This window comes from Juglans microcarpa x Juglans regia, chromosome 6S, assembly GCF_004785595.1.
Source record: "Juglans microcarpa x Juglans regia isolate MS1-56 chromosome 6S, Jm3101_v1.0, whole genome shotgun sequence".
Lineage (NCBI taxonomy): Eukaryota > Viridiplantae > Streptophyta > Magnoliopsida > Fagales > Juglandaceae > Juglans > Juglans microcarpa x Juglans regia.
In genome coordinates, this window is record NC_054605.1 from 14,584,814 (window position 1) to 14,695,999 (window position 111,186).

The 111,186-nt window shown below is 36.5% G+C and overlaps 10 protein-coding genes across 12 annotated transcripts; 5 read left to right on the forward strand and 5 right to left on the reverse strand.

Annotated features, from left to right (window-relative positions):
* Nucleotides 1-3,194: 3,194 nt before the first annotated feature.
* Nucleotides 3,195-16,273, reverse strand: LOC121237012 (AP-4 complex subunit epsilon). The gene is made up of 11 exons (XM_041133564.1): nt 15,374-16,273; nt 14,442-14,627; nt 13,482-13,697; nt 13,257-13,367; nt 12,739-12,936; nt 12,529-12,660; nt 11,727-11,783; nt 11,504-11,620; nt 10,836-10,913; nt 9,853-9,996; nt 3,195-4,813 (listed from the first exon to the last, which is right to left on the reverse strand). Exons 1-11 carry the CDS (start codon nt 15,974-15,976, stop codon nt 3,710-3,712), a joined length of 2,946 nt encoding a protein of 981 aa, XP_040989498.1. The 5' UTR covers nt 15,977-16,273; the 3' UTR covers nt 3,195-3,709.
* Nucleotides 16,274-18,143: 1,870 nt separating this feature from the next.
* On the forward strand, nt 18,144-23,120 carry LOC121237015 (decapping 5-like protein). Its single transcript, XM_041133566.1, has 8 exons — nt 18,144-18,411; nt 19,653-19,753; nt 20,320-20,391; nt 20,486-21,379; nt 21,997-22,182; nt 22,332-22,442; nt 22,564-22,736; nt 22,818-23,120. The coding sequence occupies exons 1-7, from the start codon at nt 18,240-18,242 to the stop codon at nt 22,705-22,707; spliced, it is 1,680 nt and encodes a 559-aa protein (XP_040989500.1). The 5' UTR covers nt 18,144-18,239; the 3' UTR covers nt 22,708-22,736; nt 22,818-23,120.
* A 29-nt stretch (nt 23,121-23,149) lies between these two features.
* LOC121237014 (long-chain-alcohol oxidase FAO4A-like) lies at nt 23,150-27,901 on the reverse strand. Its single transcript, XM_041133565.1, is given in 4 exon segments — nt 23,150-24,232; nt 24,235-25,120; nt 26,825-27,094; nt 27,464-27,901. Coding segments are annotated over 4 exon segments (2,421 nt in total). The 5' UTR covers nt 27,797-27,901; the 3' UTR covers nt 23,150-23,300.
* A 17,714-nt stretch (nt 27,902-45,615) lies between these two features.
* Nucleotides 45,616-48,663, forward strand: LOC121237017 (light-harvesting complex-like protein 3 isotype 1, chloroplastic). Its single transcript, XM_041133568.1, has 3 exons — nt 45,616-46,187; nt 48,023-48,160; nt 48,265-48,663. The coding sequence occupies exons 1-3, from the start codon at nt 45,767-45,769 to the stop codon at nt 48,510-48,512; spliced, it is 807 nt and encodes a 268-aa protein (XP_040989502.1). The 5' UTR covers nt 45,616-45,766; the 3' UTR covers nt 48,513-48,663.
* Nucleotides 48,664-49,036: 373 nt separating this feature from the next.
* LOC121237016 (phospho-2-dehydro-3-deoxyheptonate aldolase 2, chloroplastic-like) lies at nt 49,037-53,880 on the reverse strand. The gene is made up of 5 exons (XM_041133567.1): nt 53,270-53,880; nt 50,936-51,213; nt 50,320-50,596; nt 49,536-49,781; nt 49,037-49,435 (listed from the first exon to the last, which is right to left on the reverse strand). The coding sequence occupies exons 1-5, from the start codon at nt 53,753-53,755 to the stop codon at nt 49,169-49,171; spliced, it is 1,554 nt and encodes a 517-aa protein (XP_040989501.1). The 5' UTR covers nt 53,756-53,880; the 3' UTR covers nt 49,037-49,168.
* An 848-nt stretch (nt 53,881-54,728) lies between these two features.
* On the reverse strand, nt 54,729-59,906 carry LOC121237018. The gene is made up of 5 exons (XM_041133569.1): nt 59,174-59,906; nt 58,309-58,407; nt 57,826-57,870; nt 56,112-56,249; nt 54,729-55,320 (listed from the first exon to the last, which is right to left on the reverse strand). The coding sequence occupies exons 1-5, from the start codon at nt 59,555-59,557 to the stop codon at nt 54,970-54,972; spliced, it is 1,017 nt and encodes a 338-aa protein (XP_040989503.1). The 5' UTR covers nt 59,558-59,906; the 3' UTR covers nt 54,729-54,969.
* An 11,925-nt stretch (nt 59,907-71,831) lies between these two features.
* On the forward strand, nt 71,832-75,278 carry LOC121237019 (pentatricopeptide repeat-containing protein At4g17616). Its single transcript, XM_041133570.1, has 2 exons — nt 71,832-71,870; nt 72,228-75,278. The coding sequence occupies exon 2, from the start codon at nt 72,470-72,472 to the stop codon at nt 74,582-74,584; it is 2,115 nt and encodes a 704-aa protein (XP_040989504.1). The 5' UTR covers nt 71,832-71,870; nt 72,228-72,469; the 3' UTR covers nt 74,585-75,278.
* Nucleotides 75,279-76,990: 1,712 nt separating this feature from the next.
* Nucleotides 76,991-83,267, forward strand: LOC121237020 (NAD-capped RNA hydrolase DXO1). Of its 2 annotated transcripts, XM_041133572.1 has the most exons (14): nt 76,991-77,467; nt 78,611-78,849; nt 79,479-79,544; nt 79,654-79,732; nt 79,878-79,957; nt 80,065-80,088; nt 80,258-80,382; nt 80,663-80,879; nt 80,999-81,052; nt 81,609-81,655; nt 81,973-82,057; nt 82,330-82,393; nt 82,710-82,851; nt 83,019-83,267. In XM_041133572.1, the coding sequence occupies exons 1-13, from the start codon at nt 77,095-77,097 to the stop codon at nt 82,811-82,813; spliced, it is 1,557 nt and encodes a 518-aa protein (XP_040989506.1). In that variant the 5' UTR covers nt 76,991-77,094; the 3' UTR covers nt 82,814-82,851; nt 83,019-83,267. The 2 variants fall into 2 exon arrangements, with proteins under 2 accessions (XP_040989506.1, XP_040989505.1); XM_041133571.1 differs by having other exon boundaries at nt 76,992-77,467; nt 82,710-83,267.
* A 3,138-nt stretch (nt 83,268-86,405) lies between these two features.
* LOC121237021 (casein kinase II subunit beta-2) lies at nt 86,406-91,119 on the forward strand. Of its 2 annotated transcripts, none has more exons than XM_041133573.1 (5): nt 86,406-86,932; nt 89,313-89,531; nt 89,920-90,029; nt 90,128-90,293; nt 90,610-91,119. In XM_041133573.1, exons 1-5 carry the CDS (start codon nt 86,725-86,727, stop codon nt 90,738-90,740), a joined length of 834 nt encoding a protein of 277 aa, XP_040989507.1. In that variant the 5' UTR covers nt 86,406-86,724; the 3' UTR covers nt 90,741-91,119. The 2 variants fall into 2 exon arrangements, with proteins under 2 accessions (XP_040989507.1, XP_040989508.1); XM_041133574.1 differs by having other exon boundaries at nt 86,426-86,932; nt 90,128-90,290.
* Nucleotides 91,120-96,858: 5,739 nt separating this feature from the next.
* LOC121237022 lies at nt 96,859-97,520 on the reverse strand. The gene has a single exon (XM_041133575.1). The coding sequence runs from the start codon at nt 97,371-97,373 to the stop codon at nt 96,870-96,872; it is 504 nt and encodes a 167-aa protein (XP_040989509.1). The 5' UTR covers nt 97,374-97,520; the 3' UTR covers nt 96,859-96,869.
* Nucleotides 97,521-111,186: the final 13,666 nt, after the last annotated feature.

Here is a 111,186-nt window from a genome sequence, read left to right on the forward strand (position 1 = left end):
TTGATGGGGTGGACAAGACTGATGCCACTCTGCCGCAGCTCGCTCATGGGGATTTGTACAGGGCAGAACGAGAAAGACGAAGAACCTTTGATCTTCCGATAAGAGAACATCAACAGACAGCCAACAGGGTCTGCAGAATAAAGCAATCAGAAAGTCATGCCGCATTAATGACAACACTAACCGAACAACACCCCACATTAATGACGTTATCGCAGAAACACGCCGCATTAAAAAACATTGACAAAAAAAAAAATCATAGTGAGGATGTAGGTCCCATGGGGGGAGGCACAATCTGCTCCCAGACTCTCGGTATAAATAACAACTTCTAGGTACGAAAAAGCTCTCTCGACTAATCTTCTTCTTGCTTCTCTAATATCCAAACTCTCATTATTTACAAACTTCTAAAATATTTTACTGACTTGGACATCAGAGACTCTTCGGCTCCAAGATTGTCATTTTCCAACTGCTTTCTACTTCATTTTCGCATGCCCAATTTTAAAGATATTAGTTATTGAAATCTAACTCAAAAACGTATGAAACACGACGTTAACACATATAGCTATATATATATATATATATTGTCCAATTATTTGTCTTATTTGTATTCATGCCACAAAATTAGTGGCTCAAAATTGGTAAACAGCTTGATTTGTACGTCTGATAGGTACAAGTCCTGCTCATGCTATTTAATATATTAAGAAATTGCTGAAATTAATTAATCTCGGGAACTTAATGTGATCACACATAAAAGGATTAATTTTTTACTTGGGAAAAACGCTAAAATTAATTATTGATTTTCCCCATGAAAAAAGAAATGGATGTTATGGCCTAAGATCATATATTACCAAAGCAATATTGTGGCTTACGTACTTGCTTGCGTATTGCATATTTAGAATATTATTTGTCATTAATTTGCAACATACAATAATATGGGACTTAATTTTATAAGGTTGTATTGATTGAAATAAAATGATTTTTTTTCCTTACAAATTTGCCAAATGGCACTTGCACAAATGATTTTAGCTGGCAATATCATGTCACATGTATTACTTGGATTAGGAATCTAAAGGTTTTCTAAGATAATTTCATGATGGAGTTTTATATGCATGATCTTACTCTTATAATTTAAACATATCCTATTTTTAAAGTACTCGTTGTATTAAGTTGTATACTGATGTGACAAACTTTTGCATAATTTTCTAAGAGCTGGTTTGGTTTACACAAAATTAAGCCATCTCATCTCATATAATCATTAAAAAAATTTTAAATTTCTACACAAAATATAATAAACAATTCAACTTTTTTAAATTTTAAAATAAAAATTATATTAAAAAATTATATTATAATAATATTTTATTCAACTTTTAACAAAATATTTTATTTTATCTTATTTAAACTACATAATCAAACGATGCCAATTGTCATAATAAAGTATTCCTAATTTGATTTAAATGTATAAATATATTTATACTTAATTTGCAGTTAGTAGATTAGACACTCAATGAAAGAAGCACAATGTGAGCATACATACACAAAGGCAGATATTAATATTGCTTGAATTGGTGACTTTCAAAAAACAGAAACTCTTCCAACAACTCCTCCATCATTATCATCATCATTTTTCAAAAACAGGGAAGACATGGTTTCAGCTTCCCCTAGGACTTGCTGACTTTTGGTCTCATTTCTTAATAACTCTTGGACAGGTGTCTCCCATTATGTACTTGTGATGTTATAGTTGACAGAGTTTTCCAAAGCAACCATTCAAAGGCATGGAAAGTGAAAGGAAAACTAAAAGGAAAAAAATAAAAGAAAAAGAAGTGCTATTCAGATGTATTTTCAAATTAATGCATTCATCATGCATGCATGTATTTCCTTATAAATACATGACAAAGTGGGAGAACAGATTTGTCTAATTTTGTGGATACTGCGGATCTTCATATATATATATATATATATATATATATATATATATAGCATGTCGATGGTAGTCCATCTCCATTAATTAGTCTTAATAGCTAAACCATGTCCACTTTGTACACTGCTCTGTACTGGATCCCCTGAAAATGACCTCATTAATGGATTGTTTCTGCTATTTATTAATTAAATGAGTTCGAATTTGTTGCTTTCACTTACCAACTATTAACTTTTTTTTTTTTCATTCTTTAAAAATTTTGAACTTTTTTTCCTAATTTTTTTTTTGTTGGTTTCTATGTCTTAGACTAGTGGTTAATCTCTTTTGGGATGATGGAATCAGTCAATATAATAGGGCTTGCCCTCCTTTTTTCCTATTAAGCCCTCTTGATCCAACCGGATACTCATAGTTTAGGAGCTTTATCAATTAAGTTTAAGGGTTAGTTTGGATACAAAGGTATTTTCGGATATTTTCATATATCTCCTTCTTAAATATCATTCAAATACAAAATATTTTTTAATTTTAAATCTTTTAATTTTTTCATCTATCCAAACACAAAACTAAATATAATTTTCCCAAACTTCTAAATAAAAAACAAAAAAATAATACAACATTTTTAAATTTCAAAATAAAAATAATATGAAAAAAATGTTTATAATATTTTTATTTAGTTTTTTTTCTCATTTTTCAAAATACAATAAAATATCTTAACTCAAATCATTTCATTATAATTCACAAACCATCTCACTACTATTCACGTTTATTCTAAAATATTCTAAGTGTTCAAATGAACCCTAAGCCTATGTCTTTCAATTTGGCTGGTTTGGTTACACAAAACCAAACCATTTCATTTCATCTCATATAATTATTATAATTTTTTTAAATTTTTACACAAAATATAATAAACAATTCAATTTTTCTAAATCTCAAAATCAAAATAATATTATAATAATATTTTATTGAACTTTCAACAAAACATATCATCTCATCTCCTGCTCGACCAAGTTTTCCAACTATTTGAATTAAAAATCAAACGAAAAGGGCAGAAACATTTGATTTGGTTTCATTGCATTGGACATCATCATTTGCAAGAACAGTTGAACTTAAAAAGTTCTAGGGCTCTGTGTCAAATACCCTCATTTGCAATAACAGTTGCAATCAGTTAACTGGTGTGTTCAAACAATATAGAAAAACAAATCTTACAAGGCAAAAGGCAAAATCCAATGAAGCTTTTAATTACGATACAAAAACAAAAAATAAAAAAATAAAGGGCAAGTGGCTGTTGCAGAGCTCAACCCACACGAATTATTATATGTCGACCATTGTACGATTCAAACGAGGCTTCTCATTGTTGGAGATCCAAATGGACACCAAGGAAAAATGTTACAAATGAAGGGTAAAAAATTAAAAAAGACAAATCGCTTATACATGTGTTTATTATTACAAGGTAACTCAAATGCCATGCGGAGCAAAGGAAATACAAATTTGCACAGGAGAATTGTTTTGCCACGGGATTGCTCCATAACCAGCATGCCTAACACAAGCATTCAGGAAAAAGCACCAAATTTGATATATGCTGCTCATAGGGTTAAAACCCGGTCCCAGCTAAGGTCCTGTTCTTATCAAAAGGTACCTGAACTTGCTGATTCTGGAGGTTAAATTACTCCATTCTCATTCTCTAGCCACTCGGCTAGTTTCGCTAATTGCATCATTGAAATATCACCAATCAAACAGAAAGCTGCTCTGGAAATATATCCATATCATAAACCTGATTTAGAAGCTGCAGTCTGAACAATTTTAACTTAGCAAATCTCTGAACAAGTTAGGATTTTGACTTGATGGAGTCACACCCATCTGCCTCACGAGTGCATCCTTTTCCAAGGAATCTTTAGCATTCAGTCCCTTTATAGATTGTGTTGGAAGTGTGGTGCCTGCATGAGTGGTGCTGAGAGTTGCATCTAATAACCCAGCTGTGAAATTGACACCGTCCCCATTGGTTGGCAAAGAAATTGCAACACTGCTGCTATGCCCACTAGCAGGTGTCTTTCCATATAGTGCAATAATATCAGGTGATTCAGTAGCACCAACTGCACCATGATTTTCTGTCGAACTAACTTGAGTTGGGTCAAGAAGCCCTTCTAACTGCTTGAATGGATCCACAGATGGAGTAGTACTTGGAACAGCTGGTTCACCCAAGTCAAGCAAGTCCGGAGGAGGTCGATGAATTGTCTTCTCCACTGTCACTTGATTGGATACAACTGCTGACTTTGGTGCCTGAGACTTCCCTGCAGCATGGCTACCTGCCTTAGTGACCTTATGGCTAGCCGAAGTAGGCCTCTTCTCAGTTTGAGATGATCCCCCAAACAATGAAGCTGCAAGCTTCTGCTTTTCTGGAGAAATCTCAACTCGTGGTTTCCTCGAATCATTAGTTTTGTGTGCTTTTGAAATTACACTGCCTTCAGCATCTACTTGAGTGACCCCATTCACTGTATTCTGGGAAGTAGAACTTGAGGTAGATGGCGCAGAAGAGGAGTATGCTGGTCTACCCCACTTTTTCTGAACACCATCAAGTCTTAGCTTCAATTCTGATGACCCTGCATCTGATACAGATGGCACAGTAGCAACCTGGTGGGTGTCCCTAGAATAAGCTGGCTCAGATACTGGAACAAGTTCAGTTGAGGGCTCAAGTGAAGCAGTATGTATTCTTGATGGCACTGGGGGCTTTGGAAGCTCATATGCCTCAAACCTAAGACCATGCATCGAAGCTTCAGGCTGGTCTTGGCTTCTGAAGTTGATGGTATCCGACATGCCAGAGCGCTCAGTCTCAGGAATGTAGGGCTGAGCACCATTTTCCAGTGACTGTTGGACATAACTGTTTAGGAACGAGAGGTTTTTATCTATCTGCAAGGAGAATTCAGAGACATTAGGAGTGAGCATTGAATAATGTCTATAACATTAAAACGGATTGATCAAGCGGCAAATATCACAAGTCTGCCAAAACCAGCCAAGATGCTACATAAAGATGCTTGGATGCACCGCCATATGCAGGAACACGAGTTTCAGCCTACCATTCAACTACCATTTAATCGCTCAGATATTTGTAGAGTCATTTCCACCAAGAAAATTGCCACTTCAGTACCCTCCACCTTAAGAAAACTAGTTCATCTGACTACCGAGAACTCAGAGCGTATCTCTCAAAAGTTTTTTTATTCAAATCTAATAGTATGAACATACTTGAACCACAGTTTAATCTTAAACGTGCCATACCAGAAATGAGAAACAGACCATAGCACTAGCAAACCCTGAAGTCTTTTATCTTATGGTAAGGGGGTAAGTTGGACAAAGTATATACACTTCCATCTAGCCAACCATTGCTTTTGTTTTTATTTTTTTATAAGTAATCAAGAAGTTTTATTCATAATAATAGGCAAAGCCCAAGTACGCAGGGAGTATACATGAGAAATACCTAGCTATAATTTATAACTGAAAGAAGAAAGTCATGGACATTAAGTCCAATAGCCTCCACCCAAGAAAACAATGTTTTAAAGAAAAAAACTTTCGGCTCCTCCATTGTTCTCTCTTGGTTTTCGAAGCTTCTATCACTTCGCTCCCGCCAAATACACCAACACATACATATGGGGACCATTTTCCATATTGTTGCAACTTGTGAATTTCCTCGAAGGCCTCTCCAGCATGCTAGAAAGTCCACCAATCTGCCGGGCATGACCCATGATAAAACCAAGTCCTGTAAAAAATTCAGCCCGCATGGTCCTAGCCACCTCGCAATGTAAAAACAGATGATCAACTGATTTACCATCTTTCTTACACATGTAACACCAATCCAATACCATTAATCGACATCTCCTTAGGTTATCTGTGGTGAGAATTTTGTCCAAAGCTGCTGTACAAACAAAAAAAGCTGCTTTTAAAGGAGCTTTGGTCTGCCAGATGCTCTTCCATGGGAATGTGAGCCTGCCTGGGTTCAATAAAACTTTGTGAAATGATCTGATCGTGAATTTACCTTTCTTGGAAGGGCTCTAAAACATCCTATACATATTGCCCTCGGTCATACGTACGGAATATAGAGACGCATAGAAGTCTGAAATAACCTCCAACTCCCAATCTTGGGCTGCCCTAGTGAAGTCCACATTCCATTGAGTCCCCCACTAGAAAAAGCCAAAATGTCCGCTATCGCTGCATCCTTTACTCATGCTAACTCAAATATGGCAGGGAAGGTGTCTTTGAGACTACGTTCACCACACATTTATCATGCCAAAATCTGACGCGAGAGCCATCGCCCACAACAATATGTGTATGTCTCCTGAAAGTCTCCCAACCCTTCCTAATGTTTTTCCACAAACCTATCCCATGTGAGCCGCATACCTCATTCGAGCACCAACCATCCCATGCTTCCCCAACCTGTGCATCAATGGCAGACTTCCACAAGGCCCCCCTTTCTTGTTGGTACCGCCATAACCATTTACCCAATAAGGCTTGGTTGAACTTTGTCAATTTAGGAATATCCAATTCACCCCCAGAAAATGGAATGCACACCATGGTCCAATTGACCAGATGGAACTTGACTCGTCCCCCAAACCACTCCACAAGAAATCGCGTCGTAGCTTCTCAATATGGTTGGCAATCTTTGCTGGGAAAGGGAACAGAGACAAAAAATAGGTGGGGAGGTTAGAGAGAGTACTTTTAGTCAATGTGAGCCTACCACCTTTCGATAAATACAACATCTTCCAAGATGCCAACCTACACTCCACCTTCTCAATCATAGGATTCCAAATCTGTTTTGATTTGAAGGAAGCACCCAATGGTAATCCAAGATACTAAAGAGGTAAAAAAGATACCTTACATTCCAAGAGAGAGGCTAGAGCCGCTGCTTCGGGAACATTCCCCACCGGCACCATTTCAGACTTTGAAAGATTAACTTTCAAACCCGAAACGGCTTCAAAACAAAGAAGTAGGGCCCTCGAAGATTGGATATGCCCGAGATTTGCTCCACAAAATATGAGTGTCATCAGCAAACAGCAAATGAGAAATATTAAGAGAATCAAAGTTACCATTCCCCATCGATAAACCATATAGAAAATCACCTTTCACAAGACCTACAATCATCTTACTTAGGGCTACCATGACGAATAGGAAAAGTAGGGGAGAGAGCGGATCTCTCTGTCTCAATCCACGAGAGTCAAAAAAGCCCGTTGGTGAGCCATTCACCAAGATAGAGAAGAGGACTGTTAAGATACAAAACTCTATCTATTTCATTCATCTATCTCCAAAACCGCATCTTGCAAGTAAATAAAGCAGAAATTTCCAATTAACATGATCATAGGCTTTTTCCATGTCTAGTTTGCAAATTAACCCAAGTTCCTGAGATTTGAGACGTCCATCCAACACTTCATTTGCAATTAGAACCGAGTCTAGGATTTGCCTACCTTTGACAAATGCGTTTTGTGGCTTCGAGATTAACATCTCCATCACCGTACTCAGTCGGTTTGCTAGCACTTTGGAAAGAATCTTATAGACCCCAGTCACAAGGCTAATAGGACGATAGTCACTAACATCCACTGACCCCACCTTTTTTGGTATGAGTGCTAAGAAGGTAGCATTGAGACTTTTTTCAAAGTTAGCATAATAATGGAACTCTTGAAATACCTGTATAAGGTCACCCTTGATCACTTCCCAACAAGTTTGAAAGAAACCCATGGTAAAACCATCAGGGCCTAAGGCCTTATCACTAGCCATGCCACGAATGACTTTGCATACGTCTTCTTCTTCAAAGGGCCTCTCCAACCACCCGGCACACTATTGATCTAAAGTTGAGAAAGTCAACCCATCTGCTAATGGTCTCCATGGTTGTTGTTCAGATAGGAGATGTTCGTAGTACTATACCATGTGATCCTTAATACTTGGTTGATCCAAAAAAACTACTCCATCAACCATTAATATATCTATAGCGTTGTTCCTCTTACACGAATTAGCCACCCTGTGAAAGAACTTTGTGCATCTATCTCCCTCCTTAAGCCATAAAGCCCTAGATTTCTGTCTCCAAGAGATCTCTTCCATCAATAATGTTCATTCGAGATCTGTAACTACCTGACTCTTGCGAGCTTTTTCAGCTTTAGTGAGAATTCTTGCCTCCTCCACACCCTCCAAACCCTATAACTCCTCCATAAGGGAACGTCGCTATAATAGTATATTGCCAAACACTTGTTCATCCCATAACTACAAGTCGTGTTTCAATGCTTTTAGGTCTCGTTTGTTTTCGCAAATGAGATAAGATGAGATGAGTTGAGATAAAAGTTGAAAGTTACATAAGATATTGTTAAAATATATATTTTGATATTATTTTTGTTTTGAGATTTGAAAAAGTTGAATTGTTTATTTTATTTTGTGTAGAAATTTAGGAAAATTGTAATGATTAGATTAGATGAGATGAGATGAGATGAGATGAAAAGTTTTGTGAAAGTGAACGAGACCTTAGTTTTCTTGCCAGAATGAAGCTTGGAGATCCTTGGAACTCATACAAGGACCACCATTGCCCAACCCTGTCTACAAAACCGTCAGATTTAAGCCACATATTTTCGAATTTAAAATACATCCTGCCTCCTTGGATGCCTCCACAGTCCAAAAGGATAGGGAAATGGTCAGAACACACTCTAGGTAGTCGTCTTTGAGTTACATCAGGAAAATGTAACTCCCATTCTGGAAGTAACAAAAATTTATCAATTCTTGACCAAGATGGGAGTTCTTGAGTGTTGGACCAAGTATACGAGCCTCCCGTTAGTGGGATATCCATAAGCGCCTATTTTGAAATGACGTCAGAGAATTCCCTCATAGCGGGAGTGATGTGGGGTGTACCTGACTATTCACTCGGGAAACGAGGTACATTGAAGTCTCACCCTATACAACTTGGTAGCTCCCACCAACTAAGGAGTCCCGCCAATTCTTCCCACATTAATCTTCTTTCCAAGTCAATATTAGGGCCGTAGACTCCTGTAAATGCCCATCGGAACCCATCTTCTATATTTACAAAGGAGAACGCGACAGTGAATTCACCCACACATCCCTCTACTCTTTCCACCACCCTTTTATCGAACATGATAAGAACACCACCCGATGCACCTTTAGAAGGTAGATATGACCACCCAACATGATGCCCTCTCCACAAACTATGAATTATTTGCCTTGTAGTTAGTTCTAGCTTGTTCTCTTGCAAACAAATGATATCACCCTGCCATTATCGGAGTAAGTTTCTGACTTGGAGCCGAACAGTTCTTGTGAACTTTGGCCTGAGATCACCCTGCCATCTAGCCAACCATTGTACCATCTTCATGATGATACTATCCCAAATAAATTTGGCCTTGATGGGATCTTACATATAGTGTACATTCTTAATGGTTCCATGCCAGTAGCTTACAGCATTATATCATAAGATCACAACATCTGAAACATGGCTTGAATGCTCAGTCACAAGGATATTAAACAATAAGAACTCAAAATAATAACATACTCTATGTATAATTCTACTTTGTTAAAATTCTTGTGTACTTTGTTAAAATTTTCTTATAAAAAAAAAAGAAATTCTTGTGTACTTGGCTTCGCCTATTTACTTGATTTAATAAAATCTTATTTTACCTAAAAACATAAAGAAATCAAAAAATAGAAACAAGAGGAACCTAAAATAGAAAATGCATTATGAGAAAAAACACTTAAAGATCAATAGATAAATAATTTTTTAAGACTATCAAAGAAGAAGCAATTAAAAGGCTAGACCCCTGCATAAGATTTGAAATTAATACAGTTCTGCAATTACCTCTACATCTTCAGACTCTTCACATATGCTCCGTGTACTTGACTATTGACTATTTTCTATCATCAATAAAATTATTATTTACAGATAAAAAAAAAAAAAAAAAAAAAAAGTTTACCTCTACATCTTCACAACTTGCATCTGATGGTATAATATTCTCGACAGCATGAGCATCTAAGCAAATAACTGCTTGTAATTCATACGCACGTTGCTGCAAATCTGTTGAGTGGGAAGCTGATAATTCTTCAACCAAGGATTGACACTATGTCAAGATGAAAGAGTTATTAGTCCAGAAAGTCCTCCAAAAAGCATAAGAACACAATAAACAGACTGAGATTCTAGTAACGTTTGTGAATATAATGAAAAGGTATGACAAAAATCCCAAATTCTCTAACCCTAAAGACAGGTGCAAGGATGCTCAAGCATATGGTGCAAGTCAGTAGGAAGAACTAAGATTCATAATGTACAACTAACAACAATCTTATACAGAAGCACACAATTATAGAAGTTAGATAAATATGAGAAAGACAGAGAGAGAGGCATTTTGGGACATTTCACCAGATGTTCCAGGAATCTCTACCAAGATTTTTAGTTCGACCCTGAAAACACCTCAGACCCAGCACATATAGCAGAGGAGCACCCTCTCTCTCTCTCTCACTCTCACTCTCTCAGTCATTACTTTTATGTCCTGACCATTGATTTTAGCGAATGCCTTAAATGTATTCTTGCCGAGGAGGTTCAAGATACTTATTATAGTCCTTAGGACAAATCTTGAGAATGTAATTGATGCAATCAATATTGTCACAAATCAAATTATAAATTGGAAGACTATTTTCAAGTACAAAATGCTTCTCTTGATTGAGGTTCTCCTTATATCAGCTTCTTTAGCCTTTGATTACTGTTTGCATCAATCCCTCCATCATAGGAGGAACAAGATCAACAAAAAATATTAAAAGATCATCTATAAATAGTCCAAACATAAACTTCAAGCCAGGAGCTAGATTCAGATGTTAGCAGACGTACAGAACCGCTAAAAGCATAGATTTCAGTTAAGATGGAAGAAAGACTTTGATTTTAAGCTTAACTGTTTGAAAAACATACCTCATGTAACATATCCAATTTTCTTCCCGCTGCTATTTCAAATGCATATATTTTCATGATTGCTGTAACTGCATATGCCTTCAAAGGAAGCAAAAAATCATGGCCCAGTTCAAGGGAAAAAAAAAAAACATAAAATGTTGAAGGTGACAGTTATTGTATAAAAGAATAAAATAAAGGCATACTTGGAGATGGATCAATCACTTTCCTTCTCAAATTGCTTCATAAAACTTATACCCATCATTTTTTTATGCTTAAAATTTATATGCAGCATTGAACAACTCAAAACACAATATGATTCTTGTTCTTCAAAAAATACACTTTCTAAAGAATGAAGATTTCTCGCTTCCATTTCTCAAAAGAAAAAAAGATTCTACTCTGTTGTCGAATATGCGTGTTCCTCCTATATGCACCCTATGTACCTGGGTAGCAACCCTTTTGCGCTTTTAATGAAATTGACTCATCAAAAAAACAAATATAACCTTAATTAACAAAACAAATCTTCATAAAGTCAAAACATGCCAGCCAATGGTAACTTAAGTTTCCCTATACAGAATTTTTCGTTTTATATGGGGCAAATTTTATTCAAAGCACAAAGTGGGGCACAACCCTAGTAACCAGAAGTAGACAATAGGGAACAATTTCCCTATACAGAATAAGCTGAGGAATACCTTAACAGTTTCATCATTTGAACATGCCTCTGCCACATCACATAATTTCCCAGTAATATAAGAAGCAGAATACTTCCCATCAGCTGTTCCATACTCCCCCAAAACCCAACAAATGACCTATAATCAGAACTACAGATTAGGATAATAAACAAAGGCATTCTTCAGCAACATTTGTATGGAGGTGAACAAATTAAAAATGAAACCTAAGTAAGACAGTGTGTACTTGAAGAAATACAGACGGAAGCTTTGGCTCCCCGATAATGTGCAAATATGACTCCACCTGCATTTCCATCGATAAGAAGAAATGATGAAAAACAAGAAATAGTGTGCACTACATTCTTAATTTATCTATCAAAAAAATGGTGTGCACTACATAGCTGAACCAACTTACATATACATATTTGAGCTCCAATCTGCATTCAATAAGCTTCTAATAGTTTATTGATGCACACACGAAAAAAATGGGAAGGTGAATTCTTGCATTAAATCCTGTCTATTAAATTTATTTGTGGACTGTAAATTTAATAGATAAAGAGAGAGAATAAATAAGAATTTAATACACCTAAAACTTCTGTAACTGCAATCTACTTACCAAAAAAATTTCTCTTAACTGCAATCTACTGTAAAGTAATGGATAATACACGATACCCAACAAAGCTTATTTTTAAGGAATAATCGAGTGAATTATATACAAGGAGAAAAAAGAATTATATGTCATAACTGCTTTCTTTGATAACACAAGTTCGGATTTCCAAGGTTAGTTATATCTCTCTACACCACTTTAGGTTACATTAGTTGGGTATTAGATGATGGATGGAAAAAAATGATCAAGGATTATATTTTTGAATCTTATGTGACCAGAAATTCTTGTGTAATCAGAAATTCACGTGATTGAATGACATGAAGATTTAGTGCGCATGTCTACGTATGCGTGGATATACATATATACACACATACACAAAATATTTACACACAGGTGTTATATATGGATCTAATATAAATATACTGTAGATTAAATAACATACAGCAGACGATCTCAGCTGACTATCAGCAGCATCATCATCCTCGCCAAATCCCTCTGCAATTAACCGCATCAAGTTGTGTGCCACTTTTACATTCACCAGATCTCCGGCATGCTCGAATACTTTATTCATGGTCTGTGGAGAATACATCAAATATAAAGACACACACACATACATAGACAGTCTAAAAAGCTAAGGCATCATCACAATTACCAGGATAAACCAATGGTTACTGGGTGCAAATTGCTCTGCAAGCTCCACACATCGAGATGCTATATAGGTTTTGTAATGATTATCATTAATGCTTATCATGTAATCAATCATTCGGTCCACAATCACTTCAACATTGGAGGACTTGGTCATTTTATACAATAGTTCAAAGGTTTTTCTCTTCAGAGTATCGTCTGGGTCCTGCATAAAGCCATTCCAACATCTATTAATATAAAAGATACACAGTTTGCAAAGAGAATACAGGCAAATTACTAACAAAGGCATAAATGGACAGGAAGCAATACAGACATGCCTCCTCATATCCTAGATTTATCCATTCATTCAGCTAAAATATATCTCCAAGAAGAAAATTAAATGATTTAAAAATTATAAAAAAACCACGAAAGAAACTTTGCCCCTTAGCTAACATAACAGAAGCTGCTACTCCAACTTCATTAAGAACGAAATGCAAAGGCAGAAAAAGAATCTGTTTCAGTATTTAATAGCACAATATCTCTCACCTCTAAGCAGTCAATCACAGCGAGTTGGTGTTGTTCAGCTATCTCAGGACTCATCTTTATCAATCGACCAAGGGAATCAATACCCATATATTTCAAATTGTGACTGTCACTCTGGCCACAAGATCACATTATAATTACTTGAGTGATTCCAGGTGGAAGCTAGAGCGATAACAGTGAGAATAATCTGCTAACTTAAAGGTGCAAAACACAATGCACAAGGCATACCTTCAAAAATCTGGAAATAACATCAGCGGCAGCTTCTAATAATTTAGGATTGGGATATATAGAAGACACACAGCATACGCACTCATAGAGGACAGCATTTCCTATGTTACTTGATGAATCACACTTCCTGAGTATGTCGCCAACAACAGTATACATATTTTCACTTGCTTGCTTGTCACCACTTCCCAGCAATGCCAGAATTTTCAGCAACCTGATCTGCGTGAGTAAGTTATGATGGCTGAATTAACCAGATGTGAACTTTAAGAATAAAATAAAAACTTAAGGAAATGTTATATCATTTTGAAAAATTGGTTCTGCATGTGTAAAGGGAGTATAGAATCTATAGGCCACATTTTACTAAATTGTGAGATTGCCTATACATTGTAGAATGACGTTTTGTAATGACTCAAGTAAAACATTAGTCATTCATGCATGTAGCCAAAAAGTACAATTGAGGTCATAATTGGAGCTCCTTGGAATCATTACAAAAGCCAATAACTTCTCCCCCAGGCAATGTGCAATCTCATTTACCACCCTCACATAAATGTACTGTGTTACAATCACTTCCACTCAAATTCCATACAAGCTCTTCAAGCCATTCTATTGTAGCATGTTAGGATAACCTCTTATACCATTTGTAGCAAACCAAAAAAAGTGCAAGCCACATCTAAGGTTGTACTCCAAAAAGACTACTCAAAGCTACAATTGGAACACCTTAAAATTATAATTCAACATGGATCTAAATCACAGCCTCCCACAAATGAAGTTTATAACAAGAAGACCCAAGCATCTCTAAACTAACTTAGGAAGTAAAGTAGTGGACGGATTTGGGTGTTCAAACATCTCTAAACTAACTTTGGAAGTAAAGTAGTGGATGGATTTGGGTGTCTTATGCTTATATCTTATAAAATAGCCAATAGCATGCAACATACAAACAAAGAAAGGGCGAGGAGGAGATACCTGAATAAATGGAGCTGGCATCTGATGATAATCATAATTCTTTGGTAATCTGCGTTCTGCTACTTGTTTAAGAATGCTTACAAAGCTTACAACTAAATCCTTATAAGAATGAACTTCTATGGTTATAAGATCAAAAAGAGGGCAAAGAGTTGCACCCATGACCCCAGGATCATTATCACAGAGCCTCTGGAACAGAAGACAAGAAAATTACCATAAAAAATAAGAAAACATTCCGATACTAAGGCAGAGCATAAGGAGAAAAAGACAAGTATAATATTGCTTAAATGCAATTTGTATAAAACTAAATTAATAACCCTATCAAGGCAGACCTGCTGAAACCAAAACCGAAAAGCCTCATAGAAACTTTACGGAAATTCTCGTCTACTACTAAACACAGATTGCAATACTTGCCGATTTATTATTTCCTTTTTCTTACATATTTTTACATGAAGTGAGAAAATAAAAAGCTCGTTGTTTTAGTTCCCTATTCTTTTTTGTGGAGTACATGGGAGCTCTTATTGCTCTTTCTTACAGTTAAACTGTGACGAGAAAAATCAGTGCATGCACCTCAGTTTAAGGAATTTCAATATTAATTATGATCCCTGTTTAACTTGTCCCGAACGTTATCTCACAATGCCTGCTTTATGAGTCCTATACTCGCCTCTGATCCTTGAAGCGTGTTGTTTTTTGACATGTACTTGAGTTCTCATATTCAGAAACTGCTACTTCTATTTATTTAAGCTTGTGGGTATTAGTCTGAATCATTACTCATTTTTACAACTTTAGTTAATCGGTCAAGGACGAAGATAGATTGTGTAATCAACCGAATAGTCGGAGTAGATCCAGTGATATCACTATCCCTAGAACCCAGGATCACGATTAGCGTTCACCATTGCCTGAATCAAATTTACGATTTCGTTACAAGTACCCACCTTGCGGAAATTAGAGACGAGGTGGGAGACGGAAGAGGGGGACTTTTGGTAGAATCGGTGAAGCGCCATGATGGCTTTCTTCCTGACGGCCTCCTTGGAGTGGGAGAGCAGGTCGACCACCTGCGGAAGCACGGCCGGAATGGTCTCCTCGTTGATCAGCCGGCAGACCGCATTGAGCGCCGCGCAGACCACGAGGTAGTTGTCAGACCTTAGGTCCTTCTGAATAGTGTTTACGATAAGGATGATAAGGTCGTGGTCGTCGTTGAGGAAGAGAGTGACGGCGAGGTAACCGGTTCGCTTGAGGAGGAGGGTGTCGTCGTGGGTCATTTTGACAGCGTGGATGTAGCCGAAGGAGGCATCGTGGCCGAGCATCTCGAAGTAGACGAGGCGGATGATGTACTCCTTCATCTTGCGCTTGGGAATGTCGGGTTCGGAGATGCGACGCTTGAGGGTTTCGATCTCGTGGAGTACGATGCGGTCCTCCTCGGCCTTGGATCGGGCCTCGCCGATGGACTTCACCAGGTCCAGGAACTCCTTAGACTGACCAAACCCCCCTTGAGAACCCATGGCCAGCTCCCTACCGATCGTCTTCAGCTGCTCCATATTGCAATTCAAATCCCAATTTTGCAATCAAAGCCTCTCCGTTAGGGTTTGTCTGGGATCGGAATCGGAAGCATTCAAGAAAGAGCTTCTTGTTTTAGATCTGGAAAAGTGTAAAGAGATCTCACAGAGACGGATACAGAACAGTTTTTGTGTTGGAGACTTGGAGTGAAACTGAGAAAACGTGGCGAAAGAATAGTTTCAGGAATGAAACTGGTGGCGGTGACAGAGTTTGTTTGTTTGCAGCACGAAACATGAACGTATACGGGGTTGTCGGGTTCGACGTTCGGATTGGTGGAGGAGCCAATGCCTCCTCAATTCATCATATGGGATGTTTCTTTTTCTTTTTTTTTTTTTTTCCTTTTTCCTTTTTTTTTTTTTATAGAAAATTACGCTTGGTTGGTTGGTGTCTTCAAATCATCTCTCCTTACCTTTAAAATTTTAAATATATATTTGCAATATTAAAGTCTATAAATACGGCCTAATTTTAAAAAAATAAATAAATAACTACGAGATTCACATAAAAAATAATTAATTTTTTAATAATAAATCTTATTTTTTTTCAAAATGATTGTGCGGCGCTTACACACTCCACAAATGTATCTGGCATTACTCTTAAAATTTATCAAAATTAATACAAAAAAATTTTAAATTATAAAAAAATAGAGTAAAGCTATATATAGTTTAAGTACCGCGTACTTATTTTGAAAATAAGTGAGACCTATTATTAAAAAATAATTTTTTCACGTGAGTCCCGAATTTACCTACTTATTTTAAATGAGAACGCAAAACTTACACATTTTAAAACTATAAATATCATTCATATAAAAAGTAATATTTTGCACTTTCATTTTATTCTAATAGTAAGATAGACCAAATATATATATATATATATATATATATATATTGTCTTTTAAGGGACTTACAATATTATACGTCTTAAATTTATATGTAACATTACTATAAAGTAATATATTTATTATACTAGCTGATTAGTTTTTTTAATTCAGAATATAAATGCATTATTTACTGTGATATCCATTAAAATGTCAAAAAATTTAAAATCTTATTAGTTGACGGGTAGGCCTTCACATCTTCTATATCATGTACCTTGGTGTGTCAAGAAGTGATTTGCAAATAGATTTTTCATTGACTCGCGACTTTTTTTTATAGGTAAAAACACTTAGAATAATTAAGTATATTTTTCAAAAATGTTTTCTTCTTGTTTGTTTTTTAAATCAAAGTTCACCTCACTTGTGAAATAAGAGTGCAATTCAATGATATCTTTACTTAGGTCTAGTTTAGTTTTACAAACTTTTCAAATCATCTTATCTCATTTTATTTTATTTTATCTCATCATAATATTCAAAAACCATTCAACTATAAAAAATTTTCAATTGCAGATTTTCAAATTTTTCATCTAATTATTACTACTTTCTCAATCTTCTATACAAAACATTAAAAAGCAATTAACTTTTTCAAATTTTAAAACAAAAATTATATTATAACCATTTTTTAATTTTATAGTTTTTGTTCAACTTTTCTCTCTTATTTTCTAAAATAAAAATTTTAATTCTACCTCATTTGTTTTCGCAAATTAGTTGAGATAAAAGTTGAAAGTTAAATAAAATATTATTAGAATATATTTTTTTAATATTTTTTATTAGATTTGAAAATATTAAATTGTTTATTTTATTTTGTATGAGAATTTAGAAAATTTATAATAATTAAATAAAGTGAGATGAGTTGTGAAAAGTTATGAAAATAAATGAGAGTTCAAATCATTTTATTACTTTATATAAATTATATTATTATTATTTAAAAATTTATCATCTAATTTTATTTCATTTAATTTTATTTTATCTGTATAATTAAATGATACTTTAATGATCTTTGCCTTCTGGGAGAAGAAAAGGAGAAAAACAAAAGCCAAAATACAGCCGGTGGCGGTGGGCCTTTTAAGAATATGGTTCTATTTTTTAATTTTCAATCTTATATAATTAATTTTTGTCCATAAATAATATTAAATATTAAGTAAGGAATTAAATTTCACTCAAAATATGAATAAATTTATTTTTATTTATTTTATGTAATTAAAAGGTAATATTAAAAAAAAATCTAAAGGTACGAGATTCTCTGATACGTAATAAAACAACACTTCAGAGTTAAGAATAGAAACTTTAGAAAGTTATAGAAACGACACGAACCGAAGGAAAGATTTTGTTCCGAGAGAGAGAGAGAGACAGAGAACCCTGATCGCGTGTTTATGGCGACTGAGTCTGTGGGGGCAAAAGGTCCCTCTTCTTCTTCTTCTTCTTCCAATGGCGGGGCATCATACATAGGGAGCTTCATAAGCCTGATCTCCAAGTCCGAGATTCGCTACGAGGGCGTCCTCTACCACCTCAATGTCCACGATTCCACCATTGGCCTCAACAACGGTGCGCCACCTAATCCTCTACTCCATTTTCGGAGGTCGCATATTATATGTATTGATTTTTGGTAGTATATTTCGCGAGACTTTGATATATATATATATATATATATATACTTTTTATATTAATTCGTTACATCTGTTTTAAATTTGTTATGTCGCGTTTGTATATATTATTTCTCAATCTTCATCGGTCATTCATTTGTTTCTGTAGCGTCTTTGTCTCAAATGCATGATAAGCTTTCTAGTTTTTGTGATGCACAGGCCTATAAATATGTGTTCATGCGTGCTTCATGCATATGCACACATGCATAAATGTATATACATATATCTGTGCATGCGTTCTGTATTTACTTATAGATGAGATTTTCTAGAGGCGAATATGGAGAAATCTTGACCAAAAGCATGGTAAATGTGGCAAAACAATTATTTAATGTGCAGATGAGAATGTATGATCGAAGCCGTTTGTGAGAAATGATACCTAGTTTTGGCGTGTTATGATGCAGATACCCTATGTTTTTGGTCATTTTTGCTTGATAGAGTTCTGGTGATTTAAAAGTATTGCTACAATAATTCCGGTTTATTGGTTTGCTTAATTAAATTTTAATTTAATAAAGATAATAGAAATCTTAGGTTTATTTTCTTGTGGTTTCTGGAATTGCTTCAGATGATAAGGTGCAATGCTGAGGCCTTTATTCTCATTATTATTATGTAACTGGATGGCTATAAATAGTCATTTAATATACTCGGGATTTTCTTGATTTATTGAAGTTCAGGTTGTGATTTTTTGTGTAATCTCTTGTGTACTGCCTGCATACTTGAGGTTATCCTCTCATTCTTGGTAGTTTTTTCATACTCAAGAAATAAAAAATATAATATGGGTAGGAGAAAAGTTCTGACTTCTTTCCTTTGATAAGTAAGATAGGTGAAAAGTGACTTAAAAAATACTAAACAGTAAGACACCGATTGTGGGAGTTCTCTTAAGTGAAGTCTGCCATTTTACACTACTGGAAAAGGAACATAAAAAAATGTTAGTATACATATTGATGCAGCAGTGTTTTAATCTGATATGCACAAATTTGCTTGCATTCCTTAGTCTATAGTTTATAGCACGGCATAAAATCTGTTGTTCCATTTACTTATCAAAAAAAAAAAATCCGTTGTTCCATTTAGATAAACTTTCTCCTACTATGTTGCACTTTCTTGAAATCTTTCCACTTTAACGTCCTGCCTTCTGTGATTTTTCAGTTAGGTCTTACGGAACGGAGGGGCGGAAGAAAGATGGCGCACAAATTCCACCAAGTGATAAGGTGTTTGAGTACATTCTTTTCCGAGGAAGTGACATTAAAGTAAGTGAGAGTAACTTATTTTCCTTTCTCAGCATGCCTCCTTATTTTTTATTCTGGAAACATATTTATTTGTTGCTTCTTTTGAAAAATCTTGTGAAACAGAGAACCATTCTGTAAACATATCCTTTTTTGTCACTTATAAAAAAAAAAAAGGAAAAACGTATCCTTTTTTCTGGAGCATCATAGGAAAAAGGCGTTAGATGCAGACTAGAATACCTCACCAGGGAAGAAAACGTTTTGGGCCTGAGCTGAAAAAGTTATCACCGTACTTTTTCAAGATGTGAGAGTACTTATAACCTCAAAAAACAACACTGACTTACTTTGGGTGCATTTGCATCAACTTTGAATTCTCTCTCTCCCACTCTATATATGTGTGTATGTATGTATATCCCCTACAAAACACATGTTATTTTTGTATTATTGTTGAGGACATTTGATAATAAGTTGATGATGCTTTCTGATTCTCACCAAATGCTTGTTTTGATAAGTCCCAAAATTGTGAGAATGTTACATTTTCTGCTTGGCACTTTACATGTATAAATTTATATTGAACATATACTCTTCAGGACTTGCAAGTCCAGTCCTCCCCACCCGCCCAAACAGAAGAGCAGATTCACGGTGATCCTGCTATCATACAGGTACTACTTTCAGGAGATTAAGCAATTCAAGTTTTGAAGTGTCATCCAGAAAAACAAAATCCACCCATATATTTGATTTTCTTTATGTTTGCAGTCACGCTATTCTGGGATTGATTCAAGTTCTTCATCAATCTCTTCAACTGGGGTTAAAACTTCAACAGAGTCAACTCAATGGAAAGATACCCCTGCTTTGACGAGTAGAGTCTGTCCTGGTGCACCTTCTTCATATCAATCTGTAACCCAGGTGGGCCCATTGGATCATTTACCTACTTCAGACATTGCTGGTTCCCCATCTTCTTCAATGCAGATGTATTGGCAAGGCCACAGTGGAACACCAGTCAGTATTTCCAATGCTCCCCATCAACCTATATCTTTTCAGCCACCATCTACTGGATCATTTCCATCGACAATGCAGAGTTTATTGCAGGCTCCTCAAATTCAGGCATCTACAAACCTGAGCCTGCTGAATACATCAGAATTTGGTGGCCCTGTATCTTCATCTATTTCTTCTGCTTCTGTACATCCACACTTGTCACCCCCTCTTTGTCCAATACAATGTTCTGCTTCTCTTGATATCCCATCCTCTTTTTTCATAAAATCATCTTTACCACATTCTGCATCCATGACTGCTCATAGATCAACTCCATCTTCTTTTGCTTCATCTTGCATAGATATAAACACCAGTAAAGCTCAAATTGGTGGTAAAGCTATTTCTGACCCAAGATCAGTTCTTCCTATCTCATCTATGCCTTGTCCTCCATCTTCATTGGTGGATTCTTCAGGGCCCTTGCTAACACCACGTCCATCATTGTTAATTTCGGATCAGTTAACAGAGTCTAGACCATATGCGCTTTCTTCCATGCAGAAACTGTACCCTGATAAGAGTGGTTTCAGTGCTCAAACACTGACACCATCTAATTCCCTGCCATTAATTTCTACTTCAGTATCTCAAGCACCTCTTTTGCCATTGCCGACATCTGCACAACAGGTAGGTTCTCCTGTTTTTTTTGGCTGGCGACTTAAAATTTTTATTCTATTTTTGAAAAAATTGTTTTGACTTTAGCATTGCATGCTGTTTCGACTATTCATTATACTTGTATTTAATTTCTTGGGTGCCTTTACAAGTTGATGAAACAGAACAAAGAAACTGGAAATGAAGGCATCATTCATTATAAATATCAAACCAAAAAATTAATGCCATCTGGGAAAATGAACCTAATCTGTCAATTGTAGATCTATCAACTTTTTCTTGTATCTATTTCTAGCTGCTAACTTGTAAGTAGGTATTCTTTTTGAATATTTCCTAGTACTTGGGCTTCGCCTATTTACTTGATTTAATAAATTCTATTTTACCTATAAAAAAATTATAGATCTATCAACTTGGTTGGGGTGTGATCCATGTCTCTATGGGGCCTTTGTATTTCCATTGTTTTATACAATTCCCGCTCATTTCAGATCATTCTTTCGACATTTTTATACTAAATGTGAATGATTGATATTTGAAATAGAAAACACCTTTGGTTCCCACGTGTGGACCATTTTTGCATAGATAAATTCTTATAAATTCTCAAAATCTGAGTATTTTTTTATTGATATCTTCTGCAGTCTAAGCACTCAGCTGCACAATTCACTGAAGAGTTTGATTTTATTGCCATGAACGAGAAGTTTAACAAGGATGAAGTATGGGGTTATCTTGGAAAGGCAAATGATAAAACAGTGGTAGTACAAGGTTATGCGGCCGATCAAAGCTTGGCGCACAGAGAGAGTCTTGGCCTGGTGCCTAATCTTAAGGTAGGACTTGCAATGTTGCTAAATACAAGCCGGATCTTCATATTCTTTATATGTACTTGAGACAAACAAGACAAATTACGTTGTGTGGTTATCATAATCTACTATCTCGTGCTACTTAAATGAAAACATTTTATTTCTTCTCCATGCAGCCTGCGTATAATAAGGACGAGTTCTTTGACTCAATTTCATGTAATTCACTCAACCGGGGAGCTAGGAATGCACATAACAGGTTCTCTGAACGAACCAAGCTGAATACTGAGGTTTGTTAACTTTTGTGTTTTTTTAAATATTTCATGAAGTGAAACCATGAGAAATGAGAAATCAACTATAAAAATAAAAGTTGATGGATGCCACCATATTTTCTCTCTTTTACTTTTGCAGACATTTGGCAATTTCCAGCAGAGGCCTAATGTTGGTTATGGTGGCTTTGCTGCCGGACGTGGCGAGAATTATCACGCATCATATAATTGGGGAAGGGGATATGGCTATGGTGGAAGGGGTGGTGGGTGGAACATGCCCTCCTAATTCTATCTGAAGCTCAATATTATTCACAGGTCCATTGTTTCTTTAGTTCATCACATATCTACTACTTTTTTTACCTTGTTTTCAAACTCACCTCCTTTTTTTACCTTCAGCTTTATGATAATGGAGCCTAGGATAAATGACGGGAACGTTGTTGGGGTTTCATCTTGTAACGGTTTGTCAGGATTACTCTTTACGGCGGTTCATGTTTTTTCTGCCCATGAGCCAGCCTTTTTCAGCTTTATCTTTCTAGGCAATGTGATCAAAAAACAAATTCGTGGCATGCTGCCATATGGATAGACTGATGAAATCTCTTTTGCTCTGTTATTCTCTGTTGTTTCCTCCATTAATGTAACACATATTTTAGTGGTTTTTGCATTCATGAATAGAAAGGAAAATCATCATAGTATTGCTCACGATTCTAAAAATTATAAATTTAGCCATCGAAAAGAAAAGATATCTTCATCTTATGTATGATGTACCCACCCGAGTTTATCACACTCAACAAAGGATGCTCATGCACTCAAGGGAGCCACTGTTTATTGGAGAAACAGGTAAGGTACAATTAGATAAAGTTTTGAATTATTAGTCGATTGTTATCTGCACTTCTTCCTCCTGAGAACTTCAAGAGCAGACTGTGCCGTGCAATAAGCAATAGCCTGAACGGTGACCATAGGGTTCACACCTAAAGCTGTTGGAAAGACACTTGTGTCCGCCACGAAAAGCCCCTCTACCTCCCATGTCTCCCCCATCTGGTTCACCGCTGACTTCTTTGGGTCAACCCCCATCCTGCAGCTCCCCATTTGATGTGCCGAACATAGCGGGGTCGAAAGCCCTTTCAACCGCCTTGAACTTTCCTCTTTCACGAACTTCTCAAAATCATGTGAACTAGCTTTTTTCACATTTAAGGTCTTTCCTTTGCAGTTATGGGTTCCTATTTCTTCAGCTCCGGCAGCTGCCAATATCCTCAGTACCTTCTCTAGCCCTTTCTTTAGGTTCTCTTCATCGCTTTCTTCCATTTGGTAACTGATTGAATTTGGTGAAAGCACTGTTCCTGAACCTTTATCCCTTGCTAATGCGAATATATGGGCAGTTCTCGAAAACTTGCACATTCGACGTCTCATATCTGTTGAAGAAACCCATGGCATTAGCATGGAGAAAGTACCGGGGTGCAATGAAGGAGTCTGTATCATTGCACCATAACCAGACCCATCAAAATTCGCAGCAACGGTGGACATTGCTGTCATTATCCCCCCTTCATAGCTCTTCTTCTCTGCCTTTGGCCAAACGTTGGGCAAAGGTGTATCTGGAAAATAGCCCCACGCCATTGCCACTGGATGAAGGTGCAAGTTCTTTCCAATGTTTTCATTCTTCAAGCCACTTTTTCTCAGCAATTCTGGTGTACTGAGTGCACCACATGCAACGATAGTCACCTTAGACTCCACTACACAAATTTCTTTTGCTCCTTTATGTTTAAACTCGAAAGCAACTCCAGTTGCTGTCTTCCTCTTCCTTTTTTCCTCCTGTTCAATACTTTGATGGCCTCACAACCGGGAAGAATTGCACCATTGCCTGAACTTACCAAGTCTACAAGCCATGTCTCTGAGGTACCTTTCTTTTTTCCATCCTTGCAGCCAAGACAGCACCAACCACAGTAATGATCCGCCGGTGAATTTCGAGGTATGGTGTTAACAGGATAACCCAATTCTTGACACCCTCGTCTCAAGATCGTGTTGTGGAATCCTTCGTCTTGGAATTCAGATTGAACTCCCATTTTTTCACAGACAACATCCATGGCTTCTTTATATAGTTCGCTGTCAAATAATTCTAGCTCATGGGAGTCACACCAGTCGTTAATCACATGCTGAGGGGTCCGAATTGAAGCTGACCAGTTAATCGCAGAGCCCCCGCCGACGGTCGAACCTGCAAGTATTAGCATGCCCATATCAATGGTTGCCACCAAACCACCAGATAGGTACATCTCATCCATAGTTGGACCTTCAAGAAGTGAGAGATTTTTCCTAGCACAATAACTTCCTTTCTCCAAAACAAGCACTTTGTATCCTGCCTTTGCCAGAACACCAGCAATAACACCACCACCTGAGCCAGAACCAATCACAACTGCATCACATTTGATGACCAAAGAAGGACAAGACAAGCTGGAAGGATCTGTTTTCCCACAAACAACTGAGGTGGGAAATCCAAATCGTCGTAGAGTATCTACATTCATGTCCCGAGGGTTTTTTAGATTAATGATGCCTCTGTAAAGGGGTCCATAAAAGTCCTCTACACCACCATCTTGATCTTCTTTTTCATGTTCTCCATAGCCAGTTTGTTTCGATGTCTTGGACAGCTGTGGGTCTGGTCCAGCATACCGGATTGCTTTCCATGAAATGTTATCATTCTTCTCATCCACCTGAAAAATTATAACTTTTCCCATCAGATCAAAAGATTCTCTGTTTGGATTTAGAGATAATTTCATCTCATTTCATTATTACGATTTTTTTAAATTCTTATACAGTAAAAAATTTAATTTTTTCAAATCTAAAAATAATAATAATATTAAAAATAATATTTTAACAATATTTTATTCAACTTATATAAAATTATTTCATCTCATCTCATGTCACTATCCAAACCAGCTCTAAGGATAAGGTGGGTCAAAGATGTAATATTCATTATCCCTATACACAGTATATTTTTTTTTTTCTTACCAAATATGTGGTGTATGAGTAAAAGAATTCTTTTAATTTAGCAGGAATAAAACAAAAATAAAATTAAAAATCAAATATAGTTTGTAGCGTAGAGATAATGAATAGAATGGCTTCAAAGATATTCTTAAGTTCATGTACGTTTGTCGGGAGATCTATCTCACCCAGCAACGAAGAATAATTAAAAAATAATAAAATTTAAGATAAAACAGACAGTATTCATCTTAGTAGGTCAACATAACGAACTTTGAATTAATTTATTTCAATATTCCTACCGACTCTACACAGCTTTAGGGTGGTGTATTAAATCAAATTCTCAAGTGCGAGGCATGCATGCATGAACAAGGTCTGGTAATTAAAGCACGGAATTAAGGTATTATATGCAAACAACCCAAACTTGTTGTCTGTATTTACGTGCAATATTTTTATAAAAAAAATGCTACAAACACAAATGGATTATATAAAAATAAATTTATAAACTGACAGTGCTTTCATGTGATCAATTAAATCTACTTTATAATAAAAATGACTTTTACTTTTATATATATAATCTATTTTCGACAAAAAGTATTTCTTTTTCTATAATTATTCAGAGACTAATTGCCTGTCAAAAGAAAAAGGGTTGAAAAACAAAAGAAAACGACTCTAAATGTTTAAACAGCTAAATTTTGAACAATCCTGATCAGTGGTCACCAATTTTTTTTTAGGATTGCTACATCTATAGAAAAATTATATAAAAATAATTTATAGAAATAATTCTATAAATTGACGTGAATTTATTTGATCCATTAGATTTATTTTACAATATAAATAACTTTAAAATTTGACAAATCACATCAAGTCTGATCAATTTGTAGAATTATTTTTGTGTAATTACTTTGTGATCAGAGTATTTTTTTTTTTTTTTATTATTTAAATATTGCCATGCGGTGGCCGCTAACATATTTTTATACGGTGACGCAATTGTTTGAATTTTACGAGTGGTGGTGGGAAAATGAAGGGTCGAAAGTAGGTTAATTATTTTAATCTTAAATATTTAAATATTCTTGCTTACTTGAGACAAATAAAAAACGTAAAAAATATTTGTATTACGTATATATATATATATATATATATATATAATTAAATTGCTGGGTGACATGATCATGAAGAGATCGCTATTTTTATTATATATTGATAATCTTATCGTAATTGACTATAAAATTGATTAAAAATTAAAAAAAATAAAACAAAGAAAATAAACAACTAGAAACGTCATGCGCGCAATTAATTAATATACATATATAGATTAGGAAACATTAAATATATATACACGCATGCATACATACATATATATATATTTATTTATGTTATGTGGCAATTAATAAAAGGAAATAAATATTAAATTAATTAATTAATTATCTAATTACCTGAGTGAAGAAAACATATAAAATGAGAAGCTTCATGGTCCTGAAGAGCATTCTCAGAGTATAGAAATAACTGAGAGACCATGAGAGCACTATTTCTTCCCGTTTCTGCCTGGATACCTGAGAAAATCTTTGAAAATATGGATACTTGCTTGAAAGGCTTCCTCTTCCGCATAGTATCAAGGTCCCAATCCATGTCGATAGCAGGAATAACGATAATCGGATCAACCACTTTCTCGGGTGTTCCAGTCTCTCGCTTATCAATCCCCCTAGCTGCATGCATCCGATCATCGATCATCATCATCAACCAAATTGCAGATCAAAACAAAATAACAGATCGATATATAGAACAGTAGTTCGTAATTTTTATCTTTTTCCTAAAAACTCCGCAGATTCTCTGTTGATCGAAAGAAATTAAGGAGAAAAACATGATGTGATGCATATTTTGAAAATAAGACAAGATCATAATTTCTGGTGGCATCAGTAGTACTAGTACTTAACACGATAAGATTTTCAGCGCGAGTGGCATGCATGCACGAAGCAGCTTGAAAGTTGGAACAAATATATATGTGGAGGATAAATTCATCAGGAAAATCATGAACATGAACAAGAAATTAGATTTCAAGGAGTACCGATCCCTACACATTCTGGAGTGCCTGCCATGGAAGCACAGGTGGCGTAGAACTTGACGACGGAATCATCGGTAATGTCGTCGGAGACATCAATGGAGGGCAACAAGGTGTCGCAGAGAGCAGTGAGGGAGTCCATCTCCCAAGAGGAGAGATAGTTAACGTAGGGCAGACTATAATAATCTCGATCATGATGATGATCTCCTGATCCTCCAACAAGATCATTAATCACTTGTGTCTCATTAACGTTACCTACCTCTATGACCGTCATGTGTTTATCTTGCTTTCCATTAGCCTTTGATGCAGGCAGCCTAACATCTCTTGCACCATTAATGTTTGGCTCCATGCTTGGCTTCAGATCAAGCTTGATTTTCAGAATGAATGAAAGAGGAAGCTAGTTTATATACATAATACATATATCATGTGTGTGTACATGTACATGATAATTAATAATTAATACTAAAAATTATGAGCTGCTAGCCATATATTTCCAAAAAATGAATAATATAGAAACAAATATATATTTAGGGATAGATCTAGAGAGAGAGAAAGAGAGAACACGTAGTGGTGATGACCAACCAAATTGTAGATCATCAACACCCACAAATCTTGTGGACGATCCGTCTCTACTAGGTCTAGGATCCAAATCATAATTAGAGAAGCTGAAAAAATAAATTAAAAGCAAAAACTTAGTTTAAAAAATAACTAGACTATATTAAAAATTTAAAAGGCATCAACTCAGATATAAAAACAAAAGCTTAGAAATGATAAATATATGTGTCTAGATTAAAAAATTATAATACACCATATGACTGTGTTCATGTATCTACATTTCGAAAGTATCACAAGTACAAGTCAAAACCCCAAATTCTAAACAATACAAGCGCAAGTCTGCAAATCTTTTCTTTTTCTTTTTCACTAGACAATTTTTAGCTTCACAAAAGTTTAAAACTCAAAACATTTGTATTAGCATGCAAACCGGGGCTAAGACCAAGTATAACTGTACTATAAGTGATTCAAGTATTAGAAGCAACTAATACTATTAAAACTTTTCCAACTTTCAATACAAAATAAAATAAACAATTCAACTTTTTCAAATTTTAAAACAAAAATAATATTAAAAAATATATTTTAACAATACTTTATTCAACTTTTTAACTTTAATTTCAACTCATCTCATCTCATCTACAAAAACAAACGAGCCCTAAGTTAAATGCTTGATGGATTGTTTTTCCAGAAGATCAAGAATACTTCCGAAAAAATGGCACCAATACTTGGGGACTTCTTCATAAGTCGGTATTAAAATTTTGTGTATGGCATTTTACATGCATGGGGAAGCAGTCAGAGATACATGACAACATTACATTCTGATTCAAAGAAGAAATGTTCCCAGCGTCGATACCATGAAAAATCTACTAGAAAACCCATCTAAGGGATCAAGCCTCAATCTATAATGTCTCAAGTGAATTGCATAGTATTTATTCTTGACAAAACTATAAATAACGATATGATGTATTAGATAATAAAACCGTGCAAGAAATGGAAACAAATTCTAAAACAACAAAAAGGGGGGGCCAATTCCAAAAAAATACAAATACAAACGCAATTCATCTCAAGGGAGAACTATAAACACCTCTTTATGGAAGATCATATGATTTGAGAGGGGGGTAAGAGATATAGCAGCAACATAACAAATGCTTGCTACCTGGACTTTCTAAAATACTCTTCTTCCTCTTTTGCTGTCTGTTTTTTTACTGAATATGAGCATCTAGATTTTACAAAAACAAAAAACCTCAAAGATATGCGATTTCAAGTTATTAATTGAAGAACAAAAAGGAAACAATTGCCATTGGGAGAATTTTACAAATACAGCATACCTAATTCAATTCACATAGTAGAACCAACCAAACAATAACATCCAGGTAAGAGAGAGAGAGAGAGAGAGAGAGAGAGGCACTTCATAGACTAGCCAACTGAGGAACTGAAATGAAAAGACCTAGAGGAGGGAAACAGAGAAATATTATCATATATTCTCCTTTTTGTTTTAATTTTTTCCAATTTAAAACCCAGGATCATTCAAACTAAAGTTTGGTAAAACTCAAAATTGGTAGCTGGACAAGGACAGAATACTCCTATATGGTATATACATATGACGATCAAATCCAAGCCATTGACAGCAAAAACAAAGCAATAAAACACAAATCATTCATAAAATCTCATACACATTTTATCAAACAAATTGCATGCATACTGGTTTGCACAGTCTGTTGCCATCAACAATATTCACTTTTTGCTACATTTCCTTACAACAACACAACTTCACAAGAATCACAACAATTAATCCCAAAACAACTAATTCTAGGCAACCCAACAACATGGAAAAAAAAAACATAAAATTAAATCAATTTTAGGGCTCGGAATCGGAAACTTACCAGAGGCTACAGAGGCTGGCATGAGAAGTGAAGGGGAATTGAGTGTTGTGCATTACGGAGGCGCAAAGAGGAACGACAGCAACAGAGAGGGAACGAGGCGGCGAGGTTCATTGGTTCAGAGTCTGAGAAAAGAAAGAAAAGAAGGAATAAGGGAAGAAGGAAGAAGGGAAGGGGGTCCGACGTTTTGGACCCTCCTGTGTGATGAAACGACGTTGTTCCACATTAAGTGGAGCGACGTTGTTTAATATTTTTTTTAAAAATCTAGATGTAAAACGACGTCATTTTGCATCTGAATTTTAAAAAAAAAAAAAAATCCGAACTTCGACAGCTTACTCGGAGCTACTCCAAACTCCGACTTCGATTTTAGACCACTTCGACTCCTTCGGAGTTGGAATCGAAGCGGAAGTCGGGCGGAGTCAGAATTTTTGGAAGTTTGTCCAGCCCTACCCACAACTGATTGAGCAGCTTAAACACAAGAGGCAGATACATAACATTAAACCTCAAACAGAGGGATAAAAAAAGCATTCATTGAGAGTCGTGTGAAGATAATGGAATTGGACAAGGATTCTTCCATACATTTCGTTATAAAATCAGAGTCTATATATAGACTTTACAAAAGAATCGAAAAGAATATTGTTGGATACAGGGCACAGTAGAGAATAACAAACACTATGTTCTTTGCAGTGCTTATTCTAGAGTCTGTGATTGTTGTTTTGAGCGTGTGTTGTTGGTCTGCTGTGTGACAGACTTGATATTAGGAGCACATATTCTAATAATTCTCATGATGCAAACGATCCATGCCAAGTAATAGAAAGCTTTCATGCATGATTGTATACATTCAACCTGGGCCAAGCAGAACTAAGAATATCCCAAACAAATCACATGAGGGTACCTAGAAATCTAATACCCACATCAACACGTCCACAAAATGCACGTATACAAAAAAATCTCATGCCAAAAAATTCATGATTTCAAACTCAAATGCCTAGAACTATGTTCTACAAAAAAAAAAATGGCAATTTTTTATACTGCAACAAGCACGGATGAAGGGGGAGAAATATACAAATTCGTTGCAGCCATACCTGTGGTGACGAAAGGTAGCCAAGAGTCTCGGTCGACAAATATGCACTTCCAATTTGCTCAAAATCATTGAAAAACCCAAATGCTTCAAATCCACAATTGGAGGGCACCCAGTTGGATGGGGAGGAGAAGACGATCGTGGGTTTCACTGGGAAGGCTAACGAAGTGGAGGCAACAAAGCTTGGGAGTGATTGAAAATGCTGGTCAAGACGTGCGGGGGTGGGTATCACAACGATGGTACTTACTCGGGGATGGAGAAGAACATAAGAGTTCGTTGAGAGTGAAAGTACCGGGAATGGCTAAACAGGTTCCCAGGGGGACAGGGGATAGAACAATCCGTGCATTTTGAATCCCCAAAGATCAATTGCGACGATTGTTAGCCCGTCATAAGATGTTTTTCCTTTTTGTAGCAAAAAAGATAATCACAAGATTCTTAAAAATCGCTGCAAATGAGTCACGTAAGGAACTACTCTATCTAAATCAAAATTCGGGGTTTATACTTTATAGGATGTAATGAAAATAAAATCGACGCTAAAAGTTACCTATTGCAGCGATATTATTTACAACAAAGGAAAAATCGCCACAATTGGTCCTTTTTCTTGTTTTGTGTGTGTGTAACTTGCAACTTGTTTAGATACGCGCACAATATTTAATTAATTCAACCTCTTATAAATAGATCATGGATAAATATTGTGTTAATGTCCTATTTCACACACCTTGAGACCAAATTCCGACAACTCAGGTTTTCTAGAATGAGCCTGTAAAAGATGAAGAATGAAACATCTAGGAGTGGACGGCCTTGGGGTCGGGGAGCCTTTGATGCCAAAGTTAGTAAATATTTTTAGAAGTTTGCAAGTAAGTAAAGGAGATTAAGAATTAGAGAGAGGTTTTTTATACATGAAGTTAGCTACTTATACCGTGGCATGGGGAGGGGGTGCAAATTGTCTCTGTCTCCACAAAGTCTGTGTCTTCCTTATTGTTTCTATTGTCAGGCCTCCTTTAATGCGGCGTGACTCTGTGTCAGCTCCATAAATGTGGCTTGGTTCCCTAACCACGTGTCAGGTCTATACGAGCCATAGATGATCTGATGCCGATGGATCGAGGGTCTTCCGTATTTTTCGTTGCGCTCTGTGCATGTCTTTTACATTCTAACATATCACATCAAGTCACGTTAGTTTCTAGATTTACTTTTATGTAATTTATTTGTAACTAATGTATTTTTCTATATATATAAAGAAAAATGCTATTTTGCCCACTCAATTTGCCCCTTCATTTTGACACCTCATATATTTTAATTTTTTTACTTAATAGTTAAGGAAGTGACTATTAGTATATTGATTTTTTTTATATTTTTTTAAAATATTTTAAAACAATAAAAAAGTATGAAAAAAAAAATTGAAAAAAAAAATGACATTGCTGTCACTTGGAGCAGCTACTCTAGTAGCACCGCTCATATACAAAAGTGGATATTTGTACAACCAAAGTTGAGTTTCCAAATCGGTTTGTGGCTCTTATTTATTATTATTGTTATTATTATTTTAAATTTTGAAAAATTAGATTATTTATTATATTTTGTTTAAATATTTAAAAAAATTATAATAATTTGATAAGATAAGTTTATATTATATCCAAATCGACCTTAATTTTCAACATAGCCAGACCACAGACACGCGATCAACCTAGCTCCTCGTGATTTGGTCCCAAAAAAAAAATTGCAAAATAATCCTGGACCTAAACCTAGTCAGCCCAAAAGCTAACCGAAACTTACTAGCATTTATGGTTTTTTTTTTTTTAAGCAAGTTAATTTCATTAAACAGGAAAGGTGTACATGAGGAGGGGGTGGGGTTCCCCAACAATCGTCCCAAAGCAATAGAAAACAATGCAAAATAGTGATACATGATGAGGGCGTGAGGTTTATTTGGGACAAATATCTTGGTCCCCTATCCTACAATAGGATGTCGTCTTAAATAAAGACGGAAAAATGTTTGCAAAAAAGCGAACAAGAACTACCGCTTGTGATAGTAGTTCCTCTGCTGTAAGCGGTAAAGGTGGCGGGTGCATTGTCACAATTTTTCTGGAATGGATTTTTGGAGAGATTCACTATCTCTCTTACAAGAGCACTGGTTAGGGAAATCAGTAACATAGAGCAGCCGAAATCCAAGTCGAGTCGGTGGCAGCAGACCAACACAGGTGGTGGCGACGCGTGTAGGACATGCGCCACCTGAGGAGATGAACGAACGAGCATATTTGAAGGACCTAAGGCCTCTGAAACCGGTGGGGCCACGCGTGGTCGCCAAAGTCCCTCTAGTACGCAGTTGCGACTGAAAAACCTGCACGGTTGTGGCCGCACGTGCATCGAACTCGCTGAGCAGAAGTGCATTCTTCTTCTGCAAGCATGAAGATCGACGACCAAAGAGGCTGAACCGGTGTCGCGTGTTGATCGGAGGTTGTCGGAAGGCAATAGATTGGGGAGGATAGGTGCTAAGGAGAGAAAACTAGAGGAAAAGTTAGGGAAAAAATACAGACAACAAACTAAATACATTGAAAAGCCTCTGGGGTCGAAGCCTAAGCTTCGAACCCCCTCCACCCAGTGAAACCAAAGGGTCGGTAAACTTCAGAGAGAAAGAGAACTAGGAGAGAGAAAGAGAACTTCTGCAGAGCAACCTTTTTTTAGCATTTATGGTTTAGGTGTAGGTAATATATGTAAAGTTATATATATTTTATTTTTAAGAAAATATTTTAGCTTCAACATGAATATATAAAAATAAACGAACAAACTAATGTAATTTGATATAGTACGTTAGATTGTAACATTATTTTTTATAAAGTAGATCTAACAGATTCTAAGAAGTCACATCAATTTATAAGTTTATATTGTGTAATCTCTTTATATCTGTAGATTTTTTTTTTTTTTAATGTTATATTCCTTCAATTCGATCGGTTTCAAGATGGTTTATCTCTGATATTAGTTCCACTATAAAAATAAAATAAAATGTGACTTGTTTTGGGGACAAAAAGCTCATGATATTCCTTTTGAATGAGTTGCCTACAAGAACAAATTAAAACATCTGTTGGGTCACGATTTGTTCGTGCATGCCACCCTATACTTTCGTTGAATTATCCATTTAACTGGATTCCAGAAGGTTTTCACTTTGCAATCGTGTGGATGGAGCACAAAATTAATTAAGAAAATTCAAAATTTAAAATAATAATAATAATAATACTAAATATAGTTTTAGGATATATAAATCTTGTGCACTCCCTTTAAAATAAAAATGAGCTACACTATTAAAAATAATAATTCTTTCATATCAGTACTAGATTTATCAATTTTTTAAAAAAAGAGTACATGATCAGACATACATATCTTAAAACTATAAATATCATTTCTCTAAAAAAAAGAATAAAATATCACTTCTCTTTAAAAGAAAAAAAAAACAATATGTATCTCTTTCCCATTGAAAGCCCTTAAGTTATTTTCCTAATATATTTATTACTTAATTTGCTTAATGTTACTAGACTCATTAATTTATGTATCTATATTTCTTTTATTTTGTGAATTTTTTTTTTTTTGTGATTAAATATTTTTCTATTTGAAGTTATTAAATTCTTTCCGAACGTAAGAATTTATTATTTCAATTATTATAGTCAACTTCTAAACTTAGTTTAAGAAACAAATTAATTAATTACATGCACCAATATTTAATATTTAATCATGATTATAATGAGGACGTCGGTCTTAATTAATCACAGGGCCACATGCTATATACGTAAGTAAATTAACAAAATTCTCCACTCTTGACTAGTTTTTTAATTAATTTAGGCCTTAGAGTTAGGGTGCTTATGTGTATCGATCAACTCGCCTACTCTTCTGTCAAATAATCCCTCAAGTCTTCCAAATCTAAAAATCACTAGGAAATATCGACCGCTTCGTAAAGAAACCCTGCATGCATGCATCCTTTGAATGATGATTAATTAATTGGAATATTATACATCAGTTACTCTTTATTTTCGTATTTTATATTTATAACTTTTTTTATAAGATATTAGGTATTTTCATAAAGTGTAAAAAATTTTTTATAAAATACGAAGTATAAAGTAATAAATAGTAAATAATGAGAAAATTTTTTTATTAATTAATCATGTCAGCAAAAATAGTTATCTCTACACACGATTACCATCATGAAAGCAGAACTAAATTATGTTATAAGATTGTGATTGACCAGGAAAGTATATACATATATATATAGAGAATAAAGCAAATATAGATAATGAATGCAAATATAAATGTTAATAAAGTAAATATTATCAAAGTAAATAATTTAAAATAACTTACAACTTAATTACAAAATAGACACTGAAACCAAATGGGATTAAGGAACAAGTGCTATCCAGAGAGATAATATTACACTCCGTTTATTTTTTCTGACGTAAGTAAATTTAACTGTAAGTCTCGTTATGTTTGCCGAATCTTAATGGTGTGTTTCTAATGATATTTTGTGACTTGTAAAGTATGCATAGTATTTTAAATGTCCTGGAAACATTTATATGGGGTATTTCTAGTATTATTGAACCAAGCCTAATTTTAAATAAGACAATTATAATATTTTTGAAGAGTTCCTAAAATATTATAATTGTAGGAAATCATTTTAATATCATTTTATTAAAATAATTTCAGTTATTTAAAATGTTATGTGATTTAAATTATGTTGAAAACTATAATGAATTAAATGATTTTATTCTCTTAAAGATATTAAATAAGATTTCATCATTTTATTAATGATGAAGGAATATTATTTTATAAACTAAAGTTTAGTTTAAATAATATTATATCTTAATTCCTCTCAGTACTTTTAGTTAAGTTAATGTTTACACATTTTAAATCAGTGTTTTAATTTCTACCGTTAGATCGTTTTGAAATTCCTAAGGTGAAAGGCCTGGATTAAATACCCAAGCCCTCTCTCTTTCTCCCTCACTTTTCCCCTATCTCTCTCTCTTCCCTCTCCCTCACGTGTACGCCCCCTCTCCCTAACCGATTCTCTGATCCTCCAGCCTGGCGCCGCTGTGCACCGCCCAGCCTTACCGCCACCGCTGGTGTCTCCCCCTCATGCCGGCGAGTACCTTCCTACCACCGATGAACCATACGGTAGCCTCCTTCTCCCTCTTCGTCGCACACACGTACATTACCCATAAATAGGTCTCACACGGGTTTACCACCACCAATAGCCCTAACACCGCTGTCGTTAACCATTGCCACCACTGAGCACCACTATGAGCTCCCCTTGGCCTCTCCCTTCTTCCTCTTCTTGACCCGAAGCCAGTAGCCTCTCCTTAGACCTCACGCATGTAGTTCCTCCACACACAGGTTCTCTATACCCACGGCTGAGCTCCGCCTCCCACGGCCACCGCACCACCACCAAATGCTTCTCCTCCCACCGGCACTCCCCTAGCCATCCCCATGTCCAGCCGAGCCACCTAGCTCCGCCACTCTCTCACGGACTCTCCCTCGTGCACGACCTAGATACGCCGTCGTAGGCCACCATGCCGTCTCCACCTCGCCACCACAGCTCCACCATCAATCCCCTAACTCCTCCATGGCCAGCTCACGACTAGCCAAGCCCTCCCTCTGATTTCCCCTATTTGAGACCCACGACCTAAACTCTTCCACGAGCCGCCGTGTCTCCAACATGTGCCACCTCGAACTCCACCACAAGACTGTCACCCGAGGACCATGACCCAACCCTCTTACGCATACATCCACACCCGTAGCCATCTTAAAGGATCCAAACAGCCACTGTACGTGGATTAGCCACCACGTACGACCCTTCCGACGTCATCAACCGTGATGGTCAGCGAACAACGCACGGGTCAACCCAACGTTGGTATAACCCTTATATCCCTCGTTATTTATGTTAGTTGATCGGTTAGGTTGTGGACTGTGCTATTAGTAATTGTAGAGTTCGTTGTGTAGTGAAGTGTTGGACATATTTGTGTAGTGTGTTGTGAAGTGTGGGTGTGAAGTGTATGTTGTAGTAGTGATGTGGCGTAACGTGTATGAAGGGAGTACACGTGGAGTGTACTCCATGAGGTGAAGCGATACACCGTGTAGCGTGTTGCTAAGACAATGATGGTTGCATAGTTGATGAGCGTATAGCGTGATGAGTAATGTCGGAAACTGTGAAACAGTATCCCAAAGTAGTTGCAATGTGATCTGTAGTCTGATATGACATGTGTCACCGTGTAGTTGACTTATAGCTGAGAGTATGTGTGAAGTGACAAAATAAGTGTAAGAGTGCCCATCGAAAGCATGACGGGGGAATGTCATGGAGTGAGATGGTTAAGCAAGAAGTCGTGCTTGTGATGGGTGAGGAGTTAGCGTAAAAGTGATATAGCGGGATGTCAGGTGACGTGACAAGGTCACGGTATAGCTTGGGAGTAGTCTCGAGCTATTCGACATGACGTAAGGTGTAGTTTTGAATGGAGTCTTGTGGTGTTAAGTGTTGGGATGAACTATCAAGAGGGACGAGTAGCATGAAGAGTCATGCTAGCTAGGTTAAGAGAATGTTGGTATCGGAGTATGGCGCTTGTTTATATGAGCATATGATCAACGGGTTATATGTTGGTCTTAGGTGATAAAAGGGTAAGGTACGTGTGTAATCTGGTTAGACACATGTGCCGGATGGATTCTTCATATGTAATGAATAATATGTCCTAAGCATTGTTGCATGGTGCTTAAGCCTCAGAGCTGGCTTAAAGCAGTGTGGTGTGTATAGATGGGCATGAGAATTTACAGTGAGCTAAGATACATGAAGGTAGTGACGAATGTATTGTCTAGGATTGGGATGCGTAACTTAGTCGGTTTGAGTCATGCATCGGGATGAGGTCAATAAGAAGAGTAAGACGAATGTCTTAGTGTCTTAATCCTATGGTGAATCATGGGTTTACTTTAGTAGATGAGCACTCGAGATAAGAGCTTAAGTTTCGAAGAGATAGTGACCGTAAATAAATCCCGAAAGTTTTAGCATAGTAAATGACACGTAAGAGCACAGAATAGAATGAGAGTGTTTCAAGTGAAGTGTAGTTCTATTCTAAGTTAGTTGCTTATACATCAAATAAAGAATGACGCTAAGGTTACGTGTATGCATGTAGGTTGTCATCTGACACGCACATGAATGGACAACATGATATGAAAGCAGTATAGAGTTTAGGTAAGTATTATATTCATACTCTTCTAGAGTTTTCTAAACGATATGAAATGAAAATGAAATTTTTTTCTTTTACGATGATTTACGAAATGAAATAAAAGGACGTTTTACGAAAGCATGCTAAGTGTTCAAAGGTATACGTATGTATGACCCCTTCTTGACAACCTTTTTTTACGTAGCCAAAGTTTTACTTGTATGCATGTGAATGGATGACTATATGTAATATCTATTATATGTATTTTCTACGAGAAGAAATGTTTAGGCTTATACCTCGTGCTTTAAGCGATGCTTTGAACGACGCGAAAAAAGTATTTTAAACGTCCCTATTAACTGATGTTTTAAGGATGCCATGAACTGATATTTTATGGATGCCATGAAAGATGATGTTTAAGCTCTTGCTTTTAAATGATGTTTTTCCATGAATGAACTGCTAAATGAAAAGGACTAAAAAGGAAATGACTGAGAGGACTGAACTGAAAGAAATGACTGAATGTTTAATATATGAAAATACGTAATGGCCATATGAATGAATGGAAAGGTACCAAAGGATTGGGCAGATTGCAATACTAGGTAAGTAGTACTGGTAATGCACCCCAGTGCTGCCCCCTGGCTGAAAAGGGATTCTCAACCCATGGCCACGGGCAGAGTCCAGGTCCAAAAGACCACTAACCCCAACACATGGGGTGTAACAGTGTGTACCGGCCAAAGAAAGTGATAAGAAAGAATGTATAAATGCATCATATTCTTTAAGAAATGAAAGCACTGACGGGAAAAATATTTTACGAAAAGAAAGTCTATTTTTAAGGAAAAATCCGGCCTAGTGATGTTTTCAAATGAATGCATGTACGTATAGTATGTATGGAATGATGAATGCATGAATGAAAACCTATGTTAATATATTTTAATTGTATGAAGTAATGCTTACAAGTCATCGACTCATTTTAGTTTTTATGTATGCCCCTCTCCCACAAGAATTGAATGATCAGTACACGTCAGGACGGACACGGTCCATGGGGAAGAGCACGAAAGTCTAAGCATGAGAGTTTAATTGTATGAGAGGCCCTTATTGTAATATTAATGTTTTCTATTGTAAACCTCTTTTATTCCTAAAGTATATTTTATTTTATAACGTAGAGTCTTGCACCCTGGGTATGGAAGTAAAAAGTTTTAAAACAAACGGTAATTCCAGTCGCCTTTTCTAAAATCATTTTAGAAAAAATCTCACCTCAAAGACGAGCATTACAAATGAGAGGAAGAGATGTAATTTGATGAAGTAAGTGATGAAAATAAGTGATGCTCCACTCCAAAGTTAGGGTTCTCTTTTATAGATGAAGGGGCACTTTTACAATTATTTAAACAGTAGATAATAGTACAATGAACATTATGTGAATAGTAAAATTGACTTTTTTACTATTTATTCGCCCACTGGAAACAAACTTCTTTTGCTGCAGATGACTATCTTAGTCGAAATCACGGGAGGGTCATTTGTCTTATTGTGTCGAAAGCAAAGAAATGGAAATCTTTTAGCAGAAAGTAAGAGACCAATCGGTCTTTTGAGGACAGTAGCCTTCCATTGCTTCTTGTCGGTTGGGAGGCCAATCAATCTTTTAAGGACCGTAGCCTTCTATTACTTGTTGTCAATTTGTGCCAAAGGATCAATCATCAGATAGTCTTGGGGTGCCTTCTGAATCATATCCAAATATATTATTGTATGGATCAAAGACTGAAGCTTCAGATGATGTCTCAGACTCATTATCAGATTTATCAGAATTATCATTGTCTTCTTGAAGGGACTTCTTTAACAAATAAATCAAATCTTTTTTTTTTTGGGCCCTCAAAGAACATACTTCTTTTTGGATTTGGAAGATTTGTTTGATTTATCAATTGTAGAAGAGGAATCAACTTTTATCAATTTAGTAGTAGTGGCTTGGACAAGTGGATATCTAGGCAATGTTGATTGTTGATTAACAATAGGAAATTCCTCAATACTTTTAAAATCTAGAGAAGTATGGGAAAAGTCTCTAGAAACATTGTCAATAACATATTGTATGTGTGGATATCTATCCCACCACTTGAAAAATCAATAAAGGACCAATATATCACCATTCCGATCATAATTCCATTTCAAAATCCAATGAATCTTGTATCTTTTGCAAAAATGGAGGAAGTATGAGAATTTTAAACTGTGACGATCCAGTTTGGAGGTAATGGCATTAGTGAAACATTTAATAGCTTCTTGAAATTTTTCTTGAAAAACTTCAGGAATAGGCCCAAACTAATTCCACCATCTTAGAAACCAAAGGGGGAAATTAGTCTTGAATTTTTTTTTTATCAAAATTCAAAAACCAAGAATGTGTCATTTCTATGGTTTGGAACAATACGAATTTAAAACAGGCATCAGTATAATCAAAGTAACAATAGACAACATCTAAATGGGGAAGCTTCTTCGAAGTATAGGGTTGAGTTCACCAATCTTCTTCAGTAATAATATTTAGATGTAAGTACTATGATAGATCAATTTGGTTTTATCGGTCTTATCATAGATAGGTTTAATAATGAGGGATTCTGTTTGGAGCAGAATACTGGAGTAATACTGAAGGTTTCTTGCAGGATTTTCAGGGATCCAATGAAAACTAAGGGAAAAATATCCAGAAGCAATTTTGAAGGAATCTTTATACATGAACCTATTTGGTTCTATGTAGAACATATTTTGAGAATTTTTTTTTTAAATATAATTAGATTTGAAAGCAAGGTAATATTGGGTAGGCTTAACAGAAGTAATGGGTTTAGTATAAGGATCATAAGGAGTATTAAGGGCTGATGAAAATGAAACAGGTTTAACAGGTGTGGTAAACATGTTAGCTATGTCCAAATGAGTAGTAGGTTCATGTTTAACAAGTCTGGTGCCAAAAGTTGGGGGGAAGGAGTTGGCAATCTTCTTCCCCTTATCTTTTTTGCTTATGTTTTCTGTAGGAATTCACGAATAAGAAAATCAGGAATAGAATTATCAGTTCCTTCAATATACTCAATATCAAAATCAAATACACTTAAAATAACTTGTCATTTAGCAAAAATATGTTTAGATGTTTTCAACATCTTTTTCTAAAACGTATTTAGCACTTTTACAATCAATACGTAATAAAAAAAATTTATTTAGTAAGTCACTTTGAAATTTAGAAATACATAATAATATGGATAGTATTTCCCTTTTAATAGTATTATAATTAACATGTGCATTATTCCAAATTCCAGAGTGAAAAGGAACAATTTGTTCAAATGAATCTAGTGAAACAGTTCGTTTCAGAATACCACCATAACCAATGTCGGAAGTATCAATTTCAATAATTTTAAAAGAATTAGAAGTAGGAATACCAAAATACGGAAGAATTTTGACATGTATCTTGATTTGTTTAATAAGATTAGTATAGATTTCAGACCAAAGAAGAGGGTTGAAATATAGTCGCTAAAAGAGTGGGCGACATTATTTTCTCATATCCTTGTAGAATTCTACTACATAATTGAGAGAACCAAGAAATCTTTGCAACTGGATTTTATCAAGAATAACATCAAAAAATTTATCAACAAATTCAATGGCCCAATTAATAGGTCGAATATTGCTTTTAGAGATATCATAACCAAGGAATCTAATACTAGTTTGAAACAATTTAATTTTTTTAGTAGAAACATCAAAACCATTTTGTTTAATGATATCAAGAAACGAATGCAAATGTTTCTAGTGTTCAACAATAGACTTAGAAAATATAATAAATCATCAATGTAAATAATGGTAAAATGAGAGAATGAATTGAAATATCATTCATGATATTTTAGAATTCACTATGGGCATTTTTTAGGCCAAATGACATCACATTCCACTCGTAGTGTCCAAATGGGGTGGTAAAGGTAGTCTTATATCTATCTGACTCACTAATTTAGATTTACTAAAATCTTGATTTTAGGTCAAATTTGGAGAAGACAACTGCATCACATAGCTTATGAATTAAGTCATTCTTATCGAGAATAGGATACCTAATTCACTCTAAGACCTTATTCAAAGGTTTATAGTTAATCCCTAGGCGGGGTGTCCCTCTCTCAATCTCTGCATTTTTATGAACATAAAGAGCAGCACAAGACTAGGGAAATTTACTATGCCTAATAATTTTCTTAGCAAGCAAATCATGAATTTATTTTTTCAAAATTCTATAGTCTCACTATTCATTTGAATAGATCGAGTTTTAGTTGGAATGTTCTTTTCAAAAAAATCTTTAATATAAAGTAGAGAAACAACATGTTTATTTCTAAGCCAAAATGAATTTGGAAGATCAGAGCAGACAATATCAATCAATTTTTTGTTAAAATCACTAATTTTTTACTGAAGTAGTTTGTTAGACAATTATTCTAAAATCTTTTTGAATTTGATTTCATGTTATAGGAAATTCAAATGTTTTGCTTTTGAGAAAGCAAAGTTTCAGACTTTTGTCAGTATCAATTTCAAATTTCAAAGCAAATTTAAACTCGACTTTCTGTTTAAAACAATCAGTAGTAATACTATCATTTTCACTTTTTCAGAAAGAAAGGGATACAAAGAAGAAATAAAAAGAATTCCAAATATGACCTTATCAATCATATTTTTAACAAGCACAAAGAATTTTAAAACAAATATTATCTTAGCAAACATGAACAGTATTAAACTCATACTTGATCTTCATCTGAGACCCATTTGTCGAGAATAATCTCTTAATAGATTTCTCATAATACTTACTAAGAATTATTACTTCTTGGATACAATTGATATCCAATCCGTAGTCAATCATAACAATAATAGAAAATTAAAATTCGTGACAAACAAGAATAGTAACTTTAGAAAACCATTTATGAGGAATAGTATGATGAATTAAATAGATCTAATTATCAGAAGATTCCTCTTCTTTTTTAGTGGAATCAGAATCATTCATTTGCTCATTATCAAAAGGAATTTCTTGATCAAATTGTTTATCAATTTTTAAACACAATAATTCTTGTTTAAAATAATGACTTTTCATATTTGAGATTATTGATCTCAACTTTAAGTTCAATAATTTCTTTTTTTAATAAAACCAACTTCACATTGCAAATCATTAGTAGAAATATATTTGGATTTTTTCTTTTCAAATCTTCCCAAAATTTCTTGAAAACTGATTTTTTGTTTAGAAGTTTCAGGTTCTTGACGAACCATCGTCTTCTTAAGCTTGTGAAGATATTCTTCTTTAAGTTTATGATTTGTAATTTGGGAAATCAAATTTAACAAAAGATTTTCTTATTCTTCAGATTGGGTTAGAACATTGATTGTTTTACTCAAAGATTTGCAACAATAATCATTACGACCAAACTTAATATTGGGAGAATCAGATGATTCAATTTTTGAGTGATAGTCAAAATCATTAAAATTGAATTCATTGATATCAGCTGATGAAGAATATTTTGTTTCTAGGAGATGAAACATATCTTCTTAACCATATGCATTAATATTTAATTGGTTAAGCTTGTTTTTGAATTTATTGGGCTTCTTGGTACATTTATCAGTAAAATGCCCAGATTTACCACAATTGAAACATATCCCTTTTGAATGGGCTTGAAAACTCTTTTTCTTGCTAAAAGATTTTTTGTTATTGAAAGACTTTTTGTAAAAATCATCACGATTTTTTCTCATTTTTTCACCGTGAGGTTTGGAATATTTACTAGAATATTTCTGTTTTTGTTTAGATGGAGCAATAGGAGGAAGGCCAAATTGTTTACAAAAATTTCTCATTTCATATTTGGTTTTCTTACTATTTTTCATCTGTTGATGAAGTATTTTTTTATCATTATATATACTAATACAAGCTTCTTAATTGTACTGATGATGTCACCATAAGTGTAATCATCATAATTAAGGAGTTCCGAGATATCAGTAAGTTCATCCTTAACTTTGTGAGTAAATAAATAAGGCAAACCATCAATAAATTTTTCTTTCCAATAAGGCTTATGACTATCGTTTCTAAGCATTACTCTGGACATGAAAACATCTTGATACCACCAATAATAAGATATTTGAATGCATCTCAAATTATTCAAATAATTACAAACACGGTTAGAAATGTTGGAGGGAGTTCTAACAAAATGTTTAATAGTGGAGCAAGCACGAAACAGAGATTTAGAGTAACACAATTAGTCGAATGAAAGAAATATTATATATATATATATATATATATATATATATACACACACACACACACTAGCATGGGGGTTACATGCAAGGCACGTATGCCTCTTATACGTAGCGTCGGGTTGGAAGAAAAAAAAATCCTAAAGTCTCTTCGCAGAAGCATATAATAGTAACAATTCATTAAATAAAATCTATTTAAAAACAGATTCAGAACAACACTTAATTAAAAACAACTTCTAAAAATCCAAAGAGTTTCAACTGAGAAGAGAGAAGAAGAAAACTCATACCCACGAAATGGCAAGATTCACAGGTAAGAAGAGAAATTTCAACGCTGAAGAACCCAGAAATTTGTGTGAGAAAGTGGGGAGTAAAAGATATTGGAAATGTGAGAAAGTGAGAGGAAATAGATTTCGACCAACCTTTGGATAAGAAGAAAGCTGTAAAGAGATAAGTGAAATACTATAAAAATATACTTTACATAGTCAGTGAGAGGGAAAAAAAAAAAAACACAAAATGATGGAAATTTGAGAAAATAGATGGCAAAATTGGACCAAAAAATACTATTTATATTGTACAGAGCATTCAGGGACATAACTACGATAACAATCAATTACAAAGGGACATAAGTGGATTAGAAAGTGCCAAACAAAAACACTATTAAATCCTTTTCATATACCTAGAGGCGTTTTAAGGGATATGACCATTTTGTTGAATTACATGGCAATGTATACCACCAAACATCTACGCCTTTTGATCAATGTGTGGACTACATTAGTCGTGGTTGACGTGCATGTCCCACCTGTATCATTCACTTCAAGTCTTCCATCCTGTCACTTTTTTTTTGGAGACTCTCATTGATTGTCTCCAGACCGACAATTCTAATACACATTCTAGTGTCCGACGAATCATCCTTCGACCAACAAAATTTCCTATGATCATAACCTCTTTCTCATTCCTTATTTAAAACATTATGGGATCGAAACAGTCAAAACTCTATTTTCCAATTTATTTTAACTTTTTTTCACTATTTCCCATTTGAACTGTTAAATTATATTAACTATATCTTACCCAATAAAATAAAATAAAACATGAGGAAAAATAAGTTTACTCTGGTGCATCGAAAGGTGAGAGAAAAAGAAGTTAGATCACTCGCAGTAGAATTTAATTAAATAAAATATTATTATAATATAATTTTTATTTAAAAATTTAAAAAAATTGTAATAATTATATAAATGTGAGTTATAACTAACGAGTCTAAGGTTACTGTCTATCATCTTAATTGTCAGAGCTGTAACGCCAACTACTAACCACCAGGCACCAATTCGGCCGTTTATGAGGCTCAGTGGAGAGGATAGAGCCCAAAAGACGCACCGAATGTTCTGAGCACACCCACTACTCTCCCTCCCAACCAAACCATGTCCATTTCCATGGCCTTGTTTTCTCCTCCGACCCGCCCTCCATCCCTCTCTCGCTCTATAACTCCCAATTCCAAACCCCACATCACCCTCAAACCCCACCTCTCTCTCAGTCCACTCAAGAACCCTGTCTTCCTCCTCTCCACCGTCAGGGCCTCGGCCGATAATGAGGTTGGAGCTTCCGCCTCAGCTGCCACTGCAGTAGAACCAAAAGCAGACCAGAAGGTCCCGGAACCTCCCCAGCCGGTGGCTGAGAAGGATGAGAGCTCTGCTGGAACCAATGGGTATTTGGGGGCAGCGGAAGCAGGAGAAGTTGCGGTCGTGAGTAAGTTTGGGGACACCAGATGGATTGGAGGGACTTGGGACTTGAAGCAGTTTGAGAAAGATGGAAAGACTGACTGGGATGCGGTTATTGATGCCGGTGAGGTTTTGGGTTTGTGTCAATTTGGGTTCAAAGGAATTTCTTTTCGTTTGCTTTGTTATCTAGAAGTTCGTTGATTTTGAATCTGAGTTCGAGTTTTGCTTCGTCGTTAATTTGACTTGGGAGTGAGATTTGCTTAGGCGTGAATTTAACTTGGAAGTGGGATTTTTGTTCATCTTCTACTGAGACCTAAAACAAGCAACTTAAGAATTATAATTTCAAAAATTTCAGTCATCGATTGTGAATTCTCTCTTTTTTAAGAGGCCTCTGTTCTCATTGATCGTTGTGCTTGGCAATGAGGAGGAACGGACTGAAAATTCAGAAAAAAAATGGGCAGTGTTCCAGCGAGATGGCTAGTAAGAACTTCAGGCATTGTTTCCCGCATGTCACAATTCCTATCTTGTCATAATCTCTTTTATTATTATCATAATTTTCTCTAGGTGTCTTTTACAATAATCGGTAGTACTTTTTTGTGTTGTTAGCTACTAGATTCCAGAAATTTTCGTGATCTTTGATGAAAGCTTTCACGATGACTGAACAAGCCCTATAAACAACAAGTTCCCATCACATTAATGGCTCGTTTGGAGAGATGAGATGAGATGAGAAATCTGTGAATAGTAGTGAAATGGTTTGACTTAAAGATGTTTTATTGGATTCTGAGAAATGAGAGAGAGAAAGTTGAATAAAAATATTATAAAGTTAAAATATTGTTATAATATAATTTTTTAATATAATTTTTGTTTTGGAATTTTAAAAAAGTTTGTTTTTTTTTTTTTTTGTATTTTGTTTTGAAGTTTAGGAAAGTTGTAATGATTAGGTAACGATTAAATAAAAAAGTTGAAGATTTAAAATTAAAAAGTGTTTGTATTTGTGATGCTTGGGAAGGCGATCATGAGCTCTATGTGAGGAAAATTGAAAAACACGGTTCTAATCGTTTCCAAATATTTGGGCAAACGATCGCTTGGTTTGAATCTGTATCTGGCTAACATGGCCAATTATCCCAATTACATTACCTCCGTGGCCTAAGGTTATTTTGTGAAGACTTTCTTCAGTGAAAATAGCCTAGATTTTCATTTCATGAAGAGATTGATTTCTGTAATTTCAGGCCATTTTGATGCCTTGCTTTAGAAGAAATGCATCGGCCTAATCCAATTTGCCAAAGTTGACAAGACTACACAGCAAGTGGAGTCTAGAAGAAAGATTCTCCCCTAAGTTTCTTGCTGTACATGAGGCTTTCCAAATTCGCACTTCACCTTTGTGGACATTGTCGACTCTTCATGTTTCTGTAGAGTAATAGGAAGTGATATCAATTGGCAGTTATGCTTTTCTTTCATTTTGTGTTCTGGACCTCAAGGTGATTCTGTTTCGGGGACTCTTACAGTGAGTGTGGACCATGGGTTTTTGGAGGAACCTTGTTTTTTTTTTTTTTTTCATTTTAATTTTTTTCTTTTTTTTTGGGGGGTGGGGGGGGGGGGGGGGGGGGGGGGGGGGGGGGAAGAATTTTTTTAGGACCTTCTAAGGGGTGGGATAGGGACTTTGTGGTTTTTGTTTGTATTTTGAGGGTTGAAGGTTATTTTATTGGGGAAGGGGAACATTTTTTTTTTTTTTTTTGAACTTTTTGAGGCAGTGGGGGGGTTTTAATTTGTGCTTTCCTTATAATTTGGTTAAAAACTTGGATGCTTGCAATCTTTTTTCCTCTCTCTTCATGGAGAAGAGAGGATGGGATGAGGTGAAGATGGTATTCAGTTAGGATTACTTGATGATTTTTTCATTATTCATCCCGATTCTTTGGATTACTTGATTTCTAATGGACCTCCTTGAATAATCATTTGCAGAGGCTAAGAGGAGGAAATGGCTAGAAAATAACCCAGAATCATCCAGTAATGATGACCCTATAATTTTTGACACAAGCATCATACCTTGGTGGGCATGGATAAGAAGGTTCCACCTACCTGAAGCAGAACTACTTAATGGTTTGTTCATTTCATTTGTTCCCCCTTTAATGAAATTTAGATCAGAGAAAAAGCACTGCTGACTCATTCTAATCCATCCATGCTATTTCATGATTTTTATGCAGGCCGTGCTGCAATGATAGGCTTCTTCATGGCTTATCTGGTTGATAGCTTGACTGGGGTAGGTTTGGTTGACCAAATGAGCAACTTCTTTTGTAAAACTCTGTTGTTTATAGCGGTTACTGGAGTTCTGGTGATCCGGAAGAACGAGGATATAGAAAACCTAAAGAAATTGGTGGAAGAGACGACCTTTTATGACAAGCAATGGCAAGCAACCTGGCAGGACGAGACGCCTGGCAGTTCCAAGAATTGAGTAGTTAAATTGCTCTTCATGAGTCTGCCCCCTAAAAGATAAATTCTCATGAGCATCTTATTTTGCATTGTGTCATGTTATTTACTCTGTTATAGTGGAGAATGATGATTTCAATTCCTGTCAGTAATTGTATTTTAATCTTATTTTGCTAGTTCTTGTGCATTTGTGGTTGAAAGTTCCTTCTATTTGCTGAATTTCTCTGAACAAGTTTCCTTCTTATTTTAATCTTATTCGATGTGACCCTTCATCATTTCAAGAGAAATGATGGTATCATTTGTAAAACATGAAATACAATTACTTTGGTTATTTAATTCGTCAACATGATGTAAAATGACCAAAATATCTGTTTTGTTACATTAAATATATGCTATCTTATTCAAGTGAAATGAAGATGATCTTATTGAATAAAGAAACTTTAAGTTGATATTTAATTTCTTTGAACCGCTCATTAGATCATCTTCAATGTGTTCCTTACATGCCCCATCTAATTAGGAATAGCATGATTGATCAAGCTAAAGGATCCACATTTAAGCATATTATTTTATTAGAGCTAGAAAGATCTTTGTTCACATAAAAAACTACCAAAATTTAAATCTTTGAGACCCTCCATGCGTACAAAAACCAAACTAAAAACATCTGACAACATGGGACCAATATCATCTTTGCCCTCTTTGGAAGTCCAGATCAGATTTTAACCTTTTCTTCCTCAACCTCTCGGCAATGGCAAATGCCAGCTCGAGTGACTGTGACGCATTCAGCCTGGGGTCACAGTGTGTGTGATAGCGGGAGCTTAAGTCCTCAAAAGTCACTGTTTTCGACCCTCCGACACACTCTGTTACATTCTGCCCAGTCATCTCCAAATGAACTCCCCCAGGATAGCTCCCTTCTTGTTCATGAACATCGAAGAAAGCCCGCAACTCCGCCTGAGACAAAAGAGAAGACCTCCTATCAGTACCATTACCATAAGCAAAATGCATAAAGTGACAAAAGATTGGAAATTTTGCCATTGTTTTGAGTTTTTACTCTGATTGCATCAAATGGCCGTGTCTTGAGACCAGAAGGAGCTTTTATTGTGTTCCCATGCATGGGGTCACTAACCCACGTTACAATAAGCCCAGCCTGGCGCATGGCTCTGATCAGATGGGGGAGCTTAACCCTCATGTTATCTGCTCCCATTCGAGCTATTACCGTCAATCTTCCAGGTTTGTTGTGAGGATTGAGAAGTTCACACAATTTCACAAGCTCCTTTGGATCCATCTTGTCACTCACCTGCATGACTAACTCCAGACCTCAACATCCAAGAGGAGAAAATGTAGAAAATATTCATCTCAAAACATTCTCATTTCCAAAATTAAAGAAAATCTTATCTGAACTTCAATGTACATAAATCTGGAGCTCCACTAAAGGGAAAGCAACCGTGCCCACCTTATGACTTGAAAAGGATGAATGAAAACACAGTTGCACATAATGACAATTGAAAGAATACCCACTAGTACCACAAAACGAGCAGGAGACCATTGTCTCCTTAAATTACAGATGGCACACATGTTCATTTAGCACTGTTTATAATCTTAGATTGGAGCAACTTATGCTTCAATCTGACCATTTCCCTTGTTCTCTACTCAAAGGCCAACCAGATGAGCAAAAACCAAACTAAGCGAAAGTAAAATCCTCTATTTTCTTGGCAAAGAAAGAGAGCATCATTTAAATTATGCTACAATATCTTCACAGCAGCATTTTCATCAAAATGATATCTATATAATTTAAGGATGTCCCCATAAATTTCAAGAGCACATCTACCATTTACCTTTATGCCAAGAGGGTTGGATACACCCCGGAGAAATTCAACGTGAGCCCCATCCAATTGCCGAGTCCTCTCACCTACCCAAAGCATGTGTGCAGAACAGTCATAGTAGCACCCACTTGTTGAATCCACCCTAGTCAAGGCTTGCTCATAAGGTAAATGAAGGCACTCATGAGATGTCCAAAACTCAATTGTGTTCATTATGGGATGATTTACAGTAACACCAGCAGCAGCCATGAACCCCAGAGCTTCATCTGCTCTTTGTGCAAGTTCCATGTACCTTCCCTCAACCAGGTAAGGGTCAGTAGTAATTACAAGAAGATACTCGCCTGTATACATCTAAATAATGAAACTATTTATGAAATTATAGGTTTCACGCAACTGCTTGCTGATAGAGAATCTGGTACCCCAAAATAACAAGCCTCCACTTTCATTTGGTGAAACAAAGGGTTATTGACTAATATGATCAGAATAAATAAGTCGGGAATAATTGAGGAAGATGGTGCTGTATAGAACAAATATATGGGAGTGGAACTAACCCACTGCTAAAAGTGAAATTTCCCAGCTAAAAGCACACCTAGAAAATTGCATAAAGTGTAGGCATATATATTCAAAATACCTGTCTCCCTGCTCACTGTGTATCACAAAATCAAGATTCCACTGTGAGACTCTCTGCATGGCAGCGTACCCTCCCGTGGCAAATGCTCTGAGAAGATTCAGTGTGCCGACAGATTGGAGGTACGCTCTGATCAACCTTTGTGGATCAGGTGTTCTAGATTTCTCATCAAAGGCATCGCCATTGATATTGTCTCCCCGATAACTAGGGAGCTTTACACCATCTTTAATCTCAAAAGGTTCTGACCTAGGTTTAGCAAATTGCCCTGCCATCCTTCCTACCTGTCATAACCTAAACAAAATAAGGCAGATATACTCTCGTAGTTTTACGCATGAGTATTTGGCACACAAGGATTTGCATGTGCCATTTTAACTCTAACCACAAAACAAAATGCAACAGTTTTCAGTCAGGATTTTAGTTGCACAATCACATATCTAGGTTAGTTAACTACACATGCAACAATTGCAAACACCTAAGATAATTCAAGAAAATTGTAGAACTAAAAATTGACTTAATACAATCAAGTAAAGGATGGGTCATTGCATATAAGAAACCATATTACCAGTTTGAGAGACAGTCAAGGGAAGATGATATGGCAGACAGTGGCGGGAAATGCACCTTAAAAAGAATTCACGAAAAAATTATGCAAGCAAAAATTACAGTAAAGACTACTTAAAATGAATATGAAAATCAACCAGATGTGAAAGGACCATATGAAGCCTAAGATATGCTGTTGTCATAAAGAAACCTATATAAATGAGTGAGTTTCCACAAAAATTTAAGATAGGTCAAGAGAGAAAGCAGATGAAGAAGAAAGTCCTGACTTGCTCTAAAGAAGTGAGTTTCTGGCAACTCTGTATTTTTGTAATTAGGAGTTCGCATCATATTGAAACATGGCCACAATGTAAAATCACAAGAGTCAAGCTGCGGCCATTAGAGCATGGACCAAAAAGTACATATCGTTTCTTGATATAGGAATTTATCTTTAGTACTTGGTCCTCTGTACTGGTAACTTCATATATTTTTATTATTATTTTGATTTGGCACCGAGTGTCCAGGAATGAAGTCTCGACTAACCACGAGGGTGCACAGGCTCTCGGCAAGGAGTTTCCCACAACTGCACCTCAGGTAATTCAAGGGGAAATTCCCCTAGTCCAATGCCCCCTAGAAATTGGTCTGTATTGGTAACACCATATTTTCATCTTGAACATCCATTCCTTAAGCCAACTCCTCTCAAATGGGAATCAAAGGTGGTGCTAGAGAGAGTATGGATAATTAAATGTTCCAGCCCCTTTTTTCAAAGAAGAGATTAAAGAAGCAGTGTCTGACATTCAATCTAGGAAGTTCTTACTAATAATAAAATAATAGATATGATTTTACTCATAAAATAAAATAATAGATATGATGTATTCTCTTTAGGGTTTATTCACGTTTTATCCGCCCCTTTAGAAGTGGATCTCATATGGGTTTGGCAGACCAGTGGGTATTTCAGTACTTAATGATTTACAACCTGTGCTTTCCAGTGTCATACTATTTCAATGTCGAGAATCCCGGAGCCCAAATCCACCTTAACCTTATCGTACACTAAAAAATACTTTCTATAACCCTGAAGCACTCATGCAAGCCAACCTTAAAATTAAGCTTCATCAGCACGGTGTGACTTATGAAGCAGCCAGTCCATTTCAAGATTCCAACTTTTTTTTAAAGGTATTTCAAGATTCCAACGTTCCACTTATTTTCCTGTAAAGCTTTTAAGAAACCAAAAAACATATTTGTTTTTTTGTGAATAAGCATCTGGAAGGGAGTAGTTGTAGTCATTCATCATTTGCAGCTATAAAGTTTTAAATTGATAGAGAATAAAAGCATTAGAAAGCAACCATACGTTCTCATATCTGGAATAAGGCGCCAGTTAACATGAAGGAGACTAACTACCAATTGTTTAAGTGATTAAGAAAAATCAAATATCCATGAAAGAAGTTAGAACAATGTTATAATTAGTGGCCAGAACCTGCTGAGACAGCCACATCCATACGAGACAAAAAGTTAAACTGAAAAGCGCAGCAGTAGCCGGCAGATCATGTCTTATAAAAATAAAACCAAACAGACCGCCAAAGTTGAAGGCTTGAAGCTAAAATACAAACGGAAAATTCAGAAATAGGTGAAGCATCTAGAAGTCCTCAATAGACAACAAATGCAGCCCAAAGACGCCGAATTTCGAAGTATCTTAAAGCGACAGCCAAATCATAGAAAGGAAAACTCAATTCACGAAAACACGCAAATACCCAATACTTATATCACGGAGAGAGAGAGAGAGAGAGAGAGAGAGAGAGAGTGAACCTTAATGACGGGGATTTGGGCACCATAGGTGAGGACGATACCCATTTGAAGCAAGACGCGGAAAGTGTCCCTAATGTTAGTGCCATTGAACTCCTTGAAGCTCTCGGCACAATCGCCACCTTGAAGCAGAAAGGCATCGCCCATTGCGGCCTGGGCGAGCCGGTCCTCAAGCTTGCGGGCCTCGCCGGCGAAGACAATGGGAGGGAAGGACTCGAGGGTCTGGAGGACCGTCCCGAGCTCGTCCAGGTCCGGGTAGTCCGGGAGCTGCAGGGCCTTCTTGGACTTCCACGAGTGCGGAGCCCAGTTCAAAGGACCGGAAGTATAATCACTGTCGGTAACCGAGGAGGAGGAGGAGGAAGAGACAGAGGAGGGAATGTGTTTTGGGTTGGTGACGTGGAGGGTGGTGAGGAAGGTGGCGGCGGCGGTACGGGAGAGGCGTGGGGTTGGAGCCGTGAGATTAACTTTGCCATTGATAGTGAGAGCCATCTCTTCTCCGTGCAAGAGAGATCAGAGTCAGAGATGTTATCACCCACTAAAATAGAGGAAAACGTGAGGCGGACGTCGTCGTTTAGAGGATAATGGGAAATCTTCAACATATGGTACATGCAGAGCTATGCCACCCATAAACTCATAAGCTTCACACTCTGCACACCTACTTAAAAATATGTCATTTTATTTTTTTATTTTAAAATATTCTAGACATATTTATAAGTAAAATAGGATAAAAAATAAAATGACATGTTTTTAAGTAAGCGTGCAGAGTATGAGATTTATATCTAGAATTTTTCGATGCACGTATATATGCATGAATCTCTCCATTTACCACTGGGATGTGTGTGCCAAATTTTGTTAACTTGTTGACCACTTCTTCTTTTTCTTTTCTCATGTTTAATTTTGAAACAATATTAGGAGCAATTCTATGTAACAATTAATCAAATTCTATTTGTTAGATTCCAGTCCACATGTTTTGTTTGTTTCTTTACTCATTCCAAAAAAAAGTTGCAAACAAAATCTTAGGTGGGGAAACTTATTGGACCAGAGATGGAGGTTCGAGGCACTTCATGAACTGCTCGGCCTTGGCGAAGCCAGAGACCTTTGCGTGGTGGTGGTCAAAAGGCAAACACAGAGAGGCAGGGTTGAGGGAGCGGAGGAGCATGATGAAGATGTGAGAATAGGCTCCGGAGAGGGAATGTGCGGTGGGGATCAGGAGTATGAGGATGAAGGAAATTTGTTGAGAATAAAACTGCCCATAAACTTTGCTCCCTATAGCAGATATGGTGAGAATATAATCTTGCCAAGGTATCGTTTCATAATTGATCAACAAAATGTAATGGTTTGAGTAATAATTTCAATGATAATTTTAATGAAAGTCTTCTTATTTAAAAAAAAAAAAAATCTGTTGTGGCACTGATTTTTCACAGGCAAGCAGAAAGGATTTACAACTGCATTCACAACGAACTTGAATGAAAATTTTGATAGTCTTTCAATTTGTATTCCTTCAGATAAATGTACATATTGTTACAAAGTTTGGATACAGAACTTCCCCTGATGTGCGGGAAAATACCACTAGGCCAGGAGACTATGTTATTACTCAGAGCAAAAGATGCAGAAACAAATCGTACGTCCTATATATAAGAAAGCAACAGAGAAAAAGAAAAACCTCAAATTTGCAAACGTCTATGTCCTGCTTCAACCTGATTTTACTTTCGTGTAAGATCTCCATTACTTGTCTTGATTCTTCGAAGCTGCAAAGACACGGGTGTTTCCAAGACGGACACGTTGACATTGTTCCAAACATCCGGTCTGGTGGGAAGCCGAGCAATTTTCTCAGCCATTTCCATGTCTTCTGGAAGAACAGAACCAAACACGGTGTATGCATTTTTCCACTCTTGGTGGTTTGCAAGGCTTACGAAGAACTCAGGGCCGGAACCAATCCATGCAACCGAACCCCTTCTTATGGTTGGACAAACTTCTGTTGGAATCTTCTCAAATGTAGATCCTTGGGGTTCTAGTGTTCCTTGAATCAGTGCAAATGGAGGGCCAAAAGGAGCCTGAGAAATTCACAAAACCATACTCATAACTATTTTACGCTGGAAATATTGAAAGGATAGTCTTAGAACATTCAAAATGCACATTAAATCAGATCTAACCAACAGAGTGTTTAACCCGCAGCGATGTCACGAGAGTGACAAACTTACAGAAGCAAAGGCACAGGAGAATATGCAGAGGTACAAACACAAGTACATGCAAGCATGTATATATAGATGTGCACCAAACTTCATCCCTTTGGTTCGTCTAGAAGCTAATGTGGATCCAAAAGAACCAAAAAGTGATGCACCTCCAAATTGGCCAAAACTCGTGAGAAGACATAAATTGCATCAGTGGTACCAAAACTTTTAAACTTTAGGCCTCGTTTGTTTTCAGAAAACATCTCATCTCATCTCATCTCATCTCATCTCACTTCATTATTATAACTTTCTCAAATCCCCACACAAAATAAAATAAACAATTCAACTTTTTCAAATCCCAAAATAAAAATAATATTAAAAAATATATTCTAACAATATTTTATTCAACTTTTTAACTTTAATCTCATCTCATCTCATCTCATCTCATATCTGAAAACAAACAAGCCCTAAAAGTGAAAACAGGAAATGAAGAATACTCAAGACTAAATGGCAATCAAATCCTTAAAGCCCTACAGAAGCCATTACACATCCCATATAGAACATCTTCCCACAAACATAGAAGCAACATCAATGAAACTACTGATCAGAGCTGCAAATTGCTAACCACAAAGTGGTCCACAGTCAAAGAAAAAAGTAAATTGGAGAAGCCTTACATTTTCTATGTGATTTCCTTCTGAATCCCAAGATTGACCCCGGCCCTCTGCTCGATAAAACTGGCAACCCGCACAATGGCGTGATGTCAGCAACTCTAGAATATAAGCCACAGAATAAGGGGCACAGTCGGGGAAAAGCTGCACCAAATGAAGTATTGTCGTTAAGAACTGGATTTATTAGTATGCTGCATAAAACCAGATATACAAAACAAAAACATATGTGAAATAAGACCAAAAGTCTGATATTTTCTTCAGGAAATGAAGAAAGTGCCCACTAACAGTAAGCAAGATGCTAAATAACAGGGGTCATATGCATGTGTATGTATATGTGCATGCACGCTCACACACACATAAATGTCAGAACCAAACATCTTTGGAAAAGATATACTAGTTTTCCCACACTCGAGTTATCCCACCTCTTATTTGCAGGTGATCCTGTTATTTTCTATGGACTCAACCACGATCATCTTCAAGCCCTAAAGGCTCTTTTACATTGCTTTGAAGTGGCTTTGGGATTGAAAATGAATCTAGACAAATCAGAACTAGTTCCAGTTGGAAATGTCCCAAATGTGTCGAGCTTGGCATTCTTTCTCGGGTGCAAAGTTTCATCCTTGCCATTAAAATACCTCGGTCTTCCATTGGGAGCTTCATTCAAGTCAAAGTCCATATGGGACAATGTGCTGGAGAAAATGGAGCGTAGAAATCACAACAGGGGTGGAATGGACGAAGAGTTCAAATTTCACTTGGTGAATTGGGCAACGGTTTGTACTTCAACACGTGAAGGAGGGTTAGGGATTCGGAATCTATTGGTAGGCCTTATTGGCTAAATGGTTGTGAAGATACCAAGAATAGAGGGGGGCTTTGTGGAGGGCTGTTATAGAAGTAAAATCTGGTGGGCATTTGGGAGGATGGTGCTTGAACGAGGTGAGTGAAGCACATGAGGTGGGGCTTTGGAAGCAGATAAGAAGAGGATGGGAAACTTTCTCTCGGTACACGCTTTGTAGTCGGGGATGCCAAGTCATTGTGATGGACTGGTGTTGTATGTGCAAAAAAAGTGGGGAGTCCGTTGACCACTTATTATTGCATTGTGAAATGGTCATTGAGCTTATGGCATGATATCTTTGTGAGAGTGGGGTTACTTGGTGATGCCAAGAAGGGTGATCGATCTGCTAGCAAGTTGGAGAGGCATCCAATCTAATTCTCAAATTACAGCTATGTGGAAGATGTCCCCGAATTATCTTTGATGGTGCATATGGATGGAGAGAAATGGAAGGAGTTTCTTAGTACTTTATTCCATTGGTCGATGGTAATACACTTCGATGACATGAGCATTCATGATTTCCATGTATCTTTAGACAATCACGCATAGGTGTTGCTCTTGGATATGTCCCGTGTATTTGGGCTCTGCCTATTCTCATTAATAAAGTTTCTTTCTTACTTATCAAAAAAAGAAAATATACTAGTACTTGGGCATAATAGTCAGATGTAGATGATAAATTTCCTATGCAGATTGACAAAATATGCCCCAACCTACCCCTAAAAAAAGACTCAAGTACCTCCGATAAACCCCATAACCATTATTAAAGGATAAAAAAATACTCATAACCATGGGTTTAAGACCATGGAGAAGCGGTTTGCAAAGTAAATTCTTGAACAGAAAAATCTCAGTATTTACAGCATCTTATTGCTCAACATCAAAAGCATGACCACTTACTTTTATATGAAGAGTGCCATATTCCGTTTCCAAGCCAACAATTCCCTACAAAAAGAACTTATATTTAAATGATAGGGAAAGTTAATATCTCACATCCACCCCCACCGAGGGCAACCCCGGTCATGAGTCATGACCTAGGTCCAGGGGAGACGAGGGTGTCCCACTCTTTGCACCCGGGTTGGGTAAAGGGACCAGCCCAAGCCAAAACTCAGGTTCAGGAGAGGACACTTCCCCTCTCCCTCAACCCAGGCCAGCATGCCTATGTTGCGTCTGGAGGGGGTGCCCCTCAGTGGAAGGGATATGCTAGCGCATGGCATATGCTAATCACACCATCAATTGATGCACATTCAGCATCTAAAAACAGAGAAGAACAAAAAAATATTTGAATGGCATAGATATGAAATATCATGAAAATGATAAGAACCTTGAGATTTCAAAATAGAAAAATGGCCAACATCAACCAAAAATGTGCAAATTAAATACCTCTCCTTTCCCAAAGATGAGGCCAGAAGTCCAACTAATTGTTTGCCCCTCATTTTGCCGTGCTGGGGCCAAGGTGTCCTTTTGTTTTTTCAACCAGCACTGAAGAAAAAGAGGTGAACGAACTAAAGTTTACTCATGTAGTCCAGAAACAGAGCATATTTTTAAGTAAACTTTTATGAACCACGGCATGAGAAAATAGAAATACTCGGTCAAATATACACAAATGATAAACGTCTGAAATTATTCCCTAGCTGTCCGCTACCAAGCATCTCAAGAAAAAAAAAAGAATATTATTTGCAAAGTGCTTTAAGAGGTTAAAGTCCAACTAATTTAGGAATATCAATGGAGTAAGTTGTGTAGATGAAGTCTTTAAACTTATCAAATGGAAAATTTAAGCGTTTTCTTCTGTATACTCCCTGTGTACATGGGTTATGCCTATTTTCATTCATATCAATGAAACTTACTTCTTCCTTATCAAAAAAAGTTGATGTAATGAAGTCTTTCACATACTGGAACTTATTCAGCAAATTGCATAATTATGAATAACCATCTCCAAAGATTACACCTTTCAAATCAATTCAATATACGATTCTATAAAAGCTCTGAATATATGAAACACATTTTACGCGTAACAGTAGCCGTTTGACCTATAATACCCAATTTGAATATATTGTCAATTATTCCAATCGCTTCACAGTTCACACCCGACACGCCACTTCGGATCAAACTGGTTCACCATTACAAAAATTCAAACAAAAAAAAAAATCCATCATAATATTCGATTCAGCATCCCGAAACATCCAAACAGGTTAAACCAATTCCAGATCAATGACAAAAACATATCAAGCAACAAATTTAAACTCACCTCACCGAATTGTGGCCCACAAGCATCCCGACTCCCACAAAAGACCCAGGAATCACATAAGCATGGTCCATCGCTGCCACTACACATGGCCTTACAAGCCTTGCAACACTCTTCAGATGAATTGAATTTGAACTCCGAGCCCCACTTCACAGCGTTCCCCCAAAGCTCCAAATGCTCAATTCCCCTACAACATCCTCCATTCTCTCCTTCCACCTCGCCACCACTCTCTTCAAGCGATACCAAGGAATCAATCTCTGAAATAGGGGAGGGTCTGAACACCACAGAGAGGACTGCGTAGACCAGAGCACAGGAAATCAGACCCACCAAGAAGAGGATCAGAGAGGTGTAGTGGGTGGCTTCTGGGCCATTTTGCTTGCGACCCATTTGAGATTTGGGGCAGAAAAGAAACCTCAGAAAGGGATTTGGTGGGGTGGTCTCTGGATTGTGGGGGAGAGAATTGGGAGTCGAGATCTGGACGAAGTTGAATTTTGAAAATAGGATAGGTAGGGTTTGTGAATATAACAGTGTTGTGAAGCTCTTTAGGTTATCTTTGAAAGGCGAAGAAGAAGAGAGACTTTGATCGTGGAGAGTAGAGCAGGTGAGGGAGTCAACGATTGCATAGAGCCATAATTGTGAGGCAAAGAACTACACGGTCCACAATTACTTCTGGTTTATTTGTCAACCCCTTTCCTGCCGGGATCGCGGCAGCCGTACCTACTACCAACTCGTAGGAATTTCTTTTTTTTTTTTTTTTTTTTTGTGTCATGTATTCTATGTATTGTATTAATTATAAATAAATAAATAAATTTTATAATTATATTTTAAATACAGAGGATTGTGTAAAATTTAAAATTTCACATTTGAAAATAATAATTCTATTTTTTTTCTAAGCAAATATATCATAGATATCTTTAATAGTTACATGATACAATAGTCAACGGGTAAAAGATCTCAACATTTATCTCAAGCCAACAAATATAACATAAGAAATAAAAAATAAATAAAAAATAAGAAGAAGAATAAGAATAAGAAGGATTTGAGGTAGGTGATTTGATCTCCACCTATTTCTCACAAGGGGAAGCCACTTGAAGAGATTTTGATACAGTCCGATAAACGGACTATAATCCTCTGACTGGGAGTCACAATGAAGTGAGTTGTGCTGCATTTCGCTAGTCTGGATTGGCTGCATGAGATTTTCACTACCTCTTTCATACGATTCTTGGTAAGAAGAAGCGGAAACATAGAAAAGTAGCAAACAAGAGATGCATCGAATCACCAGAGGATGAATATCAGGGACTGTGGAAGCGTGTGAAGCCCACACACCACTCTAGGAAAGTGGAGGTTAGTCGGATTGAAGGATCCGAGATTGCTGGCCCTGAAAATGTCACACGTGGCGGCAATAAGTACTTCCAGGTGCGATGGTGTGTGGATCTCACGCTCCACTTCGTTCGATATTCTAATTCGGTCGTCTAAAGGATCGGCAGTAGGGGAATCCTATGGTGGGACGCGTGGTGGTTGTGGAGGGCTAGAAAGCAATAAATCGGCGTTTCTCTTTGTTATGGACAAAAAACACAATAAAAATCGAGAAAAACACACACACAAAATAAAAATTGAAAAGCAATTGACGAGAGGAGAGAGTGAGAGTCAAAGCTCCATCCCCCTCTTGGAGGAGAAGATGGGATCTTTGGTTTTTAGTTGGGAGAAAAATCACCCATAGAGAGAGAGAGATTGAAAATAGATTTTTTTTTCGTATTCTTTTTTGTTAGAATGCACAGCGGAAAAGTACCTCAAGCTCAGCTTAAAGAATTGATCCACAAGTTTTTTCAGATTGATAAACTCCAAGCGTTTCCTCTTAGTGGTGAAAGTGTACTACGTAGTATGGAACTAGAGTAACACTTACAAATCCACAGCCTAAGTATTTTATCAAGAGAGAACAAAAAGAAAGAGAGTCTTTAGTCTATTTTTTTTTTAGATGGGTGCAAAAAACACAATTGAGGAGGACTATATATAGTCCTCCTATGCACGGCTGGCCTTAAAGGCCAGCCTTCAATTGCCTTGTGTAATGGCAGTAACGCATGGCTTTAAGCCATGCGTTACATACGTTACAAGTAACGCATGGCTTAAAGCCATGCGTTACCAGCAGGAGGGGTCAGCCCCACGTGGGCGCCCCTCCATCTAATATCTCCCACTCGCACACAGTGGGCATGACCCCAGGTCAGCATCTCTCTAATGTTGTCAATCTTGTTCATACAAATAAATAGGCCGTGCGACCACCAAGCACATATGTAGAAAGGAAAGGAGGGAGTACATACACCAAATCTCTCCCAGAGAAGACCAGCATAGTAACATCCCTAAAGTGTCTGGTCATGTCCTAGACTTATTCGATCGCATCAAGATCAAGCATTTTCGAACCCTCTTGAGTAAAAAAAAACTCAGAACAATGCTTGACTACCTCCAAATATTTCAATGTGTTCACAACCTTTAGCCGCTACCAAGATGTAGCGTCATTTGTATGACGTCAGCAAACACTATCGAAGATACGATATCGAATAGTCTTCCCTTTACACTCATATCACTCAATTTTGGTCGAACTGCTTTCCCAATAATGCCTCTTTAGACCGTATCAATTATGGCCATAGACAGCATGCCAAAGTAGCAAACATCACAACCTCCATCTCGTGACATAGTCAAAAGTAAAGGACATTTTTTAAGAAATGAGACTCACACAGTGAGAAAGAGGGAAACATTTTACCCACTTACTCATATGGTCGTATAAGCACATATAGTATGAAACACATGCTACGGTGGATTTCTCTTTCTCAAAGAGCATATGTCTATATCAACACCGTACAGATCTCAGTCTAGCCTCTCCTTAAGCGTCTAACCCGAATTCCTCAATTTGCACGTCTCCAAGGCGTCAAAGAGAAACTCGCATCTGGCTTACTACAGGTTACATGGATGGTGGGGTAACCCATGCATAGTCCTATCAATGGACCTCATCTTAGCTCCCACTAAGGCGACATAACTTTGTGTCAACCAACTTATCCCTTTGGACAAGTACCTAGGGACACAATGTCTCATCTCTACTCGCTACTTAAGCGCTAGAGGCGATCGCTCGTGTGAGTGAGCCGATCTAAGCCTGTTGACATATCTTGTGTATGTGTATTAAAAACAATACGATAAAGACAAGAACTGAATCATATTGTATTAATATCCCAAAGGAAATGTTACATCTTTATGTCATTTGAAACACAAATTACATTTATAGTCTACGCAGTCCTAGATTCCTAACATGAGCCTCGAAGACATCTCTTGTTATAGGCTTCGTTAAGGGATCAGCAACCATGCGACTCGTAGAAAGATGTTTCAGAACCACTTCCTTTTGCGCTATCATGTCTCTGATGTAGTGATATCTGATATCTATGTGTTTGGTTCTTCCGTGATACTTTGAGTCCTTAGCATATGCGAGAGCTGCCATGCTGTCGCAGAATATTGTCACCGGATCTGAAGTATCCGTGCCAATGTCTAAATGCTTGAGGAACCTCCGTAACCAAACAGCTTCTTGAACTGCTGCAAAACAAGCTATGTATTCTGCCTCCATGGTGGATAAAGCTATACAGGGTTGTTTCTTGCTGCTCCACATAATGGCGCCTTGGTTGAGTAGAAAGACATACCCAGTGGTTGATTTGTGCTCATCTAGGTCGCTGCCCCAATCGGCATCACTGTAACCTCTTAGCTGCAAATCTGAACCCTGATAGCACAGCACATAGTCCGCAGTTCCCTTGAGATATCGCATAATCCTTTTGACCGCTTTCCAGTGAGCTAGTCCGGGGTTTGATTGGAATCTACTCACTAAGCCAACTGCATAGCATATGTCAGGTCGAGTACACATCATTGCGTACATCAGACTACCCACAGCATTAGCATAAGGGACACGAGCCATCTTTTCCTTTTCTTTTTGAGTCTTAGGACACATCACTTTAGACAAGTTCTCGCTCCTTGCAACAGGGGTGTCAATGGATTTACATCCATTCATTAAGAAGCGCTCGAGGACTTTCTTTATGTAAGTCTGTTGAGACAAACACAAAAGTCTCTTTGAGCGATCTCTGTAGATCTTAACTCCCAAAATGTATTCTGCTTCACCCATATCCTTCATCTCAAAATTGAAGGATAACCACTCTTTTGTAGCGACTATCAACCCTTTAATATTTTCAGCTAGTAGTATGTCGTCAACATATAATGACAACATAATGAAACTCTTCTTAGACCTTTTGACATAAACACAATGATCCTCTGTGATCATCGTAAACCCATTCGAGAGAATGGCTCGATGGAATCTGAGGTACCATTGTCTAGATGATTGCTTTAGGCCATATATAGATCGTTTGAGCTTGCACACTTTGCACTCTTGACCTTTGACCACAAAACCAGTTGGTTGATCCATATAGATCTCATCATCTAGTTCTCCATTGAGAAATGTTGTCTTAACGTCCATCTGGTAGAGTTCCAAATCCATGTTTGCTACTATAGCTAGAATCAGGCGAATTGAGGCAAACCTCACCACTGGTGAAAAAGTCTCCTCATAGTCTATACCTTCCTGTTGGGTATATCCTTTCGCCACTAAGCGAGCTTTGTACTTATCTATTGATCCATCCGACTTGCGTTTGACCTTAAGAACCCATTTGTTCCCAATAGTCTTACGTCCTATTGGTAGATCAACCAGATCCCAGACCTGGTTAATCTTCATAGACTCAATCTCATCATTAAGAGCTTTCATCCACTCATCTTTTGTAGAAAATGAAAGAGCCTCATAAATTGTCCTAGGCTTGTCATCATCATGCGGAGCTACCATAAAAGCTTCCCCTTCAATCTCAAAACGACGACGGGGAATACTTTCGCGTGTGCTTCTACGCGGCTGAGGTTGTTGTGATTGATTGACAAGTGATGTGCTCCCACTCGGATTCAAATAATTTGTAGGAGCTTGAAGAATTTCTTCCTCATTCTCAACTAAATTCCTTGGAGCACTTTCTTCTTGTTCTACAATCTCATGAAGTTCTAAACTCCTATCAACCTCACCTCTACTTGGAAACTCATCTTCAATGAAATCCACATCTCGTGACTCAATCTCAGTCACACTTCCATCAGATTGTTCACCTATTAATGCATACCCTTTAGAGTGTTCTGAGTACCTTATAAAGATACACTTCTTCCCTCTAGGGCCTAACTTCCCATACTTATGAGAAAGATTGTGAACAAAACCCGTTGAACCCCATGGCCGCAAGTTACTCAAATTGGGTTTCTCGCCAGTCCATAGTTCATATGGGGTGGAAGTTACTGATTTGGAGGGCACTCGGTTAAGAATGTAGGCAGCAGTCAAAAGTGCATTCCCCCAAAAAGAAATTGGTAGGTTTGCTTGCGCCATCATTGACCTAACTATCTCAAGCAGTGTTCGATTTCTCCTTTCCGCCACGCCATTTTGCTGGGGCGTATTCGGCATCGTCAACTGTCTTTTGATTCCTTTTTCATCACAGAGCCTTTTAAATTGCTCAGAGAGATATTCTCGTCCTCGGTCAGTTCTTAGAGCTTTTAAAATCTTGTCTAACTGATTCTCAACCATTCTTAGATATCGTCTAAAGCATTCCAATGCTTCAGACTTATGGGAGATTAAGTAGACATGACCGTAACGTGAAAAATCATCTATAAATGTGATGAAGTAGACACCTCCGTGTCTTGCCCTCACACTCATTGGACCACAGATGTCTGAGTGGACTAATTGCAGTGGAAAAGATGCCCTTGTGGCTTTTCCAAACGGTTTTCTCTTAGATTTTCCCATTAGACAATGTTCACATGTAGGTAAGATGACCTTAGCGAGATTGCCTATAAGGTCTTCTCTAGCTAACCTAGTCATTCTATCTTGCCCTATATGGCCAAGCCTAGCATGCCATTTATATGAATCCAAATTATCAGATGTAGAAAGAAAAGCAATTGACTCATTTATATTTGAATAATCTAAATTCAATATCATAAAACCGTCTTGTAGAAAAGCATTGCCATAAAACACATGGCCCAAATAAAAGGAAACATAATTGTTTTCAAATACAATACGAAAACCAAGTCTTAATAGAGTGACTACAGAAAGTAAGTTTCGTCGGATCTCAGGAGCGTATAGCACATTGTGAAGGAAAAGAGTGCGGCCACCCCGCAAGTCCAGCTTGTAGGTACCAAGTCCTAGTACCTCAACGCTAGCTCCATTCCCCACCTTGATATCACGACTCCTAGCTGGAATCCGGCGATACTCAACAAATCCAATTCTATCTCGCGCTATGTGTTCGGTCGCTCCTGAATCAACAGTCCACACAGGATAGGAGTGAGCAACCATCACATGGCTAGTTACAAAAACAATGCGAGAAAAGTCAGAGTGTACCTTCTTCGGCTCAGTGCAGTCACGAGCGAAGTGGCCATTCTTTCCACAGTTGAAGCACTCTAATTTCGACTTGTTCTTCCCGCGCTTGCCCCTCTTGCTGCGCTGAGAAGTTCCTGACACCTTCTTAATTTGTCCAGCAGCTACTCCATTCTTAGACTTCTTGCGCTTAGGCCTTGATGCCTTACGCGAACCAGAATTAGCCACATAGGCCGTGTGATTGGGCTTGGCAGCCTCTAGGCGCTCAGCCTCCAATTCCAAGTGATGCGAGACATCATCAAAGTCTTTGATATTCTCGTTATGCGTCAGGTTCTGGCTCATATTCTCCCAAGAATTCGGCAGTGATCTTATCACTGCCTGGACTTGCTGTTCATCAGTCAGGTTGTTTCCTGCCGACTTAAGTTCGCGGATCATAGTTGACATAGCCCTAAGATGCTGCTTCATCGTGTGGTCAGAGCGCATCTTATAGGAGTCAAACCTCATGGTTAACCCACGCAACCTAGTGGCTGAAGTTCTACCAAACTTCAACTTCAAAGCCTCCCACATGCTTTGGGCAGTGTCATAGATCTCGAACTCACACATTAGATCATTGTGCATGCTGCTTAACATTATTATGCGCGCACACCGACTTTTCTTAGCCCATTGAGTATAGACTAGTTGATCTATTTTGTGTTGTTCAGAGGTCCCTTCCCCTGGCTCAGTAAGGGAGTGAGATAAGGCCTCCAAGACCTCTTGCTCATCTAAAATATATTGGATCTTGCGATGCCCAATGTCGTAGTTCTCCCCATCCAATTTCTCCCCTTTGTTTAAATCGGCAACTATACTCTTGGATGCCATTTCACTACAATACGCAAAGAAGGGATATTACACACACACCTAAGAAATCTGCTGCGTCTATCCAAGTTAAAAAAAAAATAATTTAGACATGTCGCAAGATCGAAAAATCGCTAGGCTTCAGAATCATCTCTTGCGCCACAATATCCAATTATTAAATTTTTAACCTATTTCCCGCGAAAATTCAAAAAAAATATGGGAGAATTAATCATAATTCTCAACCATACTCCCACTATCTTAAGTAGTCATCTAGTCCTAGTCACATGTAAATACATAACCTACTAAAATCGCAGTAACCTTTTGGGCCAGTCTACAAGGACAACTACTCCAACCACAGTAACCTGTTAGGCCAGTCTACAAAGATGGTTCATATAAGACCATTACAGTCCATTTTTCTAGTTCCATCAGTGCATTTACAGTTCTTACTGGGGTCACTGTGGTATTTTGGCTATACAGTGCATTTACAGTTTTTATTGGGGTCACTGCAATTTTTTTCAGTCTATCATCTACACTGACATTTCTAACTAAGACTACTTAGTGGGAATTTTTTTCTATTTTATCAATAAAGACTAATGTATAAACATTCAAGCTTAACATTCATAGATGATAAAAATAATCACATATCCACATGTTCAATTCACATATACATGTTATCACATTTAATATAACAAATTAAATAAAAGATCACATGTAATATAACATAATGGAAAAAAAAAATAGCATGAATATAACTATATATTCACATGTGATCACATTTAATCTAAAAACAATTAAATAAAAAATCACATGTAATATAACAATATATCTTAGAGCAAATTTCATCCCCTCATTTTATTTTCTGTTTAAAAAAAAATGGGCTTGAACAAAGTTGGGCTTTAAAAATATGCCCAGTAAAAATGTTGGGCCAAGCCCAGCCCGTGATATTTAAAAAGAAGGAAAAAAAAAAGAGTGGGCCGGGCCATGAGGCCTAAGCCCGTGGAAATCAGATGACCTAATGGTCATCTTCTTCCCCCCATTCGGCTACTGTTCACGTGAACAGTAGCCGTTCGAAGCAGCACGCCCTGGAGCCTCCCACGCAGCACCGCAGGCGGCGGAAGTGATCGGTCCAAGCAGTAGGGTGCTGCCGACCACCTCGCTGGTGCGCGCTGCACCGCGGTGGTGCGCGCAGCACCACTGCGTTGGTGCTCGCAGCACCACCTGGTGCGCGTTATTTTTTTTTTTTTAACAGATAAAAAAAAAGAGGATAAAAAAAATACCATACAAATCTCAAGCATATGCGAGAAAAAATTAAAAACTGGAAGCAATTCAAAACCTGGCTCTGATACCAATGTTAGAATGCACAGCGGAAAAGTACCTCAAGCTCAGCTTAAAGAATTGTTCCACAAGTTTTTCCAGATTGATAAACTCCAAGCGTTTCCTCTTAGTGGCGAAAGTGTACTACGTAGTATGGAACTAGAGTAACACTTACAAATCCACAGCCTAAGTATTTTATCAAGAGAGAACAAAAAGAGAGATAGTCTTTTTTCTATTTTTTTTTTAGATGGGTGCAAAAAACACAATTGAGGAGGACTATATAGTCCTCCTATGCACGGCTGGCCTTAAAGGCCAGCCTTCAATTGCCTTGTGTAACGGCAGTAACGCATGGCTTTAAGCCATGCGTTACATACGTTACAAGTAACGCATGGCTAACGTATGTAACGCATGGCTTTAAAGCCATGCGTTACCAGCAGGAGGGGTCAGCCCCACGTGGGCGCCCCTCCATCTAATATTTTTCATTTCTAAAACTTATTTTTTTAAGAAGTCTTAGCATTTATAAATCTGTGCAAGCATATATTTTGTAACAAAAAATTTATCATATTTATAAACAATTAAAATATCTTTAATTTTGTGTGCTAGTTAATATAGTAGGATTTAAGCAAGTTTGAAAAAAAAAATAGTAACAAAAATTATTTCTAAAATTGCAATTAGAATTATGAGATTTGAATTGAAAAAAAAAAAATCTTTATGAATGATTTCTACATCAAGCAGATGTTGAGATTGGATGACATTTTAATTAAAGAATAATAATATATACAAATCTTAAATGTTTAAGTCTTACGCAACATTTTATAAAAAAGTTGATTCCATCATAAAAAATATGAAAAATTTATTTTTTCTTGATCGAGTTTACTTTTTTATAAAAAAAGACTTGCGTGAGACTTACATCATCTAAAAAAAGTACCATTGATTGAAATGAAGGTTTTGTTTGGATAGAAACATGCTTCCATCTCATCTTATTTCATTTTAATATATAAATATCACAAACACAAATACTTTTCAATTTTTAATTTTTTTATTTAATCATTACTTAATTATTAAAATTTTCTTAAACTTCTAAATAGAACATAAAAAACAATTCAACTTTTTAAAATCCTAAATAAAAATAATATTTAAAATTATATTCTAATAATATTTTAACTTTATAATTTTTTTATTTAATTTTTTTTCTCTCATTTCTCAAAATTCTATAAAACATTTTAACTCAAATCATTTCTAACTCATCTCATCTCAACTCAAATATCTTACTTCTATTTACAAAATATATAAATTCATCTCATCTTAACTCACTATTCAAACCGACCACAAAGCAAGAGTCAATAGCGTCGCCTTCAAGAAAGAAAACCACGGTGGTTGTCAGTCGTATCGCTTTGAATTAAGGTAAAATATTCAAGTGGAAATCTGATAAAAATAAAATAATAATAATAATAATAAATAAATAAATAAGTAAAACAAAAAACCAGATCTTCAAGATCATATTTAAGCTGATGACATGCATCGGATCTTTTTTTAGCATTTTCATTAGATTTGTCTGTCTGATCAAAGAGAAAATATCAAATTGGATGTCAGCTTGACTGTGATTGTGGTTTGAAATTGTTGTTGAATTAGGAGGAAAGTGGATACCTCGCCCAAGCAGGGATGAGAGATAATGCATTATGCCACATGCTTATTTAAGCGAGTAAGTATTGTTTATTTTCGTAGATGAGATGAGATTAAAATTAAAAATTAAATAAAATATTATTAAATTATTTATTTTTAATAATATTTTTATTTTAAAATTAAAAAAATTAAATTACTTATTTTATTTATATAAAAATTTTTAAAAATTATAATAATTAAATAAAATGAAAACAATCCTAATCAACGGAATACTGACATTGCATCTGGATGCCGGGAGGGCAGATAAGCTTCTTGATCCATCGGGCCCCCATGGCCTTAATGGATCTATTGGTCTACTGGGTTCGGAACATGTTTACGAGGTATTTTTTAAGCCCAAAATTCCTATTTGAGCCAATTTTTATCCAAAATTTGTTTTAACTTCTCGCTTCAGTTAAATTAAATGCATAAAACATAATAAATTTGCTAAGTTCTAACTAACAATTCTAATTTATTACAAATAGTATAAACCATTAAAAATTAATCTAAAATTATTAAAAATTAGTTTAAAAATATTACAAATTGTCTAACAACTTGAATGAATTACAACGTTACAAGAATTGATGTAGATTTTCAAAAAAAGTAAATAAAGGTAAGAACGTAAACATGTAGCACGCATTGGCCAACTCCAAGTGGCATCATAAAATTTGGAAAAAGAAAAGAGAGAATATGAATTGATAACATTATTAACATATGTAAAAATTATAAAGTAAAATTACATGTCGGGATTTCAAAATTGAAACCCCAAAACAAATTAGGTTAGAGATTTCATAATGAGCTCCTAACTTAATTTAGAATTTCAACTCAAAACCTCAACATATATTAGGGTTTAAGATTAAAGTCCTAAATTAATTTAAGGTTTCAGATTGAAATTTTAAAAATTTTCAAAATCATATGTTCAAAACAATAAACATCGAACTTCATCAATCAAATTTCATAGCATCCAAAACGCAACTCTATCTTCCGTTAAACCATTAAATGGATAGGAGATGTATTAGTTATAACAATTAAACCATAATCTCCGAATTCCGAATATATATTCCATATGGGTGTTTCATGGTACAAGTACATTATTTATTAACAAATAAAAATAAAGATTTTTATTATAAGATTAATGTTACTAGTTATCAAAAATATATTATATTAGAGTCCGTCTACGTACAGTCTCCACTATCCACGCAAGCCTGGACTTTTTTTGTCCTTAGAATTTCTTTGAATTACAATAATGCCACTGATGTATAAAACGCGATTTTTTTTCTCTGAAATCGACTGAAGAATTTCCCTCCATCGTCTCTTCAATTCTTATCCGACAGAGTACCAGTGGTCAAGTCCTTCACCACCGTCGGCCTCTTCCACCGTCGTCGACCTTTTCCACCATCATCGGCTTCCTCGTGCATAGGCTTTTTCCCTATCCAACAGAAAACAGTTTGATTTTTTCTTCACTTCTGGGCTACGACATTTTGAATGATAACAGTTTGATTTTTTTTCTTCATTTCTAGCATATTTATGGTTTAAAAAACAAGTGAGTGAGCCTAAAAGCAAATACGTGGTGGGCAAATCAAAAACCTACCATCCAGTTGTCGTCCTTTCACTCCCCCACCCCCATTTTCAGGGCAACCAACCAGGAATTCAAAGAGAACATAAATAACACAGTGATTCCACCGAAATTGTTACCTTGCTTGCTAAGGAAGGGGCCGACGCCGATTGCGTAACCATAAACCGAGCAAACTAATTACTTACATTTTTGGTAGTTTCTTTTCTCCACACGATCTTATAAATCGATTGCGTAACCATAAACCCAACGAATGCAAATAAACGGACTAGAAACGAAAAAAGAAACAACAATTAAAGCTAACAGAGCAGCAACTACAAATAACAAGTCAATAACGAAAACTGGGAAAAAAAAAACACAGAGCAATCAATACCAAATATCAACATATAAGCCAACAGATATACCGTGTAAATCAAATAATTCTTCAAAAAATAGAAAAAATACGAGTAACCGAGTACGATCTGATAAATCAATTTCAAATAGAGAGAGAAGAGATCTAGGAAGGGGCCGACGTCGAGCTGAGGAAGGGGACCGCGACTTCAATTTGAGGAAGGAGACGACCGTCTCGAGTTGACAAAGGCCTCAGATGGATCTCGCACTGGGGAAGCGGGAAGGGGATGGGCGTCCGCCAAAATGATGCGTTTTTTTAATGAAACACATCGTTTCATCACATAAGGTGTGCGCGTGCAGTACCCAAATGGAGATTGCAAACAGGATTTCTCATTATTTCCTGTCGCTCAGATCTGAACGCACCGTTTTGTAGTTTTTAACCTAAAAATCATATTTTCTTCCTTTCCCACTCGCTCTCTCATCTCGACGGATAGTCCGCTCCGCCTAGAGCAAGTCCGCCCCATCCCACCCCCCGCCCCCTTTCTCTCTCTCCAGTCGCTGTACAGACGCAAGGACAGGACCAACAGGTACGCACTCGTTTAATTTTCTGGCTTTGGTTTGGATTGGTGGCACTCTGGGGACTGAGATTCCTAAGATTGAAGTTCGGTTTGATTATTTGATGGTTTTGGGTGGGTGGGGGGGCCCGATAATTTTTTTTCATTCCATGTTGGGAGCCGAACGCATCCTACTCTTTCTCAATGTTACCACGTCCGACTCCCGACGCCGGCTCCGACCGAGCAGAACAGACCCTGAGTTTGCTTTAACTTGGAGTCCGAGTCGGAGCCCAGCACTTTTAGCTAACTTGTATTAATTTCAGATCGCTTGTTTGACAGTTTGTATTAGCAAAATGTTATGTGTCTCATTCACTCATTTTCTTTCAACAGACTAGGATTGGTTGAAAATTATGGTACCTTCTATGAGATGGTCTTGGATGATTGAGTTCCCTTGTGTTAAAGAACCAAATGTTTCAGTTTTGGTTCTGGATTTTCACTTGGCCAAGGTTAGCGTTTGTCCAACATGACATGTATACATTGAGGTGATGATTTACATGCATTGAGGTACTTTATAGGTATCGTTGTTATGATGATATATATATATGAATGACACTGCCATTGACTAGAGAATTATGATGCATCCCCGCTTCATCAAGCTCTATACATTGGGGTTCCGAGAAGCTGCAGCTATTCATAGGACTGCCACTATATCATATTTTGATGCGGTATTTATTGCTGGAAAAAATATTGACGGTAACTATAACCGGTGTCGGAACATGTTCCTTTTAAGTTTTTCTACAGCTACTTCCTCTGAAAGGATATGTTGGGCAGGTTCCTCTCATTCGATTCTGTCGAGAAAGCTTGAAACTGCGTTGAAGGATCACCAAATGGTTGAAGCGTGGGAATCTTTTAACGATTTTAAAAGCTTGTACGGCTTTCCTAGCGATAACCTTCTGGCTAGGTTGATCACTGACCTTACTTATTCGTCTGACCCCCATTGGCTACATAAAGCATATGATTTGGTCTTGCTAGTTTTGAAAGAGAAAACAGGTGTACTTCACTCTGACGTGCTAACAAAGCTGTCTCTCTCCTTAGCAAGATCTCAAATGCCAATGCCTGCCACAGTAATTCTAAGATTGATGCTGGAGAGAGGGAGTTCGCCTCCCATGAACGTATTATGGTTGGTTTTTCTGCATATGGTGAAGACAGAGATTGGGACATGCCTGGCCTCAAATTTCTTGGTTCAAATTTGTGATTTTTTCCAAAGTGCAAAAATAAGTGATGGTGCAAAGCTGATAAAACCGGATACAATGATCTTTAACCTGGTGCTTGATGCTTGTGTGAGGTTTAAATTATCTTTCAAAGGCCAACAGATCATTGAATTGATGACACAGACAGGCATTATAGCTGATGCGCACTCAATCACTGTTATTGCAAGGATCCATGAAATGAACGGTCAGAGGGATGAGATGAAGAGATTGAAGGTGCACATTGATCAAGTTCTGTCTCCATTTATCCATCATTATCGGCAATTATATGATAGTTTGTTGAGCTTGCATTTCAAATTTAACGACATAGATGCTGCTGCTGAGCTTGTGTTGGATATGTATAGATTCCCAGAGTCTTTTCCCATTCTAAAAGATATGAAGGAACTTCAAAAGCCCTGCCTTGTTCCAATGGGATCTCAAAATCTCAAGACTGGGCTAAAGATACAGATTGTGCCTGGCATGCTGCAGAAGGATTCTGTCCTCAAAGTGGAAGGTATACAAGAACTCGTTATTTTTAGAAATGGGAAACTTGCCCCTAGTAACAGGGCCGTGGCTAAGCTCATCATTGGATACAGAAGAGGTGGGAGGATTAGTGACCTGTCAAAACTTTTACACATCATTCCGAAGGAGATCCATTCATTGGGAGGATCCAGTTTGTGTTCTGATGTTATTGATGCTTGCATTAATTTGGGTTGGGTTGAAACTGCTCATGACATTTTAGATGACATGGAAGCGGCTGGATCTCCCATGGGCTTTACTACTTATTCATCACTCTATGCAGCCTACTACAGGGCAGAGATGTTTAGGGAAGCAGAAGCATTGCTAAAACAAATGAAAAAAGCTGGTTTGGTCTTAAATTTGTCTGATGAGATGGTTATCGCCACCTGTCTATCAGAAGCAGTAGATAAAGATGCCATGTATGGAAATGCATCGAGTGCGATCAGTAAATCCAATCTGGCAAATTTTTTGGTTCGAGAAATGGGAGAGGAGGATAAAACAGTTCCTCCTATAGTTTATCAGTTCAATTCTTCTATTTACTTTTTCTGCAAGGCCAAAATGGTAGCGGATTCTTTGAAGACATACAGAAGAATGCAAGAGATGAAAGTCCAACCTACTGAGCAAACATTTTCTATTCTGGTTCATGGATATTCTTCACTAGGGATGTATCGCGATATGACATTTATATGGGGAGACATTAAGAGAAATATGCAGAGTGGAAATTTGGTGTTAAGCAGAGATTTGTGTGAGTTTTTGCTACTGAGCTTTCTTCGAGGTGGTTACTTTGAGAGAGTGATGGAGGTTGTTGGTTACATGAAAGAGCATAAAATGTTCACTGACAAGTGGATGTACAAAAGTGAGTTTGTAAAGCTCCATAAGAATCTTTATAGGAGGTTAAAGGCATCAGAAGCTAGAACTGAGGCTCAAAAGAAAAGGCTAGAGTATGTCCTGGCATTTAGAAAATGGGTTGGCAGAGATTGAAGTTCAAAGAGTAGTCTTCAGAATATGACAAAATTTGCTGCAAACGTAGTCTGCATGTGCTGCTTCATGGATTTGGGATATGTTGTGCCACCACTCATAAATCACACACTAGATCGTGGTCTTGATATCCAAGCACAACACAAGTACACTTGGGCCCAAGATGGTAAGTTGGAATTTGAACTCGCCTCTATGCATGCGGGAGGTTTCTTGGGTCCCTTGACAGTTCCCTTGACAATTTGAACTCTTTCGGCTCGTCCTTCCCATCCTCATTATTGCCTCTCCATTGTCCCGAATGCTTTTTGATGTGTTCAAGCGCTTTATCTATTGGTTTTGCAACACTCTCCAAGCAATTCCTACTGTGGTTATCATCAAGTTGGACTCGAAATATTGGTTGAGATTGAAGGGTCTAATACATGGGTAGCGAAAGAAACAAACATGTTAGCCCTTTCAATACTGAGAGAGAATAAAACGAGGGCTGCTCGACTTGCATTTATTTATAAGCCTTCTTTTTTATACACCCAGCACACCGTTGATGTAGAGGATTTCCCGCATCAATTATGCTAAAAGATGATTAGTATTTTGGTTTTTTTAAAGTAATAATGGGTTTCACTATAAGTAATATGTGGTGTGCTAAATGCTAATACACCGGTTTTTGTGTAGCAAAACTCATAATGCATGCTACATTTTTTTGACAGCTTTGAGTCATTCATTGGACATTTTATTTATTTTTCTTCACAGCCAACTCAGTTTTATGCAGCGCAGCAAGGACCTTTTTTCATTAGGTTTCGTTTGTTTTTGCAGATGAGATTAGATGAGTTTAGTTGAGTTGAGATAAAAGTTGAAAGTTGAATAAAATATTATTAAAATATTTTTTTAATACTATTTTTGTTTTAGATTTTGAAAAAGTTGAATTGTTTATTTTGTTTTGTGTATGAATTTTAAAAAAATTGTAATGATTACATAAGATCAGATAAAAAAATTTTGTAAAAATGAACGAGGCTTTAATGGTATAAGGGCTTTAAGTATAACCTTTTATATTATATTAATGATCAAATTTTTTGCTGATTAAAAACTTCATGATCATCATTTCTCTTATTCAAGAACTCAAAATAAAGCTTCTACCATAAGGGTTATGACTTTTTTTGTAAGCAAAACCAGCATCACTGTCATTGATAATGAAATGAAACTAACGACAGAATATTTTTTCTTTTTAAATCTTTTATACAATGTTTTAAATTAAGGATATTTCTATAGCACGATGTTATTTTTATAAATTATTTTATAAAAATCTCTCTCATTTAAAACAAGACTAGATAAAAGGGTTGCGAAAGAAATTATACGAAAATCTTTTTCTAACCAAGCAGGGACCTCCTCCAAGTTATGTACAACCATGTTTGTTTTCCTATGCATATATGCAGGCTGCCTTGCGTGCTTCCTCAAATAGGTGCACAAAGGATCTAACTCAAATCCTCTTCTGAACAACCGACTGCATTAACTATCTGTAAATCATCCATCCCCTTCGAATTTGATTACTGATTATACCAAAACACAAGTCTCTACAAAACATTAGAGCATTGAGCAGTGCTTGAGCTTCAGCTGCTTTCTGGTCGACCCAGAACATTAATATCTACAACTTCTCTTTTAACTTCACTCTTTTAACAATTGCTCAGCTTGATTGACTAATAAATACATTTTAGGTCCATGAAATGGCATTAAAAAATCACTATGTTTCTTCTTGGCCTTATTTTTCTTCAACACCACAACCATCTGTTGAAAATCATTATGAACTAATATTCCATTCAATGTCTCCATCAGCACCAAGAAGTCATTTGCATCATTGCTCCTTTTGGCATCCACACACGTTATTGTGTAAAGTGTTGTGAAAAGTAATGTGTTTATCATTTTTCTTCATAGATAGGACATTTGTCATAGTCATTAATTCCACTTTTGACCACATGTTCCTTAGTAGGTAAGCTCATATTGCACGTTTTCTGTATTTTGTTCAAACGATATCATTCTGTATCTTTAGTTATAGTTAGAGTTAAATCAATTGATTAAATATATTTTAAAATAATTTTATTTAAATATCTTTATATTGCACACCATTTACATGATATAATTTAATTTTTAATTATGTAAATTTGCATAATCGATAACAATGCATTCAAGATAAAAAATAATGTTAGTCATTTGTCAATAATAAAGGCGTGCGATAATTATTATTTTCTTTCACCAATTATCTTACTATTTTTTATTTTATTTTTTTTCTATTATCCAATAAAACTCCTATTTTATTTTCTTCCTTTTTCCTTGCTGGGCCAGAAACCCCTAGTTATCAAATTCCTGAGCCCAATTTTACCACTCAGTGCGTCAACTCGCGTAAAACCACTGACTCGGCGAATCAGACCGAGCATATCGCGAGTCAATCCGACCAACTCAGCTTCCAATACCAATGCATTTAAGAGCTGAAACAGACCCATCGTCCAAACAGAGGTCCCAGAGAACATCCGATGGATTTCCCAGAACAAGACGTAGATGTCTTCGGAGATGACCGCGAAGAAGACGATCAAAACCGCCACGTCCGACCAGATGGGGCGTATTCTTCGTCGCCATCGTCATCTTCTTCCTCCGCCGCCTCTTCACCATCGTCGTCTTCATCATCCGCATCTTCATCCAACGGCGGAGATTCCAGTAGCGCCAGTGGGAGCGCGAGCAGTGGAGGTGGAGGAGGAGGAGAAGAAGAAGACGAAGCGGAAGAGAATGGTGAAGAGGTGGAGAATAACAACGGAGGGTATCATGGGTACGAAGACGAAAGGGATCTCTTTGGGTCTGATAACGAGGATTACTGTAAAACCCTTGCTACTAGTCCCTACCAGATTCCAGGTAACCTTTTTTTGATTGTTTCTCTTTGATGGGTCTTTTGTATATTGGGCTTTTTTGGTTGTTTGGGTAGGTTTTGAAGCCTACCGATTTTTTTCTTCTTGTTTTTTTTTTTTTTTTTGGGGGGGGGGGGGGGGGGGGGGGGGATGTTGGTGAGTTATGCGATTTTCTATGGTTTTTTGGTTGTATATCAGCAGTAATAGTTGTTTACGTATTGAGTCGAGTAGCTTGTGGAGCGTGTTGATCTGATTTCAGTGCTTCTATTCTCCCTAGATAATATATTTATCGAAAGAGATCCCTTCTTCTTAAATAGGTGTTAACTCTTGTACATGTACCTGGGCTAAGCCTATTCTCATTAATATAATATAATCGTTTACCTATCAATATCGAAAGAGATGTCGGAATTTTGGTGCTACTAGTAGTAGCTTTTCTAGAGGTTTTACTGCAAAATAGCAATGGGATATTATGTGAAGAACCCCCTCCCCCATCAAAAAAGGGTACTTAGTAAAGAAACTTGGTTAGATGTACCCATTAGTTTTGAAAAAAGTGGTCTGACTCATAATATCAATGCAAATACTCGTATGTTAATATTGGTGTCTTAAGTCACTCATCTATTACACGTTGAAGACCCTTGTGGTTATTGTTAAACTGATGTTATATAAAAAATGGGGGTCCGATAGAAAAAAACAAAATCCGGTTACAAATAAGGTTTGACGAGCAGTGGTTTTGGTTTATAGGTTTTGTGCAAAACACATGAAACTGTTAGAAAGCGGGAACAAGTGCTGTTCCTTCTTGAGCCTTGGAAATGATGAACGATTACGCTAAATAACAACACTGAAGACAATACTTCTGGAGAAATATGTGGTTTCTTGCATCTTCCTCTAACAATGTGATATGTAGCTTCTACTTAAAAAATGTGATATGTAGCTGCATATTGGCAATTTACTCGATCTTACTGAAGGCATGTGGTATATGTAAATCTTGGTTTCTTTTGACTAAATAATACTCCTTCGTCTGTTCTTTTATCTTCTTCAGCTTCATGCATCTGTGTTGCTAGGCCCTGTTGCTTCCTTTCCCCTCTCTTTCACCCTGTAAATTTTTATGATTTATATTCTCATGCAAATTCATCAAAATCCCTTGTGGCAGTATTGCCTACCATACGCAACACTAATAACCAGGGTAGGGGAAGTTTTGGGCGTGGTCGTTGGCAGAATGACAGAGGTGGAGCAGGCCTCCTTCCCCGACCTGGACCTTATCCTCAGAGACAGAATTTTGGATTTGGTCCAAAGTTTCTGAATGGCCGTCATGATGAACGTTTTGTCTCTGAACTAAGGCTTTCAAAGAGTGAAGAAACATTATCGAGAAAATGCATCGCTTTTCAGGAGGTAAGAAAGCCTTCATTTTTCTATTCCTTTCTACTTTTTGTTTAGATTTTTATTTTAGCATTTTAAAGTTTGATTTATCAATGGTGTAAAGGGAGATCTCCACTCAGCAAGGATATTTCTTTCTCCTTTTTGAAAAGGTTTCTATGGCACTCAGATGTTTATTGATTGGCATATTCTTTTTTCTTTCTCTAGCATTCATTATGGCAGTTTGAAGGAAGGAACAAAAATAAGGAAATCTGAGGTGGTGAAAACAGTTTGTAATTGGACATTTGTCTTGTTTGATTTGGTTTATTATTCTCTTAGTTTTTGTTGCTCATAGTCCTTGATGGCATCCCCCCCCCCCTCTCACCCCACATAAGAAGTGGTGGGTAAGATCTTTTACTTATCAAAAAAAGGAGTGGTGGGTAAGATCATAGGTTTAATCCAGCATGGATGTTTAATTGATGTATTAGCCTATAGAAAAAAAGAGAGATCTTGTTTATATGCTTAAGGAATGTGGCATCTCACCACTAATGGGCATATTTTTATGTAGGTTCACATGCTGCTAGAAAACCATTGTTGTAGGGAGGTTACCTTGTAATATATGTTGATTCTTATCCTTCACTGAATTTTTTAATTTAATCCAATAGCCATGTGAACTTGCTTGCTATAGTCGTGTAGAAGGTGGAATGGTCTACTTTGATGAGCGAAGCTTGGTAAGCTTTCTGTAGCTAGATCTAATTTGGTATTATTTCTTTTAGTTTGTGTATGTACAATCCATGGTTGTGGTTATCTCATTGACGTAACTCTTTTATTTGTTATTAGAGGCTTTTTAAGCGTCTTATTACTGAAGATGTTGGAGCTGATCTTAGTCAAGGTTTTGATACCTTTACTGAGAAAAAAGGTATGCTTGCATCTAAAAGATTGCAACTATGGATTAGCATAGTAAGATTAAAAAAAATCCTTATATATGCATCTGTTTTTGCGTTATATGAGGCTAATGTAAGCTGGCAACTCTTTTCTTTTTCTTTTTCTTTTCTCTAAACCAGACTTGGGCTCTCAGGGTTTTGGTGATCTTCTTGCTTGCATAAGAGACAAAAACATTCCACTTCAAAACATGCATTTTGTGGTATGTATGTATTATAACTCCAGTGTTCAAAACCATGTGGTAGTTTTATTAAGGTTATCTACTAAACTTATTCTTTTTCCCCCTTTTTCTCTTTGGTGTTTTTGCAGACTTTCCGTAACAACCTTAATAAGGTAATTGCTAATCCATTTGAACAATGTCTCCAAGTGGTCTGTGTTGATTGGGTTCCTTTGTGGCTGATTGTACTAGATACTCAAATGATGGTTACTAAATACACATACTCACACACTGAGATATGGACATTTTCGATTGTTAATTTATGATGATATTGAACCCATGTAGATATTAGCTACTGCTTATATTCGACATGAGCCTTGGGAAATGGGTGTGCACAAGAAGAAGGGGGTTGTCTATCTTGATGTGCATAAGCTTCCAGAAAGGCCACAAAGTGAATTGGATCGTCGAAGGTATGGGTTCATCTCTTCATACATTGGAAACAAAACAGCTTTGAGGACTCTTAATTGGAAGTAAATGGAAGGGCACAAAGGTGCAACAAATTTGGCCTGACAATGATGTGATCTGCCATTTTAATTTTTTTATAATAATTATCAAATATATTCTCATACCTCATCTAGTTGTTCCAAGTTCTCCAGACATGGTTAAGAGTGTTGTATCATAATTTCCTTACTGTTTCTATTCTTAATTTTAGGTGAACATGTTTTATTAACTTGTGTCATGTTGGTTTAGATGTTATTGGGGATATTGTTTTGAGAGCCTTGCCACTGAAGATCCAAGAAGAGCTGATGGGGAAGGGATACAGAATGTTGATGCCAATGCAGAATATTGTTCTGTGATTAAAACAAAATTAGGGGCACATCGAATTTTGATGGGTGCTGAAATGGATTGCTGTGATTCAACTGATGAGGGAAGGAGGTTTTATGTAGAGCTAAAAACAAGCCGCGAGGTTGACATACCTGTTCATTTCTCTGATCTGTCATGCATCCTTTTCTTTTTAATATTTCAAAATCTTGAAATTGTCGTGTTCTTCGATAGCCAGTAAAATGCCTCTCTTTTTTTCTGCAGTTGGATTATCATACTGAGGAAAGATATGAAAGGGAGAAACTGCTGAAGTTCTGGGTACGTTTGATAAGGATTGCTTTCATTCCCTGTAGAACTACATAAGCTTATGGCCATTGTTACATTGGATACATTATATCAACTCATGTAAAAGATAAAGCATGTCAATTTGAAATGTTAAAGATAAACTTATAAGGCAATCTGTGATGCTGTCACTGGGAAGAAGCTTTGTACTTGTCAAAAAATTTGTGATGGCCTATGGAATTTATAGAAGTTGAACTGTGTTGACCAAACAAAAAAAATATATATATATAGAAGAAGAACTTCTTCCCTTTGTACTTTTTTGTTTATAACTTCTATGTGGGCGTGCCTATCATATTGATTTTTGTGACAGATTGAGATTTTACTGAAGCGATTACCATGACCCAAAACATTTCTGTTAGAGATAAGCTTCACCTCTGTTAAAATATTTTATTGATATTTTTTTTTCTTTGCATCATTTTTATCAAAATAATCTTTACATCTTTCTCTGTAATTTGAAAAGTTTGTATTTCTATTGGATTTTTCCCCTTTATTTAATGCTAATGAATTAATATGGCTGTTTTAACTGTTGCAGATTCAATCTTTCCTAGCAGGCGTTCCTTTTATCGTTATTGGGTTTCGGTAATTTTCATCACTATGTCTAATCTTTTCTGCTATCTTATGGGTTCCCTTTGTTTTGTGCTGGAAATCACATGGATGAGGGTATGATGGAATCAAAAAGTTCAAATTTTGATGTAAGCTCAATAGTGGCTTTACTGTAAAACAAGCACCATCACAGCTTCTTTCATTTGGCAGTCTCTCTCCCCTCCTCCCCACCCAACCCCTGGTTGGCCTACATAATATTTGCAATTCCATGCTCCTAGGTTTAGGATGGGGGTAATTTTCTGCTCTTTTCCCTTTTGAGTTCAGAGTTGTCAAGTATTTCGGCTTTAATGCAGGGATGATGCGGGCCGACTTGTTCGAACGGAGAGGCTAAGAACTAAAGACATAACCCAAAGAGTAAAAATGAAGAACTATTGGCAGGTAAATATTGTATACTACAAAATTTATGTCAACCAACTTGTATTTTGCGTCATAATTACTAACTTGGATGAACGTTATGTTTTTTTTCTTTTGGCTTTGAATTGTGCTAAATTTTGTACTTGAACTTTCACTCTAAATAAAGAGGATGTCAAATATGTGAACACGACAACTACTACGAGTGATGTTAGGATCAACTACTCATTACGTATCTTGTTGAACTAATGTTTGGTTCCCTTATCTTTCCTCCTGTTTTCAACAAAATCGTTTGGCAGGGGGGAGTCTGTCTGGCATTTGCCGATGAGGTGTTATGCTGGCTTTATGGAACAGTCAAAGAGAGTGAGTTTCTAATCGTTATTTCTGCTGTGGGTCTTGTATGCCATGACCCATTTGAATGCTGAGTCTATAGAGAGATGAAAACAAGAAGAAAAATGCTGGAATTTACCATACTTTGTCTACCACTCGGTTGTGAGATACATAATTTTTTCCCCAGCTCAATAGAGAGACAGACAAGAATTTCGTCCCTTCTTGCTTTGCCACCTTCCCTTTCCACCATGAGATTGAGGCCCAGCCCTAACTATATTTCCTCAACAATTAAATGGAAGAACATATTTAAAGATTAATTAATGATGTTATCTTGGTTTTCTGGCTTCAGATGAAGATTACATCTTGCAGTTTGCGCCACCTTTCACCCGACTAGAGCTTCTACAAGCCCAATCTTGCCCAGATGTAATTACGAACCATGCAGAGCAATTGTAAACAATTTGTATTACTACACATACAGAGACAGAAAGGAGGTGCGGCTAGTTCTTAACTTAAATTCATGCCAACAATCTTTTTGCAATTTTGAGGAAGAACAAAAGAAAAAAAATGATCTGATTAGATTGCCTGCAAAGGTAACACCCCAAGTTATGGCAGTCCGGGCCCTTATCTTTCATAGTTCATATAAAATTGTACTTCTCAGCTTCTCTTGGTGTTGGCAACTTATCTATGAGGGAATATCGGTCCGACTTTTCAAATGTTCTTCAGTTGCTATTCTTTGTTGGGGGCACCCTTGGATGAAGCACGGCTGCAGTAGCATTTTCATGTACCTTGAAAAGTTTAGAATCTTGATACTTACAAATTGGGTCGCTTATTGTGGGACTATGTCAATCATTAAAAAATTTCATAAAACAGATGTTCTTTTACACTAATTGATGTAATAGGCTTCTACTCCAATGGTGTTTTCGGTATGGTTCAAATACACAGGAAGTGTATATGAAATACACCTAACAACAATATACATTAGAAAGATATACAAGTAACTAATAAAAGCTAACCTCATTACAATCCAAGATAGAATCACTTCAACTTATCCAAATTGCGTTCCTGGTCTGTGGAGCATCTACTATTTTTTTTTTAGAGAAATTATATTTACAGTCGTAAAGTGTGCAAACGTTCTTTTTTTAAGGTTAATCATTTTCCGTTTGAAAAATCAGTCCTCCATGGATAGCTTAACTTTCTCCATTTGAATATCAGTCCTTAAATACACTTAAATTATAATGAAAAATGATATTTGCAGTTATAAAGTGTGCAAATATTGCGTATTTCTTTTGAAAAAAATGAATAAATATAATACTCATATGAAAACAAATTAATTTTTAATAGTAGATTTTACTATTTTTTTTAAAAAATACACAGCATTTACACAATCTATAGTTATATCTAAAATCTATAGTTATATCTAACATTAGTCGCGGATTAGGAAGGTAAACCATGAGATGAGTTTCAAAATTAAAAGTATAGTTGATTCAGTTTTCCATCAATTTGTGGTGGTTTTTGTGCACTCTGTAATTAATGCAATTAATAGTATACTGTCTTCATAGATGGAAAATGCTAATAGAGCTCCTTAAATTTATTGCTCAATCTTACTGCTCGTATATTTTAATTTTTTTATTTAATTTTTTTTACTTAATAGTTAAAGAAGTGGCTATTAGTGAAATTGTATATTTTTTTTCTTAATGAATAATACTTAAAATAAAAAGAACAAAAAATTTATAACTAGCGGTACGCCTAACAGTAAATGCCGGCGGGCCCCTAGCTTAGCATGTTTTCATAGATGGGAAATGATAGGGATCCCGCTGGGGGATCCCGTTCATTTATCCCGCTCCAAATTTTCTTTTTGTTTTTTTTAAGTAGTGATTAAGAAAATGTTGTTTAATAATATTATAAATTTTTTCTTTTTTTTTAAAAAAAATATTTAAAAGTGTTAAAAATGATTTAAAAAAATATTTAAAAGTGTTTTTTTTTTCCACATCATTTTTTTAACACTTTTAAATATTTTTAAAAAAGAATAAAATTCACAATATTTCTAAATAATATTTTCTTAATCACTAAGAAAAAAAAGGAAGGGGGGAGGGGGATGCTTGAACGGGATTCCCCACCGGGATCCTAGCATTGCCCTTTCATGGATATATACCCAGTACCTTTTTTGAGAACACAGTACAGAATGAATGGTGCCAAAAGTTGTAGCTGGAAAGAGCTTTTTGGGCATCTTTTCTTCAAAGAGTAAAACAATGATATTTTTTTTTGGCTTCTTGATGTTTGTTTGTCTACAGTGATGTCAAATCGTATTAATGACTCGTATTAAAATATATATATTATACTTAATGAATCAATTTAAATACGATCTATTAAGAATTTTATATCAAAATCTCAAATCTTAACACAACCTATTAAGTTAAAAGGTTGACACGATATGACCCATCTTGACTCGTTATTGAATACGAAATAGATTGACACGATACGACACTACCCGACTCATTTCAACCCGTTTTTGTCAATAGGTTGAACATATTTATTTCATCCAAACAATAAAAATATCAACATTAAAATCACAACAATACCAAATATGATAAATACACAATTACATAAATATGATAAATACACATTATAATAATATTAAAGTTACAATCTCAAATATGATAAACACACATTGTAAAATATTAATGTTACAATTTTAGGTTTAAGGATATAAATATAAATTTAACTTTCTTAACGGATCATAATAGATTGACCTATCAATGATCTGTTAAATAATCGTGTCTTAAAAAATCAATTATTTTTTATCTAAACTCATTAAGATCAAATTTAAATTTATTTTTATCATGTTCGTATTGTATTAACTGTGTCATATATTGCACACCAAATCTACGCATCAAATAAATGATTTCGCGCCATTTTTTGTCCGATTCTATGACAGTGCTTTAGAATACTAATGATGCTTTTGGAAAGAAAGAAAATTACCGACATTTTTTAAAAATAAACAGAGAATTAAACAGCTTTTTTCTCTGCCAAGCAGAAAAGGTAACGTGAAAAATTGTCAGAATTTCTCTCAACGTGAAAATTAGACTATGGAATGAATGTGTGGGGCATTCCCCTTCTACTGTGTCCACCAACCCAGAAAGAAAAAGAGTTGCTGAGAATCACGTGCAAAACTTTGCAAAAAGGTCTTAATTAAGTCGGTTTTGGTGCTAAAAAAGGGCTGAAAATTTTACTTCCAATGATGCAATTATTTCGACTTCCGGTTTATGAATAATGTGATACAGCTATGGATTGTGTAAAAGAACATGTAATATTTACGTATTTTATGATTATAAATATTATTTCTGTTATGTTAATATAAAATAAATACAATATATCACATTTACAAAAAATGCAAGTAATTTATAAGTTTATTTTTAAAAGAACAATATTAGATATAGTCAAAAGTGTATAAATCTTGTATATTCTCGAGTCTATTAAGAAAATTTTGATTTTTTTACATGAATCTTAGATTCTTTTCAAGCTTTTTAAATAAAGTATGCAAAACTTACACATCTGAACTGTATATAATATTATTCTTTTTAAAATAAGTAATGTTAGATATAATTCTGAAATATATAATCCACCTTATCAATATAGAGTAAGCGAGACTTAAATTGTAAATATCATTTATTTTCTAAAAATCTAATTATTTAATTTAAATTAATATTTCTTTCTTACTATCATTTGTGCAATTGTGTAATAAAAATTTGAATCATGAAATGTTAAAAAATATAAATAATATTTATAATTGTGGAATGTCTAAGTATTATATAATTATTTTAAAAAAAATAAATATAAGATCGATATAAAAAATATTTAATAATATTTTTTTTTTAAAATGATTGATGCTTGCATACTTTACAGATTGGTAATATTATTCCTAAAACAAAATATCTCTGCATGCTTTGGGAGCGGCGACCGACACGTGGACAAATCACTACCGCAAAGGCCCACATACGATGCGCCTCTAGTAGGACCTATGACGTTACGACATGTGTCCAATGCCTCTCTACCAAATCACCGCAACGAGACGAGACGAAAGCAGTGCGCAAAGCACAATTGTTTTCGGTGCCGATTTATCGGCAACCACCACACTCCGACACCTCTTCTTCTTCTTTAAATCTCTCTCTCTCTCCATCTCACGCTCCGAAATCCGACGAGATTTTCTGAAATAGAGCCTGCAAGCACAAAAGAAACCCTAATCTTCGATACCCCGATGGGCTTTTCTTTTTTTAATTAATTTAACGATATGTTGTTTTGGGTTAGAATAATATACTGAGAGAGAGAGAGAGGAAGGAGGAGGTATTTGGGTGAAGAAAGGAGACATGTATCGAGAGAGGGGGCTGGGTAGCTCCAGGTCCGAGGTGGGACCCGCCGCCGATCGAAAGCACAGGATCAACGAGGCACTGGACAAGCAGCTTGAGCGTTCCTCGCCCTCCACTTCCCGCCCTATTGTCAATGGCAAGGATAAGTCCGTCTTCATGTCTAAGCCTCCACCCGATCAGACTCTCGCCAAGACCAACTTCTCTGATGGTCTGTCTCTCTCAATGCTTTGAATCTTTGTTTTGCGTATTTGTGTATGCATGTATTTTTGTATTGTAATATGGGTAGGTGCCTAGGTGGGATGGGTCTTAATATCGAAAATACTTTGGTAATCGTTGTGTCAAGGTTTAATAAAACGAAAAAATAATCTTCAAGTTGGGTTGAATTAATGTTATCACTAGAGGTTAGGCATCTATGTTGAGTTTTTGTCTTGTAATTGAAAAGATTAAGTTTTGAATTCAAGGTTTAGTGGAACGAAAAAAAATCTACAAGCTTAATGGCTGTTGGATTGAATTAATGTTCTACTATAACCTATGTTAGCTCTTATATTATAAGAAGAAAAGAGTAATCTTTTAGTTAGAGGCTACTCATCCTCAGGGTGATGAAAAGGAGGTCTATGGTCCTTGAAGCTGAGTGCCCAATTTGTCAGTAAATTATTTTTTGGGTTATGAAGACAGTATCTATTACATATTCATTTGGATCCTTGTTACTGATGGTTTCTAAGAGATTTTTACATGTTTACATTGGTTTGTTAAGATTTCTTGGAGGCTTTTCTTTCATCTTTATTAAGCGATCAACAAAAGAAATCTATATTTCTATCAAACTGCAAGTTTAATTTTAATATGATGTTCTGGGGCATCATACCTATGAAGGTCACTTCTTGGGTAACTGAAGTTCAGTATATAGGCATTGAGATGGAAAGGTTACATCCTTGCATTTCTATGATGTTTTGTTACTAGGACAAACATGGGGCAAATATACGATTACATTGGCATTACTTCTTGTAAAGTTCTTTAAGAATGGGACCGAGATTGGAGAGGATGCATTGATAAATTAAGCAAGTGTTACCTATCAAAAAATAAATAAATTAAGCAAGTGTTTTGATGTAAGATACCAGTATTGGCCTATGTGCATTTGTGTGCTGTTGGTGCCGATAGTTGTGGTGATGGACAATATGATCTTAGGATGTATAAAATGACAGAATAATATAAGTGGTCAAGGAAATTTAGTTGTGGTTAGGGGTTTTTTTCTTGGCTTGGGATTAAGGATCAGTTGAGTCAAGTTTTATAGTGAAGTTGCAGTGGAACTCCATATATATATATATATATTTATAAGTAATAAGTAGTTGTATTGATAACGATAGGCAGTGGAACTCCATATATATACTTCAAGAAGTTCCTAAATTTTATTCACTTTTTCAAGTTTTGCTAAGTCTCTCTCTCTCTCTCCTCTCTCTCCCTCCCTCCCTCACACACACACACACACACACACACACAAGAAAAAATATCACTTTAATATGATGGATCTTAACCATTTTATGTGTAGTTTAATGGGGACAAAGGTATTTTGTAAACATTCCTCATTTATGTTGGTATTATGAGATAAGATTTCATTGAATGAAATATGCTAGATTGTAGCTAAACCATGTATAAAAGAGCCTTGTTAAATTTGGTGGTTATATTCAAGTAGAAGGCAGTGAGTCCAGCTCGGGTCCAGTTGCAACTGGAGCCATTGGATTTTTGCCATGTCTCATATATCTTGTTATGGACACGTGGCAATAATTTAATGGTTCTCATTACAACTGGAACTGCACCCAGGCTGGTCAACTGAGATAATAATACTTCTCAAAATGGCTTAGAGGAGGGTTTATATAGTATTCTATATTTTCTAATATTGTGTATTTGAATATAGGTTACTGATCCAAAAAAAATATTGTATATTTGAATGTAGGATTGTTTCTTTATCATGTCAAATCCGTAAACTCTGCCTCAGTTATATGAAAGAGTGTTGCTTACACATTATGTCACTGTCGCTTCCCATCCTTGTTTTAAGTCAACTATATTTTTGTTTATTTTTGGAGTTGCCATCTTGGAAATTAATTCAGTGTCCTTTCAGCAAAATTTATTCTTGTGCTTGATGTAATTCGTGCTACACTATTTTGGATTAGATTTTTGCAACTATGATTGGTTTTTGCACAATTTGCCCTGCATTTCTATTAGTCTGGTAGTTCGTGAAAGAAATAACCATCTTGTTGTGCGTGATTATGCATATATACACACATTCATACTTGGTTACACTGTATACTGTGCTTTTTATTGGTTTTGTAAGCTTTTTTCATCAAAAACTCATGATTGTGTATATATATTGGTTTTTGCACAATTTGCCCTGCATTTCTATTAAGTCTGGTAGTTCGTGAAAGAAATAACCATCTTGTTGTGCATGTATATGCATATATATACACATTCATACTTGGTTACACAGTATACTGTGTTTTTTATTGGTTTTGTAAGCTTGTTTCATCAAAAACTCATGATTGTAGGGTACCATTCTCGTCAATATTTGCTGATTTACATCTTATTGACATTTGTAGAGGAATCTGAAACAGACAGTGAAGAATCAGAAGTCAGTGGTTCTGATGGTGATGACACATCTTGGATATCATGGTTTTGCAATCTCCGAGGAAATGAATTTTTTTGTGAAGTAGATGATGATTATATACAAGATGACTTTAACCTTTGTGGGTTAAGCAGTCAAGTTCCTTATTATGATTATGCGCTTGATTTGATTTTGGATGTTGAATCTTCCCATGGTAAGCCTATATTCTTGCTTATAGAATTTGTTGTTCATGAGTGATATCTTGGAGTAATGATGATCTCATCATGTTGAAATTATGCACTTTAATGCTTGTACTTTGTTGGAAGCAGTTTTCATGTTAAGAAAATAAATTAAAAGAAGAGCAGTCACAAAACAATACTATTTTCAATTGAAATAACAGCAGTCACAAAACAATACTATCATGAAAATTGCTCTTTTTTTCGTGACTGCTCTTCCTGTATAATTAAATTTCTTTTTCTCCTTTTTCCCTGTCTTTTTATTTCCTGATAATTAAAATTATATGGTGACATGTGCATAGCCACAGTCATTCATTCAGTTCCCAATTTTGAATAATTGCTCTTTCACTTGGTTGGAATCTACAGGTGATTTGTTTACTGAGGAACAGAATGAGTTGGTTGAATCAGCAGCTGAGATGCTCTATGGTCTGATTCATGCCAGATATATATTGACAAGCAAAGGAATGGCTGCTATGGTGAGATTTAGTTCTTGGTATTCTATTTGACATTTCATGCATCCATGTCTGTAAAATTTGGGCTCTGGCTAGAATCACACTTTTGGAACTTTTTGTAGTTAGAAAAGTACAAGAACTATGACTTTGGGAGATGCCCAAGAGTTTACTGCTGCGGACAACCGTGCCTTCCAGTCGGTCAATCAGACATTCCTCGGTCAAGCACGGTAAAGATACACTGCCCCAGATGTGAAGATATCTACTACCCTAGATCCAAGTATCAAGGTAGTATCCTTTTTATACGGTTGAATCTATACTTTCCACTGCTTACTGTATATATCCCGGTGGTTTCAACATTTGCTTCCCTCCACCCCTTTCTAATCTTTTTTTTTTTGTCCGGCACTTTGCACTTATGTGTTGTCTATTAGTCGCTTAGTGTTGTTATAATCACCTGGTGTTGTTATTTTTTTATTTATTATAATTATTTTTTTTAAAAAAAAAAACATCAATAACACAATATTGTGGAGGTCCAATTCGTTTTTGGTGACCCAATATCGTCCCCTGGGATTTGCAATATTTCCTAAGTTTCTTTAACTCTTTCTAGACATTGATGGAGCCTATTTCGGAACCACATTTCCTCACCTCTTCTTGATGACATACGGGCACCTCAAGCCTCAAAAGGCATCACAAAGCTATGTTCCAAGAGTCTTTGGGTTCAAGCTTCACAAGCCATGATGCTGGAACTCCAAGCTTCCATTGGGCTGAGAAGTGGTACTGCTCAGCTTCTGTATGGAGTTGAGAATCGGTGGACGTCACAGGTCTCCCAAATTGATCACGACCGAAGCTTCATTGTTTTTCTATGTTTTAGGGAAAACTGTAAAGCTATTGCCAACCATGCAAAGTGAGTATTTTTTCAATTTAGCCGCTTATCGGTGATCTTCTCCAATACTTTGTACTTTTCGGTAGTGTAGATACTGAAAATGGCTTTGTAGTTGGATTATTCATCTTTGGTTTTTCTACTTCTTTTAGCTTAGCAGTGTGATTGTTGGTAGTTAAAAAAACTGTCCACTTATTTCCATGATTCTCTCCAATGAACAGATTTTTATCAATTCTACATCATTTTTGTTTTTGAAATCAATTATTTTAATCTTTAATCTTTTTCTTTGTTATAATTCTATTACCATGTGAATATGGTATATTTTATGTGGGTGATGTAGTTCTCTTTTCTTTTGTTATTAGTGTTGCTGTCCCAACATTCTGCTTGTCAATCCCATGTACAGGAGGGATAAACAAGACAGGACAAGAACTAGAATTGTGCTCAAAATACATAAATCTATGTATGTATGTATGTATGTATGTATGTCATTCCCAATTCTTCTCCATATTTATAAACTACTAGCTTTCCACTAGGAGTCTCAGGAGGTGCCACTCTGTATCCCTCGGAAAAAAGGGAGGAGAAATGTTGGGCTTGCAGAAAAATCATACACCTGTATCTTGATGTTTTTATTGTCGAGATTAGATAGGACTTTGATGCATGAAATCATATGAATTTTGGTCCAAAAAGAGATTTCCTATAAATAAATTGCTTTATTGATCTGAGCCTTCTCAAATTCCAACCTGGGTCTTGAGGCATATTAAGCCAACTTCTCCAATATGATTCCCCCAAACTTGAATCTTGCACTCTTCAAAAACACACCCTATACATACTCTCTTTTCAAGGGGTAAGGATGCACCTACACCTACACTTTTTTTATACTTATTTTACAACTCATTTTAAACCAATCAATATAATCGTGCCACTTCATTAAAAAATAATTTCGATCTTACTTATAAGCTTATCATTTTCTTCGTCCAAATGAGGCAAATCTTCGCTTCCAAAGGCGCTTTTTTTTTTTTTTAATATCCCTTTTTTATTACTACAATGAACAGTTAAAGGTGGTAGGTCCTTTTCGAAAGGGGAAAGGATGCCCTTTGCACCATATTCTTGGTGCCATTTGTTTTCTCCCCTTTGGGGAGTAAAATGGCAGCATATTCTTGGTGTCATTTTTATGTCCCTTTTTGGGACATAAAAAAAAAAAAAATGTCTCTTTCCTCGATATTATGAAACTTTGTCTTTCCCCATTATGGCGTTTGGCAATGCTGGGATTGCCCATGAAAAGCTTTACAGTGTTTTCTCTTTCCCGTGTTCTAATTTCTTGGGAAAAAAAAGGCTGAAACGATTTCTTATCCCACTTACTTTTGATTATAAGCCATGTACTTTTATCCGTATTTGCACAGAAATTTCTTTAAAAGTGATTTGGATTCATAGATGTGTTGAGATGGTTTGTGATAATAGAATAAAAGTTAAATTATTTATTATATTTTGTGTAGGAATTTAGGAAAGTTATTTTAGGACTTGAAAAAGTTGAATTGTTTATTATATTTTGTGTAGAAATTTGAAAAAATTGTAATGATGAGATGAGATGATAATAGGCTTGTGAGTTTATAAGCTTGTGAGATTCTAATGTTGTCTAGCAAGAATAAAATTCTCCTCTTGTAGTCAATAATTACCAAGAAAATTGCATATTTGTGGGTTCTATAAATATAGAGTGCCACATGCCCAAATGGATTACACATAAGTAAATCTATAAAATGACATGACTAATTTTATGTGATCCGTTAGATTTATGAGTTTATTTTTATATAATCCTTTTGTGATTAAAGTATTTATCATAAATATACAATGCATCCTCTTTACCCTCTGGCTTTCCTCTACCTCTAACATGTGATTCAGGAGAAGAGCTGGACATTTAAGGGTTAAAGTAATTCTAATATTTTGATGAAAGAAAAATTATTCTCATTAGTCACTATTTACCACTCTATACTTCCACATTCTATAAAAAGCACTCATATTATATAAAAAAGTTATAAGTATAGAGTATAAAAATGAATAGTAATTAATATATAACATTCATCTTTAACGAAATTTATGTGATGTGTTTCAGGGTGAGGAGCTGGCCCAGGTCCCATACTCTTGGGCCCTCTGCTCTTTCAGACAGGAAGAATCGAGCCTATCCCAAGAAAGCCTCAAAATGGGCAATCTTAGATTAATAAAATAAAAAATAAAAGAAGGACCAAGTGTACTTCTGGTCAGAATGTTGGATTTCTGATGAGGGTTTGGGCCCATTTATACGTATGTATGTATGTTCATCGTCAAATAAATGGAGATGCTCTTTTGTCCCTTTATGTGGCAGAATCTGTCCAATTTGAATTGAATTTACCCACTTGTTTGAGCCTGTCCCTGTCCCTGTCCCTGTCCCTTTCAACCAAATCTAGAATGGTAAAATAAATTGTGCTTGGCCTGGAATAGGATAAGGATATCATGCCGTGCTTTCTGCTTAGTTCGATCTGCTCCCATATTGATTCAGTGCCTTTTATCGAGGTATCGTTTGGATGAGTTAAAATGAATTATAAATAGTAACGAGATAGATTGTGATTAGTAGTGAAATTTGTAAATTAAAGTTGATAAATAGTAATAAATAATAATGAGATGAATTGAGATGAATTGTGAATCAGAGAGAGAATGAATTTGGTAAAGAAAAAAGATATTTACAGTTTTAAAGTGTGCAAATCTCATACATTTTCAAGTGAGTAAATTTGAGATTCACATAAAAAAATTGTTGTTTTAATAGTGGATCTCACTTTTTAGCAAAGGGAATATACGAGGTTTGCACATTTTAAAATTATATATAGCATCATTTTTTTAGTATGATCTCACTTTTAAAAAAAAAAAAAAAAGGTGTAAGACTTTATATTCTAAAACTATAACTAATATTACTCTTTAAAAAAAATAAAACGATTAAATAAATAGATATTAACATCCATGATAAACTATCATGTAATAAAACCAATCATCACATACACTTTTTTGGTCGTTTGATCTACTCGTTCTTGATCTCCTTCTATAAGCCATAACGGAAGAATCAAGGAAGAGATAGGAGTAGGATCTGAAAAATGTGGTTGGAATTAATTTAGAAACCCATAATAAATTATTAGTCTGACCCACGCAGTACAATCATCTTGTTATAATTAATGATCATACACATGAACCCCAATCATTTTCATGCATCAACGTCACAGACTCTCAAAATTGCATTCGATATCTGGGCTCAGTGACATGCATTGATTGTTTGTGGTGCATGCCACATCCGTTTTGGAAATATTGTTTGAATATATAGATGTTTAGATTCCTGGACATGCAAAAACCAAGTAGAAAGTGGGTATTAAGTAACGCCCCAAATCCGGGTGACTTGGAGAATTTCTACTTGTCACTCATAAACATATCTCCCAACACATCCAAAGAATAAACTCCAAAAAAAAACTTCATAAATGAAAACAATCTCAAATCTTCTCAATAATCTCATTACAAACTCCACACAATCTTTAATGCTATAATAATAAATCAAAGGGGTCCATAACCTCCCGATAGTCATAACAAACCAACTAAATCTTTCATAAATCTTACTAAATTCAAGACATAAATAAAACTCAAAGATATTAAAACTAAGAACACCAGAAATCCTTCTTCTACCAACATCTCCTCAGCTTACACACAAATAGCATTCTAATCCAGGTCCTCATTTGGACTCACCACATCATCTGAAAAATATTATAATGATAGGAGGTGAGTTATCAATAACTCAGTAAGCAGAAATCATATGCTAGCGTGCAAACATGAGCATTTATCAAGGAGAGTATGCAGAACAAAATATTTTTCCAGAGTTATCATGCAGAACAGAACATATTTTCAAAATAACAGAGCGATGGTTTTAAAACAAGTAAAACCCATGGTACTTTGGCATAACATAAACTGAGTATCATCATCAAATCAAAACAGAGCATCAAACAGAGCAGAGACCATGTTTCACCCCCGTGGTAGGGTTGTGCTAACCCCGGTGGCCAAACCAGGCAGAGACAGAGGTGAAATCTTTCCTTTATTCTTCTCGGAGCCCAGAGTGTGCACACAGGAAAGACCACAATAAAACCACTTTGTTTCCAAAGTGGGTGCACTCAGAGACAGAGAAGTTGGTACCAACCCAAACAGAGCAGAGCATAACAGAGCAGAGCAGAGCAAAGCAGAGACAGAATCAGATACGAAAACCAGTACACCATGCCAAAGGTTTTCAGATGTTATAACAAAATAATACAGAGTACCAAAATAGAATCATACGGTTACACACGCTGAACACAAAAGCCAGAACCTCTTTCTAAAAAAAGAATGCACAACTTTTCATATCCTCAATATCGCTCTTTTCCAGATTTCAGAAACCACATGACAGAATTTAGCTCATGTCTACACAATGCATGCCAAAACATATTTTTTTTTTCCTTTTTCACACAGATTTCATGAATAATGCAGATAAGTGACCGAGGTTGATCTTTATTTTCACAAGTTCCCAACATAACACAAAATATGCAAGTTTTTCATAAAATCAGCCTCAGTCTTATTAACTTGTATAAAACCTAGCATAGGAACCCCACTTACCTGACTCCTGTAGTGTATTATCTATGACTTGGATACGGTCTCTATCCGTCTCGCCACCTATTCATAAGATAATATAAACTAAATATTAAAATCCAACAATACACAATTGGTCTTAAACAACTCAAGACTCAAACTCTAGACCATAATTCAACGAGTTTAATCAAACTTAACTAGCCAAATAACAATCCGGACAGCCCACCCTTCGACCCAAAATATTCTATACTAAACTCAGTATGTTGGTTATAAGTGGAGACTGATTTGGAACTAAAAAAAATGTTTGCTGAAAGTTGGCTTGACAGTTGGCTCGAGCCAAGTTCGCTCGACAGACCGCTCGAGCGAAGGCAAGTCAGAGAGGTTCGCTCGAGTCTCGCTCGACACTCCGCTCGAGCTAATGCAAGACAGAGAGGTTCGCTCGAGTCTCGCTCGACACTCCGCTCGAGCGAATGCAAGTCAGAGAGGTTCGCTCGAGTCTCGCTCGACACTCCGCTCAAGCCAATGCTCATTTGGCTGTTCGCTCGAATCGCGCTCGACAGTCTGCTCGAGCGAAGTACGCAGATTTTGCGAACAAAACCAATTTACACTACACAAAGCACTCTTCTTTCCATTCCCAACTCCATGACATAAAGTATAAACTAACACTTCCAAATATTTTCTCCAACACCAGTCCAACAATTCCACTACAATGAAACTTCAAATAATCCAAACCTAGGACAAAACACCAACCCGAAATACTCACCACGCAACAACCAGAAAAACTCACAAAAACTACTCAAACTCACAGCCAAAACAGATATTGCATCAAAAAGAAGATAAACCAAACCCAAAACTAAGAAGCAGAAATCGCACGGTTACAGAAGGAGAAACCGATACTTGGATGAGAAAGAAACCCTTACCAATCGAAAATGGAGGGGATGCGAATTTATGCCCGTGAGTTGCAGACTGAAACCAAAATGCAAAAATGGAGGAAAAACAGAGTATAGCAGACGGCAACACTCGGGAAACCAGAAGCAACGCAGCAACAGAAATCCACGTGAGGAGGTCTAGGGCATGGGATTCGAAAACTCAAACTAATGCCAACAACAGGAAATAAAGATGAAACCGAAAAGAAAAGAGAGACGTGCGCGAGAGAGATGCGGGAGAAACTGAAACTGAAACAGAGAAATGCGGAAAGAAACGGAAGTTGAAGGAGAAAACACTCACCTCAAAAACGACGTCGTTCAGGATTCTCACTAAACACGAAAATGGCTGGGCCATTTTCACGCACTGATCCGAGCCACTTTGATGAAGAGGCAGGGCCTTACATTCTCCTCCCCTTACAAGAATTCCGTCCTCGGAATTCGTTACAAGCTATAATAATTTATTTCGAACAAGTGAGGATACTTTACTCGCATCTCTTCCTCGAATTCCCAAGATGCTTCATTGATAGCATGATTATTCCACAATACTTTAACCAAAGAAATAGTTCGATTCCGCAACACTTGCTCTTTCCTGTCCAGAATCCGCAATGGTTCCTCGGTGTAGGTCATGTCCTCTTGAATCTGCAAGGGTTCATGATCTATGATGTGAGTGGGGTCATGGATATACTTTCTCAACATGGACACATGGAACACATTATGCACTCCCGAGAACGCCGGTGGTAGAGCCACCCTGTACGCCACCGGTCCAAACCGATCAAGAATCTCAAACGGCCCAATGTATCTAGGACTCAACTTACCTTTCTTTCCGAATCTCATAACTCCTTTCATTGGTGAAATTCTCAAGAAAACCTTATCTCCCATCGCAAATTCTAACTGACGGCGGCGTTTATCTGCATAGCTCTTCTGTTGACTTTGAGCTGCTTTCATTCTAGCCCGAATGATATCTATCTTTTCGGTGGTCTGCTAAATAATCTCTGGCCCTAGAAGTTTCCTTTCACCTACTTCATCCCAATACAATGGAGACCTACATCTCCTGCCATACAAAACCTCGTAAGGTGCCATCCCAATGCTAGCCTGGAAGCTATTATTATATGCAAACTCAACCAATGGTAAATGTTGCATCCAAGATCCCTTGAAATCCATCAAGCATGCCCTCAACATGTCTTCTAAAATCTGAATAGTTCTTTCTGACTGTCCATCTGTTTGAGGATGAAAAGCGGTACTGAAACTTAGTTGAGTACCCATTGCCTCCTGTAAGCTTTGCCAGAACTTCGAGGTAAAGCGAGGATCTCTATCCGACACAATGGATACCGGTACTCCATGCAACCTCACTATCTCCCGCACATACAGTTCAACTAGTTTCTCTAGTTTATAAGAAACTTTAATGGGCACAAAACGGGCGGTCTTCGATAAGCGATCCACGATCACCCATATAGTATCTTGCCCGCTTACGGTCCTTGGTAGACCTGTCACAAAATCCATGGAGATATGTTCCCATTTCCACTCTGGAATCTGAAGTGGCTGTAATAATCCTGCAGGTTTCTGATGTTCCGCCTTCACTTGTTGGCAAGTCAGGCATTGTTCTACGAATTTAGCAATTTCCCTTTTCATGCCATTCCACCAAAAGGACTCTCTCAAATCCCGATACATCTTGGTACTCCCTGGGTGAACAGTATACAAAGAACGGTGTGCCTATTCAAGAATCAACCTTTTTAGTTCATCATCAGCAGGTATGCATACTCTACTCCTAAACCTCAAAACTCCATCCTTGGAAATACAAAAATCAGGTTTGTCCCCGTTTCCGATCTCTTCCGTTAGCTTCACCAACTCTGAGTCCACTTTCTGAGCATCTTTGATTCTATCTATCAAAGCAGGTTGAACCACTAAACTGGCCATGACAGCACTTGTATCACTAGAAAAGACTTCAATACCGGCTCTTTCTAAATCCATCAGCAACCTATGCTGAGTGGGAATAGCTGCAATTGTCGGTCCCACTGACTTCCTACTTAAAGCGTCGGCTACAACATTAGCTTTGCCTGGGTGATAATTAATGGTGCAATCATAATCCTTGATCAACTCAAGCCACCTCCTTTGTCTCATGTTTAATTCTTTTTGGGTAAAGAAATACTTCAAACTCTTGTGATCTGTAAAAATTTCGCACTTTTCTCCATACAAGTAATGTCTCCAAAGCTTAAGTGCAAAAATGACTGCCACGAGTTCCAGATCATGGGTGGGATAATTCTGCTCATACACTTTCAGTTGGCGTGAGGCATAAGCTATAACCTTCCCATGTTGCATCAGTACACACCCCAAACCAAGCCTAGAAGCATCGCTATAGACAACAAATCCGCCTCTAGCTGTGGGAACTGTTAACACCGGGGCTGACACTAATCTCTGTTTCAACTCTTGGAAGCTTTCTTCACACTTTGCTGTCCATTCAAACCTATTATTTTTCCTGGTGAGTGCAGTGAGAGGAACTGCTATCTTGGAAAACCCATCAATGAATCGACGGTAATACCCCGCCAATCCCAAAAAACTTCTAACCTCATGAACATTCCTCGGTGCCGACCAATTAACCACGGCTTCCACTTTTCCTGGGTCCACTGAAATACCATCCTTCGAAACTACATGCCCCAGAAACGTGATTGAATCAAGCCAAAATTCACACTTCTTCAACTTAGCAAACAGCTGCTTGTCTCTGAGTGTCCCAAGTACCAACTTCAAATGTTCTTCATGCTCGGTCTCGCTTTTGGAGTATATCAGTATATCATCAATAAAGACAACCACAAACTTATCCAAAAACTCATGGAACACCCTGTTCATCAAGTCCATAAATACGGCTGGGGCGTTAGTCAGGCCAAAAGGCATGACCAAAAACTCATAATGGCCATAACGGGTTCTGAACGCCATCTTAGCCATGTCTTCAGCTCTGATCTTCAACTGGTGGTAACCTGATCGAAGATCAATCTTCGAAAATACTTGAGCACCCTGAAGCTGATCAAACAAATCCTCTATACGGGGTAGCGGGTACTTATTCTTTATGGTCACCCGATTAAGTTCCCTATAATCGATACACATTCTCATCGATCCATCCTTCTTCTTCACAAAAAGAATTGGAGCTCCCCAAGGTGAAACACTGGGCCTGATGAAACCCTTATCTAACAAATCTTGCAACTGCTCTTTGAGTTCCGCTAATTCAGATGGCGCCATGCGATAAGGTGCTTTCGAAAGGGGTGCCGTGCCTGGAACTAACTCAATAGCAAACTCTACCTCCCGCTCGGGTGGAAGTCCCGATAAATCTTCAGGGAAGACCTCTGGATAATCTCTCACAACAGGTATTTGGTCCAACATCACTTCCCCCTTTGGCGCTTCTACCACACAGGCTAGGAATCCCTGACAACCTTCATGCAACAGTTTTCCAACCTGAATGGCAGAAATGATGGGTGGAGTCAACCTCACTTTTGACCCTGTGAACCGAAATTCACCTTCATTAGGGGGTCTGAATACCACTTCCTTTTTAGCACAATCAATACTGGCGTGATAGGAAGCCAGCCAATCCATACCCAAAATTACATCAAACCCAACCATGTGGAAAACTATTAAATCTGCTGGCATCAGTCTTCCCTCTATAGAAAGAGGGCATCCAGGTAAAATCTCACTACAGACTACAGAATTTCCTGTTGGGGTCGCAACCACTAACTTGTTCCTCAACCTTTCAGTATCTAAAGTGCAAAATCTAGAGTACGCCGTGGAAACAAAAGAATGTGTCGCTCCCGAGTCAAATAACACAAAAGCATTATTAGAAAACAGAGAAAGAGTACCTGTGATCACATTCAAACTCATCCATGAACCAAGAATATTCAAAGTCTTAACCAGAATCAATCAAAGAAAAGAAAATAATAGAAACTATAAATCCTTGAAGTAAAACCAAAGAGTCATACCTGTGATCACGTCATTCCTACCCTCAACTTCTCCAGGTGTTAGTGCAAAGACTCGAGCAGGCGCAGTAGGACGTTGATTGCTGCCCTGGGCCGATACTTCATTCCTCTGAGGTGGCGGTATGAATGTCTGGTTGTTCCTATTTTGCATTGGGCAATCCCTGATGTAGTGACCTGTTTTGCCACAACGAAAACACAATCCCGCCCCTTTTCTGCACTCTCCGGAGTGCACTTGATTGCATGTCCTACACTGGTAGGGCTGTTGATTACTCTGAACCAGCCTTTTCCCTGAACTACTACCCTCATTCCTCTTTTTCCATGGTCCCTGATCCATGCCAGACTGGTACCCAGTAGGAGTAGTCCTTTTTCTCTGTTCATGCATTGCAGCGCTTCTTTGAAGGGTTATTTCAAAAACTGTAGCTTTATCCACCAATTCTGAGAAGTTCCGAATCTGGAAACCCACCACACGCACGTACAGTTTCTCATTCAGTCCTTGCTCAAATTTGCGTGCTTTCTTTTGCTCATCGGGAATCAAATAAGTAGCAAAATGGGATAACTCAGTAAACCTAGCAACATACTGATGTACCGTCATGGTTCCCTGAACCAAGGTGGCAAATTCCATAGCCTTGTCCTCACGGAAAGAGCTAGGGAAGAAGCGCTCAAGAAAGATCTGCTTGAAGTGCAGCCAACTGACTATCTCTGTCCCCTCAGCTTCCCTGATAGATCTTTCAGAGATCCACCACCTCTTCGCTTCCCCAGTAAGCTTGAATGTGGCGTACGCCACTTTTTGCTCCTCAGTACAAGTTAGGACTCGCAAAATCTCCTCAATGTCCTGAACCCAATCCTCCGCCAAAGTTGGATCGCCTCTCCCATCAAATAAAGGAGGGTGCATACAATTGAATTGCTCAACAGTACAACCCCCTTCATTGAAATTACGCTGGCGACCCGTGGGATTTTGCACAAGGTCATCAATTAACTGATGTGCAGTTGCTCGTAACACGTCGGAAGCACTCGGGTTTGCTTCCCTTTCGTTCTCGATCGCATTCAGATCCGACATGCTTCGTTCTCTACGACGAGGTGGCATCCTGACAAAATAACTAGAATTTTTTTAAAATCGCTTCGAAAATAGAATTTATAAGAACATAGAAAATTAGTGGTATTTGTAAAAACAAAACGTATATATATATTAGAATTCAAAAATATAAGAATATCTATAACAGAGACAAAAGAGGAACGCACAACGGTAGTAATAGTCAATCTCTCCCAAAAATTTAACATCTTACTCCATCTGAGTATTTAAGAAGGCTCCGCCACTAAACTAAACCTTAATCAATATGAATTTAGTTCATAGACCTATGAAATACCACACTTCATAGTTATTTGCAAACCCTGCGAATTCTAAGACTTCCCACTTCAACAATATTCAATCCTATGCACCCACAGAAATCTAAACCTCCTAGGTTTATAGTATGCAGAATTCTAACCTGTCTCTGATACCAAATGTAACGCCCCAAATCCGGGTGACTTGGAGAATTTCTACTTGTCACTCATAAACATATCTCCCAACACATCCAAAGAATAAACTCCAAAAAAAAACTTCATAAATGAAAACAATCTCAAATCTTCTCAATAATCTCATTACAAACTCCACACAATCTTTAATGCTATAATAATAAATCAAAGGGGTCCATAACCTCCCGATAGTCATAACAAACCAACTAAATCTTTCATAAATCTTACTAAATTCAAGACATAAATAAAACTCAAAGATATTAAAACTAAGAACACCAGAAATCCTTCTTCTACCAACATCTCCTCAGCTTACACACAAATAGCATTCTAATCCAGGTCCTCATTTGGACTCACCACATCATCTGAAAAATATTATAATGATAGGAGGTGAGTTATCAATAACTCAGTAAGCAGAAATCATATGCTAGCGTGCAAACATGAGCATTTATCAAGGAGAGTATGCAGAACAAAATATTTTTCCAGAGTTATCATGCAGAACAGAACATATTTTCAAAATAACAGAGCGATGGTTTTAAAACAAGTAAAACCCATGGTACTTTGGCATAACATAAACTGAGTATCATCATCAAATCAAAACAGAGCATCAAACAGAGCAGAGACCATGTTTCACCCCCGTGGTAGGGTTGTGCTAACCCCGGTGGCCAAACCAGGCAGAGACAGAGGTGAAATCTTTCCTTTATTCTTCTCGGAGCCCAGAGTGTGCACACAGGAAAGACCACAATAAAACCACTTTGTTTCCAAAGTGGGTGCACTCAGAGACAGAGAAGTTGGTACCAACCCAAACAGAGCAGAGCATAACAGAGCAGAGCAGAGCAAAGCAGAGACAGAATCAGATACGAAAACCAGTACACCATGCCAAAGGTTTTCAGATGTTATAACAAAATAATACAGAGTACCAAAATAGAATCATACGGTTACACACGCTGAACACAAAAGCCAGAACCTCTTTCTAAAAAAAGAATGCACAACTTTTCATATCCTCAATATCGCTCTTTTCCAGATTTCAGAAACCACATGACAGAATTTAGCTCATGTCTACACAATGCATGCCAAAACATATTTTTTTTTTCCTTTTTCACACAGATTTCATGAATAATGCAGATAAGTGACCGAGGTTGATCTTTATTTTCACAAGTTCCCAACATAACACAAAATATGCAAGTTTTTCATAAAATCAGCCTCAGTCTTATTAACTTGTATAAAACCTAGCATAGGAACCCCACTTACCTGACTCCTGTAGTGTATTATCTATGACTTGGATACGGTCTCTATCCGTCTCGCCACCTATTCATAAGATAATATAAACTAAATATTAAAATCCAACAATACACAATTGGTCTTAAACAACTCAAGACTCAAACTCTAGACCATAATTCAACGAGTTTAATCAAACTTAACTAGCCAAATAACAATCCGGACAGCCCACCCTTCGACCCAAAATATTCTATACTAAACTCAGTATGTTGGTTATAAGTGGAGACTGATTTGGAACTAAAAAAAATGTTTGCTGAAAGTTGGCTTGACAGTTGGCTCGAGCCAAGTTCGCTCGACAGACCGCTCGAGCGAAGGCAAGTCAGAGAGGTTCGCTCGAGTCTCGCTCGACACTCCGCTCGAGCGAATGCAAGTCAGAGAGGTTCGCTCGAGTCTCGCTCGACACTCCGCTCAAGCCAATGCTCATTTGGCTGTTCGCTCGAATCGCGCTCGACAGTCTGCTCGAGCGAAGTACGCAGATTTTGCGAACAAAACCAATTTACACTACACAAAGCACTCTTCTTTCCATTCCCAACTCCATGACATAAAGTATAAACTAACACTTCCAAATATTTTCTCCAACACCAGTCCAACAATTCCACTACAATGAAACTTCAAATAATCCAAACCTAGGACAAAACACCAACCCGAAATACTCACCACGCAACAACCAGAAAAACTCACAAAAACTACTCAAACTCACAGCCAAAATAGATATTGCATCAAAAAGAAGATAAACCAAACCCAAAACTAAGAAGCAGAAATCGCACGGTTACAGAAGGAGAAACCGATACTTGGATGAGAAAGAAACCCTTACCAATCGAAAATGGAGGGGATGCGAATTTATGCCCGTGAGTTGCAGACTGAAACCAAAATGCAAAAATGGAGGAAAAACAGAGTATAGCAGACGGCAACACTCGGGAAACCAGAAGCAACGCAGCAACAGAAATCCACGTGAGGAGGTCTAGGGCATGGGATTCGAAAACTCAAACTAATGCCAACAACAGGAAATAAAGATGAAACCGAAAAGAAAAGAGAGACGTGCGCGAGAGAGATGCGGGAGAAACTGAAACTGAAACAGAGAAATGCGGAAAGAAACGGAAGTTGAAGGAGAAAACACTCACCTCAAAAACGACGTCGTTCAGGATTCTCACTAAACACGAAAATGGCTGGGCCATTTTCACGCACTGATCCGAGCCACTTTGATGAAGAGGCAGGGCCTTACATATTATATATTCCTAAGTATCAAACAGCAAGATCCCATTTCTGTCAATCTATCGTACATGCAGCATGTATACTAATGTTTATTCCTTATCTTTAGTCGCAATCCAATATATCTATATCTAAATAAATATATATATATATATGTGTGTTAATGGACAGTACTACTGTCACATGTCTAGAGAGAGTAATGTCTTTGTTTTTTTAGTTTCTATTTCTTGAAAATCGTATTTTTTAAAGGATGAAGTGACATGGGAGTGAGGAAGATGATAAGGACATAGGATGCGGATCGTCGATCATGCAAGGCCTTGAATAAGAGAGGCAAAATTTGGATAAGAACAAAATAAAGACACTATATACATAGGATGGGTATCGTCGATCATGCAGACCATACTATTTTGTAAAATAAGTATACGACATTTGCACAACTCATAATTATATTTAACATTAGTCTTAATTAAAAAAGTATGACCTCTTAATTAAAAAAGAAAAACACCAAACAAAGCAATAACACGTGTGCATGTGTGTTTTGTCGTGACTTGTTCTAACATGAAAAGATGACTTGGTAGGATATATCGTTTTGTTTTTCTTTATTATCAAAACAAATTATTGGCGCACAATAATTATTACACAATAATTCTCCGACTCAATACCTTCATATAATAAATAAAATATTTTCAATAATAAAAAATTATTATTTCATGATTATATATGTAATGGGATCGCATAAACAGATTGTAAAATAATTATGTAAAAATTTCTATCATTTTTCAGTCACTATTAATAACAGAAACGCTTCAGAACGGAGACACCTAAAATGTGGGTTTATCGGAGACCAATCAATAGATGACACGTAAGCCTTCCATGCCATGTTAATGTGGGGACGCATACAGGGTCATCTTGTTTTGTCCTTTCCGAATGAGTTTCTCTCTCTCCTTCGTTCTCGATTTCCTTTCTCTCCTTCGGTAATTCATCCCGAACCACTCTCGATCAACTCTCTCTCATTCGATTTCAGAAACGCTTCAATCGACTCTCCCTCTCTCTCCTTCGATCAACTCTCTCTCGCTACTTCGATTGCGTGACTCTCCTTCCCTCTCTCTCAGCAAATTCCTCTCAAAATCAATCGGTCGACTCTCTCTCTCTCTCCTTCGATCTTTCAAGACACCAAAAATGTGGTTCTCTTCTATATATGCTCTGTTTGGTGCTTCTTTTCTACTTTTTTTTTTCCTTTCTTTCTTGCGGGGGTAATTGGAATCGTTGGATGATTACTGGATGAACATTTTTTCTAATTTTTGTATATTATTTTTTTCCAATACCCAATTCCTAAACTTTCTTAATAGTTGTATTTGTGTTTTTGAATCCCTTGTGTGTGGTTGTTTTATCTAATTGTTTATTGTTTTGCTTACGTAAATTACCTATTATTTTCTGGTTCTGATTTTCCAACTTTTTCAGTTTTCTCCCCCAAGCTTTCGAGATTTTCTTTTCTTGAGTTTATGATTTGGTTCTCGATATCATTTCAATTCTCTCTTTTCCTCTCGCCTTGTCTTTTAGTTTTGCATATATGGGAGCCATTTGGTGAGACTCATTTGTATGGTTCTAGTCTGATTTGTCCACAAATTTGCTGGCCTGTAATAATATGCTTGATTTTGTTTCTTTCGACAGAGAGAGAGGGGAGGGGAGAATCGGATCTAGTGAGAGAGCAGAGAGAGGGGGAGGTCATGTGCGCTCGCTTACATGTCTATTTCTTACTGATCTCCGATATTCAAACTTTATAAGAGTCTCCGGTCTGAAGTTATTCTCTATTAATAATGGTTTGTGTAAGATGGAGGGGCGTCCACATAGGCAAACCCCTCCTATGTTGTAACTAGGTTACATACTTAAGAATTAAAGTGGAAAACAACCACTTTATCATTTGGCTTAAAAGGCTGGTTTTTAAAACCAGTTGTATGAGATGCACAAGGAGGGCTATATATAGCCCCTCAAATGGTTTTCAGATAATTCCACAAAATACAGAATCTCTCTCTTTTTGTTCTCTCTTGTAAAAGTATCTAGGTTGTAGATTTATTGCGTATTACTCCTAATTTATTCTACGTAGTATATACTTCACCACCAAAAGGAGACGCTTGAGGCTTGCTGGATTATTTGTTCAGCCTGGATATACTTATGGAGCAACTCAATAAGTTGTGCTTGAGATATTCCGCTGAGTTCTCTAACATTGGTATCAGAGCATGTTTTTATTTGTTCTCAATTTACCAAAAACTATATGTGGAGGTGCAGCGCGCACCACCTAGTTTCTGGACAAAGTCTTGTCTTGACGGCTGAGGGTGAGGATGCGGCTACAATTGAGGCTGAGGTTGTGGCTACTTGTGGCGGCGGTAGCTGCCTTGCTGTGAAGAGGCACTGTTCACTACCTCTCTACTAAAGTTGCTTAGGAAAAAAAAAAGGTACCAAGCAGTACAGAGGTAGTGATTTTGTTCTCACGAAGAGTGATTACTGATTAGTGAATTTTCACACAGATCTTTTGAGTACAACCCCAAACTTTCTGTTGTCATTATTATTGACTTCTGGGATAATATTGAAATTGGGATAATAATGGCCATGGGGACCATGATTTTGTTCTTGCTTTTATTTTCTTTTCTTTTCATGATGATAGTATAATAAAAATTGAAAAAAAAATATTATTAAATTTTTAATATTTTATTATTATTTTGACTAATAGATGGATAATCCAATGTGAAAATTAGTTTTGAGTGAAATAGGCAAATGCAAAATCATGTCATATTATGCAAATTTTGCATTTGCATTTCCATAATCCAATACTAATGCTCTTAGATACATGCTGTTTTTTATTATTATTTCATAATGTTAATTTACATGTGATCTTTTATTTAGTATTTTAGATTAAATTTGATTACATGTATGTGTAAATTAAATATGTGGATATATACTTATTTTATCAACTATGTATGTTAGGCTTGAATGTTTAGGCATTAGCCTTCATTTTTTTTTTTTAGTGATAAAATAGAAAATTCGTGCTAAGTAGTCTTAATTAGTATTGTCAGTGTGAATGATAGGCTGCAAGTATTGTCGTGACCCTAATAAGAACTGTAAATGCATTGTATAGTCAAAAGATTACAGTGACCCCAGTAAGAACTGTGAATGCATTGATGGAACAAGAAAAATGGACTGTAATGGTCTTAAAAGAACGATCTTTGTAGATTGGCCCAACAAGTTTTTGTTGTCTGAGTAGTTGTCCTTGTAGATTGACCCAAAAAGTTACTACAATTTTAGTAGGTTCTGTCTTTATATGTGACTTACATTTAACTAGGGTTAGATGACTACTTAAGATAGTGAGAGTATGGTTGAGATTCAAAAGGATATGGGTGAGACAAAATACATTTTGAGAGTTAAGATCTATAGAGATCGATCAAAGAAACTTCTATGTTTGTCCCAACAGACTTACATAAAGAAAGTTCTTAAGTATTTCTAAATGAGTGAATGTAAACTCATTGACACCCTTATTGCTAGAGGCGAGAACTTGTCCAAAGAGATGTGTCCTAAGACTAAAAAAGAAATGGAAAAAATGGTTCGTGTCAACTTATGCTAATGTTGTGGACAACCTGATATACGTAATGGTGTGTACTCGGCCAGACATATGCTATGCAGTTGACTTGATCAGTAAATTCCAATCTAACCTCGGATTGGCTCACTGGAAAATAGTTAAGAGAATTTTGAGATATCTTGAGAGAATTGTGGACTATGTGTTGTGCTATCAAGGTTCGGATTTGTAGCTGAGAGGTTACAACAATGCTGATTGGGGTAGTAACCTAAATGAGCACAAATCAACCACTAGGTATGTCTTTCTGCTCAACAATGACACCATTACATGGAAAAGTAAGAAACAATCTTGTATAACCTTGTCCACCATGGAGGCAGAATACATAACTTGTTTAGCAGCAGTTCAAGAAGCTATTTGGTTACGGAGGTTCCTCAAGCATTTAGAAATTGACATGAATACTTCAGATCCGGTGACAATATTCTACGATAGCATGGCAGCTCTCTCATATGCTAATGACTCAAACTATCATGGAAGAACTAAACACATAGATATAAGATATCACTACATTAGAGATATGATAGCGCAAAAGGAAGTGATTCTGAAACATCTTTCTACGAGTCGCATGGTTGTTGATCCCCTAACAAAAGCCTATAGCAAGAAATGTTTTTGTGGCTCATGTTAGGAATCTAGGACTGCATAGATTGTGAATGTAATTTGTGTTTCAGTTGACATTGAGATATAAAATTTCTTTTGGGATATTAATGTAATATGACTTTATTCAGTTCTTGTCTTTATTGTATTATTTTTCGGATACACACACAAGTTATGTCAACAAGCTTAGATCAGTTCATTTACACGGGCGATTGCCTTTGACACTTGAATAGCGAGTGAAAATGAGACATTATGTCGCTAGACACTTGCCCAAGGGGATAAGTTGGTTGACACAAAGATATGTCGCCTTAATGAGAGTTAAGATGAGGTCTAATGTATTGAGAGGACCTTGTATGGATACCTCACAATCCATGTAGATTGTGGTTAGCCATATGCGAGATCCTCTTTGAGCATTGAAGGCAAGCAAATGGAGAAACTTGGGTTAGATATTTAAGTAGCGGCTAGACTAAGATCTGTACGGTGTTGATATAGACATATACTTTTTGAGAAAGAGAAATCCACCGTAACATGTATTTCATACTACATGTGCTTATTCGACCAAATGAGTAAGTGAATAAATGGTTCTCTTCTTTCTCATTGTGTGAGTCTCATATTTTAACAAGTTTCCTTTATTTACCTTTGATTTATGTCATAAGATGAAGGTTGTAACGCCTGCTACATTGACATATTGTCTATGACCATGATTGATACAGTCTAAAGAGACATTACTGAGAAAACGGTTTGACCAAAGTTGAATGACATGAGGGTAAATGAAAGACTATTTGACATCGTATCTTCTATGACGCTACACATTGGTAGCGACTAAGGTTGTGAACACATCGAAATGATTTAAAGGTAGTCAAGCATTGTTATGAGTTTTTAACTCAAGAGTATTTCGAAAATACTTTATATAATGCGATCGAATGAGTCTAGAACATGACAAGACACTTTAGGGACATTGCTATGCTAGTCTTCTCTGGAATAGATTTGGTATAGTACTCCCACCTTTCTTTTTGCAGGTGTGCTTCGTGGTTGCACAACCTATTTACTTGTATGAACTATGAACAAGATTAAAAACGTTAGAGAGATGCAGACCTGGGATCATGAACACTATGTGTGAGTGAGAGATGTAAGATGGAGGGGCGCCCACATGAGCAAACCCCTCTTGTGCCATAATGGCACGTAATGCATAGCTTAATGGCTGTGTTACATGCTTAAGAATTAAAGTGGCAAACGACCACTTTATTATATGGCTTAAAGGCTGTCTTTTAATGCCAGTCGTATGAGATGTATAGGGAGGGCTATATATAGCCCCCTCAAATGGTTTTCAGATAATTCCACAAAAGTATAGAATCTCTCTCTTTTTGTTCTCTCTTGTAAAAGTATCTAGGCTGTAGATTTGTTGAGTATTACTCTAATTCATTTTACATAGCATACTTCACCACCAAGAGGAGACGCGTGAGGCTTGATAGATTATTTGTTCAGGCTGAATAAACTTGTGGAGCAACTCAATAAACTGTGCTTGAGGTATTCTGCTGAGTTTTCTAACAATATGTATAGCCTCTAATTTCTCGTTTCAATACTCTCTCTCAAACTAATGGGACACTAAAATATTAACCCTAGAACATGCTCTGATAACATGTAACATCTCTTCTGTAAATATTTCGTTAGAACTCGAACTCAAAACCAATATTTTTTAACATTGAAAATCATCAATTATTTCCAAATACTTAAACTAATAGGCTGTTTTTTTAGTGGAATAAGACATGACACCTCAGTACATTAACCAAACAAGTATTTGGTTTATTATTGGACAGTCTACACTTTTGACTAATTCAATGACCCCTATGTTCATGAGCTCTATCATTAATATACATCTTATCTTAATCATTCCTTTTATTGTTCGAATATCCCTTTTTATTATAGTCAATATATCCAATCAAGTAGATGAAATCCTTTACAAAATAAAAACAAATAAATCCAATCAAGTTGATAATCCAAATTCATCCAAAGGTGGATTTCAAGTTGTAAAAATATAATCATTCGCGTGAAATCTTGGAAATTAAGATTTGATAAATTAATAATTATATAATAAATAAATAATCAAATTATTTTATTTATATATCAAGTATACCACTAATTTGAAAGTCTCTCATATCATTTAGTGTAAAAATATTTATATTTTTAAGACACAATAAAAATCTTCGTCACTCTTCCTCGTTTGGTTACACAAATGAGATGAGATAAAAGTTAAAAATTGAATAAAATATTGTAGAATATAATTTTTTAACATAATTTTTATTTTAAAATTTGAAAAAATTGAATTGTTTATTATATTTTATATGAGAGTTTGAGAAAGTTGTAATAATTATATGAGATGAGATAATTTGGTTTGTATATCCAAACCGACATTTTCTTCATCTTGACAAATTGTAGGAGGTCAAAACACTTCAACGATGATTCTGACTCTCTTGAGAACATTATGGCCAATTTTCTCTCCTTCCCACACCACTTCTAGAAAACTTTAAAAATTTTCATCCCAAAATGATTATCATCCTACAATGGAATATTATCTTCTTTTTCTTCT

What these genes read in the sequence shown, in the direction of transcription:
- LOC121237015 (XM_041133566.1), top strand. Translation starts at nt 18,240, where the DNA reads ATGGCGACTGAGTCTGTGGGGGCAAAAGGTCCCTCTTCTTCTTCTTCT. An exon ending in TCCGAGGAAGTGACATTAAA is followed by an intron (nt 19,754 to 20,319) that starts GTAAGTGAGAGT and finishes TATACTCTTCAG; the next exon opens with GACTTGCAAGTCCAGTCCTC. An exon ending in TGCCGACATCTGCACAACAG is followed by an intron (nt 21,380 to 21,996) that starts GTAGGTTCTCCT and finishes TATCTTCTGCAG; the next exon opens with TCTAAGCACTCAGCTGCACA.
- LOC121237020 (XM_041133572.1), top strand. Translation starts at nt 77,095, where the DNA reads ATGGATTTCCCAGAACAAGACGTAGATGTCTTCGGAGATGACCGCGAA. An exon ending in TTCAAAACATGCATTTTGTG is followed by an intron (nt 79,958 to 80,064) that starts GTATGTATGTAT and finishes GTGTTTTTGCAG; the next exon opens with ACTTTCCGTAACAACCTTAA. An exon ending in AGCTAAAAACAAGCCGCGAG is followed by an intron (nt 80,880 to 80,998) that starts GTTGACATACCT and finishes TTTTTTCTGCAG; the next exon opens with TTGGATTATCATACTGAGGA.
- LOC121237019 (XM_041133570.1), top strand. Translation starts at nt 72,470, where the DNA reads ATGATGCATCCCCGCTTCATCAAGCTCTATACATTGGGGTTCCGAGAA.
- LOC121237017 (XM_041133568.1), top strand. Translation starts at nt 45,767, where the DNA reads ATGTCCATTTCCATGGCCTTGTTTTCTCCTCCGACCCGCCCTCCATCC. An exon ending in GGATGCGGTTATTGATGCCG is followed by an intron (nt 46,188 to 48,022) that starts GTGAGGTTTTGG and finishes AATCATTTGCAG; the next exon opens with AGGCTAAGAGGAGGAAATGG. An exon ending in TGAAGCAGAACTACTTAATG is followed by an intron (nt 48,161 to 48,264) that starts GTTTGTTCATTT and finishes ATTTTTATGCAG; the next exon opens with GCCGTGCTGCAATGATAGGC.
- LOC121237022 (XM_041133575.1), bottom strand. Translation starts at nt 97,373, where the DNA reads ATGAAAGCAGCTCAAAGTCAACAGAAGAGCTATGCAGATAAACGCCGC.
- LOC121237018 (XM_041133569.1), bottom strand. Translation starts at nt 59,557, where the DNA reads ATGGGTCGCAAGCAAAATGGCCCAGAAGCCACCCACTACACCTCTCTG. An exon ending in TCATCTTTGGGAAAGGAGAG is followed by an intron (nt 57,871 to 58,308) that starts GTATTTAATTTG and finishes TTCTTTTTGTAG; the next exon opens with GGAATTGTTGGCTTGGAAAC. An exon ending in AAGGAAATCACATAGAAAAT is followed by an intron (nt 55,321 to 56,111) that starts GTAAGGCTTCTC and finishes TGAATTTCTCAG; the next exon opens with GCTCCTTTTGGCCCTCCATT.
- LOC121237016 (XM_041133567.1), bottom strand. Translation starts at nt 53,755, where the DNA reads ATGGCTCTCACTATCAATGGCAAAGTTAATCTCACGGCTCCAACCCCA. An exon ending in CCCAAATCCCCGTCATTAAG is followed by an intron (nt 51,214 to 53,269) that starts GTTCACTCTCTC and finishes AGGTTATGACAG; the next exon opens with GTAGGAAGGATGGCAGGGCA. An exon ending in CACAGTGAGCAGGGAGACAG is followed by an intron (nt 50,597 to 50,935) that starts GTATTTTGAATA and finishes GGTTGAGGGAAG; the next exon opens with GTACATGGAACTTGCACAAA.
- LOC121237012 (XM_041133564.1), bottom strand. Translation starts at nt 15,976, where the DNA reads ATGGAGCAGCTGAAGACGATCGGTAGGGAGCTGGCCATGGGTTCTCAA. An exon ending in CTGTGATTGACTGCTTAGAG is followed by an intron (nt 12,937 to 13,256) that starts GTGAGAGATATT and finishes GGCTTTATGCAG; the next exon opens with GACCCAGACGATACTCTGAA. An exon ending in GTCAGCTGAGATCGTCTGCT is followed by an intron (nt 11,784 to 12,528) that starts GTATGTTATTTA and finishes ATGGAAATGCAG; the next exon opens with GTGGAGTCATATTTGCACAT.
- LOC121237021 (XM_041133573.1), top strand. Translation starts at nt 86,725, where the DNA reads ATGTATCGAGAGAGGGGGCTGGGTAGCTCCAGGTCCGAGGTGGGACCC. An exon ending in GGATGTTGAATCTTCCCATG is followed by an intron (nt 89,532 to 89,919) that starts GTAAGCCTATAT and finishes TGGAATCTACAG; the next exon opens with GTGATTTGTTTACTGAGGAA. An exon ending in GCAAAGGAATGGCTGCTATG is followed by an intron (nt 90,030 to 90,127) that starts GTGAGATTTAGT and finishes AACTTTTTGTAG; the next exon opens with TTAGAAAAGTACAAGAACTA.